The sequence below is a fragment of the Pongo abelii genome, chromosome 19 (assembly GCF_028885655.2).
Source record: "Pongo abelii isolate AG06213 chromosome 19, NHGRI_mPonAbe1-v2.0_pri, whole genome shotgun sequence".
NCBI classification, from domain to species: domain Eukaryota; kingdom Metazoa; phylum Chordata; class Mammalia; order Primates; family Hominidae; genus Pongo; species Pongo abelii.
The window spans coordinates 22522093-22666271 of record NC_072004.2 but is presented as its reverse complement, the minus strand read 5'-3'; the positions used below and the strand labels follow the sequence as shown (position 1 = coordinate 22666271).

Here is a 144179-nt window from a genome sequence, read left to right as displayed (position 1 = left end):
AACATTTGAATCTATTATGCATTTACTTGGGTGCACCAATATTTACTTTTCCTGGAATAATGATCATTTATGGCTATTCCAGGACCAAATTTTAAATCCAATTCTAATTATTTCAAAAGTCAAGACCAAATAGGTTATAATAAACAATATTTTTTCCAAGTTCCCCCATTTTCAGCTATGTGTGCTGGTGCATCCCTGTAGTCCCAGCTACTCAGGAAGCTGAGGCAAGAGGATTCCTTGATCCAAGGAGTTGGAGGTGGCAGTGAGCTGTGACTGCACCACTGTACTCCAGCCTGGGTGACAGAGTGAGAACCTAACTCTTAAAAAACACCAACGATCAAGTCCTCCCATTTTCATTCAATAAAGGAAAAAGTTGAAGTTAAGCATATGAAAACTGAGTGAGACTCTAAATTATTATTGTGATATTTATGTTATTAAATGGCAAAACCTTAGGCAATACTGCATTACCATTCAGTTTTTATAAGCATTTAACTTCTGTTTTTAAAAAAATATTGGCCAGGTGCAGGCTCATGCCTGTAATCCTAGCACTTTGGGAGGCCGAGGTGAGTGGATCACGAGGTCAGGAGATCGAGACCATCCTGGCTAACACAATGAAACCCCATCTCTACTGAAAATACAAAAAATTAGCTGGGCGTGGTGGCGGGTGCCTATAGTCCCAGCTACTCGGGAGGCTGAAGCAGGAGAATTGCTTGAGCCCAGGAGGTGGAGGTTGCAATGAGCTGAGATCACGCCACTGCACTCCAGCCTGGGTGACAGAGCGAGACTCCATCTCAAAACAAACAAACAGAAAATGTTAATAGTAGCTTTAGTCACAATTGTCAAAAGGTGGAAACAATCCAGTAGATGACTGGATTTAAAAACTGTAGTATAGGCCGGGCGCGGTGGCTCCTGCCTGTAATCCCAGCACTTTGGGAGGCCGAGACAGGCAGATCACGAGGTCAGGAGATCGAGACCATCCTGGCTAACACGGTGAAACCCCGTCTCTACTAAAAATACAAAAAATTAGCTAGGCGTGGTGATGGGCGCCTGTAGTCCCAGCTACTCAGGAGGCTGAGGCAGGAGAATGGTGGGAACCCAGGAGGCGGAGCTTGCAGTGAGCTGAGATTGTGACACTGCACTCCAGCCTGGGTGACACAGCAAGATTCCATCTCAAAAAAAAAAAAGTAGTATATACATACAATAAAATATAATTTAGGCATAAAAAGGAGTGAAGTTCTGATACCCCTTACAACACGGATGAACCTTGAAAACATTTTTTATAACTTCTTTAATGTGACTTATTTTAATGCATTTTAATGTGTTACTGATATTTGCGTAATTTGATTTTCTTTGCACAACCAGGATTTCTTTTCTAATGTTTCTGCCATAATCAAGGAACAAGGAAAAGACAGAAGTAAGTGGTTTACTGCAATATCTAAACCCTTTACCCACACAATGGTCTCCTTCACAGTTAGACTCTCTACCTTACAACTCTCTTGATGCCTATGCCAGATCCTATTAGAGAGTGTGGAGGTCCTTCCAGAAGTTTCTCCTCTCGTGTGCCATGAGGCTGGTTTTGCTCTCCAATGTGCATGCCTGAAAAAGCCCTGGTGGGTCACAGGCTGGGTAACTCCCGCTCCACTTCTCTGTTTCATGCAGGGATGACAAGAGCGACTTCCCAGCTACCGATGGATGAAGAGCAACTGCGAGTATTTATGCACATGGATATCAGCTTTTATATGGGTTAAGTGCTACTTTGTTTAGGAGGAGGAAATAATTTCCATAGATAAGATAATATCTCTTATTTCAAAGTAAATTGATTAAAAATTTATTCATATAGAGAAGGAAAGGCCACCAAACAACAAGAAGCAGAGTTTCACATCAAATACATAAAAATGATCAAAATCTTATGGAAGAAAGGTATCTTAATTTTAATCACCAAACTTTAACTTTTTTGATAAATATTTAGGGTTATAATGAAAAATAAACCAATGCTAATGAAATGACAGGTGCAGGGAATGTTGCTGAGTTTCTTGTGTGTGGTTTGAACATTGAAAGGCCCCACCTTGTTATGGTCATAATATTTGACCTCACTCTTGTTCTTATGCTGAGGACACTCACCATTTAGGGTGAGAACAACTGAAAGGTATTCCTCGTGGAAGGAGCTCTTGTAGAGCAGTAAGCTGGGGGACCGTGGTTCGGAAGCTCAGTGTGGCTGTCTCTCTGGTCAGCATGACCTCTTTAGGAAATAAAGCTGCAGAGAAGCTGGAGTTCTTACTGAAGGTGTAAGTGTACTGTTCTTGAAAACTGTAGATCACCAAGGTGCCCATTCCAAAGTATGCCAAAATCTCTGGAATGACACAGTTTTGCTGTGTTAGGAATATGTATGTGCCAGACTCTTGCTTTATGTATATTTTTAAGGTGTATATATTTAAGGATTACTTAAATATCTCAAGAGAAAATAATCGTGGCATGTTTGATGCTTTTTTAAACTTTTAAATTTTAAAGATTTTAAAAGAGGAATATAAAATATAGATAACTAAGCTCTCTCATATTCCCAGGACCCAGAATTGATTAATAGTTAACATCCTATTATTGCCCCCAAACGCTTCATCTTCGATTTGGATGAAGGTGAGTCTCCAGTAGAACTGTGTAATTTCTATGCTACTGCTTTCCTCAGGGTGTTGCAATGATGATCCTCTGAGAAATCCAGAAAGGACTGTCACCAGATCCAACAGAAGCAGCCACAGGCATCTCAAGAATGGAATCCTATCTCCTCCTAAAGTAAATGGGTTTGGGACAGAAACAATTCTATTTTAAATAATCAGACAGAATTGCCTTATACTTTCCTAAGAGTGCCAAATACCAGAATGATCTCTGTAATCTGTTATCTCCCACAGTTTCTCTGCGACCTGCTCCATGGGCACACCCACCTTGTGTGTAGACAGCCCATCATATGTGGCTGCTGCTGCTGTGTCCTGCACACCCTGACTTCACTCCTGGCATGGCTGTGGCTCTTTCTTCCAGCTTCTGGGGAGTGATGACAGAGAAGTCCTGGATACAGCATATTCACAAGAGACGAGATCAAAGCTAGAATATATGTGTTTCATTTTGCCTGTTTTGGGGGAGCTGAGGTCATGGAGGTTTCCGTGTGAACATGCAGTTACCAGAGATGCTAATAAGCCAACAGGCCTGATGGCTCTGTCCTTGCATTTTCTCATTCGCTGATCAATTTTAACGGTCTTGGCTTTCGGTAAAGTAGGTATGGATAAAACACTTGCTAACAAGTGATATAATATTTCAGATGATTCTTTACAGCTGTGGTCTTATTTAAACACCATATCAAAGAGATGTAACTCAGAGGTAATATAATTTTTATCACTTTTTTCCCAATTACAAGATACATTTCTTGTTCAAGTTAATTATTCTTAATGAAATATAGATTACCAGGGCAGACAATGTTGTTTTTAACCCATGCAGCTAACTTTCCCATAAAACACGGACATATATTATTAGTGGGCCAAGACAGTTCCTCTTGCCACTACTTACTGTCCCTTTGGCAGAGCAGAGATCCTAGCAGGTAAGCCACTTCAGAACATGGCTGGTGTGCATCCATCCTCACAACCTGAGTGGTCAGCAGGAGCTCCTTATGGGAAAGAACTTCTGTGTCACTGGCCTTAGGAAGCAAATACAACTACCTTAATGTTATTCTGAACAACATACAGTAAATAATAGCCTTTCATTGCATTTCAAGAGGTATTAAGTTACATTTGTAAATACACAATGTAAACCAAAAATACAATTCTAAGCCTACTGGCCATCTGAATGGACCCCTCTTCTGGGCAAGGGCATTCCAAGGCTAACCTGAGGGGCTGGTTCAGGCCACGATGGGGGGCAGGGGGTGCCTCATTATACCCTCCTCCCTTTCGGAATTACCGATGGAACAAACTAAGTCTGCTGAGAAACATTTTCAATCTCTTCTCTCTGAAGCCTGCTACCTGGAGGCTTCACCTGCATGATAAGCTTTGGTCTCCACAACCCCTTATCGTCATAACCCAGACATTCCTTTCTACCAATTCCAAGTCTTCCAGTTAATAACTTAACTCTTTCAACCAATTGGCAATCAGAAAATTGTTCCATCTACCCATAATCTGGAAGCCTCCCCTTCCCCGCTTCGTGCTGCCTTTCCAGACTGAACCGATGTACATCTTACATGTATCTGACCTCGTCTCATGTCTCCTTAAAATGTATAAACGAGGCTGTGCCCCAACAACCTTGGGCACATGCTCCCAGGATCTCCTGAGGGCTGTGTCACGGACCATTGGTCACTCATATTTGGCTCAGAATAAATCTCCTCAGATATTTTACAGAATTTGACTCTTTTCATCATCCATAATAGCAGGGAAATCAAGCTGCTCATGTGAACACTTACAAACATAGTAATGTATTTAGTGAGGTCGTCTGAGGGCCGGTGTTCACTGTTCATGAACCTGATCACAGAAAAGGAAGTGGTCATGAGTGCAGGCGTGAGATTACATTCTCCATGCAATTAAGCAGGTCACTGCTCTTTCCAATGTAGCCACTGCATACAACTTAAATGCAGTTACCATGCAAGGAATAGCAATCTGCCTTCACCAAAAAAACACCTGACTGAGAAGATTGAGGATTTCAGTTATCAGAACTTTATTGCTAAAGTCTTAAGAGATTCCTATTGTGATTATTAGGCATTTCCTTACTCATTGATGTTACAAATTTAAAAACAAAAAAAATACTGATTCGAGAGCAAGATGAAGGTATGATACAATGCACTCTTTTTTTTTTTTTTTTTTTTTTTGAGATGGAGTCTTGTTCTGTCGCCCAGACTGGAGTGCAGTGGTGTGATCTTGGCTCACTGCAAGCTCTGCCTCCTGGGTTCATGTCATTCTCCTGTCTCAGCCTCCTGAGTAGCTGGGACTACAGGCACCTGTCACTATGCCTGGCTAATTTTTTGTATTTTTAGTAGAGACAGGGTTTCACCTTTTTAGGCCCTTTCTTTTGTACCCTTGTATTTCCATTTTGTGCTTTTGTGGAAAAGCAATTTTTGTACCCTGTGTTTAGGGCCTAAAAGTTGCAGCATGCACATAATAATAACATCTAAAGAAAAAAGAGAAAGAATCAGAAAAAAGAATTGAAGCAATAAGGACTGATAATTTCCCCAAATTAATGAGACACCAAAGCACATATCCAGGAATCTCATAGCTTGCCAAGCAACATAAATACCCCAAAATTCACACCTGAGCATATTATATTCAAACCAGAAAAAAAATTAGACAAGGAAAAAGCCTTGAAAGGAGTTATAGGAGGAGAAAATCAACACCTAATTATAGAGAAACATTTATATACCTGAAAGCTTCCTCTGCAAATAAGCACTTTGTTCTCCACAATACTTTATCTTAATGCAGACATTTCCTTTCTATTGATCCAGATCTTTAGATAAACTCAACCAATTGTCAACCAGAAAAAATTTAAATCTACCTATAGCATGGAAGCCCCACCTCCAGTTGTACCACTTGGGACAACTTCAACTAAACCAATGTATTTTTTTCATTTCTAAAGCTTTATTATTTTATATTTTTAAGTTCATACAGTCATACATCACTTAATGATGGGAATTCATCTGATAAATGCATCATTAGTAGATTTCCTTATATGGGAACATCTTAGAGTACTTACACAAACCTAGATGGAATAGCCTACCTACTTAGGCTATATGGTATGGCCTATTGCTCCTAGGCTACAACTCTGCACAGCATGCAACTGTGCCACATATTGTAAGCAGGTAACACAATGGTATTTGTACACCTAAATGTATCTAAACATAGAAAAGGTACAGTAAAAATACAATGTTATAATCTTACAGTTCTGTAGTCCTATGTGCAGCCTTCATTGACTGAAATGTCATTATGTAGCACATGACTCTACTTAAATTATTTGCCCCCCAAAATGAGAGGGTAAGTATTTTCTGCTCGGCCTGTTTTAATGCAAATTGTCTCATCTCAGGCTCAGGTATTCCAAAACAGAAGTTTGAATCAATGTACTCCTATTATAAACTCTTCAAATACCATTAGAGTGACCTGAAAAAGAGTTTCATTCACTTTCTGAAGCAATAACTTGGGCACCGACCAATCTCATTTACAAAGTGCAATAAGTTACTACTAGCTACTGAGCCTCCTGCTAAGCTGGAACTCACCCTGCTCCTCATTTCACCTATAAAGATGCTGCTGATGTGGACCTGGGGTTGCTGAAGATATGGAAGTTTTTACTTTTGAGGGCAGTTGTTAACAGAAGTACAGGTAACCTGGATTTAACAATTCCATTTTGATCCATGCTCTCAATTTAAGTCAACACTTTGAAAAGTTTCTCTTAGCTCCTATCAGTCATAGGTAGAACAAAGTCCCTATTTCCTATTCTTGCAGACATAGTTGTCCAGTCATTCCTCAAAACCTTTCCCAAAGATGGCTTTCCCATGAAGCTAATGAAACTTAAATTCACAGCTCATCACTTGTCCTCACAGGACCCTTCCAAGGCCTGGGAGGGGTCCTAGCAATGTGTTCACCTCATCATTTTATCTTTTCCTTAAAGAGGACCTGTCAAATCACATAAGCTCCAAGTCCACCAGAACTGAATCCTTCCCTGCCATTTTCCTCCCTGGCTAGTGGCCACCAGGCACTGCCCAAGCAGAAGGTTGGGATGATCTTGTGGGTAATGGTGGTTCTGCTACCCACAGTTCTGGTATAATAAATCAGCCACACTAGAAGAATTTGAGTTTTTTTGCTTCAAAAGATGAACTTAATATAATAACCAAATTAGGATTTGAAGTCTGAAAAAAGGGTGTTTATTCTGATTTATAAAATGATTTATATGAAATGTTCTATGATGTTAATTACACATTTATTAGTTCCTCTTCATTGAAAAGAATAGAGTTACATTAGATAAAGTCTCTCTTATATGGCATCATACATAATAATCAATACACCTTAGAACAGTGGTTCTTAACTAGAGGTGATTTTGTTTCCCAGGGGATACTTGGCAATGGCCAGAGACATTTTGTATTGTCACAACTTGGGGAGTGGGGGTGTGTGGTGCTCCTGGCATCTTGTGGGTGGAGGCCAGGGATGCTGATTAGCATCCTACAATGCACAGGGTGGCAGCCCATAACAAAAAATTATCTGTCCCAAAACATCAGTAGTGCCCAGGTTGAGAATCGCTCCTTAAAAAATGGACACGTATAGATAAAGAAGCAAGGATTCTCTCTGCAAACGATAAAGCTTTAAACTTTGGAGTAAAGTGTATGACGGCCAAGCTGACAGGTGGCTTACAGAGAGCCACTGTCTGACTTCAACCACCACATCATTATAAAAAGCAATGAAGCCTCTAGACTTTCATGAATCATGGGACTCTAAGGACCCTCACCAGGACTGGCTAAGTGAGAAGGTGCTGGTTTCAGGAGCACCAGGAAAGGCACTTTGCCTCCCCACTTGTCTGTGCCTGACATCCTTTCACGGTGAGCACAGCCTTTCATTCCATAATGAAGCTTAAATTGCAAAGACCTCCAGAAGAGAGAACACAGTGACGTACATTCATATTCAAGAGAAAGTGACTCATGACAGACTGGTTTTCTTGAGACCAGTTTTCATAGAGTGAAAGGCTCTGAACAGCTGAAAATAATGGAGAGGAAGAGAGGACAGCAGGCCCTGATGAGGCCAGGAAGGAGTGAAGAAATGGCAATAGAGGTCACTGAAATAAGTGTCAACTATTCTACCAAGTCTTTCTCCCCGAGCCTGCAAGGAGGGAAGGATGCGGAGAAAGAAGTAAGTCACATTCTTGGCCATGAAGATTATAGTCAAGTTCAGCTCAGGTGAAAAAACACCAGGAATGCCTGAAAGAATGGCAGAGACATATTCAGTGCTACCCTATGGCCAGGGCAGGGGACAAGGGCCCTTGCCAGCTGTGGGATCATGCTGAACCTCAATCGGTTCTGGGTGACACCCCCTACCTGACACCTAGCATAGTCCTTGACACACAGTAAAATGTTCAGGCAGTGCTTGTGTGTTGAGTGAATGGAAACTACTCCAGAAGAAGATCTATCAAATCCCTAAAGTGCTCTAAAGATGGTTTGTTTTCCTTGAAACCTTTGCTAAAACTATTGCCCTCAATTTGGGAGGAAAGTTTTTGTTAGTTTCTTTGCCCATCTGAATCCTATTTCATCTTGCAAAGCCAGTTTGTTTTCTCTGTAAATTCTAAATGTTGGCCTCCAGTGTTTTTTCCCCCTTTTCTTATAAGCACATTCATGTAGTACTTACCATATTTTCTGTGTATCTTTCGTAATGGTGTGAACCCAAAAAATCCGAGACAGATCTTAGTTAATTTAGAAAGCTTATTTTGCCAAGATTGAGGACATACATCCGTGACACAGCATCAGGAAGTCCTGATGACATGTGCCCAAAGTGGTTGGGGGACAGCTTGGTTTTATACATTTTAGGGAGACATGAGACATCAATCAATATATGTAAGAAGTCCAATGGTTTGGTCTGGGAAGGCGGGGCAATTTGAAGCAAAGCAGGAAGACTGGAAGTGGGGAAAGGGCTTCCAGGTCACAGATAGGTGAGACACAAATGGTTGCATTCTTTTGAGTTTCTGATTAGCCTTTCCAAAGGAGGCAATCAGATATGCATCTATCTTAGTGAGCAGAAGGATGACTTTGAATAGAATGGAAGGCAGATGTGGCCTAAGCAGTTTCCAGCTTGAGTTTTCCTTAGTGATTTTGGTGGCCCAAGATATTTTCCTTTCACAGGGCGCTTACTTCCAAAAAAGATTTGGGGAGGCTTTCAAGTTCACAACAAAAAAAATATAATAGTGTTTTAAATAAAGAATTTAAAAGGGAGGTCTCAGAAATAATTTAAGAAGAAAAAAATCATTGTACCAAGAAGCTGGGATAAAGCAGTTACCAGCAATTTCTGGAGGCCAAGGCAAAAAGATAAACATAAGAGGCATGTAGAGAGAGTTTGCAAGGTCTCATAAAAGAAAAGCCACAGTTCCTTGAAGTCAGAATATTATTTTTTTTCTGATGTTAAATTCTAGGAGGAATTTGCTCCCAGTTTTTCATATATGCTGTCCAAGTTGTCATTTTACATGTTTATCTCATGATCAGAGTTCTTTAGGACAAAGACTATGTCACAGTGAAGCAGAAGTTAAAAAGAGAAAAACAACTTTTTCTGTATTTGGCTGACTCACTCCAAGGCCAGCAATAGGCAGGGCCCTGGCACAGCCTTGATAACACTATCTGAAAAGCCAGAGCCCAAAAGAATGAGCTCCAGAGACTCTCCCAACACCCTCCACCACAGAGCGAGGATAAGAAAAGAAAAAAAGATTCCTTTCTCTATAACTATTTCTACAAACACCTGTGTTTTACAAGTTTTGTAAGTTCCTGTTTTCCCTACAGTGCAGCTGCAAGGTCACAAGCTATGCTTGGGTTGCGAGACCTATCATAATTTAATTAACTGCCTTTGTTCTGCTTCTGTAAGCCTGCTTGCCTGCCCCATGAGTTTCATGCCATCAAATTCCCACCGTGCCATTAAACTAGCCAACCCCCTTTCAGAAATGTGTATAAAAGTCAACCCTGTCTTTGTTCACGGCTTAGCCTTTGGGTGTTAATCCACTGAATTGATGGCCACCTAATGAAATCCTCCTGTTCCACCCATTGGTCTCCCCAGTCTCCTGATTCCCACAACAATAGGCTACATTTCCCTGATAAAAGCCTATATAACATTGTACGTACTCAAACCTTTGCTAATGAATACGATTTTCTTGCTAATCTGCATATTCCAGTGTATCTCAAGATCCTAAGATTATCAGAGTAAGAGATTCATCAAATCTCTTAGCAGGAAAACCATTTGATTCCACCCCTAGGTCCCCACCCATGGGCAGTGATGGGATTTAAAGACTCACTCCAATGCCACTGGTACCTGTTAGGAGTGAGGGGCTGGAAGGTCAGGCTGGTCCTATCTTCATGCTTCCCCCTTCCTTTCCCTATTGGTTCCTTCCTTGTTTAGGTGATTGTCTTTTTTGTCTTTCTGTGGCCAGCACAGATTCTGTCCCTTTGGACATTAAGGCTTTGCCTTATTGCCCCTTGATTCCCCGTGATAATTCCATGGTGCTTTGTACAAAGAAATAGACTTTTCTAATGTAAGGAAACTGAATTGGAAAGAGGTTCCAGAGCAGGTCTTTTCATCATCAGCCTTGCTCCTGTCTGAAAAACCCTCAAGCATAGAAGTGTTCCCTCAAGTGTAGAAGACCAGCCCTTCCTACACCACATAAGTGGTCCAGAAAGCTTAAAATTCAGGTCACTAAAGGACTTGAAGACTCAAGAGTCAGAAGATCATTTTCTCTCCCTTGTTTCCATATGTACCCCAAAAGTACCCTGGGCAACCCTTCAGCAAAAAAGCCTTTTGTACTAGGTGCTCAGTAAATACTAAAATAAGGTCAAAGCATAGCTGCCTTGAACATAGTAGGTACTCTATAAATAACTGTTAAATTGAGAAAGTCATGGCACATCATCTTTATACACAATAGGTGTTCAATACATGTCTACTCAATATAAAATTTTGTAGTATATCTGCTTTGCATACAGTAGGTGCTCAATAAATATCTTTTACATTAAGATGATTGTAAGATAGGTGCCTTGCATGCAATAACCTCCCAAGAAATGGCTATTGAATGGAATAGTCGCGGACACTTTCTCTTTAGAGAACCCAGGCAGAGGTGACATTCATCAGCCCCCAGGCACAGATCCATGAATGGAAATGCACATCTCCAGGTGGCGCTTTGCAGTGTGCTGGGGAGGTGTGCAACAGTATGTGGCGAGCCCCGCCCTCATTCAGGACGCTGCCGACCCACTGCTGGCTCCCGGGTATTGATTAGCAATTGTAATCCATTCTCCACCAGGGGAGGAAAACAGCCGCTGCCTCTAGTTGTCACTTCGGGGCCTCACCTGGAACTCCCGCCACAGTGCCCTCCCAGGGCATCCGCCCACCTGGGCTTCTCCTCCAATTCTGGAGAGTAGGTGGCAGAACAAAAGCAAAAGCTGGTCGGCTTCCGATTGCTTTCCTGAGTGACAACGACCCGGAAGAGGCTGGGGAGCCAGCCAGGGACCCAGGTGTGCTGTCCTTCACAGTCTGCCCTGCCCACCTGGCTAGGGCTCCAGATTGCAGAGCTGGGGGAAGCAGGGGCACCCCTACTCCCCTCTCCCCTGGAGCCCCGGACAAGCAGAGTGGGCGCTTCACTGGGTGGGGCGGGGTGAGGGTGCTGTATTAACCCTTGAAGGAGGGAAGGAGGCTGGAGGGAAGGATAATAGGGGACCCCACAACCCAGATCCGAATCAAACTCGCAGTGTGAACCACCTCTGGGTGACCCCAAGAGCGGCAGGACTGTCCCAGGGGTAGGGACACGAGACATCAATCAAATACATTGGAGAAATACATTGAGGAGCTCGCTGGCTGGGTCGTGGCCGCAGATGAAGGCACTCTGGGGCCCCGCCTGAGTCAGCGGTTCTCCAGCCGGCATCCTCTCCCGCTGCCACTAGGAGGCCTGCGGGCTCTGGAGAAGCGGAGAGAAAGGAAGAGATGAGACTTCCTCATTCGCTCTGCCGCCCTGCTTCACCTTAACAGTAAACCCCCAAGGCCAAGCCACTGCCAACACAGTGCGTGTCGGAGCGGCGGGGTCTCCCACAGACCTGCCCGCCACCATTGGTGGCCTCCTCCCCAACGGCCATGTTTAGGGGAGGGGGACGGATGTGCAATCCATTAAAGAAAAAATTGTTAAACTGGTCTTCATTAAAATTAAGTCTTTCTGCACCACAAAAGATATTGTGAAAAGAAGAAAAAGAGAAGCCACAGACTGAAAGAAAATATTTGCAAAAGACATCTAATAGATGACTATTGTCCAAAACATATAAATATCTGTTAAAACTCAACAAAAAGGAAACAACATGACTCAAAAAAAATGGGCCAAATACCTTAAGACACCTCACTAAAGAAGATACACAGATAAAAATAAGCATATCAAAAGATGTTTCATACCATATTTTATCAGAGAAATGCAAATTAAAGCAACAACAGATATCAATTCTTACCTATTATTGAATAGGTATAGATATAAACTCAGTTTAAACCTATTATTTGGCCATAATTGAATGGCCAAAACCCATAATACTAAAACAGCAAATGCTGGTGAAATCACAGAGAAACAGAAACTCTCATTTATGGTGAGTAAGGATGCAAAATTATGCAGCCACTTTGAAAGAAGGTTTGCAGTTTCTTACAAAACTAAAAACCCCCTTCCAGTAATATCCAGTAATCCTGATTCTTGGTATTTGCTCAAAGGAGTTGAAAAATTATGTTCACACCAAAGCTTGTACATGGATGTTTATAAATCTTTATAATTGCTAAGACTTGAAAGCAGCCAAGATGTCCTTCAGTGAATGAAAGGATAAACTATGGTACATCCACAAAATTGAATATTATTAATGTTTTTTAAATTTTGAGACGGAGTCTCACTCTGTCACCCAGGTTGGAGTGCAGTGGTGCTATCTCGGCTCACTGCAACCTCCACCTCCAGGGTTCAAGGGATTCTTCTGCCTCAGCCTCCCAAGTAGCTGTGTCTACAGGTGCGTGCCCCCATGCCCGGCTAATTATTTGTGTTTTTAGTAGAGACAGCGTTTCACTGTGTTAGCCAGGATGGTCTCAATTTCCTGACCTCGTGATCCACCTGCCTCAGCTCCCAAAGTGCTGGGATTACAGGCATGAGCCACCGTGCCCAGCCCACATGCATATTTCATAAATTCTTTTGTTCCAAACCTTATCACAAGTTACACATTTATGACATGCTCAGAATTTCTGCCTTGCCCTGTACTTCCTCTTTCTTAAATAATGAATAATTTTACTATAGTACAAAAAATTACCACAAAATATTCTTTCTCATATGAAATCATTCTCTTTTCTTTTTAAACTTTCTTACTCGAAGTGCATCTTCATAGCCATAACTTTACATCTCTCCTACTTACTGGTTTCTATGTTGTGATTTTTTTTCCCTAATTCTGTATTTGACAACAGCCTTTTAATAATCTTTAAGTTTGACAAAATTATTCTTTATCTCAACAAAGAATACATATTTATATCTTTCAGAGTGAGACCTTAGCTCTACAAAAAAATTTAAAAAAATTAGCTGGGTGTGGTGGCATGTGCCTGTTAGTCCCAGCTACTTAAGAGGCTTACGTGGGAGGACTTCTTGAGCCTGGGAAGTCAAGGCTGCAGTGAGCTGAGATTGAGCCAGTGCATTCCAGCCCAGGCAACAAAATGAGACCTTGTCTCTCACACACAGAAATATATATATTTTTGGCACACTTTATATACAGAATTATATACATATAAATTAAAAATTTAAAATTTCAACCACATGCAGTGGCTCATGCCTGTGATCCCATCATTTGGGAGGCTGAGGTGGAAGGATTGCTTGAACAAAGGAGTTTGAGGCCAGCCTGGGCAACATAGTGAGACTCTGTCTCTACAAAAATATTTTTAAAAAATTAGCCAGGCTTGGTAATACACACAGGTAGTCCCAGCTACCCAGGAGACTGAGGTGGGAGAACTGCTTGAACCCAGGAGTTTGAGACTGCAGTGAGCTGTGATCACACTATGTACTCCTGGGTGACACAGCAAGACCCTGTCTCTCAAAAAAAAATCTCTTAAAATTAAAAAAAAATAAATGTTTGTCACATTAAATTTTTTAAAAACCTAGGAAGTGAGAAATATTGAATTGTCTGTCATATCTGTGTTTTCTAAATGAGAAATATTTTATAACTTTTAGAAATATGTTTTCATATTTTTATGTATATTAATAGTCCCCCAAATATTTAGTCTTTCTATACAATTTAAGAAGTCAAAAACAAACCTATGTTCAGCAATTTATTTTTTATATTATTTGGAAATGACCCACACATTTAATGAGTATCGATTGTTAAATTTAACATGAATTTAAAAGTTTAAATTACATGAAAAGCTTATACATTTTTACCTCATTTATATTTACCTAGAATACTAGAATATTAACAGTTTACCTAGAATACTCCTGATAGCTGGGATATTAGACAGAGCTAGTTAGCATTTCAAGTTATTTCCTTGGTAATCATTTTTATATCCTGTTGTGATCAGGTGTTCACCTATGCAAGAACCTTAAAGTAAAAAACATAGGGGTATTTCACCAATAGCTGAGAAGATTACAGCTATTTTCATTAAACTAACAATACTAAATTAGTCTTACTTATCAAAAAATTATGTAAACAAAAATCATTCTGTTTTAGATTGTGTTTATAGTTTTCTACTCCTTCTTGTCAAAGCCTGACACTTTAAAACACTTATCAGAGACAAATATTAAGCCATTTGGCCAGTAAACCCTGGCAAAAAGCATGTTGACAATTTTTAATTAAGTCATATTAATTTTTATTTATTAGTAATTTTTAAATCAACTTATTTGTTAAAGATTTACTTGTCATGTGACCTAAAAGGCATCTGAGTGCCTCTACATATTTTATATGAGTGCTCATTTATCCTCAAAAAGTTTCTGGCTAACTATACCAGATTTTACCATGTAGACATAACATAAAAACATAATATGTATGACAGAGGCAGGAGGCAGAGAAATTCTAGGCAGATAAGGGCGGTTCCCACCTTTGAGCCAAAAAGCCTGAAACCCACAACCCGAAGTGAGAACTTCTATCCCTGTTTGCCTGCTGTCTCCCAACTGGTTCTTGCTGAATAATGTCTTTTTACCAATCAAATGTCACCTTTTCCCAAACTACCCACCGGCGCACCCCACCCCCATCCCGTTCCTATCAAGACCCCAGACACAGTCAGTAGAGGGGAGAGAAGTGGCTTGACTAGAGAGAGGTGACTTGACTTCAGAGGGACAGCTGGGCTTCGGAGGAGAGGCAGCTTGACTTCAGAGAGGAGCCTGCTGGACACGGCTGGACTTCAGAGGAAGATTACCTGCCTGTTGTGTCCCTTCTCCTGTTCCTCTCTCTGCTGAGAGCCACTTCTATTGCTAAATAAAATTCTCCTCTACATCCTTCAAGTGTCCGCACAGCCTTACTCTTCTTAGATGCCAGACAACAGCTCGGAACCCACCGAGTGCAGGTACCCAAAAAAGGCTGTCACAACTGGCCCTTTGCCCTTGCTGGTAGAGGGCAGCTGCCCCACTTGATGGGGCAAGGGCCCCACTGAGGTGACAACACACAGCTGTCCATGGATGGCAGAGTTAAGAGAGCATTGTAACATGCCCTCTGGGGCTTTGGGGTTGCAGGCATCCCGAGCTGGATGCCACGGTGGGGTCCGCACAGAGCTTGCTCCTACCAGCACCCAAAGCGGTTGGCTGGATCCTGCACTTGATCATCCATGCCTGGTCTAACTGAGGGGCCTGCATGAAGCTTGCTCCTGCCGGTGCCCAGAGTGGCTGACCAGATCCAGCACTCACTTTCTCACATGCTCCCTCCCCTCAAGGGGTCAAGTGTGGCAGGCTAAGAAAATGGGGCACCCCCTTCACAAGTCAGATGAAGAGGTCGAGAAAAATCCTGCATTATATACACATGTAAATAAACAGACATACGAAGATCTCATAGCTTCAATTTGAGAATTTTAGTCAGAAATAGTGATGCAAACTCACCAGTTAGAGTTAGATCAAAATTAAATTTTTCATTGATACATAATATCTGTACATATTTATGGAGGTATATGTATTATTTTGTTACATGCATAGGATGTGCAATGATCAGCTCAGGGCATTGAAGATATTTATCACCATGATCATTTATCATTTCTGTGTACTGAGATCATTTCAAGTCCTTACTAAGCAGGTAAAATGCTCAAAAGAAATCGCTCCTTCCAAACAGCAGGTAAAAAGCTGAACAAAATTTTAAAAATCAACAAATCTAATATTTCTTAGATCTTCAAGGACAGAGACCATAGGGAGAGATCAAAGGGAGAGATCTTCAAGGGGAGATATCACAGGACAAACCACTGCTCCCAAAATTGGAGACGCAGAGGAAGATAAAGAAAATTAGATCTTACAGGAGCAGAAACCTCCATGGGAACAGGTTCTGGGATAGAAAAACTGAACTGTAATTGATGAATTGCTGAAGGCTCAGTGTGGACAAGTCTGAGGGTAAAAGCTTCAGGGGGACTTGATAATCTGGGCCCCTCCCACACTTCTGTGTGTTTTATCTTCTGGAGCTCCACCAGGCTTTCAGAGAGAATTTCAGAGAAAATCACCTGTCTGCTTTCGGAGGGGGTGGGAAAAGAAACAATTGTGAAATACAACAGAGCATTTGGTTCTTCATAGCATGTTCTGCTCCCAAGAGAAACTATGTTACCAGAGCCTAACTCGCTGGGGTTTTATCAGAGTCAACCGGTCTAGATAAAGGAAAAAATCTAGCATGCTAGGTGACACAATGAAAATACTTAACTCCAGCCCCCTCAACCCATCCTGTTTCACCTAACACCTAACAAAAGGGCATGAATAATGAAAAGCACTCTTGAACTTCACACTGCAGAGGCACAGGTTCACCCAAATAATGAAATCTAATCATAGGACTATAGAACAATTTCTGCCCCCAACACTTTATCACCACATTACCAAAGCCCTATTTACAGCAGTTTGTTATACACAGTGCGTCACGAAAAAATTGCAAGGCATACTAAAAGGCAAAAATCAACCAATCAAATAGTCAATCAATCAATAAATCAGTTTGAAGAGTCAGAACATGCATAATAACCAGACCGGGAATTTAATACAACTGCAATTAATACGCTATAAATTTTAATGGACAAAACTGACAGCATGCAGAGACATATGGGTGGAGCTTTTAGAGTTTTCCAGGTATACAATCATATCATCAGCAAAGAGAGATAGTTCGACTTCTTCTTTTCCTATTTGGATGCCTTTTATTTCTTTCTCTTGACTGATTGCTCTGGCTAGGACTTCATGTACTACGTTGAATGACAGTAATGAGAGTGAGCATTCTTTTCTTGCTCTGGCTCTCAAGGGAAATGTTTTCAGCCTTTGCCTGTTCATTATGATGTTTGCTCTGAGTTTGACATAGATGGCTCTCCTTATTTTGAGGTGTGGTTTTTTTTTTAATCCCTAGTCTGTTGAGGGTTTTTATCATGAAGGAAAGTTGGATTTTATCAAAAGCTTTTCCCATGTCTATTGATATGATCATATGGGTTTTGTTTTTAAATCTGTTTATGTGGTGAATTACATTCATGATTCCACATATATTCATTCGTGTATGTGGAATGAGCCTTGTATCCCAGGAATAAAGCCTACTCGATTGAGGTGAATTAACTTTTTGATGTGCTGCTGGATTCAGCTTGCTAGTATTTTCTTGAAGATTTCTGCATCCGCGTTCATCAGGGATACTGGCCGGATGTTTTCTTTCCCTGCTGTGTCTCTGCCAGATTTTGATATCAGGCTGATGCTGGCTTCATAGGATATGTTAGAGAGGAGCTTCCCTGGAACTATTTTGGGGATGGTTTCAGTAGGATTGGTACCAGTGCTTTTTTGTGTGTATGGTTTTATTTGGCTGTAAGCCCATCTAGTCCAGGGCTTGTTTTGATTGCTAGTCTTATTACTGACTCAATTTCAAAACTTGTTACTGCACTTTTCAGGCTTTTAGTTGATAAACATCTGTAGTAGTTTCAGGATACAAAAATCGATGTATAAAAATGAGCAGAATATCTATATACCAATAACATTAAAGCCGAAAGTAAAATAAAGAACACTGTCCCATTTACAATAGCTACACAAAATTGAAATATATAGGTACATAGAAAACTGAAAAGGTAAAATATGTCTACCAGGAGAACTATAAAACACTGCTGGAAAAGATGAGCGATGTCAAAAATAAATTAAAAAATGTATCCTTACGGATTGGAAGAATCAATATCATAAAACAGCTATAGTAGCTGTGTTAGGCTGGTCTTGCACTACTATAAAGAAATACATCAGATTGAATAATTTATAAGAAAAAATACTTAATAGGCTTACAGTTCTGCAGGTGTTACAGGAAGCTTAGTGGCATCTGCTTCTGAAAGTGCCTCAGGAAGCTTCCAGTCATGGCGGAAGGCAAAGGGAGAGCAGGAGCATCACATGTCAACAATTAAAACAAGACAGAGAGAAAGAGAGTGTGTCAGAGGAGAGGTACCACTCGCATATAAATGGCCAGATCTCAAAAGAAGTCACTATCACAAAGGCAGCACCAAGCCACGAGTGATCTGCCCCCATGATCCAAATACCTCCCACTAAGTTCCACCTCTGTGTTGGGGATTACAATTCAACATTTGATTTGGGTAAGGACAGATATCCACACTATAACATTCCACCCCTGGCCCTACCAAATATCTTGTCCTCACATTGCAAAATACAATCATGCCTACCCAGCCGTCCCCAAAAGGCTTAATTCATTCTAGCATTAACTCAAAAGTCCAAAGTCTCATCTAAGACGAGGCAAATCTCTCCCACCTATGAGCCTGTAAAATCAAAATCAAAATTGAAATCAAATTATTTACCCCCAAGATACAATGAGGGTACAGGCATTGGGTAAACCTTCCCATTCCAAAAGAAACAAGTTACCCAAATGAAAGGGGCTACAGGCCCCAGGTAAGGCTGAAATCCAGCAGGGCAGTCATGAAATCTCAAAGCTCCAAAATAATCTCCTTTGACTTCATGTCACACATCCAGAGCACACTGGTGAAAAGGGTGGGCTCCAAAGCCAGTGAGGCTGCTCTCACACACTGGTATTGAGTGCCTGCGGCTTCTCCAGACGCAGGGTGCAAGCTGCCAATGAAGCTACCATTCTGGGAGATGGAGGACAGTGGTCCCCTTCACACAGCTCCACTAGGCAATGCCCCAGTGGGGACTCTGTGAGGGCTCAAACCCCACATTTCCTCTCCACACCGCCAGAGGAGAAAGTCTCTGTGAGGGTTCAGCTCCTACAGCAGCCTTCTGCCTAGACACCCAGGCTTTTCCATACATCTTCTGAAATCTCAGCAGAGATTGTAAAGCCTCATTTGCTCTTGCAATCTGCGTGCCTACAGGCTTCAAACCATGTAGAAGCCACCAAGGCATACAGCACGTTGGGGTATCTGAAGAAGTGATATGAGCAGGATCTGGGGCCCTTTGGGCTCAGGCAGGGGCAGCAGTGGCCAAGATGTGGGGAACAGTGTTCTGAGGCTGCACGGGGCAGTGGGGCCCTGGAACTGGCAAGAAAATAATTCAGTCCTTCTAGGCCTCAGGGTCTGTGAGGGGAATGTCTGCTGGGACGGTCTATGTAAAGCCTTTGAGTCCTTTTCCCCATTGTCTTGGCTAGTAGCATCTGCTTCCTTTTTAGTAATGAAAATGTCTTTAGCAAGGGGTTGCTCCACAACCTGGCTGAGTTCTCCTGAAAATAATCTTTTCTACCACACAGCCAGGCTGCAAATTTTCCAAACATTTATGCTCTGATTCCCTTTTAAATATAAGTTCCAGATTTAAGTTATTTTGTTAGACCATGCCACCTCTTGAACGCTTTGCAGGTTAGAAATTTCTTCCACCAGATATCCTAGATATTCACTCTCATGCTCAAACTTCCATAACCCCCTAGGGCATAAACAGAATGCAGCCAATCTCTTTACTAAGGTATAACACACATGACCTTTACTCCAGTTCCCAGTAAGTTCATCATTTCCATCTGAGACCTCGGCAAACTGGTTTTCACTGTCCATATCATTATCAGCATTGTGGTCATAACCATTTAGCCAGTCATTAAGAAGTTCAAAATTTCCCTCATCTTCCTGTCTTCTTCTGAGCCCTCCAAACTCTACCCATTACCCAGTTTTAAAGCTGCTTCCACACCTTCAGGTATCTTTATAGCAGTGCCAAATAACTCGGTACCAATTTTCTGTATTAGGCCATTCTTGCACTACTATAAAGAAATACCTGAGACTGGATAATTTATAAGAAAAGAGATTTAATTGGCTCATGTTTCTGAAAGATATGCAGAAAGGATAGTGGCATCTGCTTCTGAAGAGGCCTCAGAAAGTTTCCTTCCAATTGTGGCAGAAGGCAAAGAGACAGCAGCCACACCAGATGTTGATAATGAGAACGAGAGAGAGACTTGGTGGGGGGGAGGTGCCACACACTTTTAAATAACCACATCTCAGAAGAACTTGTTATTATGAATAAGCTATGAGAAATCCATATCCATGGTTCAAACACCTCCCACCAAGCCCCACCTCCAGCATTGGGATTTAGAATTCAACATGAGATTTGGGTGGCGACAAATATCCAAACTATATCACTACCCAAATAATTTACAGATTCAACACTACTCCTGTCGCCCGGCGTGGGGGCTCACGCCTGTAATCCCAGCACTCTGGGAGGCCGAGGCGGGCGGATCACGAGGTCAGGAGATCCAGACCATCCTGGCTAACACGGTGAAACCCTGTCTCTACTAAAAAATACAAAATATTAGCCGGGCGTGGTGGCTGGAACCTGTAGTCCCAGCTACTCGGGAGGCTGAGGCAGGAGAATGGCGTGAACGCGGGAGGCGGAGCTTGCAGTGAGCCCAGATCGCGCAACTGCACTCCCGCCTGGGCGACGGAGCGAGACTCCGTCTCAAAAAAAAAAACACTACTCCTATCAAAGTACAAATATCATTTTTTTCAGAATTAGATGAAACTATTCTGAAATTCATATGAAAGCACAAAAGAGCCCAGATAGTCAAAGCAATCCTAAGTATAAAGAGCAAAGCTGGAGGCATCACACTACTCGACTTCACGTTATACTATCAGGCTGCAATAAAACAGTATGATACTGGTACAAAAGCAGACACATAGACCAACGGAACAGAGTGGAGAACTCAGAAGTAAAGCTGCACACCTACAACCATCTGATCTTTGGCAAAGCTGATGAAAACAAGCAATGGGGAAGTGATTCTCTATTCAATAAATGGTGCTGGGATAACTGGCTAGCCATATGCAGCAGATTGAAGCTGGATGCTTTCCTTACACCGTATACAAAAATTAACTCAAGATGAATTACGGACTTAAATGTGAAACCTGTTAAAGTCTGTGGCAAATGCAACAAGGGTTGCTTTTCTTCCTTTCTGTCAAAATTCCATTCTCCTAACTCCCCTGTTATACTTTATCACCTCATTAACGGGAGTTCCAGTTTAATAGCAAAGTTAATGTGATGTGTTCATAATTGGGAGGTGCAGTTTTGAAAATTTTATTTCTCATCTGAACCATTAGACATTTCACCCATATGCCCAAGGAAGATAGCACTTTTTATAGCTTCCTCCTTCAACCTCTGTACACAATCTTTTAAAGTGTACCAAGGATGGTCACTTCCTGGCCAAGCAGTTTCTAATGGATATTTTTAAAGGCACCCTTCAGCCACTAATTCTAATAGGTTAGAATCTCCTGGGTTATGTTCCTTATCCCTAAATGACTATTGCACAAAAGAATCATTACCAATAGTGCCAAACTTGTTTGCATCTCCGTCATCTATTAAGATGCCAGCAGCCCCAGTATCACGAATACAGACTACCCAGAAGATAAGTGGCTACCCTGACCTTTATATTAACCTGAATAAATGTCATTAATTTCATGTTGGGTATAATCTTCCAGAATATGCATCCTTACATCATGGCCTTGAGTATCGGTTTCCATTTGTGGGCACAGAGCCAGCTGAACATGAAAAATTGGAGGATCTGACTCTCAATTTCACAAGGACTAGGTTTCCATCCTAAATCAGCCTCATCACCTTCTGAATTGGAGCTTTCATCCCATATATCCCCATCGCAGTTGTCAAGAGTCCCAGCTGGCCCTGGCTTTAGCTATAGCTAAGTGAGCCTTTCTTTTCTTAAATCTTGCCATGCCATTTATGATATTTAGCTTGTGTTATCTTTACAGTGGCTTTGTCAGCCACCAACTGGAAAGTGGAGACTTGGTCTACCAGGATATAATTCTGGCACTGCAACATGGATAATCATCCTGGAAGGTCACATAATTCTTTTTCCAATTTTACTTTTTCATCAATTAGTGTTTGCTCTGCTGCATGTACCTTGCCACAGGTAGAAAGCAGGATCCAGCCTCTCTGATCCACTGTGATACATTCTTGTCCTTTCTCAATTGGTGCAAGATGTAAGCATTCAGTAACTTCTGAAGGCTCAGCTCGCTTTAATTTGGAATCCCAATTCTCACACAATCTAGTGGATATTCCCAACTCTGATGCTAAAGTGCAATAAGGTATGTCTTCCTACCCCAAGATAAAGACCTGATTAGACCTAATATCCTTTCTTTTTCTTGAAAAATGGCATTTTCACTCCACAGATCCTGCCAACTACAACAATTTAGGTTTTGTTGAAAGTTTTACTTTTGTCTTGGGTTTGAGGATTTGTAAGCAAAAGAAACCACAATATTACAGTTAAACATTTAATGATCAATGTAGCAAAAGTGTATATAGAATATAAATATATAGAGATAATAAATATATTCTCTCTCTCTCTCTATATATATGTAATTTATTCACCAAATTGGGGAGAATACCTACATCCAGATTAAGCAGTGCTGGGAAGTCCTGGAAACAGCCATCTGGAGTCCCAATTGGAACAGGTCCAGGTGGTGCATCCACTCCATGGGTGTGACTTCACAGAGCAGTCAGAGGGTCCCAGCTTATGTTACCAAGCCACTAGCTGAAATTATCAGCTAATGTGCAAATACGTCGTTCCAAAAGTTTAATTAAAATGCTTAATCTTTTACTTTGTGTGTCTCAGGATGTTCTGAAACCAAGAGAATTGACTAGATTCCCAACTTATGTGAAGTTCCACAGCACACTCCCTTTCTTATATATGCCAAATTTTTAATGGGGCTGTTAATTTTTCTCTTATGAAGTTGTTTAAATTTCTTATAGATGCTGGATAATAGACCTTTGCCAGATGCACAGTTTACAAATATTTTCTCCCATTCCGTAGGGTGTCTGTTTACCCTGTTGATAGTTTCTTCTGCTGTGCAGCTCCTCTTAGGCTTAATTAGATCACATTTGTCAATATTTGCTTTTGTTGTGATTGCTTTCAGTGTTTTTGTCATGAAATCTTTGCCCATTCCTATGTCCGTGATGGTATTGCCTAGGTTGTCTTCCAGATTTTCATAATTTTGAAATTTTATTTAAGTCCTTAATTTATCTTGAGTTGATTTTTCTATATGGTGTAAGGAAAGAGTCCAGCTTCAACCTTCTGCATATGGCTAGCCAGTTATCCTAGCACCATTTATTGAATAGGGAGTCTTTTTTCCATTGCTTGCTTTTGACAGCTTTGTTGGAGATCAGATGGTCGTAGGTGTGCAACCTTACTTCTGGGTTCTCTATTCTGTTCCATTGGTCTGTGTGCCTGTTTTAGTACCACTACCATGCTGTTTTGGTTACTGTAGTCCTGTAGTATAGTTTGAAGTTGGGAAACATGATGATTCTAGCTTTGTTCTTTTTCCTTAGGATTGCCTTGGCTACTCAGGCTCGTTTTGGGTAACATATACATTTTAAAATAGTTTTTTTTTTCTAGTTCTCTGAAAAATGTCATTGGTGGTTTCATAGAAATACCTTTGAATTGCTTTGGGCTGAATGACCTTTTTAATGATATTGAATCTTCTTATCCATGAGCATATAATGCTTTTCCATTTGTTTGTGTCTTCTCTGACTTATTTGAGCAATATTTTGTAATTCTCATTGTAGAGGTCTTTCACCTCCCTAAGTTACCTGCATTCCTACATATTTCATTCTTTTTGTGGCAACTGTGAATGAGAGCCTTCCTGATTTGGCTCTCAGCTTGACTGTTGTTGGCTTATAGTAATGGTAGTAATTTTTGTACATTGATTTTGTATCTGCAACTTTGCTGAAGTTTGTTTATCAGCTGAAAGAGTTTTGGGGCTGAATATGGGTTTTTCTAGATACAGAATCATGTCATATGTCATCTGCAAATTGGGATAGTTTGACTTGCTCTCTTCCTATTTGGGTGCACTTTATTTCTTTCTCTTGCCTGATTACCCTATCCAGGACTTCTAATAGTAGCCTGAATAGGAGTGGTTAGAGAAGGTTAGAGAAGGTATCCTTGTCTTGTGCCTGTTATCAAGGAAAATGCTTCCAGCTTTTGCCCATTCAGTATGATGTTGGCTGTGACTTGGTCATAAGTGGCTCTTATGGTTTTGAGGTATGTTCCTTCAATATCTAGTTTATTGAGACTTTTTAACATGAAGGGGTGTTGAGTTTCACTGAATGCCTTTTCTGCATCCATTGAGATAATGATGTGGTTTTTGCCTTTAGTTGTGTTTATGTGATGAATCACACTTATTGATTTGTGTATGTTGAACCAATCTTACATCCTGGATATAAAGCCTACTTGATCATGGTGGATTACTTTTTTGATGTGTTGCTGGATTCAGTTTGCAAGTATTTTGTTGATATTTTTGCATCAATGTTCATCAAGGATATTAGCCTGAAATTTTCTTTATTTATTGGGTCTCTGCCGGGTTTTGGTATCAGGATGGTGCTGGCTTCGTGAAATGAGTTGGGGAGGAGTCCTTCCTAAATTTTTTGGAATAACTTCAGTAGGAATGGTACCAGCTCTTCTTTGTACATCTGGTAGAATTCAGCTGTGAATTTATCAGGTCCTGGGCTTTTTTTGGTTGGTAGGCTATTTATTACTGATTCAATTTTGAAGCTTGCTACTGATGTGTTCAGGGAATCAATTTCTTCTTGGTTCAGTCTTGGGGAGTGTCTGTGTCCAGGAATTAATCCATCTCTTCTAGGTTTTCTAGTTCGTGTGCATAGAGCTGTTCATAGTAGTTTCTGATGGTTAGTTTTATTTCTGTGGCACAAGTGGTAATATCTTCTTCGTCATTTCTAATTGCATTGATTTGGATCTCCTCTCTTTTCTTCTTTATTAGTTTAGCTAGCAGCCTATCTTTTTTTAAAAACCCAACTCCTAGATTCATTGGTCTTCTGAGTGGTTCTTTGTGTCTCGAATGCCTTCAGCTCAACTCTGATTTTGGTTATTTCTTATCTTCTGCTGGCTTTGGGGTTGACTTGTTCTTGCTTCCCTAATTTGTTCAGTTGTGATGTTAGGTTGTTAATTTGAGATCTTTCTAACTTTCTGATGTGGGCATTCGGTGGTATGAATTTCCCTCTTAACACTACCTTAGGTGTGTCCCAGAGATTCTGGTATGTTGTATCTTTGTTTTCATTAGTTTCAAATAACTTCTTGATTTCTATCTGAATTTCATTTTTTACGCAAAAGTCATTTAGAGGCATTGTTACACGGGAATTACATTCCCATGTAATTGCATGGCATTGAGTACTTTTCTTCAAACTTGATTCTATTTTTATTGCACTGCAGTCCAAGAGTGTGTTTGGTATGATATTGTTTCTTTTGAAATTGCTGAGGATTGTTTTATGTCCAATTGTGTGGTCAATTTTAGAGCATGTGCCATATGGCAATGAGATGAATGTATATTCTCTTGTTTTGGAATGGAGAGTTCCTTAGAGGTCTATCAGATCCATGTGGTCCAATGCTGAGTTCAGGTCCTCAACATCTTTGTTCATTTCTGCTTCAATGATCTGTCTAATACTGTGAGAGGAGTGTTGAAGTCTCCCACTATAATTCTGTGGGAGTCTATGTCTCTTTGTAGGTCTCTAAGAACCTGCCTTTTCAATCTGGGTGCTCCTGTGTTCGGTGTATATACATTTAGGATTGTCAAGTCTTCTTGTTGAATTGAAGCCTTTACCATTATGTAATGCTGCTGGGAAGAGGCCCTAAGCCTGTCATAAACAGGCCTTAAAGAAACTGCACATAAACAGGATTTCTGCAGCAATGTGACATGCTCGTGATGGCTATGATGCTCATGCTGGATGTTGCTGGTTTACCCGAATGAGGGCAAGGAACACCTGGCCCACCCAGGGCAAAAACCACTCAAGGCATTCCTAAACCACAAACAACGGTGTGAGTGATCTGTGTCTTAAGGACATGTTCCTGCTGCAGATAATCAGCCAGAGCCTCTTTCTCTGCTCCTCACTAAGAATGCTTTGTTACCCATAAGGAATGCTTTTAGTTAATCTATAATCTATAGAAACAATGTTTATCACTGGCTTGCTGTCAATAAATATGTGGGACAAACTCTGTTCGTGGATCTCAGCTCTGAAGGCTGTCAGCCCCCTGATTCCACTCTGCACTTTATTTCTGTGTCTTTGTCTTCATTCCTTTAGCACCGCTGGGTTGAGGTCTCCATGACCGAGTTGGCCTTGATAAGTGGTGCCCATATGTGGGGCTTGAACCTGGGTCGAAGGGTCGCCGGAGCAATGGTTGGAGAACATGGAACTACACTGAAGGACACCCAAGTACTCTTAAGCAATCCCCATAGTGAGTAAGAAAGGGAGCTCAGAAGCATCCTGGTAACAATGGGACAAGGGTCCAGCAGGCACGAGGCTTATGTGAGTCCGCTTTGGCAGCTCCTCAGAAAAGGAGGAGTGAAGGTTAGCACTAGCTGACTTATGCAGCTTTTTAGTGCGGTAGAGAAATATTGCTCCTGGTTTCTGGACCGAGGAACTATGAATGTAGAGGTCTGGGAGAAGGTAGGCAGCACACTGAAAAAGGCATATAAGGATGGTGCTGAGGATATTCCTATAACTGTCTGGTCAGTGTGGGCTCTGGTTCGTTCCACCTTGGAGCCTTTTCAAACAGATGATGAGGAGGAGGAATCAGAGGAGGAAGGAGAGTATAACGAAGTAACAGAAGAGGTGACAGAGCAGGTTTGCTTGCCAGCTAAAGCGGCAAAGGAGGGAGAGGTTTGTCCCTACCCCTCTGCACCCCCTTATTATTTTGAAGAAAAAGAGTGGCCTGGCCCTCCAGATCTTTCTTTTCTGGAGACACTGGGCAAAAAGTAGTTGCCCCAGTGACTGTTCGAGCAATGCCTCGAGCAACCGTTCTCAGTTCTATTCAGGCAGGAATCCAGCAAGCTAGACGAGAGGGTGATATGACTGCTTGGCAGTTCCCTGTTAGAATACACCCACCTGATCAACAGGGGAATATTATAGCTACATTTGAGCCTTTTCGTTTTAAAATACTTAAAGAATTTAAATAAGCTATTAATCAATATGAACCAGGTTCTTCTTTTGTAATGGGACTGTTAAAGAAAGAATGTTGCTGTCTCCAGTGGGATGATTCCTACTGACTGAGACGCTGTTACTAAAGCTTGATTCCTGCTCAGTTCTTACAATTTAAAACTTGGTGGGCAGATGAAGCTTCCATTCAGGCTGCTCACAACGCCCAGGACCAACCTCAAATTAATATAATTGCAGAAATCCTGTTTATGGCCAGTTTCTTTAAGGCCTGTTTATGACAGGCTTAGGGCCTGTTCCCAGCAGCCTTTGTTGGTTTAAAGTCTGTTCTGTCTGAAATTAATATAGCATATAACCGATTTCACTTTTTTTTTTTATCTTACTTGCCATTCTGTGCCTTTTAAGTGGTACATTCAGCCCATTTACATTCAAGGTTAATACATATACGCGTGGATTTGATCCTGTCATTTTGTTGCCAGCTGCTGATTATGCTGGCTTGTTTGTATGGTTGCCTTATAGTGTCACTGGCCTGTGTATTTAAGTGTGTTTTTGTATTAGCTGGTAGTAGTCTTTCTATAGTTAGTGTCCCTTTCAAGATCTCTTGTGAAGCAAGTCTGGTGGTAACAAACTCAACATTTGCTTATCCGAAAAAAATCTTGTTTCTCCTTCTCTTAGGAAGCTTAGTTTGGCTGAGTATCAAATTCTTGAAGATTTTTTTTCTTTAAGAATACTGAATATAGGCTCCTAATATGTTAAGGCTTGTAGGGTTTCAGCTGAGAGGTCCGCTGATAGCCTGATGGGATTCCCTTGAGGTAACATGCCTTTTCTCTCTAGCTGCCTTTAACAATTTTTCTTTCATTTCAACCTTGGAAAATCAGATCATTATGTGTCTTGACGGTGATCTTGTGTAGAATCTTGCAGGAGTTACCCTGTATTTCCTGAATTTGACTGTTGGCCACTTTAGCAAGGCTGGGGAAGTTTTCATGAACAAGACCTTAAAATATTTTTTCCAAGTTGTTTGCTTTCTCCCCCTCCCTGTCAGGGATACCAATGATTTGTAGATTTGGCCTTTTAACATAAAACTATACTTCTCAGAAGTTTTGTTCATTCCTTTTTATTCTTTAAATTTTTGTCTGTCTTGAGAGAAACAGTCTTCAAGTCCAGAGATTCTTTCCTCAGCTTGCTCTATTCTGTTGTTAATACTTGTGATTACATTGTGAAATTCTTATGTTGTGCTATTCAACTCTATAAGATCCCTTAGGTTCTGTTTTTTTTTCTGTTTTTTTGAGATGGTGTTTCACTCTATAGTGCAGTGGCACAATCTCAGCTCACTGCAACCTCTGCCTCCCAGATTCAAGCGATTACCCTGCCTCAGCCTCCCAAGTAGCTGGAGTTACAGGCACTTATCACCACACCTGTCTACTTTTTTATTTTTAGTAGAGAGGGGTTTCACCATGTTGGCCAGGCTGGTCTCGAACTACTGACCTCAGGTGATCCACCCACCTTGGCCTCCCAAAGTGCTGGGATTACAGGCATGAGCCACCGTGCCCGGCCCAGGTTCTTTTTGTTGTTGTTGTTTGTTTTGTTTTGAGAGGCCGTCTCGCTCTGTAGCCCAGGCTGGAGTGTAGTGGCTCAATCTTGGCTTACTGCAACCTCCACCTCCTGGGTTCACGTGATTCTCCTGCCTCAGCCTCCTGAGTAGCTGGGACTACAAGCACGCACCACCACGCCCAGCTAATTTTTGTATCTTTACTAGACACGGGGTTTCACCATGTTGGCAAGGATGGTCTTGATCGCTTTACCACGTGATCTGCTCGCCTCAGCCTCTCAAAGTGCTGGGATTACAGGCGTGAGCCACCGGCACCCAGCCTCTAGGTTCTTTTTTATACTGTTATTTCACTCTTCAGGTCTTTTTTTTTTTTTGAGATGAAGTCTCGCTCTGTCGCCCAGGCTGGAGTGCGGTGGTGCGATCTCGGCTCACTGCAAGCTCCACCTCCCGGGTTCACGCCATTCTCCCGCCTCAGCCTCCCGAGTAGCTGGGACTACAGGTGCCCGCCACCATGCCTAGCTAATTTTTTGTATTTTTTTAGCAGAGACAGGGTTTCACCATGTTAGCCAGGATGGTCTTGATCTCCTGACCTTGTGATCCACCCGCCTCAGCCTCCCAAAGTGCTGGGATTACAGGTGTGAGCCACCACGCCCAGCCTCATTCTTCAGCTCTTGTATCATTTCCTTGGATTAGATTTAGCCATTCTCATCAATCTCTATGATCTTCATTTTTTTTTTTTTTTTTTTTTTTTCCCGAGACAGAGTTTCACTCTGTCACCCAGGCTAGAGTGCAGTGGTGTGATCTCCACTCACTGCAAGCTCCTCCTCCCGGGTTCATGCCATTCTCCTGCATCAGCCTCCCAAGTAGCTGGGACTACAGGCGCCCACCACCGCACCCAGCTAATTTTTTGTATTTTTAGTAGAGACGGGGTTTCACCATGTTAGCCAGTATGGTCTCGATCTCCTGACCTCGTGATCCACCTGCCTCAGCCTCCCAAAGGGCTGGGGTTACAAGCATGAGCCACAGCGCCTGGCCTATGATCTTCATTTCTATCCATTTTCCGAACTTCATTTCTGTCATTTCAGCCAGCTCAGCCTGTTTAAGAACTCTTGTTGGGGCCAGGCACAGTGGCTCACGACTGTAATCCCAGCACTTTGGGAGGCTGAGGCGGGTGGATCACGAGGTCAGGAGATGGAGATCATTCTGGCTAACATGGTGAAACCCCATCTCTACTAAAAATACAAAAAAGTAGCCAGGCGTTGTGGGGGGCGCCTGTAGTCCCAGCTACTCGAGAGGCTGAGGCGGGAGAATGGCATGAACCCAGGAGGCGGAGCTTGAAGTGAGCCGAGATGGCACCACTGCACTCCAGCCTGGGTGACAGAGCAAAGCTCCATCTCAAAAAAAAAAAAAACTCTTGTTGAAGAAGTAGCGCGGTCATTTGAAGGACATACGATCCTCTGGCCATTTGAGATATGGAAGTTCTTGTTTTGGTTTTTTCTCATCTCTGGGTGTGGGTGTTCCCATAACTGCAGTGTGGATTGAGTAGTCAATAGACTTCTTTTCAGGGCTGACTGCAGTGGCTCACACCCGTAATCCCAGCACTTCAGGAGGCCGAGGTGGGCGGACCACCTGAGGTCAGAAGTTTGAGACCAGCCTGGCCAAGACGGTGAAACCCCATCTCTACTAAAAATACAAAACAATTAGCCGGGTGTGGTGGTGCACGCCTGTAATCCCAGTTACTTGGGAGGCTAAGGCAGGAGAATCACTTGAACCTGGGAGGCAGAGGTTGCAGTGAGCTGAGATCATGCCACTGCACTCCAGCATGGGTGACAGAGTAAGACTCTGTCTCAAAAAAACAAAAACAAACAAATCATAGGTCTTTCTAATTTTTGCACTCATTGACCATCCCCATCTCCCCCACACTCACCCAATATGCTTCCCACTTTCTGGTAACTTCTACTCTCCTTCTCCATGAGTTCAATTGTTTTGATTTTTAGATTCCACAGATAAATGAGAACATGCGATGTTTGTCTTTTTGTACTTGGCTTATTTTACTTAACATAATGATATCCATTTCCATCCATGTTGTTGAAAATGACTAGATCTCATTCTGTTTTATGGCTGAATAATACTCAATTGTGTATATGTACCACATTGTTCTTATCCTTTCACCTGCTGATGGACACTTAGGTTGCTTCCAAATATTGGCCATTGTGAACAGTACTGCAGCAAACATGGGAGTGCAGCTATCTCTTCAATATACTGATTCCTTACTTTTGGGTAGATACCCAGGAGTGGGATTGCTGGACCATATGGTAGCTCCATTTTTAGTTTTTCTGAGGAACTTTCAAACTGTTGTCCATAGTGGTTGCATTAATTTACATTCTCACCAACAGTGTATGACGGTTCCCTTTTCTCCACATCATCTGCAGCATATGTTATTGTCTGCTTTTTAGACAAAAGCCATTTCAATTACAGTGAGATGATATCTCATTATAGCTTTTGTTTGCATTTCACTGATGATCTGTGATAATGAGCACCTTTTCTTATGCTTGATTTCCATTTGTATGTCTTCTTTTGAGAAATGTCTAGTCAAATATTTTGTCCGTTTTTTAATTGGGTTATTATATTTTTCCTTATGGAGTTGTTCGAGCTCCTTATATATTCTGCTTATCAATCTCTTGTCAGATGGGTAATTTGCAAATATTTTCTCCCATTCTGGGAACTGTTTCTTCACTTTGTGGATTGTTTTCTTTGCTAGGCAGAAGCTTTCACTTGATGTTATCCCACTTGTCCATTTTTGCTTTAGTTGCCTGTGTTTGTGAGGGTATTACTCAAGAAATCTTTGCCCAGACAGCTGTCCTGAAGAATTTCCCCCTATGTTTTCTTATAGTAGTTTCATAGTTTGAGGTCTTAGATTCAAGTCTTTAATCCATTTTGATTTTTGTATATGGAGAGAGAGAGAGAGAGGGGTCTAGTTTCATTTTTCTCCATATGAATATTTATTTTCCCAGTACCATTTATGGAAGAGACAATCATTTCCCCAGTGTATGTTCTTGGCATCTTTGTCAAAAATGAATTCACCGTAGGTTGTGGGGATTTGGTTCTAAGATCTCTATTCTGTTTGACTTATCTGATGTCTGTTTTCATGCCTGTGCCATGCTCTTTTGGTTACCATAACGCTACATAACACATTTAGAAATAAAATATCTAAAACCACAACTACTTAGCGGGGTGAAAGATCTCTATAAGAAAAACTATGAAACACTGCTCAAAAAAATCAGAGATGACACAAAAAATTGGAAACACATTCCATGCACAAGGATAGGAAGAATCAATATCATTAAAATAGCCATTCTACCCAAAGCAATTTATGGATTCAATGCTATTCCTCTTAAAACTACCATTGAGGTTGTTCACAGAGCTAGAAAAAAACTATTTTAAAATTCATATGGAACCAAAAAAGAGCCTGAATAGCCAAGGCAATCCTAAGCAAAAAGAACAAAGCTGGAGGCATCATGCTACCTGACATCAAACCATACTAAAGGATGATAGTAACCAAAACAGCATGGCACTGGTACAAAAACAGACACATAGACCAATGGAACAGAATAGAGAACCCAGAAAAAACAACACACACCTACAAGCATCCGATCTTCTGCAAACCTGACAAAAACCAGCAACGAGGATTCCCTGTTCAATAAATGGTGCTGGGATAACTGGCTAAATGAATGCAGAAGATTGAAACTGGACCCCTCTCTTACACCATATACAAAACTTAACTCAAGATGGATTAAATACTTAAATGTAAACCCCAAGACTATTTTTAAAAACCTGAAAGATGACCCAGGCAATACATCCAGGACATGGGCACGGGCAAAGATTTCATGACAAAGACACGAAAAACAACTGCAAAAAAGCAAAAATTGACAAATGGGATCTAATTAAACTGAAGAGCTTCTGCACAGCCCAGGCACGGTGGCTCACACCTGTAATCCCAGTACTTTTGGAGGCCGAAGTTGGTGGATTGCTTGAGCCCGTGAGTCAACCTGGGCAACATGGAGAAACCCCATCTCTACCAAAAATATAATACAAAAATTAGCTGGGCATGGTGGAAACACGCCTATAGTCCCAGCTGCTTGGAAGGCTGAGGTGGGACAATCACCTGAGCCCAAAACACGGAGGTTGCAGTGAGCTGAGATAGTGCCACTGTACTCCAGCCTGGGCCACAGAGATCCTGTCAAAAACAAAAAAAACAACAAAACAAAACAAAACAAAAATCTTCTGCACAGCAAAAGAAACTATCAACAGAGTAAACAGACAACCTACAGAATGGGAGAAAATATGACAAATGTAAAGGATAAAAACAAACAATCCCATTAAAAAGTGGGCAAAGGATACGAACAGCCATTTTGGGGAGAGAGGATATCTCACTGTAGTTTTGATTTGCATTTCTCTGATGATCAGTGATGTTGAGCACCTTTTCATATGCCTGTTTGCCATTTGTATGTCTTGTTTTGGGAAATGTCTGTTCAAATGTCTTGTCCATTCCTCAACTGGATTATTAGATTCCTCCTATAGAGTTGTTTCAGCTCCTTTTATATTCTGCTTACTAATTTCTTGTCAGATAAAGAGTTTGTAAATATTTTCTTCTATTCAGTGAATTGTCTCTTCACTTTGTTCTCTTTGCTGTGCAGAAGGTTTTTAACTTAATGTGATCCTATTTGTCCGTGTTTGCTCTGGTTGCCTGTGCTTGTGGGTATTACCAAAAAAAACTTTGTTCAGACCAATGTCCTGGAAATTTTCCCCAATGTGTTCTTGCAGTATGAAACAGTTTTACAGTTTGAGAACTTAGATTTAAAATTTAAGCCATTTTGAAGGAGGCGGGGCCGCGGCGGCGCGCGCTCCCGGATGGCGCGCACCGCAGAAGGCGCGGATCGCAGGGAGCCCGTCCGCCGCCAGAACTGGAGCCTGGGTGTGCGTGTGGAGTCGGGGCTCGTCGGAGACGGTCGCGATGAACACGGTGCTGTCGCGAGCGAACTCGCTGTTTGCCTTCTCGCTGAGCGTGATGCCGGCGCTCACCTTCGGCTGCTTCATCACCACCGCCTTCAAAGACAGGAGCGTCCCGGTGCGGCTGCACGTCTCGCTGATCAAGCTAAAAAGTGTAGGTTTCACTGGACCTAGAGAAAGAAGTGATCTGGGATTTATCACATTGGATATAACTGCTGATCTAGAGAGTATATTTGATTGGAATGTTAAGCAGTTGTTTCTTTATTTATCAGCAGAATATTCAACAAAAAATAATACTCTGAACCAAGTTGTCCTATGGGACAAGATTGTTTTGAGAGGTGATAATCCGAAGCTGCTGCTGAAAGATATGAAAACAAAATATTTTTTCTTTGACGATGGAAATGGTCTCAAGGGAAACAGGAATGTCACTCTGACCCTGTCTTGGAACGTCGTACCAAATGCTGGAATTCTACCTCTTGTGACAGGATCAGGACACGTATCTGTCCCATTTCCAGATACATACGAAATAACGAAGTTATTAAATTATTCTGAATTTGAAACAACATATTTTTATACTTAATGAATTGTATCTCATTAATCTCTTCCCTTACATCTTCATTTATTGTTGGTTTTTTTTTTCTTTTTTTTTTTTGGTATAAGAACTAATATCAAAAGGGCTGTTTGAAGGGAAAGGTTAATGGGCTACTTAGTATTACAAACAAAACAAAAAAACAAGGCTGCCACAGTGGAATATTACAAGAATAAGAACTACATAAAACGGATTCGTAAAAACATATTTGAAGTATTCCCTGTATTTCCATTATTCTTTATGGAATATAAAGTGAGCATGAAAGGTAGTTAAAACTTTCAGGTGCCTGTAGAGTCATAATAACTCTGTATTTTATGCCTTGCATTCACGCAAGTTCACGTTGGATGTGATTTAAAAGTAGACATTCTCTTTTTTCTCTTTTAGGATATGTTTGATTACTGGAAAATTAACACGGTTGTTTGTTAGAAATCTGGTTTATAAAAAAGCCAAAAGTGATGGAATTTTATTCCATTTGTCTTAGGAAGGCCCATAATACTTGTTTTTGTTACATGTGACTAGCAACTTTCTCCACTTAAAGACTAAATACCTCCTTATATGCTGTAAATTATTCTAATTCATTTTAAAATCTTTTAGGTCAACAAAATGTGTGTCTTCAGTGCTTTCTCTAAAAACGTTCCTTTATAGCTTTGCACTTTTTTTTAGCTTTGCCATTGAAAGTTAAAATGTTTGCATGGTTTGCCCTCTGAGTTACGTTTCTTCTGGTGAGCATGCCTACTGTCACTAAGTGAATTATTTACTACTTTTTGTAGGTCTGTATTTTAATAATTATTGGGATAATAATAATTGTGGTATGCTTTCCATTTACAAACCACTCATATACTTTAGTGTATGTCATCCTCAATAATCTAATGAGGTAAGTAGTGTAAGTGTTAGCTCTTTGCAGATAAGAAACTGAAACCCAGAAGTTTATCGAATTGCTCCATTGTTACCTAGCGAGCAAGGAATGGAGTTAAAACTTGAACTCAGATCTTCTAATTTTCTGAGCTCATCCTTTCTCTTATACCTCAGATTGCAGACTAATCAAATTTCACTTAAAACCTTCCTGATATTTTTGTTACCCTGGACACTCTTTCTATTCTAGAAAAGGTTTCCCATTTTATATGGAAGAGATTAATTTTCAAGCTGCCAACAACTTATATCGAGGTAATATTTTATTCTCTGAATAAATTCATTTCACTTATATTAAAAGCATAAGGAAATCTACATGTATGTAAAAATAACTTAGAAATTCAGTACGTAATACATGATTGAATACATGATTGTATTTAACATGATTTTTTTTTTCTGCAGTGGACAAATAAACATCCTCAAAGTAGCAACTGCAAATTAGTTACCCTTAGAAAAGCAAGACCAAACACTGTAGTTACACTATTAGCAGTAACCAAAAAGGGCTAATATTTTCTAAGAATAGTTTAAATTATAAACATTTGTTATATTTACCTTATGTGAAATACATCACTATTTAATTACATTGATTTTAACATCTGTTGTATGGGGTTGTATAGTTCACCCAAAAGCCTGTGGGTATGGGTTTTTCAAACCAGCAGAAAGGTCAAAGATTCCATGAATGCTAAACTGCTTGGCTCCCAGCTTTTTCATTAAACTTTTCAGGGTCTTGGTTTCTTTATCTGTAAAATGACAGAGTTGGACTAGTTAACGTTAATGGTGATCCTTTTACACCACACAAGTTTATAAAATTTATCTGTTCAGCAAAGAGATTGAACAAAAAAGCACGTTAGTAATATGAAGACAAGAAGATGAATGAAAGTCTAACACATAACTCATATTGATCTACTTTATTTATGTTAGATTTCACCCTCCGAAAATTTCACCTCATTTACTTTGTACAAATACTAGACATGGAAACTTAAAATGTGCAGGTGTCAAAGCTTAAAAATCAGGTGTGTCCTCTTTAAAGAAGGTATGCGCAATAAGCCTGCAGTCTTAACCAGACCTGGTACCAGTTTAACAGTTCATTATACTTTTCTGATGAGTGGATCTGTTACTCTAGTAGAGATAAATATTGAAATTTACTTGAATTACAGTTATTTGACAAACCCACTTTTTTTTGGAGTTTGGTGAGGAAGAGAAGAAAAATGCCCAACTAGCACAATGTGGAGAAAGTTTTCTGTTTGCTTGACGAAGAGAAATTGCTCAGAACAAGAATGCTCCAACATGGGAATAAGGACCCTCAGTCTCAGGAACTCATTTTTGGGTGCAGTTTCTACATTTAAAAAATTGACTTGTGTTCATTTCATTTGCTTTAGTCTCAGTGTTTTAAAGAAGTCCCAATGTTCTACAAAGACACAAAGCTTCAGGCTTATACAAAACTGAGTATGATTAGAAATACCTGAGCCCAGAAATGATTCTGAGAAAAGAGAATAATTTCAAGACACTTATTTAAAAGTAATTATGGTTAGAAATGAATTAATTTAAAAATGTGCTTACATATCCCTTTCTTTAACAATTTAACGTAGACAAACATCTGTATCAGTGTTTTTTATTCCCCTAATCGATTACGTTTGGTTTCTTTATTCTGAAAGGAAAATAACAAAAACTTCAGAAATTCCTAAAGGTGTAACAGAAAAGTGGGTTTTGAGTTTCCTTTCCTGGAATTATTTTACAGTTCTTTCGTGGGTTTCATCAGCCAATTCATAGCTGGGCTTTAAGATTATCATCTTAGAGATGATAGATGGGCTTTTTGAAAGATTTCATCTTCGAGATGAAAAGCTGGGCTTTTTCTCTAGGATGATAATCTTAAAGCCCAGCTATTAATTGATAATGAACATTTTTCACTATTTTTTTCTATCTGAAGCTTAGAGATCTAAAGCTTTGGATCTTTGGGGTATATGTCAATGGAGGTATTATTTTATAATACTTTGCATTGACATGAAGTGGGTTCATGGGGGAAAAACCATAAGCTGTGAACATTGGTAGCAAACAAACACATATTCATTTCAAAGCTTTCCTGGCTTTTAGCAGAGAGAAGCCTGTATATGTTACATGTGTGACTTTCAGTAGTTTAAAGAGATGTTTCAAAAAGTTGTTGCATGTTTTTGATGCAATTTGGGAAATTGTTTACTTCACAATTCATAAAAAAATTCATGAAAATACTGAACATATGTTTGAGGATTTTTCTTTTCTTTCTTTTTTTTTTTTTTTTTTTTTCCGAGACGGAGATCTGCTCTTACGCCCAGGCTAGAGTGAAGTGGCGCGATCTTGGCTCACTGCAACCTCCACCCCCCAGGTTCAAGCGATTCTCCTGCCTCAGCCTCCGGAGTAGCTGGGATTACAGGCACCCACCACCATGCCCGGCTAATTTTTGTATTTTCAGTAGAGATGGGGTTTCTCTATGTTGGCCAAGCTGGTCTCAAACTCCTGACCTCAAGTGATCCACCTGCCTCGGCCTCCCAAAGTGCTAGGATAACAGGTGTGAGCCACTGTGCCCGGCCGAAGATTTTTCTTAATTGCAATAAATATTCAGCATTTTTTCTAATGAAAATGAATTTTGTTTACTAGTAAAAGTATGCATTTTAAAAGACTTGCAGATTTATGCTTTTTATGTGAAGCTGCTAAACTAAATGGAAGAAACCAAGTCTAGTAGGTTTTTTCTTTTTTTGGTGGGGGTGGGATGGGGGAGGTTAGTTACACTTAAAATATCTTCTCCAGAGACTGTATGCTCCTATACTAGACTGTAAGCTCTTTGAGGGCAGTCTGTCAGATTTATCTTTGTATCTTCCCCAGCACCTAGCATAGTGCCTTGCACATAATAGGTGCCCAATAAATATTGATGAAGAAAAAAAAATAAAAAAATAAAATTTAACCCATTTTGATTATTTGATGTTTGTACATGGCGAGAGAGAGGGGATGTAGTTTCATTCTTTTGCATACAAATATACAGTTTTTCCAGCACAATTTATTGAAGAAACTGTCATTTACCCAGTGTGTGTCCTTGGGCCTTTGTCAAAAATGAGTTGACTGTAGGTGTGTGGGTTTGTTTCTGAGTTCTCTATTCTGTTTGACTTATCGAATGTCTCCATGAGCTTGGAATGTCTTTCCATTTTTGGTGTCTTCTTTAATTTCTTTTATAAGTATTTTATCGTTTTCATTATAGAGATCTTTTACTTCTTTGGTTCATTCCTATTTATTATTGACTATTTTAAATGGAATTACTTTTTTTTCTTTTTCACATTGTTTACTGTTGGCATATAGACATGTTACTTATTTTTGTACGTTAAACCTTTTTTTTTTTTTTTTTTTTAGATGGAGTCTCACTCTGTCACCCAGGCTGGAGTGCAGTGGTGCAATCTTGGCTCACTGCAACATCTGCCACCTGGGTTCAAGTAATTCTCCTCCCTCAGCCTCCTGAGTAGCTGAGATTATAGAAGCCTATCGCCCCGCCTGGCTAATATTTGTATTTTTAGTAGAGACAGGGTTTCACCATCTTGGCCAGGCTGCTCTTGAACTCCTGACCTCGTGATCCACCTGCGTCAGCCTCCCAAAGTGCTGGGATTATAGGCATGAGCCACCGCACCCGGCCTGTATGTTAAATTTTATCCTGCAACTTCATTGGTTTTGTTCATCAGTTTTAATAGTTTTTTGGTGGAGTCTTCAGGTTTTTCCAAATCTAAGATTATATCATCAGCAAACAAGGATAATTTCACTTCTTCCTTTCCAATATAGATTATGTTTATTTCTTTCTCTTGACTGATTGCTATAGCTAGGACTTCCAGTACTATGTGAAGGTGGGTATCCTTGTCATGTTCTAGACCTTAGAGAAAAGGCTTTCAGCTTTTCCCCATTCAGCATAGTAGCTGTGGGTCTGTTGCATATGGCTTTTATTATGCTGAACTATGTTCCTTCTACATCCAGTTTTTTGAGGATTGTTATCATGAATAAATGTCAGATTTTATCAAATGTGTTTCAGCATCCATTGAAATACATTGTTTTAGTCCTGAGAAGCTATCAGTTTGCAACCCAGAAGAGGGCCCTCCCCAAAATTTGACCATGCTGGCCTCTTGATCTTGTACTTTCCGGCCGCAAGAACTGTGAGACATAAATTTCTGTTTATAAGTGAGCCAGCTTACTGCTTTTATTATATAGCAGCCTAGATAAACTAAGAAACATTCTGCTTTTTTTCATTAACACTAAATGCTGACTTGGGACTTTCTTAAATGTATGCAGCAATGCTATTTTATCTTAATTTTATTTTTGTTATTTTTATATACTTGATTTAAAATAGTCAATATTTTATTAAATATTGTAAAATAATATGCCTGACATGTATAAATGTTAGAAAGATTAACAGTAATACAAATACTTATTTACACAATGGAGTTTTAAAATAGAACATTGCCATGCCGTTTTCCTGTGACATTCCTTCTGGTTTCTGATTATGATATAAACATGCATGAATGTAATACAAAAAATACAATGTTCAGATTTCTTTTGCCTTTTAACTTTATATAAACAATATTTGTGAGGAGTTATACTTGCTGTTGTCCTCTTCAATTAAGAACCATGAGATCCATTATGTCATGTGTAGTTATATACTTTATTCATGTTACTGTTGTTTATTATTTCTTTCAATTTTCAATTTTGCCAATATAATTATCATAAAATAATTTCTTATTGTGCTTTAATTTCATTTCTTATTAAAATTCAGTAAAGCAAATTGTCAAAAAAAAAAAAGAAATATATTGTTTTAGTCCTTCATTCTGTTGATATGATGTATCACATTGGTTGATTTTCATGCCAAGCCATCCTTGTATCCCAAGGATAAACACCACTAAGAATAATCTTTTAAATGTATTATTGAAATCGGTTTGGTAGTATTTTGCTGAGGATTTCTGCTCATTATTCATCAGAGATATTGGCCTATAGTTTTGTGGGTTTTTTTTTTCTGTGTTTGTCTGGTTTGGTATTGAGATAAGACTGGCCTCATAGAATGAGTTTCAAAGTATTCCCTTCTCCTTTAATTTTCAGAATAATTTGAGTAGCACTGATAATAGTTCTTTAATTATTTGTTCACATTCAGCAGTGAAGCCATCAGGTGCCAAGCTTTTCTTTGCTGGGAGACTTCTTATTACAGCTTTGATTTCATTACTTGTTATCAGTCTGGGTTTTGAATTTCTTCAGAGTTCAGTCCTGGCAGTTGTATTCATCTACAAATTTGTCCATTTCTCCGAGTTAGGCCAGAGTTCACAGCCTGACCGGACACGCAGAACAGACTGTGCCTGTTAACAAGACCCCAGAGGCCCCGCCTGCCGCCCCAGGGAGTTACCTCACTGAGGTCCGCGATGGTGAGGCTCATCCCAGCCAGCTGCTTCCAGACAGGCTCGGCAAGGTTGAGGCTCAGGGGACTCCCGGTTCGGATGGCAATGCCCAGCAACACACCTGATCATTCAGGACACAAGTGACAGAGGACACTTGAAAAGGATGACAAAACTTCCCGCTCACTCACACACGCCACTGACAGCAGCTCCACACTGAGGACTCAGAGCCTTCTGAAGCAGCAACACCCAAATCATAGGTCTAGGCCCTTCCTCAAGACCGCCTGTCCTGCTCTAAATCTATCCTTTTGTGCCTATAAGCCTCTAACTCTTCACATCCTTTCTGCACACACACTAGTTTAAGCCACACAATGGCCAATTCTTCTTCTTATGACAGCAAAGAGCTGGAACTTCCCCACGGGAGTGTCCTCCAGGGAGCTACAGCCCTGCCCAGGAGGTGCTGGCTGTGGTGGGACGCACAGCCGAGGACACCCTTCACACCCTCAGTGGGAAAGGAGGGAGGGACTGGCCAATGGTGAAGACCTCACCCCCCTCTGATCCCAAGTCTTAGATAAACATTGAAGATGCAGAAACAGAATCTCCCATCTTCTGAGTGCCTGAGGCAGTCTCCAGTCCTCAGCACGTGGCCAGGGCTGGCTCTGCCAGTGCCTGCAGCTGTGCACAGAGCTTCCGACGGTCCACCACCATCAGGCCCTCAATGCTAGGCACGGAAGTCAACAGCACCTCGTTCGCTTCCATAATGTTGGTGAAAGGCACGATCAATATTAAAAGTCTTTTCTTTTTCTTTTTCTTTCTTTTTGATAGTGTCGCCCAGGCTGGAGTGCAATGGCGCGATCTCAGCTCATTGCAACCTCCACCTCCCGGGTTCAAGCAATTCTCCTGCCTCACCCTCCTGAGTAGCTGGGACTACAGGTGCATGCCACCACAGCCAGCTAATTTTTTTTGTATTTTTACCAGAGACAGGGTTTCACCATATTGGTCAGGCTGGTCTCGAACTCCTGACCTCAGGCAATCTGCCCGCCTCAGCCTCCCAAAATGCTAGGATTATAGGCGTGAGCCACCGCGCCTCACCCTAAAAGTCATTTTTATTGGTAACAGTCTCAAAAACTAAAAGCAGATATTCAAGATATCTACTGTCATTCCTCAAACAGATGATATACTTTAACTCAAGAGCAGGCACAGGCCACAGAGACACAGTCTCAAGCGGCCGAGAAGCTCACCCAGGAAGCGGAACATGCTGCTGTGCACGGGTGCTCTGGCGGCCGGGCTGAGCAGGTAGCAGTCTCGGTTGGCCCCAGACTCATCCCTCCCGTTGGGTGTCACGATCAGCAGGGGCGTGAGTCCGTTCTGCAGCTCCTCACAGATCTCAGCTATGGACTCGCTGTAGCCGCCCCCACAGTCATCCACAGATTCACCTGCAGGGGAGAAGCAGCCACTCGAAGTCCCCTCACACAGGCCTGTGTGAAGAGCCCCAACGCTCCCACACCATGTGGCCTCTGTGCTCCCTGTGGGCTCAGGCGACCACTGCCGGGGACACAGGTGCTCCAGCGCGCGGCAAGTTCTCACCCACAAACTTGACTTTCCAGACACGGTGAGGAAGGAGGAGGCTGTCGGGACCAAACGAGCTCATCTTAGCACACATCTGCCCAAAGACAGACTTGGTGCCGTCAGGGCCGGCCAGCCCGCCTTTGCTCCTTGATCGTTTGACCTGGAGAGGAGGAAGCAAGCAAGCGTGAGGCCGCTGCCGCAGCAGGAAGCACACAGTCGGGGATACGCGGCACTGGCAAGTGCACGAGGAGGAGGCACCGTGCATGGGCCCCTCCCTGGTCACACACCTGCTTGCGTGGACGCCAGGCAGACCCCACCATCTGGGGCACTCGACTCTGAACACCCGAGACCGCTGCCTCACCCCATTGGGCATGTCGCCAGTGATGTGCCCAGCAGCCCCCAGGACTAGTGTGTCTGAACAAACACACCTTCCAACATGACACACACCACTACCACGTCCACAGCTGCGGCCCGGCAGCACCCCCCTGGCACGGACCATCCTCACACCCTATGCACTGCTGCTACTTCACCATCTTGCCACGACCTCATGAAATAAGACACCAGGAACTCCAAAAGCAGCTCTCCCAGCAGACCAGAACAGACTCCCGGCACTCAAAGATTCAACCCAATGCCCCTGAGACTGAAGCAGACACAGTGAGTGAATGCCTCAGCCGGGACCAGCCCTTCCCCACATCTGCTTCCACCCATCCCATTTCCAAGCCTTGGGGCCACTCAGCCTCCCCAACACAGGCAGTCACTCTCCCTACCCATCCTTCTCATCCTAAGCTACGATTGCCAAAGGCTCAGGGGACTCCAGTTCCCAAAGACACCAGGGCAGGAGCTCTAGGGCCCCTGCCACAGAAGGACTTCGGCACATGGGAGGGCAGGTGGCCGAGGCTGTGCGTCAGAATCATCTGGGAAGCCCAGTCTGGAAGGATGTCAAAAAGAAAAATTGAAGACAAAATGGTCCTGAGAATGTATTTTGATGACTCCTCCAGTGAAGCTCTCTTCACCTTTAGCTCACATAAAGTTGAGTTTAAACAACTTACAGCGCAGGCTGCCATAACCAAGACTAAAAATACAAGAAGAATGACAGAAGCCACAGCTGCCTGTAGAATGAACTTGTCTGCGTGCCACACACATGGCTAGTGTTCACAGACTGGGGTTCCTGGAAACTCGCGGCAGCTTGTTAAGGCTCCATCATGTCCAGAGGAGACTAGGCTACAAGAAAAGAACAGGACATGCCCTATGTCGCAGCGGCCGAGTGAGAGGAGAGGTGCACCCAGCTCCCCGAAGCCCACGGGGCTGCCTCTCCTCCGTGACAACACCCACTAGTAGAGGCTGTCTGTGCACAGAGGCTGCAGAAAACAGCAGCCATGAGGCTGGAGGGAGACAGGCTCCTGCGGGACAGCACTTTCTCTGCTCAGTAGAAACACAGATGATTTTAACTGTCTTTAATCGGAATTCTCTAAATTTTCAGAAATGTGCATGCAATAACTCTGTAATAAATTTTTAAGTATAAAAAAGTTTTTATGTAGTGATGTTCAGATCCTGCTATAAAACTAAATAAAACTCCCAACAAACAAAACCCTCCAGTAAGATGACCTGTGTTCTGGAGTCTCTGAAACTATCCAGACAGCTGTGAGAGCCCCTCATGGCAACCTCTTGGGAGGCGTGCCCCTGAGCGCATCATCGCAGCCATGGGATGGCAGGTTGGAGGCGCCTGTGCAGCTTTCCTGGCTCCATGCTGGCATCTTGTGCACACCCTGAATTCATACAATGTTCTTCTCCATGTTCATTTTTAGGCAGAAAATCACTTCTATTTCCCACATCTGTAGAAAATTTCCTCGCTTCGGGAGGGGCATGCTACCCTGAACGGGAATGAGCCACCTCTGGCACCCAGGGCTGGGGCTGAGCCAGAGCAGCCCCCAGACGTCAATCCACATTGCACACTAGGCTGAAGGGTGTTTATCTGATTCTTAAGAAGGCCTGACGCCGGGCACGGTGGCTCACGCCTATAATACCAGCACTTTGGGAGGCTGAGGTGAGTGGATCACCTGAGGTCAGGAGTTCAGGACTAGCCTGGCCAACACATTGAAACCCTGTCTCTACTAAAAATACAAAAAAGGCCGGGTGCAGTGGCTCATGCCTATAATATCAGCACTTTGGGAGGCCGAGGTGAGTGGATCACCTGCAGTCAGGAGTTCAGGACCAGCCTGGCCAACATGGTGAAATTGTCTCTACTAAAAATACAAAAGAAAATTAGCCTGGCATGGTGGCGCATGCCTGTAATCTCAGCTACTCGGGAGGCTGAGGCAAGAGAATTGCTTGAGCCTGGGAGGTGGAGGTTGCAGTGAGCCAAGATCGCGCCACTGTACTCCAGCCTCCCTCTCAAAAAAGACTCCCTCTCAAAAAAAAAAAAGGCCTGATTTAAGTTGTTGTTTTTTGTTTGCTTTGAGACAGTATCTGGCTCTGTCACCCAGACTGGAGTACACTGGTATGATCTCGGCTCACTACAACCTCTGCCTCCCGGGCTCAAGCAATTCTCCTGCCTCAGCCTCCCAAGTAGCTGGGACTACAGGCACCCACCACCACACCAGGCTAATTTTTGTATTTTTTGTAGCGACGGGGTTTCATCATGTTGCCCAGGATGGTCTCAAACTCCTAGGCTCAAGCAATCCATCCACGTCAGCCTCCCAAAGTGCTGGGATTACAGGCATAAGCCACCACCAAGGACTAATATAAATGTGTTTGCCATTTACCCAGTTTGTTTTTCCAATCGCATACTGAACGTTTTTGTAACACAAGCTGGGGATAGCAAGATGAGTAAGAAAGAGGTGCTCAGCATGTAAAGACTTCTTAAAAATTTCAGATGATACAAAGACAGAAACAAGGGTGCCTAACCTGCATCCTAGTTTATCAAAACTTCACTGATTCCCAGAGCCCCCCAGGCTTGAACATCCACCCTGAGAGCTCCTGGCCCAAAAAGTCTGCGTGCGGTTTTGAGGGAGGTGCAAGTCGAGGTGCACTCAATTGCGGGGGTTAGACAACACGGAAGCCATCAGCTGGCCTTGCCTACAAGCTATAATGTTTATGATGCACAGCAAACCGAAGCCATCATCCAAGGTAGGGAAATAAAAGCTTTTTTATGAACCTAGTTAAACAACCTATTTATTTGAGGACATGACTGACATACAGCTTAGCATTAAACACTCTGACGTCAGTGAAGAGACCAGCTCCATCAATGTGGTCACATGAGCTGTCCAACAAAGGACAAGAGTTTCATGTCTTAATTCAAAATGCCCCCAAGTATAACTCTGAAAACATTTCTAGTCTTGTAATCAACATCAGGGTAAAAATCACGTGTTAATACAAAGGTACAGGAACAAAGAATTTGTTCTTCATGGCTCTCTCTGTCTGATCCAAGAGGCCAGGCCAGCTTGAGCATTAAATGTCAAGTTCTGCACGCTATCATCATCAGGGGCCGAGGCTTCTCTTTGTTTTTAATTAATTGTTTTTAACTGTGAGTTTATATACACTTGAAGCAGTATACATTTAGAAATGGTCTACTTGTTGTTTCTTTCATTACTACCCATGAGACAGTATTAGTAATTCTGGCCTATGAAACTGGCAAAGAAAACTACCAGTGGTGGGGAGGGTGTGAGGATGGTGGGAACATGAACTGTTATAACCTATAATCGGATGTATCATCAAATTATCACTGGGCCTCTGACCCACTCCACTTCTCAGAACTTAACAAAAGGGGTGACCGAAGATACACCCAGATAGCCCTGCCTGTACCACAGAAAAGTAGGCACGGCCCCCCAGCACCATCAGAGAAATCTGACAGAGTAAACCAGGACACACCCCTGCAAGAGAGGAGCAGGCTGCAGGCAGCTGCCAAACACAAGCAGCCCCACAGGACCCTATTCCATGGCAGGGAGGAGAGAAGCAAATTTCAAAAGGCAGTGATCCTGCTTTGGCTGTAACAAATAGACACACACCTCCCAATGGAACAGCAGCGGTTATCATCATGCAGTGGGAAGAGGGCTGATTTCATTTTCCCCGTTCTTGCTGACCTGTGTTTGTGCTTTTGGACTATCTGACATAAATCTTCATTACTTCTGTATAAAGAAACACACTGACATTCCTGGAAGCCCCAGCACATCACATACAGGAAGCCCACAAGAAGGAAGGTGGCACCTGCTCTTTAAAGTTGGGGTGCACAGGATGGCAGGCTACCAGCGCTCTCGTCCCAGCCCAGGCACCCAAAAAAGCGTCACTTCTAAGGCTGTCAGACTCGGAGAGTAATCTCCATGTGCTACCTGGATGCGGTTCAGCTCCACGACGGGGCCATGCTGACGATCGCGCACCATAGTTGCTTGTACTACTTTCCGGAAAGCCGCCTCCTAAAACACATCAAACAGACAAAATTTAGAATCTGATATGGAAAGCATCACTCCTGAAGAAATCATCACATAGTTTTGTTTAAAATCTGTGTTGAAGACCTTCTTAAGGACAGAAAACTGCCAGTTCCCTTTTCTCAAGTTGTGAGGGTGCAGGGGAACAGGCTGGCCCTGAAGCTCACAGGGACAGACGGCAGGGCAGGTAGTGCCAATGGCCAGGCAAGAGGCAGATCCCTCAGGAAACTACCTCCACCCAGCAGCGTTCCGGAGTCTGGAAGAGCCCAGCACACGCAGGGCGCAGAACAGGGAGGGCTGGGCCTGGCAAGCACCTGCTCTGACTCAGGTCTCCAAGTTAAGGTTTCCCTGCCAAACATCAAGTCCACCAGTGGCAGGGACTGATGTTAAACCACTGACTGCCACACAGCAGCCACAGGGCCACGGAGCACTGTGGAGCCAGCTAGACCTTGGATCGGGACAGAAAAGAGAGACCAGGGAGGGGAACAAGGTCCTGGCTGTGATCACACTAAAAGAAATCGGGAGTGCCTGGGGTGAAGACAGCAGGGCGTGGCGAAACATGAGCACCACAGTGAGGACCCAGCCATTCCCCAGGAGGGAGCAGGTCGGCCATGCCCGTGGGGAAAGGGCACAGGATGCAGCACGCAGCCGTGCCAATGGAAAGGGAGGACACAGGTCAGCAGGGGTCTCAGCTCTCTTGGCCAAGTAGGCAATCGTGCCTTCTTTCAGTTAGGGGTGGGCTGTGGGAGCACAAGGGTCCCTCAGTGGAGGCTGAGCCCTTGCCCATGTCAAAGCCTAAGAACTCCAAGCCCTGAAGGCAGGAGGTGAGCGCCCCAAGCGCCAGAGGAGACCCAGAAAGGGTATCCTGGAGGCACCCCAGCCCCATGCCTCTCGCACAGCCCAGACTCATCCTGCTCCCACAGGCCCTGCCTGGACCTCAGGGCTGCTCCCCCTCCACAGGCGCACTCCCCTCTCCTCCCAGTCACCAGCCCGCCCACATTCCTGGAGAGTCCCTTTTGGTGCTCTGGACCGGAAGTAGCAACACCCACTCTCTGAGGCCGATTCTCACCACACCCGGGACCAGAACTGAGGCTGCCTACACATTCCCTGACCAGAGGTACCTTTCAGATGCCCTCAGCACTCCCCTGCTCTCCTGCAGCCCCAGCAGGTGCCAGATGCTGCTGCCCACCGCTCCCCTACCACACACCAGCTCCTACCTGTGCCCTGCTCACAGCCTGCACAACGCTCACACAGTGTCCTGCCTCTTTTTTTCTCCCTACAAAGAAAGGTGTTTTCCTCTGCACTGCCTATTATCATCACCACTTTGAAGGATTAAAAAAAGAAGGTAAAATTAATCGTTTGCTACTTTTTATTATTGAACAGTAATTGAAATTATGTTTCCTATCCATTTTACCTGCCCACGATTTCTTCTGCCTCTCTCATCAGAGAGATGGTCTTTCCATTAAACACAAGCCTGACCACTTCCACCCTCAGGCACACGTGAAAGTAAAATGAATGTACCAGTCCTGTTCAGCAGAAATCGTTCTAGCCAAGTGGAAACAAAGCCAGTCTTTAAAAAGTAACCGCTGGGACAGGACTCCAAAACATCGCAATTTTATTAAATCACTAAGAACAGGCCACAATATTTGACAACAAAATACATCAGAGAATCACAATCAGGATTAGTGGTCCTCAATCCAATTCTATAACTTTTCCCTATACAGAGATGCCCCTACTGTATGGTAATTAGCCCCTTCGAGATCATCTTGTCAAGCTGCTTGCCAGAAACTAACCCAACTTCTGGAAAGCTCCAATTATTAGCAACATCTACAGGTCAAAACCTGCCTGGTGACTTTCAGATGCCCTCACTCATGACTGTATTACTCACCACCTGTTAATCCTCACTTGGCCAGCAATCTCTACACATTCAGGCACGGACCTTGGAGGTAATATATCTGTGACTCCTGGCCCCCTCTGCTGGACATCCTGAGAGAAACAGCCCAATCGCCGGCCTTCCTGTGTCAGTGGGGACTTGCCGTAATGCCACAGGGCCAGGCAGGCAGAGAAGGACCGCAGGAACAAAGGCTTAGTTTATGAAGGCCCCACCTCATCCTTCTGGAGCGGTGAGGGGCAGAGATTATGAAGGAGAGGTGCAGCGTCTTACTGTTTGTTTTTAATATAAACTCCAAAAGGGAAGAGACTTTTGTCTGTTTTCTCATTGATATAAAGTACCCAGAACAGAGCCTGGCATGCAGGAGGCACTCCGTGAACATTTGCTGAATGAGCTGAATTCTATGTGTTCTATTCCCAGTATAGACATTCTATTGGGTTACATGTACTGAAGACAGCAGTTGCCCCTAGAGCAAAGACTGCCACTCAAATACCTTTCCCTGGGATATCAGAATTCCTCGGAGAGTGTCGAACCCAACAGAAGGCCCGAGTCCAGTTTCGTCGAGCGAGCCTTCCAGGTCGAACATGGGGATGCAGGGGCAGAAGAGCTCGGAGAGGTGGTGCAGCAGCAGCAGGCGGTTCCTCAGCGCGATGATGGGGATCTCCTGCAGGTGATTGTACTCCATGGGGACCTGGAACACAGAAACAGCCTTCAGCCCCTCAGTCACCAAAGGCACAGGGGGGCCACAGTGTGGCATCCATTAAGGATTCTGAAAACAATTGTTTCAAAAACAGAGAAGGACTATGGTATCTGAGTTTGGTTTGCAAAACCTCACTGTGCTGCTTTCGAAATAATATTCTGTCCAATTTGACTGTAAAAAACAAACAAATTTACTAAGAAACATGAGGCATGTACTATCAGAACAGTTCGGTGTGGAACAGTTTGGTTTGGGTTATAAGATACAGAAGGTGATACACACTGTATACACAGAATATTGGCTGGCATGAACATTAAGGTTCTTTTGAGACAGGGTCTCACTCTGTCACCCAGGTAAGAGGGCAGTGGTGCAATCACTGCAGCTTGGACCTTTCAGACTCAAGTGATCCTCCCACCTCAGCCCTCAGCCTCCCAGGTAGCTGGGACTACAGGTGCATGCCACTATGCCTGGCTAATTTTTGTAGAGACAGGGTTTTGCTATGTTGTCCAGGCTGGTCCCAAACTCCTGAGTTCAAGCAATCTGCCCACCTCGGCCTCCCAAAGTGTTGGGATTACAGGCGTGAGCCACCACAACCAGCCAAATATCAAGGTTCTTAAATGCACTGTTTGGCTAACATTTACTGAGCCTGAATTATTTTCACCGAGAAGCCTCTGTAAACACACAACGACAGGATGCAGCATGTGACAGGAGCACACTTTGCTTGCCCCGACCCACCCAACCTGCCCGGACTCACCTGTGCAGGGAGTTTGCCAGCACTGGCGGGCTTGCTGGTCGACCAGGCGAGGGTATGTGCTGAGCCACAGGCCACACGGTTGACCTTCTTACCCTGAAGGGCAGCTACCAACCGAGGCCTCTGGATGGCGTTGGTGGTTCCGTCTCCCAGTTGTCCCTCATCATTGTCGCCCCATGTATAAACCTCACCTGAATGAAGTGCATTTAGAATCAGAACCTGTATACTAGGGCCAACAAACCCATGGCTGCCAGTGTCTTCCCATCACACACAGTACCAATGCTCCCTGCCCTTCAGCTGGTGTTGACCTAGTTGACAACTTTACATATGACCTAGACGTGAATGTCTGCTTTATGTATGACCTAAACATGAATACATGCTAATTACACATCCAAAGAGGTGAGTGTACTTCCCAGGACTCTCCACAGCCCCTGCTGGCCACCAGGCCTCTTCTAGTGAGAGGCATAGGACTCTGGTCTTAAGCCTCCAACAGTGTTAGTTCTCAGGACTAGGCACGAACAGCAGCAGTTCTCCATCAGAATAATATTAGAACAGATAGCAATATCCCGAACATCCCAAATCCATCTAATATTAAAACAGATAGCAATATCCCTAACATTCCAAATTGCTCTTGCATGCGAAACAGAAAAGGAAAAGTCTGTTTTATTTATTTTATACTTTTTTTTGAGACAGGGTCTCACTCTGTTGCCCAGGCTGGAGTAAACTGGCATGATCACGGTTCACTGCAGCCTCAACCTCCCCAGCTCAAGTGATCCTCCCACCTTATCTCCCAAAGTGTTGCGATTACATGCATGAACCACTGTGACGAAGTCTCTTTGTCGCCCAGGCTGGAATGCAGTGGTGAGATCTCAGCTCACCTCAACCTCCGCCTCCCGGGTTCAAGCGATTCTCCTGCCTCAGCCTCCTGAGTAGCTAGGCTTACAGGCGTGCGCCACCATGCCCAGCTAATTTTTGTATTTTTAGTAGAGACAGGGTTTCACTATGTGGGTCAGGCTGGTCTCAAACTCCTGACTTGGTGATCCACCTGAAAATCTATGTTTTTAAAATCAAAACCACAATGTGATACCACCTCACTCCTGCAAGAATGGCCATAATAAAATAAGAATTAAAAAAACAGATGTTGGTATGGATGTGGTGAAAAGGGAACACTTAAACTGCTGGTGGGAACAGAAACCAGTACAACACATTGAGATATTCTCCCACTAGAGGGCGATAAAAACTAACAACAAGCTATCTGTGAAAACGCGTTGTGATGGAAAGCATTTTCCACGCTCCACTATGGAAAAGTGTGGAGATTCCTCAAAGAACTAAAAGTAGATCTACCATTTGATCCAGCAATCCCACCACTAGGTACCTACCCAGAAGAAAGACGTCATTATTTGAAAAAGCACTTGCACACGCATGTTTATGGCAGCACAATTGGCAATTACACAAATATGGAACCAGCTCCAAAGCCCATCCATCAATGAGTGGATAAAGCAAATGTGGTATATATACACCATGGAATACTACTAGCCATAAAAAGGAATGAAATGATGGCATTCACAGGAACCTGGATGGGACTGGAGACCGTTATTCTAAGTAACTCCGGAACGGAAAACCAAACCATATTCTCATGTGATGAGGATGCAACGGCATAAGAATGACACAATGGACTCTGGGGACTCGGGGGAAAGGGTAGGAGAGGAGTGAGGGATAAAAGACTACACATTGGGTACTGTGTACACTGCTTGGATGATGGGAGCACCCACATCTCAGAAATCACCTCTAAAGAACTTATTCATGTAACCAAACACCACCTGTTCCCCAAAAACTTGTTGAAATAAAAATAAATTTTAAAAATAACATAAGAAAAGAACATGCAGTTTCTGTTCATATCCTAAACATAAGATTCACCATTCACGAGAATCATCACACTCTTCAGTGCACCGTGTGGGACCTCAACCAAGAAATACCACCGGCAAAGATTCTCAGGCAAGGTCCCTGGTGACCAGCATGGAAACAAGGCTCATGTTCTCTGGAGACACCATTAGCCTTGTCAAATCCAGAGAGACTCCTCGGGTGTCTGGAAAGTGTGACGCCTGCATGGTCAAAGGCAGTGTACTTGTCTCCTGTCCCTGCCTGCTCTCCACAGATTGATCCTAAAGCCACGAGGCGGGTGTTGCACACACAAGGTGAGGAGGGTGTCTCTGCAGACGCAGCCGGGCATAGGGAATGAGTCCGCGAGAGTGAGGAAGGCTTCTACCCAGGTGCTAGCTCCGAGGGGAGTCAGCCAAGACCCCCACATGCAAGGGGAGGAGCCACACAGGAGAGGATGAGACGCTGGTTATGCACGGGGGGAGTGGCCAAGTCGCCAGAAGAGAAAGGAGCTGCAAGATTGCCATGAGAAAACTGGAATGAACCCTGTGGATCCAAACTGGACCTGCGGATACTGGTGGGAACTCAGTTTTCAACAGACATCAAACATAAACCAGGGTATTGTTTACATTACTATTCCCTGGCTTTGTCCACTGCCGAGGCCTGGGGAGTGGTGACACCTCAATAGCAATGAGCACACCCATCATCCAGACCTTGTCTTCTCAAGGCCATTCTCCTCCACAGACGCCAGGGTTCCTTGGAGAAATGGCCAGGTCAAGGCGTGGGGCATGGCGGGAACAAGTGGAGGCTGATCTTCCTCTGCCAGAGCAAGGAAGTACTCCCAGACAACGGGACATACGAAAAGGGGGCAGAGCCAGCCAACTAGAGCATCAAAATAAATAGACTATATACCCCAATGAATACATTAGGATCCATGACTCCCACTCAAATAAAACAAATACATGAATTGATTCAAAGCTGCATGAGCAAGGAATATTTAAATAGATTCAGGATGTCCCTACTAAATACTTGTTAATTATAAAGAATGTTCACAGTGAAAAGCATGGCAGACAATGTAACCAAGCAACTGTAGTGAGCATCATCAGCAAGCGGACAAACTGCATGTCACCTGCAAGGATGAACTGTGACGATCAAAGACACACAACCCGAATCTACTGCAGAAACATCAGAAAAAATCCAAACGGAAGAATGTGCTACAAAATAACTGGTGTCAAGTTGCAAGAAGCCCAGGAAGACGAGGAAGTGAAACGATGATGCCAGGCACTGAGAGAGTGTCACAGGACAGAGGATACACCTTGCCAGCTGACTGGCCTGCAGTGTGCTGCGAATGGGCACGGGCGTCAGGCGGGGTGGGGGAGTGTGAACTGGCTGGCAGGATGAGCCTCCCTGTTTATGGGAAACACACTGAAAAGCTCAGGACGCGGCAGCAGGACAATAACTCACTCTCATGTGGACTGGGATAAGCAAGTTCTGGGTAATGTGCTTCCAACTGGTTTGCTTCCAACTGTGATTTGTCTCAAAATTTAAAAGAATTAAATAAATCAAATAAAAAGTTCTGGATCAAGAACTACAGTGTCCTTCCACTACAGGCCACAGAAGTTGCTCATTCATCCATGAACCTCTTCTCTCAATGAAATGATTAAAGAGTGCATGCTTATATAATTCACCAAAGGCTTTAACAAGGAGCACAGTTTGTGCGAAGGCAATGAAAGATGGCACCCACGTTTTCCACTGCTGCCATAACACATCCCCACTGCCCAGTTGGCTTAAACACACACTTAGGATCCTTTCACTCTGCAGGTAAGAAGTCCCGCATGGGTCTCCCTTCCCAGAGGCCCCAGGGGAGAGTTTCCTTGCTCATTCAGACACAGCTCAGTTCTCTGTGGGACTGAGGTCCAGGTTCCTTGCTGGCTGAGCTATTCCCAGCTTCCAGGGGCCACCCCATTCCCCAGCCCTGTTCCTCCACGAAAGCCAGCAACGGAGGGTAGAGAGCTCTCAGACTTTGAAAATCTTTCTACCACCTCTTCAGTCACATCTCTGACTGACTCTTCTGCCTTCTTTTCTGATCAAAGGGTCTGTGTGATTACACTGGGCCCACTAAATAATCCAGAATAATCTCCATATCATCAAGTCAGCTGACTCACAAACTTCATTTGACCTGAAAAGTCCCTTTCGCCATTGTGTTGGGGTTCCCCGGACCGCTCCCATGCTCGGACCGCCCCCACGCTCATGATTCTCCAGCATGACTTACAAGACTCAGCATACACTCCTCCTCACAGTTACAGTGTATTATGGCAAAAAGACACAGAGTAAGACCAGCACAGGGATGGGGACCTGTGGCAAAGCAGCGGGGAAACCAGGAGTAAGCTTCCAGAGTCCTCTCCCACAGGAGCCACACAGGACGAGCTTAACTGCCCCGGCATCGAGTTGTGTCAGGTGCTGTCTGCCGGGAAGCTGGGTAGAGACTACAGGCCCAGGGTTTCCATCAGGGCTGATCACACGGGCATGCCCTGCCTGGCGTGTACCAAGTTCCAGACCAAGGAAAGCAGGTTTCAGCACAGAACATGTCGCTTGTACAGACAGTTCAGACACAGTGAACCACACTCACCACCTAGGGAACAGGGGAGCCCTCCAGAAACCCAGGTTCCCAGACACCAGCAGAGGGCCAAGCCTGCAGCAGGTCTGTCTAAGGACATGTCTCAGGCTGGCTGCTAGCTCTGTTCTGCACAGCCCAGTAATAAGTAATAAACAGAACTCATTCACAGGTTTAACAGCAGGGGCTGAAGATGACAGGGCCAAAGCCCTGCTGATTGCAGATAGACTCTCAGGACACTGTATAAGCCTTTGCCTCTTTTTTTTTTTTTGAGATACTCTTGCTCTGTCGCCAGGCTGGAGTGCAATGGCACGATCTTGGCTCACTGCAACCTCCACCTCCCGGGTTCAAGTGATTCTCCTGCCTCAGCCTCTTGAGTAGCTGAGATTACAGGCATGTGCCACCATGCCCAGCTAATTTTTGTATTTTTAGTAGAGATGGTGTTTCACCATGTAGGCCAGGCTGGTCTTGATCTCTTGACCTCGTGATCCGCCTGCCTCAGCCTCCTAAAGTGCTGGGGTGACAGGCGTGAGCCACCACACCTGGCCTGTGCCCCCTTTTAAGGCTGCGCATATCATTCATGCTCAACCCTCTTAGATTCACAGGCTTCAGTCCTGCGGCGCTGAGCCCCCACCTACCATCCTCTGTGCAGCACACACAGTGCAGGGAGCCAGTGGCGATGGCGATGACCTTCTTCCCTTGCAACCCTTGGACCTGCCGAGGCCTTCGAACATGGTCATCCAATCCATGGCCCAACCTGTGATAATCGCCTTTGCCCCTGCACACAAATGAAGCATGGAAATTATGGGGCAAGGTGATCTCACTGACAACCCTGACTAGCCTCCTGGGCAGCCTCTGCTGTTCAGGACACAACCATAGCCTGCTGCAGAAGCTACATTCCCATCCATGAAAAGGTGGTGCACATACCCCAATTAAAATCTGGTTTTAGTGGGTTTAAACAAACAGAATCTTGCATACCAGGTATAAACAGCTCCAGATTTGGTAAGGGCAACAGAAAACTGGGATCCGCATTCCACTTTAACTACTCCAAGACCGGTAAGAGAATCAATCTAGAAGGGGAAAAGGTTCAATTAGACAGACAGCAACAAGGCTCCTGCTGACTGCTATAACCTCACTGAGATTTAACTAAATCTAGTAGGAATTCTGAAAACTTGTACCCATGATGAATAATTAGTGCAACTTAAAATCATATTCCACTTAATCTCAGCACTCTCAGGAGGCAGGCGGGACCGTGACTGACAGCATGCCCGCTGGCACACGGTGGCCCGGTGGGACCCAGCACAGGGCACCGGAAATGGAAGCTTTGCAGGTGAGGCCTACAAGCCTCTCCCCAGAATGGCCTCCCGCAACCGTGCTTCTCTGTGCAGTAGCACCATACTCCAGCAATCCCTGTGTTTCTCCTCACCTGCCCCAGCCCTCTCAGAGCAGAGGCCCGCGGGGGAGGAGCAGCAGGCAAGGGGAGGGATGGCCAAAAGCACTGGGCCCCACCCACCCTCCACACCGCACACTTGCCAGCCAACACTTTCCCTATCCCGCAAGCTGCTCCTCATGACCTCTGTGATTGCTCTCATACATAAGTTCTCATATTCAATTCTGAACTCAAATTAATTAAAACTGACTTCATTCTCTAAATGAGACAATGTGGTAGGGCCCTGGTGTCCGGCCCTACCACAATGGCATTGGGACGTCCTGCTCCAGCCCCTCTGATGCCCAGCATCCTCAGCCTTGGAAGTGCAAACCCCAGGCTCTTTCCCGCAAGGAGGGGCCTCTGACGCACGCCACTGATTAGGGTCTGCTCCAGAAGCACCTGTGTCACACCTGCAACCCCACAGCCCCACGAGAGAGGAGGCCAGGCAGAGACAGGTTCGCAGCACCAGGCTCCCAAGTACCCAGCAGAGCACCTGGGCTACACGGCAGTGTGGTGTGCATGCACTGAGGTCACTGAGCAGCATGTGCAGGACCTGAACCACGTACCAGCCACCCGTTCACAAGAGCAAAAGACATTCTGGCAAAGCTAAGAAATCACCTGGAGCCACTGGGCTTGAGTGGAGCAGAGCCGCCGACCCCACCAGGACTGCAGGACTTGGGCGCTGTGCAGGCCCTGCTCTCGCTCCTCACAGGACACCCACCTGAGGTGGCCCCGGCTAACCCAGATGCAGTCCCTTTAGCAAGCACTGGCACCCCCAAGCGCGTGCCGTGGCAACTCCACACCACTGTAAACTGAGAGAGTGTAAGCCATGTGATATCCTTCTCTGAGACAGGCCTACATGCTATAAACCGGAAGGCTCCACGGTGCCCGGATGATCCCATCCACTTCTCAAGAGAATGCACACAGTACATAAAACACCTTACTCCCTCTAGGCCCTCCATACACTTTCTAGCCAATTACCCATTATATTTACTGGAAAGAAGGTAAAGAGGAGGTTAAAATGCTCCTCAGGAGCACACACAGGAAACAGTAATGGTGGCTCTGAGGCTGTGTTTTCCCAGAGGGGCCCTGGGGGCCCCTGACTGAGGTGAGCTGGGAGAGCACTGGGCAGGGCAAGAATGGGAAATACCTTCATCGGCACCTTACAGCCATCGCTGCCTCCCCGGCCGAGCTTGCCGTAGTCCCCGTCCCCCCAGGACCAGACAGTGTCGTCATCTGTGAGGCAGAGGGTCTGGGCGTCTCCGCTGCCACAGGCGATGTCAACCACACGGTGGCCCTGCAGCGCCTCCACCTTCAGAGAAAAGGGACTTGGGTTGGCCGAGCACAACACAAGAAGGCTTGCCACAGGACTGGCTTCACAACACTGCCATTCTTTTTTTTATGGGGGTACCTGTTTTAAGCCTTTACAAAGAGGTGATTTCTAAAATCCTATAAGATAAAAGAGAAAGCACCTTCATCTATTTGAACTACATGCATCTAAACCACAGGAGGAGGTATCAGCGTCTTTGATGAGCCAACCCTACATCACCATGAAGGCTGTTTATTCACTTCTTGCACCCAAAAATACAGTGGGCCTTCTAGAAGCCAAAGCATTTTTCTTAGACGCCAAGCAATATTTACCATTACAAAGAAAAGGATATTTCAAATACTGTCCTGTTTAAATGACTTGTGGAAGAAACATGTGCCAAGATGGTTTTTATTTCCACCAGAGAGAACATCTACTTGTAAATGGGGCTATGACCAACAACCATAAAACCAAAAAAATCTAGAACAGGAAATACTTTGGAATTTTAAAATCATAACGACGGTGGCAAACCGCCCCCATCTGACAGCAGCAGTGAGGAGCATGCAGCCTCCGGCCTCTGCACACGGTGCCTCCTCACCAGCTTCGGCTTCAGCTGGTCCTCACTGTCGCTGTGCCCCAGGCGGCTGTAGCGGCCTTTGCCCCATGTGTAGAGGTCCCCGGCTGCTGTGACACAGGCGCTGTGGGCTCCGCCAGCAGCAACATCGACCACTTCAATTCCTCTCAGAGACTCGATGACACGAGGGCGGTCACACGGACTGCAAAAAAGTCACCAAATATAATGGAAACACATTTTTATTCTTAAACATTTTTCAGCGTATTAAATACCTCTCAATCTACACCTTCCTAATCAGTTAATTGTTAAATCAATCAAGAAGAATCATTCAGACCTGAACTCAAAAGGTCACCTCTTCCTACCTCCTTCCTGTACAAGGCCAGAGGACAGGGCTTCCCCAGCTCTGACTCAGAGGCTGGAAAGTGACCACACATACTGGGCCAAGTTCGAAGCACAGCCCATTTTTCAAAGGCCTATGAGCTGAGAACAGGTTTTACATTTTAAAGAGTTTAAAAAAAAAAAAAGAATCATATGCAACTCCTAAAATAGTTACCATCTGGCCCTATAAGGAAAGTTTGCACCTCACCCCCACTATGAATTAACAATTCATTTAAGGAGTTTTAACATGAATGTCACTAGTCTATACCATAGTGACTACTAATAACAAACTTTTTGTTTTCTTATTAGGTTTTGAAAGAAGTTCTTTATATATTTTGGCTATCAGACCTTAGTCAGATTATATGATTGTGAATATCCTTTCCCAGCTGTGGTTTCAATCTCTTCATAGTGTCTTTTGAAGAATAGTTCATAATTTTTATAAGGTCCAAGTTCTATTTTTCTTTCATGAATCATGCTTTTGGAGTTCGATCTAAAAATCTTTTCTGACCTAAAGTCACAAACATTTTCTCATGTTTTCTTCCAGAGCTTTTTAGTTTTACATTTTACATTCATGACTATGGTTCATTTTGAATTAATGTTTGGATGTGGTGTAAAGTATGAATTAAAGTTCGTTTCTTGCCATAGGTTATCCAATTATTCAAAACCACTTGTTGAAAATAGTATATTTTCTCCAATGAATTGGCTGTGCACTCGTATAAACTGTGCACTAGAAATTGTGAGAAGTCCAGTTTCATTTTTCCACACTCGTCTTGTCAGTATTTGCTGGCCAGTTTCTGGATTCCCTATTCTGCTCCATTGATGTATCTGTCTCTCTCTTTTTGCCAGCACCAAGCCATGTTGTCTACTGCAGCTATAAACGAGGCTTAAGTCAGGTAGTTCAAGTCTTCCGACCTTTTCCTCATTTTCAAAGCTGATTTGACTATTCTAGGCCATTTGCATCTCCATATACATTTTATGCTCCGCTTATCAATTTCTATAGAAATCTTGATTGGGAAGGTGTTGAATCTATAGATTTGAGGATAACCAGCGACTTAACAATACTGACTCTTCTGCTCCATGAACACAGCATGCTCCTTCACGACTTTAGGTTTTTTAAAAATTATCTCAGCAATACTTTGTAGTCTTCTGTCTACACAGTCATTCACATTTTTGGGTCAGATTTATCCCATAGTTTTTCAATTCTGGGAGACGGTACTGTAAGTGGTATTTTAAAATTTCACTTTCTGGTTACGTATATGTATATGTATAGACATACAAGTAACTTTTATTTATTGATCTTCTATCCCGCAACACTGCTAGCCTCACTTATCAGTTCTAGCAGCTTTTTGTAAATACCACCAGGTTCTCTGCATAAACAATGTTTTCAGCAAAAAAGACAGTTTTAATTCTCTTTTCAATCTAGATGCCTTTTATTTCTTTGCACTGCTGTACTGCACTTACTAAACCTGTTGCACAATGTTGAAGAGAAGCGGTGATAGCAGACATCCTTGCCTTGATCCTGAACTCCGGGGGAAAGCTTTTGGTCTGTTGCCATTAACTACAATCTAAGCTCTAGGTTAACAGAGATGCCCTTTATCAGGTAAAGGAAGAGACCTCTTACTCCTAGACTACTCAGAGTTTTTATCAGAATTGGATGTTGGAGTTTGCCAAATTATTTTTTCCTTTTATTTTTATTTTTTTTTGAGATGGAGTCTCGCTCTGTCCCCCAGGCTGGAATGCAGTGGCGCAATCTCGGCTCACTGCAACCTCCAGCTCCCGAGAAGCTGGGACTACAGGTGTGTGCTACCACATCTGGCTAATTTTTTCTGTATTTTTTGTAGAAATGGGGTTTCGTCATGTTGCCCAGGCTAGTCTTAAACTCCTGAGTTCAAGCAATCTGCCCACCTCAGCTTCCCAAAGTGCTGGGATTACAGGCGTGAGCCACCATGCCAGACCTGTTTAACATATTTTATATGGTGGTTTAGTTATTCCTAGGATAAGAAGGCCCCTGTTACTCCAATCTGGCTGGTAGTTCTCATTAATTTTTTAAAACTTGTGAGTTTGTTCATTTGTTTAAAAAATGGTGTCAACTGTGTGTTCTTTCTTCCTCACCCCTGCCATTTCCTCTGTATTTGCAGTTCTAGTATCACGCACGTTACACAAAATGCCAAATGTGATTCAGTGGATGATATAGGGAGAAGGACAAAAAAACGCTTACTTAGTACTTGTAATCAAAAACTCAGAATTGACTTTTTTTTCCCTCTCAACAGAGGAATCATATGGGTAAGGCTTCATATTGGAACATAAAACTATTTCTGCCAAATGAGTCATTAACATTATTTAGTTTGAGAGTATTGTAAATGTTGCCTTGAAAAACAAAGCGCCAATAGATTGTAACAGGATTAAAACAAACAATAACAAAGACAAATAGAATGTTGAAATAATTTTTTCACATCATACCTTCTGTTGCCATGCCCCAACTTCCCATCTTCTGCCTCACCCCAAGAGTAAACTTCTCCTTCTGAAGACAGGGCAAGGCAGTGCTTTCCTCCGGAGTTCACAGCTACTTTCTTAATAAACACATGCTGAATGGATTCAAGCAATGTTGGGGTAGACACCGACTCTGTCCCTCCAATGCCTAGTCTGCCACCTGCACCATACCCAGTGGCATACAGCTAAGAAAAGAAAAAGCAATAATAACATCAGTTTTTAATCTCAATATCCCCTAAATTTACTAATTCATAAACCTAATCCATGCTTTAGACATTTTTACCACATAGAAATAAAATTTGAAGTTAAAAATCTCAGGAATATAAGTTTATGACTTTATACATGATCTATTAAAGTTCTAGAAATGAAATGAAATTTCTAGAACATGACTATTAGAAATTCCAAATTCAGAAAACATATTGTGAAAATAAGGTCTTCTCGCTGGAAGCTCTTCCATTTTTGTGTAGAATACCAACTACAATTAACACCAAGAAAAACAAAAAACAATTTAATTATCTACTATATGCAAATCTCTGACAATAACAGCCACAAAAACATACCCATAAAAGAACACAAATACATTTTAATATTTCAGCAGGGTAGCATATAAACCACACAGGAAAAAACACCTCTTTTTTTTTTTAATCTAAGTGGGATGTTTTAGGACACAAAACATCTATGATTAATTTTAAAGAACATGATTGATTTAAAAACATACACACACGCGATCAGACTGCCGTTTTCCAAATGAAGGCAAACATCCCTTCTGATAAAAACTTAAATGCTGTTCCATGCTGTTTTAGACATCTTTCAAACGTGCTGCTGCACTGACATAATGTAAGGAAGCCACAAGTGCCAACGCAGGAAGTGAAACCCAAACTCAGGTGGATAAACAAGCCCCACCCCCAAAGCCAGCTTCTGGGTGCTGGGTGAGGCTCTGGGGTGCACAGGGTGCAGGGTAATGCAGCGTGCCTCCAAGGACTTCCTATAGAAAGTGGGGCTCCAAAGGGTTGCCCCTCAGTGCCTGTGAATAAGAAGAACACCACAGAAAGCTGCCCTTCTCAGCCTCAGCACTGACAGGGAGACAGAGGCTTGTCCCTGAGAATTCATAACTACAACAGGAGTTGGCAAATTATGGCCCATGGGCCAAACCAGGCCCATCATTTGTTTCTGTAAATGAAGTTTTATGGGAACACAGCCACACCCACTCATTTATAATATGTCCAGGGTTGCTTTTGTAGTTGCAACAGAGACCATATGGCCCAAAGCTGAAAATACTTTTGTGCCCTTTACAGAAAGTGCTTACCAACCACACCCTAGAAAAAGGACAAAATAAAGATATTTTGAAACAAACAATCAGAATTAACCAAGGAAAGAATTTCACTAAAGTAAATCAAGAAAGATATGCTAAAGGAGAAGGAAATGATTTTATAAGATCTGAGACATAACAAATGATGGTAAGAAATGATAGTAAGCAAAGATGTGCAACATTTGGCTAACTCCAAAAAAAACACCATGGTCCATATAAAACCACCAAAACAACAATAATGTCTACAGCAGAGGGGAACAGGTTAGAACCCAAACACGGGGTAACAAGGGGTCACTGACTGGGAGGAGGGGAGAAATACTAATTAACTTTAGGTTTTTAAGTACCTATGTTAAAATAACCAGAGAAACAATGAAAAGAAGCAGAATTCTCCTGAGAATTGACACAGAGGGGCTACATTTCAAACTTTTTTATGAGGCTAGACCACTTCGACACCTGTGCTAGCAGTCTGCCTCTGACACGGTTCACAATGATCCCTGCTTCTAAACATGTGTGCTCCTGTATATAGGCACACCCCATTTGACTGTGCCTTGCTTTACTGTACCTCGCAGATACTGTTTTTTATAAACCGAAGGTCTGTGTCAACCCTACACTGATCAAGTCTATCAGCGCCATTTTCCCAAAAGCATGTGCTGACTTACTGTCTCCATGTCACGTTTTGATAATTCTTGCAATATTTTAAACTTTTTCATTATTATTTTATCTGTTATGATGATCTGTGATCAGTAATGTTTGATGTCACTGTTGTACTTGTTTTGAGGCACCACAAACCACACCCATAGAAGATGGTGAACTTAAATGATAAATGTTGTGTATATTCTGATTGCTCTGCCAACTAGCGTTCTTCCTTCTCTCTCCCTCTCCTCAGACCTCCCTATTATGTCCCTGAGACATAACTTATTGAAATTAGGCCACTTAATAACGCTACGGTGACCTCTAAGAGTTCAAGTGAAAGGAAGAGTTGCATATTTCTCACTTTAAGTCAAAAGCTAGAAATGATTAAGATTAGTGAGGAAGGCACACTGAAAGCCAAGACAGGCTGAAAGCTAGGCCTCTTGCACCAGTTACCCAAGAAAAAGTTCTTGCAGCACAATTAAGTGCAACTCTAGTAAACACACAAATGATGAGAATGCAAAACAGTCTTATTGCTGATATAGAGAATGTTTGACTGGCATAGACAGAAGATCAAAACGGACACAATATTCCCTTAAGCCAAAGCTAATCCAGAGCTTGCTAACTCTCTTCAATTCCACGAAGGCTAACAGAGGTGAGAAGGCTGCCGAAGGAAAGTCTGAAGGTAGCAGAGATTGGTTCCTGAGGTTTAAGGAAAGACGCTGTCTTCATAACATAAAAGTGTGAGGGAAAGTAGCAAGTGCTGATGTAGAAGCTGCAGCAAGTTACCCAGAAGATCTAGCCAAGATCAGTGATGAAGGAGGTGGCTACGCTAAACAACAGGCTTTCAACGTAGATGGAACAACCTTCTATCAGAAGAAGACACCATCTAGGACTTTCATAGCTAGACAGAAGTCAATGTTTGCCTTCAAAGCTTCAAATCTTTTGTTAGGGGCTAACGCAGCTGGTGACTCTATTAGTTGAACTCGTTGAAGTCAATGCTCATTGACCATTCTGAAAATCTTAGGGCCCTTAAGAATTACGCTAACTCCACTCTGACTGTGCTCCAGAAATAGAACAAAACCTGGATGGAAGTCAGCACATTTGTTTACAGCACGCTTCACTGAATATTTTAAGCCCACTATTGAGGCCTATTGCTCAGACAAAAAGATTTCTTTCAAAACATTACTGCTCATTGACAATGTACCTGGTCACCCAAGAGCTCTGATGAACATGTACAAAGAGATTAAAGTTGTTTTCACGCCTGCTAACACATCATCTTTTCTGCAGCCACATGGATCAAGGAGTAATTTCAATTTTCAAATCTTGTTATTTAAGAAATACATTTCATAAGGCTATAGCTGCCATAGACAGTGATTCCTCTAATGGATGTGAACCAGCTAAATTGAAAACCTTCTGGAAAGCCATCAACATTATAAATGCCATTAAGTACATTTGTGATTCACAGGAGGAGGTGAAAATATCAACATTAACAGGGATTTGGAAGAAGTGGATTCCAACCCTCATGGATGACCTTGAGGGATTCAACACAAGTGGAAGAAGTAACCTCAGATACGGTGGAAACAGCAAGAGAACTAGAATTAGAAGTGGAGTCTAAAGATGTGACTTAATAGACTATAGTACTTTTATATCCACTGGGAAACCAAGAAATTTGTGTGACATGCTTTGTGAAGATACTTGCTTTATTGTGTTGATTTAGAACCAAGCCTGCATATCTCCAAGTATGCCTACAGCTCCCTCTCCCTGAGTGTGGGCTGGACTTAATGACCTGCTTCTGATGAGCAGAATAGGGCAAGAATGATGGAGTGTGGTCACTTCTGTGATTCAGTTACACAGGACCAGGGCTCTGTCTTCTCCACTCTCTCTTGCTGGTGCTCCCTCCTGTGCCTCCCTTGCTCTCGCTGACAGAGTCAGCTGCCACCCTGTGAGACGCTCCATGGACACGTGGCAAAGGGCTGAGTGAGGGGAGGCTCTGCCAACAGCTCATGAGGGACTGAGGCCTCAGCCCAAAGGTCCGTGAGGGACTGAATACTTGCTCGGACAGCCTCAAGACGACTGCAGCCTGCTGAGATTCTGAGCTGGAGAACGGAGCTATGCTGCCTCCAGAGTCCTGACCCAGAGAAACTATGAAATAATAAATGTGTGTGAGACAGAATATTACATGAGAGTATCTCACTCATGAATAGGATCTCCCAAAAATCTAAACAAAACTATCACAAACACAAGCCAGATACATATCCTGACCAAACTGGATTTATCCAAAGAATGCAAGTTTGTTTAATATAAGAAAACCAATTAATCCAACTGGCTATACTAATTCATTAGAAAACATTGGCCGGGCACAGTGGCTCATGCCTGTAATCCCAGCACTTTGAGAGGCCAAGGCGGTCGGATCACAAGGTCAGGAGTTCAAGACCAGTCTGGCCAATATTGTGAAACCCCGTCTCTACTAAAAAAAAAAAAAAAACACACACAAAAATTAGCCAGGCGTGGTGGCAGGCGCCTGTTGTCCCAGCTACTTGGGAGGCTGAGGTAGAAGAATCGCTTGAACCCAGGAGGCAGAGGTTGTAGTGAGCCAAGACTGTGCCACTGCACTCCAGCCTGGGGGACAGAGTGAGACTCTGTCTCAAAAAAAAAAAAAAAAAAAGAAGAAAACATCTATGAAAGAACATTTCAAAACACATAGAAAGAGTGTTGAACAAAAATCAGTGTCCACTGTTGACTAGAAACAGAAGGAAACATGCCTAATCTGATCAAGGGCTTCTACTCAAACCCCACTGGAAGCCTGGGAACGCTCCACCTGCACCCACTCCAGTCTTGATCAAGGCAGGAGCCTCCGCCCACTCCCACCCAGAATCACACCGCAACCCCAGCCTGCACCATGAGCTCCCATTCTCCCACACAAACGGGAAAAATAAAAGAGAGGTACGCTAGACAGAAAGGAACATAATTCATTTAGAGACTATGGCACTCTATAAAGAAGATACAAGAAATCTTCAGATATACTAGAATGGAGAGAGTCAAGTAGATCACCAAACATAAAGTCAATATATAAACATCCAATATTTCTATATATCAGTGGCAATCTTTTTTTTGGTGGGAAATGGAATCTCATTCTGTCGCCCAGGCTGGAGTGCAGTGGTGTGATCTCGGCTCACTGCAACCTCCATCTCCTGGGTTCGAGTGATTCTCCTGCCTCAGCCTCCTGAGTAGCTGGGATTACAGGCACGTGTCACCGAGCCTGGCTTATTTTTGTATTTTTCGTAGAGACAGGGTTTTCCTATGTTGGCCAGGCTGGTCTCGAACTCCTGACATCAGGTGATCCACCCACCTTAGGCTCCCAAATTGCTGGGATTACAGGCATGAGCCACTGCACTGGGCCAGCAGCAATACATTTTTAAAAATATACTATTTACAATAGCAAACAAGAAATACATCTAACAAGTGATATGCAAACAAAAATTGTAATACTTTTGTATACATGACGTATTTTCAAAATAAAAATTAAAAAAAATTGGCCAGGCGTGGTGGCTCATGCCTGTAATCCCAGCACTTTGGAAGGCCGAGGTGGGCGGATCACCTGAGGTCAGGAGTTCGAGACCAGCCTGGTCAACATGGTGAAAACCTGTCTCTACTAAAAATACAAGTTAGCCAGGTGTGGTGGCAGGCGCCTATAATCCCAGCTACTCGGGAGGCTGAGGCAGGAGAATCACTTGAACCCAGGAGGTGGAGGTTGCAGTGAGCTGAGACCACGCCATTGCATTCCAGCCTGGGCAACAAGAGCAAAACTCTGTCTTAAACTTTTTTTTTTTTAATTTAAAGATTATACAAAAATATCTTAGAACTCTAGCTGCTTCCTGCATACCATAGTACTATTAATCCTGAGAAACGTTTTAGTACAGATCCTTGCATGTGCTAAGAACCACACAGCACCTTTAGCCACAATTGCCTCAGGCTCAGTGACCCTGTGACACAGAGAAAGCACCCTTACCTTCCCATCAGCCGTCACAGCAAAGAGGGTCTGTTCCCCTCCGATTAACTGCACGGGTCTGAGAGTTGCGAGGGCTTCACAGGGAGTGGGAACTTTGACTTTTGCACCTTCAATGCCCCCGAGCTGGCCCCTGTGATTATGTCCCCATCCATAAATTGTTCCACTGCCACCAGCAGAGAGAGTCCAGTCATCTGGTCGCCTACAACACACATCAAGTGAGCATTTGCCATGGGAAAGAACAATGCACACAGCCTCTCACGCTCATGATCAACATTACTGCTTGTTTCTAATATAATAACCTGTTCATCCACTGCACAAGTTGTTCATCTTGTTCTCTTTTAAAAATGTCATGGCTCTCATGCAGAACATCCATGTTTTCGCTGTCTGCCATTAATTCACGAATTTTCTTAGCCACCTGAACAAAATTATTATGATGTTACAAATCAAACACTCATCTCAAACAAAATAGATAAATACTAAGGAAAGACAGAAGGAATCCCTGCCTGAAAATATAAGAGAAGAGCAACATTGCAATGTTATGGTTCATGGGCAAAACCAATAATGACTGCATCAAGTCTAACATATTAAAAATGTCTAGACAGTATCATTCTATCTGTAGTTTACTAAAAATAAACTTTCACTGAAATTCACAGTGTCAGTTCACTCATTTTCACCTATGTGTTATTTTCTTTGATATTCCTTGGCAAGGGAAATTTTTCTGTGTCTCATAATATTGGCATCTTGTTACACTATAGCTAAATAACGTTTTTGCATCCCCAAAGTGATTCCAAAATATCATGCAATACCTCATCAAGAAACAGATGGGGCAACGGTGTTCTTTTGTCAAGGGCCACAGCAACGCGGGAGGCCATGCAATACCTCCGGAACCAGGCCCACTTGTGCGTCTCGGCACAGCAAGGCAGAATGTCCAGCTCCAGGTCACAAGCAAGAGCTACCAGTACCTGCAGGCACCAAAAATGACAAACTCAGGGACACTAAGAAATGCAGTGAACAGGCCAAGGTTTCTGTGGCTCCTTCTGCAGGACCTCCTATTCCAGGATGACTGCCATGGGCACAGCAAGGATACGGCCACCATCAGTGATGTGGCGATCTCTGACAGTTCCTAGCCACGTGCCACACAACTGCTACAACACTTGTTGCCTGCATCAGGTGACAAGAACACTTGTGCATCTCAAGGCATGCTAACAGTTACAGGCTTGTGGTTTAAGGGTTTAGATTACATGATCATTTCTTGAGATTTTTTCATATTTGACTTCAGCTATACCTACAGCTGCCCTCAGAGGCCTAAAACACATACACTGCACATGACAGCTCTCAGTGGCTCTTTCAGTCAAACAGCTCTATTGTCACTTTAAAAAATAAGTCAAACATTACCTTAAAGAATGGGCTGTGGAGCAGCTGTTTGCCACCCCTCACAATAGGATCTTCATATTCAAACTTCCTTTGCAAAGCTTCTGGAAGACCTTTCACCAAAGCAGCAAGAGCACTACCTGTAAAACTCTAAGAAACAACAGAACGGTATTCTATCGCGGGAATCCAGGGTGCGGGGGAGGCTGACCATTTGTTTCTACGGTCAAATGTTTTATTATGTTGGTACTAATTCTTCTAAAAAAAAAAAAACAAAGCTTATCAAAATTCTCAAGTAGGAAAAAAGCTAAAAGAACATAAACACTAAAATAAAAAAGAGGAGTTTGAAGACTCATCTCAGAATGTTTGGTCTTGATTTCAGAACATCTGCTTCCAGAGAAATAGCCCCTCTCTGGCCCACAAATGCTGCCTATCTCCTCCCATGGGTAGGATCAAAAGGGACTACTTTAGTCAGCAAAATAAAGGGGAGGCCATCAGTTAGCCTCACTGTAAAGTCCAATCCACACAATCCTATGTTCACAGCTGTTGAGACAGATTTTCACAAAATCAAAGTCCAACTTGAACTCAGTATACACTGCGACATACGAAAAGTCTGGATGTGACAAAGGCCTCCTTATTTTTATTTATTTATTTTTTTTGAGATGGAGTCTCGCTCTGTCACCAGGCTGGAGTGCAGTGGCGTGATCTCAGCTCACTCCAACCTCCACCTCCCAGGTTCAAGTGATTCTCCTGCCTCAGCCTCCCGAGTAGCTGGGACTACAGGTGTCCACAGCCACGCCCATCTAATTTTTTGTATTTTTAGTGGAGTCAGGGTTTCACCATGTTAGCCAGGATGGTCTCAATCTCCTGACCTCATGATCCGCCCACCTCAGCCTCCCAAAATGCTGGGATTACAGGCCACTGCACCCGGTCCAAGGCCTCCTTATTCTTATGTGAAACTCCCCAACTCCTCTCAACGATTTAGAGGTTTAGACTACTAAAGCAACATTTTATTCCCCAAGGGTCACAAATCTAGAAATTGTACTAGAATGCTCCATACCAAAGCTCTTGTTTCTCCATCATTTTCTCCAAGCAGCCTATTTATGTTAATTGATTGCCCAAATTCAGTTGTAAGCAGCTTCCTCAATCTCTGAAGGGCCCACATTCTGTGACTGGTGGCTGAAATGAGCAGAGAGAAAGTATCAGAAGTCTGATGGTTTCTTCCAAGCAGGAAGACAGATGTAACTGTAATGGTGCCGTTTACCTAGGGCACTCAGCTGTGCACAAGCCACCAGTGAGGCCGCAAGGCGAGGGACGATGCTTCTGTTAGAGGCAAGGTTGAGTCGGAAGTCTAACAGACACGTCACCAAGTCCATGGATGGACAGGAGAGGACGCAGCGGTCAGAGAGGAGTTCTTTAGGGCCTGTGAATGAACACTGTAAACATCCCCGGGTTTCACAAGCTAGGGACCACCCCATAAGAAGCCGCCAATGAACAAGGGTGGCTCCACCCAGCCCCACCCACCAGAAGGCAACAGTTGGTGTGCCCATGCATGCCACTGCGAGTCGGTGAGCCTCGCTCTTCACACTCACACTTCCACTGTCAACCAAAAGCCTAAGAACCGCACCAGCAACAACTCCTTCCACACCAGGTGAGGGGGAGTGTGAGCCTGACAGTTGGACGGCTGGGACAGTTCTCTGTGTTCTGTTCCATGCTTCAGCGGGGCCTGTGGGAGCACTCACTCCAACACAGCAGAAGGTAGGCCGTCAGGCACTACGTGGACATGTGTACATGTCCATGTTGCTCCAGAAACAATCCACAGCCAGTCATCTAACCTTGATCGCCATAAGCCCCTCCCTTACCAGCAGCTGGCATGATGGGATAGACGGTGAAGCACCAGCCCCAGCCATTCACAGACCCATCGCTGATGAACTTCCACTTTAACTCATCCCCTGGGATGCGCAGCTCGCTGGACCAGTCGGACCACTCTCGGCCTGGGGTTTTAAGGAAAGTGCACCCCAGGGTTAGCTTCACTCCATCACCCAATCAATACAAACCGCCTTAGATGCAAAGCAGAATGATTTCCATCATGTGTGAGGAGCAAGTTCCTCCAATCCAAGCTCTCCCAAGCTGAAGTGCACAGTGACACATCACTCTTGGGATTCACATTTTAATACATACCATTCTTCAGCAAACACGCATTCAGCCCCTGTACCAGGTACCCAGGAACTGAGGGCAGGCGGGCAGGCACTGCTCTGGCAGAAGCCACCACCCAGTGGGGAAATGACCCCACCAGCCATGATACAGTGAGTGCCCTCCGGGTCTCCAGCACACACCAGGCCAGGGGCCATTGGGACGTTTCCGGGAAAGCTCTGATACAACCAGGTGGCCAGGCAGCAGAAGGAAGAACCCTAGCTCTCCCAACAAAAGGCCCATGTGTGTGGTTCAGCACGGCGCAGAGGAGGCTGCCCTCGAGGGAGCAGAGGGCCTGGCTGCTGTGGACAGGAGCGGCAGTGTATTACAGCATCTTAGAAGGCCAAGACAACCCCGCCAGATTTCTGCTTCAGAAGGACCATCTGACAGCAGCTCAGGGATGGCCCATAAGGGCTTTCTGCTGGATGCAGAAAAACTCACATCCAACACCACCACTGAAAACTACACTGGCAGACATCTGTCAAAGCACCAGAAAAACCCACGCCCACTGGGACCATACCACTTCATGCAAAGCTTTACTTAACTAAGTAACGCTGTGTGAATAAAGTTTTCCTGGGACACAGCCACGCCCACTCACTGGCATCCTGCCTGCATGTTGTTATGACAGAGGCTGCATTACCTGGCCCTTTACAGGAAACACTCGAGATGAAGGATAAAGAGGTCTTAAAAGGCGCATACACACACCCCTGCACTGCCAGTTCTAAAATACTCAGTAAAAGAGCATTTCACAAGCTCCCACAGACATCCTCATATGCTCCCGCTGGCCTCGTGGAGCCCAGCAGCAGAGACAAGCCGGACATGTGGCTGCCTCCACCTACATACAGAAGTCACTCCACACATGGCCATGCCCTCACTGCAGCCAGTAAGAAACAAACCCTTGAAGAAGCTCTGTAGTATGCCAACCATGACCTCGCATGAGCCCTGTCACCTCACATGTCTCCAGCACCTTTTGCAACTGTCTGGTAAGGCAGGGCCCATCCAACAGGGATGTGGTGCACACATCATAGATAATTACTGTATTTAAAAGTATGGGAAAGAGGCAAGCAAACCTACTGTGTTTCACAGCTGAATAGCATATTGTCCCTTCCTTAAGACTTCAGTGAGAATACGGTAGCAGCATTCTGTCCTACAAATGTGAAGGGTTGTGTCTACGGAGACACAGGTGGGCAGATCATGGCCTGCTCACCTCCTGTCCTTACCTGACCGCACGGAGACGATCCTGTTGACGCCGTCCATGATTGTGAGAGGGTCGTGGCGCCTCTCTGTGGAGCACTGCCGGTCAAATTCCACCCTGAGTCCTTCTGCACCTGGAGGACAGGCAAGCACAAAACATAGCAACCACTCCAGATCAGCACCCAAAGTAGAAACAGTGAAACTAAAACCACGTTTAACAGCTAACGAATAGCAGAAAGTCAGAAAGAACTGGCCTCAAAGACAAGCATCTCAGACTGACCACCCCTTTCCCCAGCTCGTCCCCACTGAAGATTATGTCTGTGCACTGGAAGGCCAGAAAACACTTCCACTTTGCCAATTTGTTTTGTGCGGTCACTCCCGGGCAGACTTTCCTACTGCAACCCCACTCCCCTGATCAAGCTTTACAGCGAACATCACACTGACCAGGGGCTGTGGGAATGCCCAGTGTGCAGCCAAGTCAGACGGCAGTTGTGGGTCACCTGGGAAGTGAGGGGCATTTGAGGTGAGGAGCACCTCAACTTCTGCCGTGTCCAGAGAACTGGAGAACCGCTTGGTGTGGAGAACCCGCACATCTGGTGTGAGAGGTGTGCGAGCAGAGAAGAGTTTTCCTTCAGGCTGGAAGATCTTTAAGGTCTAGCAGAGGATGGCACTGAGGGGCTGGGAAAGAGGCAGGGGAGGAAGGAGGGAAGAAGGAGGGACGTGGGGCAGGGGCTCAAGTCCTCTCTTACAGTTACAGGGTTGACAGGCTTGGACTGGTTTTAAGATACTATCTCTGGATGCTCTGTTGGGGGCTGATTCTGGGGGGCCACAGGAGGTGGGGAGTGGAAGCAGGAACACAGGGAGGCAGCTAGGATGTGATTGCTGGGATGATAAACCGGGTGAGACGCCACAGTGCTCTAGCCCAGAATGTCTAGAGTGAGAGAAAAATGGTTGAATTTGGAATATATTTTAAAAGCAGAGAAAACAGGATTTGCTGGTGGACTGGATATAAAGCGAGAGAGAAACAAGAGAAAAAGGGTCACAAGATTTTCGTCTAGGCAAAGGCTGACTAAAAATACCCTTTGTTCTTTAAATTTCTATCATGAAGTAATAGCTTAAAGTTTAAAAATGCTTTTCTGGGCCAGATGTAGTGGTACACGCCTGTAATCCCAGCACTTTGGGAGGCCGAGGCAGGCAGCTTGCTTGAGCTCAGGAGTTAAAGACAGGCCTGGACAACAGGCTATATATTTTATTATATATTATATATTTTAAAATATAAAATATAAAATATAAATATTTTATAAAAATAATATTTTTATAAAAAATTTTTATAAAAATATATAAATATTTATATAAAATATAAATATAAAATATTTTATATTTTAAAATATAAAATATAAATATAAAATATTTATAATATTTAAAATTATATATTTTAAAATATAAAATTTTAAAAATTAGCTGGGCATGGCCTATAGTCCCAGTTACTCAGGAGGCTAAGGAAGGGCTCACTTGAGCCCAGAGTTTGGGGCTGTAGTGAGCCAAGATAGTGCCACTGTACTTCAACCTGGGCGACAAAGTGACAAAGCTTTTCTGAATCTAACCTCACCTAAAAGTTCAAGAAAAATGATTTCACAAAAACGTGAGCAAGATAAAAGTATAAGACCAAATACAATAAAAAGTTATTGTTAGAAAAAGGGAATAGGCTGGGTACAGTGGCTCACACCTGTAACGATCTCAACACTTTGGGAGGCCCAGCTGGGAGGATCGCTTGAGCCCAGGAGTTTGAGACAAGACTGGGCAACATAGAGAGACTCATCTCCACAAAAAATAAAAATAAGTTAGCCAAGTGTGGCAGCACAAGCCTGTAGTCCCAGCTTCTCGGGAGGCTGATGGGGAAGGATGGCTTGAGCCTGGGAGGTCGAGGCTGCAGTGACTCAGAATCACACCACTGCACTGCAGCCTGGGTGACAGAGCAAGGCTCTGTCTCCAAAAAAAAAAAAAAAAAAGAAAAGTGAGAATAAGGAACAAAATAACATCCCTATAGGCAATAAAAGCAGGCCAGAAAGATACACCCACAAAACACATCAACCCTGAACATTTCAAAACAAATTGAGTGAAATTAGAAAAATGATACAAGACATGAAAGAACCACATAAATCAGACTTATGAAAACCAAAAACTTTTATAAAGCTGAAGACAAAATTACAATGAAAACAAAACTATATTCCAATGGAGACTAAAACAGAGTGTAAAATCAAATAAACACAGCAGATGCTACCTTAAGACAAATAGGAAAAAAGGAGGAAATTTTAAAAAAAGAAACAGAGGTAAAAAGTACTTGAAAGAGAAAGTAACCAACATTAACTCTAAAAGGCATGAACTATGCAATGCATGGAGAGTTACCAAGTGTCCCTAGAAAAGACTGCTAAGCAAGGCTACAGAACAAACACTGCAGACTGCAATTCAAGAGAACGTCCTGCCAAACAGACTTGGGAAGACAGACTAAAGGAGCACCCCTTACCTGAGAACATCACCGAGAATGGCCGCATGAACGTACATTCTGGTGAAATCACCAAAAAAACACACGCGGCTGCTAACCGAGAATGGCCATACGAACGCACATTCTAGTAAAACTATCGAAGAAACACATGCGGCTTCTAACCAAGAACATCACCGAGAACGGCCGCATGAAAGCACATTCTAGTAAAACTACCGAAGAAACACACGCGGCTTCTAACCGAGAGCATCACCGAGAACGGCCACATGAACTACATTCTAGTAAAACTACCGATAAAACACACAGAACTTCTAACCGAGAACATCACTGAGAACGGCCACACAAACGTATATTCTAGTAAAATTACTGAAAAAACACACGTGACTCCTAACTGAGAACATCACTGAGAACAGCCACACCAACATACATTCTAGTAAAATTAACAAAAAAACACACACGGCTCCTAACCGAGAACATCACTGAGAACGGCCGCACAAACGTACATTCTAGTAAAATTACCGAAAAAACAAACGAGACTCCTAACCAAGAACAGCCACACAAACGTATAATCTAGTAATATTACCGAAAAAACACATGCGACTTCTAACGGAGAACATCACCTAGAACGGTCACATGAACGCGCATTCTAGTAAAATTACACATGACTTCTAACCGAGAACATCACCAAGAACGGCCACATGAATGCACATTCTAGTAAAATCACCAAAAAACGCACACAGCTTCTAACCAAGAACATCACTGAGAATGACCACACGAATGCACACGTGGCTTCTAACCGAGAGCATCACCGAGAACAGCTGCACAAACGTACATTCTAGTAAAATCACCGAAAAACACATGCAGCTTCTAACCGAGAACGGCCACATGAACGCACATTCTAGTAAAATCACCGAAGAAACACATGCGGCTTCTAACCGAGAGCATCACCAAGAATGGCCACATGAACGTACATTCTAGAAAAACTACCGAAAAAACACACACGACTTCTAACTGAGAACATCACCAAGAACGGGCCACACAAACACATATTCTGGTAAAATTACCGAAAAAACATATGTGACTCCTGAGAACGGCCACATGAACGTACATTCTAGTAAAACCAATGACAAAACATGCACGGCTCCTAACCGAGAATATCACCGAGAACGGCCGCACAAACGTACATTCTAGTAAAATTACCAAAAAAACAAACGAGACTCCTAACCGAGAACAGCCACACAAACGTATAATCTAGTAATATTACCGAAAAAACACACGCGACTTCTAACCGAGAACATCACCGAGAACGGCCACACCAACGTATATTCTAGTAAAATTACACGTGACTTCTGAGAACATCACCGAGAACAGTCACATAAACGCACATTCTAGTAAAATTATACTTGACTTCTAACCGAGAACATCACCAAGAACGGCTACATGAACGCACATTCTAGTAAAATCACCAAAAAACACACATGGCTTCTAACCAAGAACATCACTGAGAATGGCCACACGAATGCACATTCTAGTAAATGCACATTCTAGTAAAATCACCGAAGAAACCGAGAACGGCCGCACGAACACACATTCTAGTAAACTACCGAAGAAACACACGTGGCTTCTAACCGAGAGCATCACCGAGAACAGCCACACAAACGTACATTCTAGTAAAATCACTGAAAAATGCATGCAGCTTCTAACCAAGAACATCACCGAGAACGGCCACATGAACGCACATTCTAGTAAAATCACCGAAGAAACACGCAGCTTCTAACCGAGAATGGCCACATGAACGCACATTCTAGTAAAACTACCGAAAAATCACACGCGGCTTCTAACCGAGAGCATCACCAAGAACGGCCACATGAATGTACATTCTAGAAAAACTACCGAAAAAACACACACGACTTCTAACTGAGAACATCACCAAGAACGGGCCTCACAAACACATATTCTAGTAAAATTACCGAAAAAACACACATGACTCCTAACCGAGAATGGCCACACGAACATACGTTCTAGTAAAACCAACGACAAAACATGCGCAGCTCCTAACCAAGAATATCACCGAGAACGGCCACACGAACGTAAATTCTAGTAAAACCACTGAAAAAACACACATGGCTCCTAACTGAGAGCATCATGGAGAACGGCCACACGAACGCACATTCTAGTAAAACTACCGAAAAAACACATGCGACTTCTAACTGAGAACATCACCAAGAACAGCCACAGGAACGCACATTCTAGTAAAATTACACGTGATTTCTAACCGAGAACATCAAGAACGGCCATACAAACGCACATTCTAGTAAAATTACCAAAAAAACACATGCGGCTCCTAACCAAGAACATCACCGAGAACGGCCACATGAACGCACATTCTAGTAAAATTACCAAAAAAACACACGCGACTTCTAACCGAGAACATCACCGAGAATGGCCACACGACTGCACATTCTAGAAAAATTACCGAAAAATACACGCAGCTCCTAACTGAAAACATCACCGAAAACGGCCACACAAACGCATGTTCTAGTAAAATTACCGAAAAAACACACACGGCTCCTAAGAACATCACCGAGAACGGCCACACCAACATACATTCTAGTAAAATTACCAAAAAAACACACACGGCTCCTAACCGAGAACATCACCGAGAACGGCCACATGAATGTACATTCTAGTAAAATTACCGAAAAAATACACGCAACTAACTGAGAACATCACTTAGAACGGCCACATGAATGCACGTTCCAGTAAAATTACCGAAAAAACACACGCGACTTCCAACCGAGAACGGCCACATCAATGTATATTCTAGTAAAACCACCGAAAAAACACACGTGACTTCTAACCAAGAACATCGACGAGAACAGCCACACGAACGCACATTCTAGTAAAATTACCAAAAAAACACATGCGACTTCTAACCAAGAACATCACCAAGAACAGCCACAAGAACGCACATTCTAGTAAAATTACCGAAAAACACACATGGCTCCTGACCGAGAACATCACCAAGAACGGCCACACAAACACACATTCTAGTAAAATTACCAAAAAAACACACGTGACTTCTAACCAAGAACATCACCTAGAACGGCCACACAAACGCACATTCTAGTAAAATTACCGAAAAACACACACGGCTCCTAACTGAGAACATCACCGAGAATAGCCGCACGAACGCACATTCTAGTGAAATCACCAAAAAAACGTACGCGGCTGCTAACCGAGAACATCACTGAGAATAGCCACATGAACGTACATTCCAGTAAAATTACCGAAGAAACACATGCGGCTTCTAACCGAGAATATCACTGAGAACGGCCACACAAATGTATATTCTAGTAAAATTACTGAAAAAACACACGGCTTCTAACCGAGAACATCACCAAGAACAGCCAAATGAACCCACATTCTAGTAAAATGACCAAAAAACACACATGGCTTAACAGAGAACATCACCGACAACGGCCACACGAACGTACATTCTAGTGAAATTACCGAAAAAACACACGCAGCTTCTAACCAAGAACATCACCAAGAACGGCCACATGAACGTATATTCTAGTGAAATCATTGAAGAAACACATGCAGCTTCTAACCAAGAACATCACCGAGAACGGCCACACGAATGTACATTCTAGTGAAATTACCGAAAAAACACACACGGCTCCTAACCGAGAACATCACCAACGGCCACACAGACATACATTCTAGTGAAATTACCAAAAAAACACACGTGGCTTCTAACCAAGAGCATCACTGAGAATGGCCACACAAACGTATATTCTAGTAAAATTACTGAAAAAACACACATGACTTCTAAGGGGAAAAGATGTTATCGTTATCACACTTTCACAGAAGAAAAAGACATGATCCAGGGCTTAAATATCTGGAAAAACTACCTTTCAAATTCGAAGGACAAAAACTCTTCATGGACAAGTCTGATCTCAGGGACTAATGAGGAATTCACTAGAGTGCACTTCAGACCCCACGAGGACCAGTCAGTAAAACTAAGACTCGAAGATTGAAAGAAAGTACAGTATGCAACAGCTATTATGCTCTTGTAGATGCAGTATAATTATTTTAATAAATTTGAGAAAATTAGGGCATATTCTAAGATTTTTACGAATTTCAGTAATTATACTGATGTTGGCAGTATTGAAATTATATCCTAAGTCTGTCGTGTATGCAATGTGGTTACGTAAAGCAAATGAAAAATCATGAGATATTTTATCAAACACTCTTGGAACCAGGATTTGATATGGAAGAAAGGAGAGGCAGATGTAACAGAAGAAGTACAGACCTCATACTTTTGAATTTGAGTAGAAGGAATCAGCATATTAGCCAGGCGAGGTGGCATGCGTCTGTACTCCTAGCAACTCAGGAGGCTGAGGCAGGAGGATCACTTGAGCCCAGGAATTATAGCTACGGTGAGCTATAATTGCACTACTGCACTCCAGCCTGGGTGACAGAGCAAGATCCTATCTCTAAACAAATAAATACATAAATAAAATATTTAAAAAAATAAAAGTAAAAAATTTTTAAATATCAGTATGAACTCAAAAGAATCCAGGGCAGCCCCCGGTGAACACTGGCAACCCACAAAAAACCAAGGACACCTTGTGTAGACTGCCTGGACGCTACTGAAGACCACCTGAATCACTTCAGGAGCTACACTGAAGAGGCTGCCACTGTCTAGAAACAGGATAATCTCAGCTTCAACAAAGATAATTACAATAGAGTAAAACACTCACATATGTTCCAATCCATGAGTTCATAATAATATTTAAAAAAAACAGGTCACCTTCAAGAAATAATAAGAAACCAATCCATTCTCTAGTAAACAGAAGAAAGAATCAAGCTTTTATCTTGTCTTTCTCAGGCAAACAGCACCTTGGGCAACTAACTACAGGATGAAGGGAAATGTCTCTTTACAAGAAAGTATTCCAGCTAACAAATAAGCAAGAAATGATTCCACTAGAATAGCACCATTTGTAGCCCCTCGTGGGCCAATAGCCTAGGGTGCTAATAAGCCTCAGGGACTGCTGATGTCACAAAGGAAAGACAGGCAGGCAGGAGGTGCCTGCTGAGGCTGAGTCACAACCACTAAGGAGCTGGCGAAAGGGCCGGAACTTATGGGCCTCCGAATTGGGCAGCACCTTGCAGAAGGATGAGCCTGAGGAACACACTGAACAGCAGCACCCGTGTCCAGTCAGCAGATCCAGGCTGCAGTAAAGCCTGCCGGATCAAAGGCTGGGGCCTCAACAATTTTCTTCTTAATAATTTTTGTTGAGTTGTTAAAAACAAAAGAAAGAGATACACATGGGTAACAGAAGCTGTCCAGAAATGCAAGTCAGTAATGGATCAACATCAGGACAGCATCACTCAGAGGAACATCAGGGGACACGCTGAGGGCTTCCAGACTTTGCCACAGGTTAGGTCTAGACCTGGGTCATGATGGCCACAGGTTAGGTCTAGACCAGGGTATCTGTCTGATTATCATGAAGCTAAACATTTACTTTGTGTGACTTTCTGTGTCATGATTTATTGTGCAAAAGAAGTTTGTTGGAAAAGGGGAGAAAAGTGATTCTAAAGCAATTCTGTAACTTCTTTTTATAAAACGGAGATGGTTGTTTCTACTGAAGCAATTACAGAATCACATTGTTCTGAAGGTGGGAAAGACTGCAGCTCCTCCCTGGGGCCGGCCCCCGTACCTGGTATCTTCACTGTGCCACTGGTGGAGGTGTCATCGGTGTAAGGGTGGCTACTCTCCACCACCACAGGCTGAGAAGAGAGGCGGCCGCTCTGAGAGTCTGTGGCCACATCCTCCAACTCGGTGACACAGAGCTCCAACAGCATATCTGCCACCTGGGGAGGAAGCAAGGACATGAATGAGGAGGCCGACAGCTCCACACCTGGTCACCTGCATGCCATCTCTGCCCGTCCTGCTCTGGAGCTCCATCCACAAGGACAGCATGGCAGAGTGGAGGGTTTGGAGTTTGAGAAATTGAGTTCAAATCAGGGCTTGGCTTCCTTGCACATAAAACAGAGACAGCACAGAGCCTGTAAGATGCTGTGAAGCTTAGAGATGATCTGTATTAAAAAGTCACTGGGGCCAGGCATGGTGGCTCACACCTGTAATCCCAGCACTTTGGAAGGCCGAGGCAGGCGGATCACCTGAGGTCGGGAGTTCAAGATCAGCCTTACCAACATGGAGAAACCCCATCTCTACTAAAAATAAAAACTTAGTCGGGCCTGGTGGTGTATGCCTGTAATCCTAGCTACTCAGGAGGCTGAGGCAGGAGAATCGCTTGAACCTGGGAGGCAGAGGTTGCGGTGAGCTGAGATCACACCATTGCACTCCAGCCTGGGTGACCCGAGCGAGACTGCGTCTCAAAAAAAAAAGTCATTGGGTGGAGCGCAGTGGCTCACACCTGTAATACAAGCACTTTGGGAGGCGGAGGCAGGCAGATCACTGGAGGTCAGGAGTTCAAGACCAGCCTGGCCAGTATGGTGAAACCCCATCTCTACTAAAAATACAAACAATCAGCTGAGCATGGTGGCTCGTGCCTGTAGTCCCACCTACCCAGGCGGCTGAGGCAGGAGAATCGCTTAAACTCAGGAGGTGAAGGTTGCAGTGAGCTGAGATCACGCCACTGCGCTCCAGCCTGAGCGACAGAGAGAGACTGTCTCAAAAAAACAAAAAGAAAAAAAAGTAGTTGGAAAGCTCCCAACACACACAACACTTAATATGTGCCAGTTGATAAAATGAAACACCGTGGTGACAATAGCTTCATTTTACACCAAGACAAGATTACTTCCTAGTGAGGAAAGTTGGCCTTGGAAACAAAAATGTCAAGGGAAGGAGCACCCAGTAGGTGAAAATGACCACAATCCTAGAAGGCAACGGAGCCTGGTAGGAGGGTCGGGAATCAGGAACCATCAAGCCGCCCAGGCCTGACAGAGACAGGGAGTCTGTGACAGGAGGGACCACCGACCCCAACACAGCTGCCCCTCCTGACCCAGTACACTAGGGGTCAGACCCATACCACATTCTCAACAATCCACAGTGTTCTTATTTTATTTTAAAAATTATTGATGATTCACATCTTTTACGAGTAAGGTTAAGAGTGGTGATTATAAACTGTTATTTTTAAAAATACATGAGAGAATACGTCATAATAGCAAATAATCTATTAACCCCAACATTTTTAATCCAGAAAAAATAAAACTCTTCTAATGCCCATTCTATACTTTTTAGAAATAGATTATTCTTTTTTCTATTATTCCTCATATTTAGGTAAGAAATAGCTTTGCTTAGTAAATATATTATTATATATTAATAATAAACTAATATCATTGTCATATAGGCATGATTTTAAATCTAAATTTGTCTCTCTTTTTGAGTCCCAAATATCAGGTCAGGGCAGGACACAGAAATAGCCACCTTGCCAACCTGGCAAGGGCAGTTTGAAAATGGCCGTATCCTTATTCCTGTCTCTCCTGGAACCTGGCTGAGTTACTGAAAGCAGATGTTGGCATCATCAAGTGCCCATGTGCAGAGCTGATCAGGGGCTCTGGCCATCAGAAGGCTGCTCTGCCAAGCGCATCATCTGCAGAAGGGTCATGATGGAGCTGGGGCTCAGACACTCAGGGTTCCAACCCATCTCTTCCACCTACCAGCAAAGTGAGTGTCCTCAAGCCAGTAATAACCTCTTGGCCTCAGTTTCCTCATCTATATATAAAGGTAACCCCTACCCTCTCTACTGAGAATGCGAGGATGTGCATGGCAAATGCTCAGCATTATTATTTTATATATATATATTTTTATTATACTTTAAGTTCTAGGGTACATGTGCACAACGTGCAGGTTTGTTACATATGTATACATGTGCCACAATGGTGTACTGCACCCATTAACTCATCATTTACATTAGGTATATCTCCTAATGCTATCCCTCCCCCCTCCCCCCACCCCACAACTGGCCCCGGTGTGTGATGTTCCCCTTCCTGTGTCCAAGCATTCTCATTGTTCAATTCCCACCTATGAGTGAGAACAAGCAGTGTTTGGTTTTCTGTCCTTGCGATAGTTTGCTGAGAATGATGGTTTCTAGTTCATCCATGTCCCTAACAAAGGACATGAACTCATTCCTTTTTTATGGCTGCATAGTATTCCATGGTGTATATGTGCCACATTTTCTTAATCCAGTCTATCATTGTTGGACATTTGGGTTAGTTCCAAGTCTTTGTTATTGTGAACAGTGCCGCAATAAACATATGTGTGCATGTGTCTTTATGGCAGCATGATTTATAATCCTTTGGGTATATACCCAGTAATGGAATGGCTGGGTCAAATGGTATTTCTAGTTCTAGATCCCTGAGGAATCGCCACACTGTGTTCCACAATGGTTGAACTAGTTTACACTCCCACCAACAGTGTAAAAGTGTTCCTATTTCCCACATCCTCTCCAGCACCTGTTGTTTCTTGACTTTTTAATGATCGACATTCTAACTGGTGTGAGATGGTATCTTATTGTGGTTTTGATTTGCATTTTTCTGATGGCCAGTGATGATGAGCATTTTTTCACGTGTCTGGTGGCTGCAGAAATGTCTTCTTTTGAGAAGTGTCTCTTCATATCCTTTACCCACTTGTTGATGGGGTTGTTTTTTTCTTGTAAATTTGTTTGAGTTCTTTGTGGATTCTGGATATTAGCCCTTTGTCAGATGAGTAGATTGCAAAAATTTTCTCCCATTCTGTAGGTTGCCTGTTCACTCTGACGGTAGTTTCTTTTGCTGTGCAGAAGCTCTTTAGTTTAACTGGATCCCATTTGTCAGTTTTGGCTTTTGTTGCCATTGCTTTTGGTGTTTTAGACATGAAGTCCTTGCCCATACCTATGTCCTGAATGGTAATGCCTAGGTTTACTTCTAGGGTTTTTATGGTTTTAGGTCTAACATTTAAGTCTTTAATTCATCTTGAATTAATTTTTGTCTAAGGTGTAAGGAAGGGATCCAGTTTCAGCTTTCTACATATGGCTAGCCAGTTTTCCCAGCACCATTTGTTGAATAGGGAATCCTTTCCCCATTTCTTGTTTTTGTCAGGTTTGTTGAAGATCAGATGGTTGTAAATGTGTGGTATTATTTCTGAGGGCTCTGTTCTGTTCCATTGGTCTATATCTCTGTTTTGGTACCAGTACCATGCTGTTTTGGTTACTGTAGCCTTGTAGTATAGTTTGAAGTCAGGTAGCGTGATGCCTCCAGCTTTGTTCTTTTGGCTTAGGATTGACTTGGCAATGCAGGCTCTTTTTTGGTTCCAAATGAACTTTAAAGTAGTTTTTTCCAATTCTGTGAAGAAAGTCATTGGTAGCTTGATGGGGATGGCATTGAATCTATATATCACCTTGAGCATTATGGCCATTTTCACGATATTGATTCTTCCTACCCATGAGCATGGAATGTTCTTCCATTTGTTCGTATCCTCTTTTATTTCGTTGAGCAGTGGTTTGTAGTTCTCCTTGAAGAGGTCCTTCACATCCCTTGTAAGTTGGATTCCTAGGTATTTTATTTTCTTTGAAGCAACTGTGAATGGGATTTCATTCATGATTTGGCTGTTTGTCTGTTACTGGTGTACAAGAATGCTTGTGATTTTTGCACATTGATTTTGTATCCTGAGACTTTGCTGAAGTTGCTTATCAGCTTAAGGAGATTTTGGGCTGAGACAATGGGGTTTTCTAGATATACAATCATGTTATCTGCAAACAGGGTCAATTTGACTTCCTCTTTTCCTAATTGAATACCCTTTATTTCTTTCTCCTGCCTGATTGCCCTGGCCAGAACTTCCAACACTATGTTGAATAGGAGTGGTGAGAGAGGGCGTCCCTGTCTTGTGCCTGTTCTCAAAGGGAATGCTTCCAGTTTTTGCCCATTCAGTATGATATTGGCTGTGGGTTTGTCATAAATAGCTCATTATTTTGAGATACATCCCAACAATACTGAATTTGTTGAGAGTTTTTAGCATGAAGGGCTGTTGAATTTTGTCAAATGCCTTTTCTGCATCTATTGAGATAATCATGTAGTTTTTGTCTTTGGTTCTGTTTCTATGCTGGATTACGTTTATTGATTTGCATATGTTGAACCAGCCTTGCATCCCAGGGATGAAGCCCACTTGATCATGGTGGATAAGCTTTTTGATGTGCTGCTGGATTCCGTTTGCCAGTATTTTATTGAGGATTTTTGCATCGATGTTTATCAGGGATATTGGTGTAAAATTCTTTTTGTTGTGTCTCTGCCAGGCTTTGGTATCAGGATGGTGCTGGCTTCATAAAATGAGTTAGGGAGGATTCCCTCTTTTTCTATTGATTGGAATCATTTCAAAAGGAATGGTACCAGCTCCTCTTTGTACCTCCGGTAGAATTCAGCTGTGATTCCATCTCGTCCTGGACTTTTTTTGGTTGGTAAGCTATTAATTATTGCCTCAATTTCAGAGCCTGTTACTGGTCTATTCAGAGATTCAACTTCTTCCTGGTTTAGTCTTGGGAGGGTGTATGTGTCCAGGAATTTATCCATTTCTTCTAGATTTTCTAGTTTATTTGCATAGAGGTGTTTATAGTATTCTCTGATGGTAGTTCGTATTTCTATGGAATCAGTGGTGATATCCCCTTTATCATTTTTTATTGCGTCTACTTGATTCTTCTCTCTTATTAGTCTTGCTAGCAGTCTATCAATTTTGTTGATCTTTTCAAAAAACCAGCTCCTGGATTCATTGATTTTTTGAAGGGTTTTTGTATCTCTATCTCCTTTAGTTCTGCTCTGATCTTAGTTATTTTTTGCCTTCTGCTAGCTTTTGAATGTGTTTGCTCTTGCTTCTCTAGTTCTTTTAATTGTGATGTTAGGGTGTCAATTTTAGATCTTTCCTGCTTTCTCTTGTGGGCATTTAGTGCTATAAATTTCCCTCTACACACTGCTTTAAATGTGTCCCAGAGATTCTGGTGTATTGTGTCTTTGTTCTCGTTGGTTTCAAAGAACATCTTTATTTCTGCCTTCATTTCGTTATGTACCCAGTAGTCACTCAGGAGCAGGTTGTTCAGTTTCCAGGTAGTTGAGCGTTTTTGAGTGAGTTTCTTAATCCTGAGTTCTAGTTTGATTGAGCTGTGGTCTGAAAAACAGTTATAATTTCTGTTCTTTTACATTTGCTGAGGAGTGCTTTACTTCCAACTATGTGGTCAATTTTGGAATAGGTGTGGTGTGGTGCTGAAAAGAATGTTTATTCTGTTGATTTTGGGTGGAGAGTTCTGTAGATGCCTATTAGGTCTGCTTGGTGCAGAGCTGAGTTCAATGCCTGGATATCCTTGTTAACTTTCTGTCTCATTGATCTGTCTAATATTGACAGTGGGGTGTTAAAGTCTCCCATTATTATTGTGTGAGAGTCTAAGTCTCTTTGTAGGTCACTCAGGACTTGCTTTATGAATCTGGGTGCTCCTGTATTGGGTGCATATATATTTAGAATAGTTAGCTCTTCTTGTTGAATTGATCCCTTTACCATTATGTAATGGCCTTCTTTGTCTTTTTTGATCTTTGTTGGTTTAAAGTCTGTTTTATCCGAGACTAGGATTGCAACCCCTGCCTTTTTTTGTTTTCCATTTGCTTGGTAGATCTTCCTCCATCCCTTTATTTTGAGCCTATGTGTGTGTCTGCACCTGAGATGGGTTTCCTGAATACAGCACGCTGATGGGTCTTGACTCTTTATCCAATTTGCCAGTCTGTGTCTTTTAATTGGAGCATTTAGCCCATTTACATTTAAGGTTAGCATTGTTATGTGTGAATTTGATCCTGTCATTATGATGCTAGCTGGTTATTTTGCTCTTTAGTTGATGCAGTTTCTTCCTAGCCTTGATGGTCTTTACAATTTGGCATGTTTTTGCAGTGGCTGGTACTGGTTGTTCCTTTCCATGTTTAGTGCTTCCTTCAGGAGCTCTTTTAGGGCAGGCCTGGTGGTGACAAAATCTCTCAGCATTTGCTTGTCAGTAAAGTATTTGATTTCTCCTTCACTTATGAAGCTTAGTTTAGCCGGATATGAAATTCTGGGTTGAAAATTCTTTTGTTTAAGAATGTTGAATATTGGCCCCACTCTCTTCTGGCTTGTAGAGTTTCTGCCAAGAGATCAGCTGTTAGTCTGATGGGCTTCCCTTTGTGGGTAATGCTACCTTTCTCTCTGGCTGCTCTTAACATTTTTTCCTTCATTTCAACTTTGGTGAATCTGACAATTATGTGTCTTGGAGTTGCTCTTCTTGAGGAGTATCCTTGTGGCATTCTCTGTATTTCCTGAATTTGAATGTTGGCCTGCCTTGATAGATTGGGGAAGTTCTCCTGGATAATATCCTGCAGAGTGTTTTCCAACTTGGTTCCATTCTCCCTGTCACTTTCAGGTACACCAATTAGATGTAGATTTGGTCTTTTCACATAGTCCCATATTTCTTGGAGGCTTTGTTCATTTCTTTTTATTCTTTTTTCTCTAAACTTCTCTTCATGCTTCATTTCATTCATTTCATCTTCCATCGCTGATACCCTTTCTTCCAGTTGATTGCATCGGTTACTGAGGCTTGTGCATTTGTCACATAGTTCTCGTGCTGTGGTTTTCAGCTCCATCAGGTCCTTTAAGGACTTCTCTGCATTGGTTATTCTAGTTATCCATTCATCTAATTGTTTTTCAAAATTTTGAACTTCTTTGCCATTGGTTCGAAATTCCTCATTTAGCTCGGAGTAGTTTGATCTTCTGAAGCCTTCCTCTCTCAACTCGTCAAAGTCATTCTCTGTCCAGCTTTGTTCTGTTGCTGGTGAGGAGCTGCGTTCCTTTGGAGGAGCAGAGGCCCTCTGATTTTTAGAGTTTCCGGTTTTTCTGCTCTGTTTTTCCCCATCTTTGTGGTTTTATCTACCTTTGGTCTTTGATGATGGTGACATACAGGTGGGTTTTTGGTGTGGATGTCCTTTCTGTTTGTTAGTTTTCCTTCTAACAGTCAGGACCCTCAGCTGCAGGTCTGTTGGAGTTTACTGGAGGTCCACTCCAGACCCTGTTTGCCTGGGTATCAGCAGTGGTGGCTGCAGAACAGCAGATATTGGTGAACCACAAATGCTGCTACTCGATCATTCCTCTGGAAGTTTTGTCTCAGAGGAGTACCCAGCTGTGTGAGGTGTCAGTCTGCCCCTACTGGTGGGTGCCTCCCAGTTAGGCTGCTCAGGGGTCAGGGGTCAGGGACCCACTCGAGGAGGCAGTCTGCCCATTCTCAGATCTCAAGCTGCATGCTGGGAGAACCACTACTCTCTTCAAAGCTGTCAGACAGGGACATTTAAGTCTGCAGAGGTTATTGCTGTCTTTTGTTTGTCTGTGCCCTGCCCCCAGAGGTGGAGCCTATAGAGGCAGGCAGGCCTCCTTGAGCTGTGGTGGGCTCCACCCAGTTCAAGCTTCCAGGCCGCTTTGTTTACCTACTCAAGCCTGAGCAATGGCAGACGCCCATCCCCCAGCCTCACTGCTGCCTTGCAGTTTGATCTCAGACTGCTGTGCTAGCAATGAGTGAGGCTCCGTGGGCGTAGGACCCTCTGCGCCAGGTGTGGGATATAATCTCCTGGTGTGCTGTTTGATAAGCCCATTGGAAAAGCACAGTATTAGGGTGGGAGTGACCCGATTTTCCAGGTGCCGTCTGTCACCCCTTTCTTTGACTAGGAATGGGAATTCCCTGACCCCTTGCACTTCCCGGGTGAGATGATGCCTTGCCCTGCTTTGACTCATGCACGGTGCACTGCTCCCACTGTCCTGCACCAACTGTCTGGCACTCCCCAGTGAGATGAACCTAGTACCTCAGTTGGAAATGCAGAAATCCCCTGTCTTCTGCGTCGCTCATGCTGGGAGCTGTAGACTGGAGCTGTTCCTATTCAGCCATCTTGGCTCCACCCCATTCTATTTTTACTTTTTCATCATAGGAAGAGTGCACAGTTTAAGTGTTCAGCTTGATGAAATTTTACCCATGGGTGCATTCAGCCTCAGCTCCCAGACCAAGCTGGACAAGACCAAGTTCATGCCCATCCCCTAGAGGGCTCTTTTGTCCCCTCCATCCAATACTTCCCCCTAGAAGTAACCAGTCTTCTGAGCCCTTTGCTGTAGATTAATTCTGCTTCTTTTTGCCTTCTACAGACACATGCGGGAGGTGCTCTTTTGAGTCCAGCTTCTTCACTCAACAATGACTTCTCTGAGATCCTCTTATATTGTTGCAGGTGGTCATAGGTCATTCTTTTTCATTGCTGTACAGTATTTCATTGCATGAATACACTGTAATTTGTTGATGTTTTCTGTTTATGGATATTTAGGTTGTGCTAGATAGTGATAGCTTTGACTGAGTAGAAGTTACCTTGCTATGCAGAGGCAGAGAGGATAGGGAGGAACATTTGAGAAGGCAGGAACAACATGCACAAAGGTCTTTGGCAGGAGGGAGCCTGCCTGGGGCCCTGAAGGCTGGTATGGCTTCCTGGTACCCCGCTTCTAGGCCACTGTGTTCTGAGCACCTGCTGCCCTGGCCTGGTGTGTGGCCCTCCACACCCATTCCCACCTCCTCCTCCTGTGCCTTCGTGACCTGCAGGGGCTGGGAAGCTGAAGGAGAGTGACATAGCCACAGAAGAAGCATGTGGAACCACAGCAGCTGGAGACGGTGAGAAATGGAATCCCTCTAGGCCCTTTGCAGGAAGTAGGGCCCTGCCAACACCTTGATTGTAGATTTCTGACCTCTAGAACTGTGAGAAAATAATTTCTATTGTTTTAAGCCACCAAGGTTTTGGTCAGTTGTCACAGATCCACAGGAAACTCATATGTGTCTCACGCATTAGTAGGCAGCATGGTATTCTGGATCTACTGGAACGGTCTTGCAATGAGTTCAGACAAGAATTACTAAAGGCAATTGGTAAGATTAAACATCTTTCCAGCCTGCTGGCCAAGGTGAGGAGAGACAGCTTTTTACTGGTATTTGCCCATCCTTGTTCACATTTCTGCCCTTAACCTATAAATTCACAGAGCACAGAGAAGCATTTCCTCAGTCTATTTCACTCATGAAGCCAGCATTCCACCTTGAAGGCCTGTTAGATTGCAGACAGATTGGCACTAGGATACAAGAAGGAAACACCCAAATTTCTGATGGTAGGCAGTTCAAAGTGTAGTTGGGATGTAGAGAATCAAAGCAGAGAGTACAATGCAGTGATAAAGAATATCAACTGGGCACTGTGGCTCACACCTGTAATCCCAGGACTTTGGGAGGCCAAGGTGGGCAGATCACCTGAGGTCAGCAGTTTGAGACCAGCCTGGCCAACAATGGCAAAACCGCATCTCTACTAAAAATACAAAAATTACCTGGGAGTGGTGGCGGGTGCCTGTAATCCCAGCTACTTGGGAGGCTGAGGCAGGAGAATTGGTTGAACCTGGGAGGCGGAGGTTGCAGTGAGTCGAGAAGATCGCACCAGTGCACTTCAGCCTAGGTGATACAATGAGAAAAAATAAAGAAAGAGAGAGAGAGAGAGGAAAGGAAGAAAGAAAAAGAAAGAAAGAAAGAGAGAAAAAAGAAAGAAAGAATATCATAGAGTTATGCCCAGACTCTAGTCTAGTGCAAAGCAGAACACCTAGTATAATATGGGAGTGAGTAGTACAGGAGGACTTCTTGGAAGAAGTGGCAACTGAGCTGAGTTCTGAAGATTGAGTGGGAGTTTGCCAGGTCTATTGGCATGCTTTTAGCTGCTAGTAACAGACACTTAAAATCACTCCCAATTTTCCCTCCAAAACATTGCCACTATTTTGGAATTTTCCTCCAGATATATGTGTGCGTATGTGTATCTCATAAGTTTAAAAAGTTTTATAATAGGCCGGGTGTGGTGGCTCATGCCTGTAATCCCAGCAATTTGGGAGGCCATGGAGGTTGGATCACCTGAGGTCAGGATTTCGAGACCAGCCTGACCAACATGGTGAAACCCCGTGTCTACTAAAAATGCAAAAATTAGCTGGACTTGGTGGCGGGCACCTGTAATCTCAGCTGCTCAGGAGACTGAGGCAGGAGAATTGCTGGAACCTGGGAGGTGGAGGTTGCAGTGAGCTGAGATCAATCCATTGCACTCCAGCCCAGGTGACAACAGTGAGACTGCATCTCAAAAAAAAAAAAAAAATTAGAACAAGCTTGTAAATGTTATTAACTTTCATTTCACATTTAACTTTTTAAAAATGATTAAATTTTTCTCAGCATATTCTCATAATTAAATATTATTTAAAACATTATTTTAAGGTTAGACAGTATTTTATCATATAAATAATTCATATTTACTAGTCCCCTGTTGTTGAACATATATGTATTATTGAACCTTTATGTTCTTTCCAGTCTTTCAATATTCTAAATACTTTTTTTCATCTCTCTCTTATTACTTATTTAGGAAAAATTCCTAGATGTTGAATTACTGAGTCAGAGCATAAACATTTTAAAGGCTTCTAACATATTCAGCCAGATTGCCCTTCAGAAATATTACACCAATTTGTTCCAGCAGTCATGAGAACACGCACTTTCCTGAGCTCTTGCCAACACTTGGTATTACATTGTTATTGCCTTCCAATCTGTTAATCATTTCTTTTTCCTTCTTTTTACCCTTTTTGCTTGGAAATATCTTCCCTAGCCCAAGATCAAATAAATGATAACTTTTCTCATTTAAAAAAATAACTATTTAATCAGCCTAGAATTTTGGTTTTTGATATAAGAATCGGGATGATTGTATGATATTCTGCCCACCAACCAGAGCAGTGCTGGAGAGGTGCAGAGATGGCCTCCTGTTTCCTGTTTCCTCCAAGTTCTGGGTCTGTGATTTAGGGATCTGCTGGTGAGAGAGGTTCAAAACATCTTCCCACCTTATTTCATGGACTGTCACTGTTTCAAGAAGTAAATTATCCAAGCTCTAGGAAGATTTTCTCCACTGCAGTGAGCCACTGCGCCCGGCCTAGATTCCTCATTACTCTTTTGCATAATGTTTAATCTCCCATGTGGCCTTTTTTGAAGTTCTTCCCCAGTCCATCATCTGTCTCTTTTATTATATTTATATATTTATTATATTTATTTATTATTTTGATTGGCATTTGCATTATATGTATTAATGAGAAGTAACTTGGCATCTTAAAAAGTCTTATTTTTTCCTTATCATAAAAGTACATGTTCATTACAGAAGATTTAAAAAATACATAAAAATATAAAAAAGTATTACCTTTAATCTTACACTTGGAGGAAAAAAACTGCAAACATTTTACTGTCTGTCCTTTCAGATTTTTTCTTAGTTTACACATGTTTGAGCATGCATAAAACTTGCATTGATGTGATTATGATATTTCACCTTCCTATCCAGAAGAATAGAGTATGTCTTTCCACATTCCATTACAAAGAACCAGTTGGATTCATATATTTATTCCACTGTTAATCTGTTTTGATTAATTCTTGTATCCTACTTTTTGGACATTTCTTTGATTTCTCACTAGTTTCTTGGGTAAAATTCTTTGTTCATTTCACTTTGTTCTTTCTTGATTGATAATGAAAGCACTTAAAGATATGAATTTGACTTTTCTTGTAGCTTTGGCTAAATAGAGACAATAAAATCTAGAAACTTCTGAAATAAATTAAACCTAATTTAGAGAAAAAAGGAAAGTGTACATTTTCTGTAGAGTAAAAGGCACAATATATATGTTTAGAATTAAGCTGTTATTATTATAAAATCAAGTTATTATTCATATATCCATATCTTATTGCATTTTAGCTAGAATGATCACATACTAACAGCAGGACAAAAAAGTCCTCACTAGTAATTTTAGGCAAGAGTTTGAGGTAAAGATGTGGGCATGATATCACATAGGGTTGCTTTCATATCTATCAAGACCTTAGGTCTGTGATTTTGTGCTTTCTTATATGCACAGAAACTGATTGGTTATTGCAGTGAACTTGTAACATACTAACCTTCCTGCCCTTTTACATTACCATAGAAAAAGCAAAACCTAGACCTCCTAATCAAACTGATAGCTTATTGTATCTCTACCTCAGAATATCAACTATAATAATATATATAATTTTGGGTCTGCCGCAGGGGCAGAGTCCTCATGGAGAACCTCTGCTAGGGCAGTGCAGAAGTGAAATGTGGGGTTGGAGCCCCCATACAGGGTCTCTGCTGGGGCACTGCCTAGCAGAGCTGTGAGAAGAGGGCTGCCATCCTCCAGACTCCTGAATGGTAAATCCATCAACAGCTGTACCATGTGCCTGGAAAAGCTGCAGTCATTCAATGCCAGCCTGTAAAAACAGCCAAAGGGGCTATACCCAGCAGTGCCACAGGGGCAGAGCTGCCCAAGGCCTTGGGAGCCCATATCAGAATGCCCTGGATGTGAGACATGGAGTCAAAGGAGATCATGTTGGAGCTTTAAGATTTAATGACTCCCCTACCAGATTCTGGACTTGCATGAGGCCCGTTGGCCCCTTTGTTTTGGCCAATTTCTCCCATTTGGAATGGGAACATTTACACAATGCCTGTACCCGCATTGGATCTTGGAAGTCACTAACTTGCTTTTGATTTTACAGGCTCATAGGTGGAAGGGACTTGCCTTGTCTCAGATGAGACTTTGAACTTGGACTTTTGGGTTAATGCTGGAATGAGTTAAGGCTTTGGGGGACTGTTGGGAAGGCATAATTGGTTTTGAAATGTGAAAAAGGCATGAGATTTGGGAGGGGTCAGTGGCAGAATGATATGGTTTGGCTCTGTGTCCCCACCCAAATCTCATCTTGAATTTTAATCCCCATGTGTCAAGGGAGGGACCTGCTGGAAGGTGATTGGATCATGGGGGCGGTTTACCCCATGCTGTTCTCATAATAGTGAGTGAGTTTTCATGAGGTCTGATGGTTTTATAAGTGGCAGTTTCCCCTGCTCTCCCCTCTCTCCTGCTGCCTGGTGAAGAAATTGCCTGCTTCTCCTTTGCCTTCCATCATGATTGTAAGTTTCCTGAGGCCTTCACAGCCATGCAGAACTATGAGCCAATTAAACCTCTTTTGCTTATAAATTACCCAGTCTCAGGTATTCTTTACAGCAGTGTGAAAATGAACTAGTATACGTGAATTCAAATGATAATACTTAAGAGACTCATGTCCAAAGGATAACTGGAGCAGTTTTAGAACAAAACTATAATGAAGGATCTAAAGGGCTGTACTGGGTTCTCTTGACTTACCCAGTGTCCAACATTATGACTTTGGGCAGGCCCCTTTACATTGTGCAATGTGGAATTGAAATGCGATGGTGGATGGAACCTTGTCCTGAACCTAATTCCATGGGAAGCATTTAACATTTCATCATGAGATATGTTTGTTGTAGGCATTTGGTACATACCTTTTATTACCTCACGCAAGTATTCTGCTAAGAGGGGTTTGGGTTGTTTGTGGTTTTTGGTTTGTTTGCTTGCTTGTTTTTTAGAGAGACAGGGTCTCATTCTGTCACCTAGGCTGGAATTCACTGTTGTGATCCTCACTCACTGCAGCCTTGAACTCCTGGGTTCAAGCGATCCTCCCACCTCAGCCTCCTGAGTAGCTGGGACTGCAGGCACATGCCACCATGCCTGGTAAATTTTTTAATTTTGTTTTTCAGAGATGGGGGTCTCACTCTGTTGCCCAAGCTGGTCTCAAACTGTTGGCCTCTAGTGATCCTCCCACCTTGGGCTCCCAAAGAGCTGGGATTACAGGTGTGAGCCACTGCACCCAGGCAAAAGATAACTTTGGAACACCAACTGAGAATGTTACTTACAATGAATCCTATCCTCATTCTCATTTACTTATTTGGATGGAGTTTCCTGAAATTTGTCTCACTATCATCTAGGATCCTTTTTCTTTCTCCAACTGGGAGATTGTGTCTGGTTTGGAAACTGCAAGCCCTGTTCAGGAAAAGGGAAAAGACCCAAGGCACACACCCAGTCCTCAGGTGATCATCAGGCCCAGGTGAAAACTCAGGCCTTAGGTGCACATCCGGCCTTAAATGGACACCCAGGCCCCAGGTGATCACCAGTCCCCAGGTGGACACAAGGCCTTAGGTGAACAACAAGACCCAGTAGGCCATCAGGCCCCAGCTGGATACAGTCCCCAGGTGAACACAAGGCCCCAAGAGGGACATAGGCCCAAGGCAGACATTGGGCCCTAGGTGGACATCAGGCCTGAGGAGGACATCCGGCCCCTGGTGAACATCAGGCACAGGTGTCCAAGCAGACCCTGGGTGGACATAACTGTGTACAGGTAAGGAGATGACCTGAGGGGAGGGTGAGTAGTCAGTAGCCCAGTGGAGTCCTGAGAAAGCTTATGGAAGGAAGGGGCTGAGGGGACAGAACTTTAAAGAAGAGACCTCACTTCCTTGATGACAGACCCTAACAGAACTTAGAACTCTGGTAACCAGGCACCCATTTCCTAGAGTCAGCCCCGTATCCAGCTCACTTGGTGGGAGACACTCAAGAGAGCAAGATGTTCTCATGTTGCTTCCCCACTTCGAGAGGTTGCTGCTTCAGGAATGGAGGGAGTGAGAGGCTTTTCCGATGATGCTGAAGAAGGCTCATCCCTCACCCCAGATGCCTGTGGCCCTTTGTAAGAAGGCGCACCCATGTACCACAGGGCAGCCTGGGGCAGGCCCTAGCAGGCCAGATCACACCAGAGATCTCATCAGAGCTGCATCTGCTCATTGTCCCTGTTCAGGAGGAGATTTGGGAGCCCATGGAGGCACAGACACATGATGAGGTGGCTGCAGCCTGGAAGACTTTGTGGGGATGGTGCTTTTGGGCTGGAATTCCTTTGAATTCAGTGAGGTTTTCTCTGTGTTTGGAAATTCCAGTGGAAAGTGACTGACGCTGGTCACCCTTTCTCCATTTTCAGCTCCTGGTTCATGTGCAGAAATAGGAGCACTTGCAGCACCAGCTGTAGAGCCAGAGCCAGCATGAGAAGAGCCCCCTCCAGAGAGAGCCCTGGAGCTGGAGGGAGCTCCAGCCAAGAACCAACCCAGCCAGGAGCTGCCTGAAATCATGGTACCTCCTGTGGCCACTGGCCTTAACCCTGGAGCTGAAAGCGTGGCTGGAGAGACAATTGGGAGGGAGGGGGTGACCAGCATGGCCCCAGCCAGCAGCTCCCATGCTGCCCCCAGTCCTGGGCATGGTGGCAAAAGTGGAGGCGGAGACCAGGGCATTCAAACCGGACTCCTGTACCTTGCTGGAGAGAGGCTTCTCTCATTCACTAGAACCACAGCCCTGCTGCTGCAGGTCCTGTTTATTGTGCTAATGCTGGTGGGTCCTATCTGTGTGCAGGAGGTGTGCAAGAGCATTAAAAGAAGGCTGGGAAGAAGAGTTCCAGCAGCTCCTCCTGCTCTCAGACGCAATCTCCTCCTCCAGGCATGGATGTGTGTCTGCAACTGGGCATCCAGGCTGTTTGCCCCTAATGTGCTGCCCCAAACGGGCTCTTAAGAGGTGGGCAGGGGGTGAAGGGAACAGGAGGTGGCTCCAAAGGGTACAGCAAGCAAAGCTTTAAAATTTTAAAAGACAGTCCTTGTGCCCCAGGCTCTCCATGCCGCCACCTGCACTAGCATTGATTAATAGTGTTAGAATTACAAGTTTATGAAATCAAATATAAATAAAGTTTGATTTCTGAAACTTCTTGTCTTTTTGAACTCCCTAATATTAGGTGGTGTTTTTGAGGCTATCCTGAAAATCTCTGATAGTTGTGTCTTTTGTTGTGGTTGTTTGTGTGATTGAATTACCATCGAGTGAAGTGTTATTGGAAACCTTTCAGGTATGGCTTTTAGAAGACCTTGACCCACTCTTGCCTGTTTTGACTCTCTGGTTTATTGTGGAGAGATTATGTAGGCTCATGCCTCTGGCAGATAAATCACCTTTTACCATCATAGATTTGGCATCAGTTTCCAAGAATTATGTGTGCAAGTTGACATGCTGGTACTTTAGCTAATCTGGGTGTCAAAAAAGAACGCCATAGACTGGGTAGCTTAGAAAATTGATTTCTCACAGTTCTAGAGATGATAAAATCCAAGGTCAAATGGTCAGCAGATTCCATGTCTGCTGAGGGCTGGCTTCGTGGTTCATAGACAGCCATCTTTTTACTGTGTCTTTACATGACAGAAGGGATGAGGGAGCTCTCTGTAGTCCCTTTCATAGGGGCACCAATTCCATTCATGAGGTCCCTGCCTTCATGAACTTAATCACCTTCCAAGGTTCCACCCCTAAATACCATCACATAGAATTCAACACATGAATTTGAGGAGGATAATAACATTTGCTTTACAGAATCAGGTCACCCGGAGCCATATGCACTCACAGGAAATCTATAATCTTCTATTAAGTATTTGCTGGTCCCCTCTGGGGATTGTCTAAACAAAATTATCCAAACAAAAATTTAGACAATTTTTGTTTTCTTTAAGAAAAATGATTTTTCATGTGATCCATAGTTTATTCATAGAAAGCACTGTGAGTTCACTCACTTGCTAAAAAGAAGGGCAATTGTGATACAAAAATGAGAGTGACCTCCTCTCTCTCTCACTCTCTCTCACTTTTTAACCAACGCATTGGGCTGAGACATTGTAGGGACCCTTGGCTGGGCAGTAGGAGTTGAGTAGCCACAAACGGCAAATACAACTTCTTGGTCAGTTTGGAGTAGAAAAGGTGACAGTTTGTCAACAAAAGAAAAAGTAAAGCAGATAGAGAAGTTCTTAGTTTGCATTCTAGCTATACCACCCCTTCCTTATCAAACCCCACCCCCAACTCAGGATCTAACACATAAAAGAGTAAACACGAAGGCACTGGTAACCAACTGACTCTTCTGAATGTCCTTGCTGTCTCCTCCAACAATTCCAGGCTGAGCATAGGGGTCGGGAAGGTAGCAGGAACATGACGATACACTGTGGAGGGCAGCCAGGGCTAAGACAGGGCTCCTCACTAGGGCTAGAAATTAGGAAGGGAGAGGCTAAGTGCAGACCAGCCCTAGCCTCCAAGTCAGCAAGCAATGAGACTGTGACAAAAGCAGGCAGAGGAAGCTTGATGTAGAAAGGCAGGGGAAGAAAGCAAGTACAGGGCAAGAAGGGAACTGTGCAGTGAAACAGCCAATCTGATGGCAGAGGGAGACTGGTGCTTAGAAACTTGTTTGGTAAGAGAGAATGAATAGAGGAGGCACAGAGATGGGGAACAAACATTTAGCTGCTGAGAGATTTAAGACGAATGGGAAGAGAAATCTCGCAAAAAGGATACATTCATGCAGATCCTCAAAGATAAACACGCAGTCATCCCTACATGTAGAGATACTCTCGGTTACACATAGAAAAACACAGATGCATGGAGAGCAAGCATAAACACAGACACATACACATGCGCTCATGTGTGCGCAGGTACACACACACTAAACATGCAAAACATGACAGCATTTACACATAGATATGCACCCTCACATGTACGCAAATGTTACATCCTCACACAGAGACCCGCAGTCCAGTGTGCACATATCCACACAGGTACACAGCCATAGAACTGACATACATACACATCAACATATAATGTGCACACACAGACAGGCATGCGCAGATATATCTATGCACATAGACACATGGACTCAGTCATACAGATACACACACTCTCTAACACAAAGGTGACCAGTGTCGATGAATATTGTGAGCTCGGTGGCTTCCCAGACCTTCATCTTTTCCCTGCACTTGTTTCAAAGGTGCTCAGCAGACTCCTGGCGAGGCTGTGTGAGGCAGGGGCAGGAGCTTCAGAGTCCTCACAGCTTTGTGAGGCAAAAGTCTGAGTCCAGTCCTGGCCTCTGCCGTTCACCCACCACTGGGCTATTAATGCCCTGTCTGTAGGCGAGAGATTCTGCATAGACTAGTCTTGGGATTTTTTCAAACTGGCCATTTTTCTCCTTGGCACCCCCACTATCCCACTGGTAACAGCCTACAGTCTGCAAGGGAAACCTGAGAAATGGTTGTGAGTCTCCTCAGACAATAAGCATATCCTCCCACCCACAGCTACCTCAAGCACCCATCAAATCAGAACCAGAATTATAAATAGTTACCACTTAACACTAATTGGCAACACATACAGTATTTACAGTACTATAAACGCATCTGTTTCTCTGGTTAAGCAATCTCTGAGATGGAACAGTGTTCTGTGTTTGCCAAGGGAGACAGGGCCAATGCCCAGGACATGCAGGACATAGGGGCAGAAGGTGGCATATCATGGGGGTTTCTGGTTGATTTGCAGGGCCCACTTCCTCCATCAACAGTGGGCTGTAGTGAGAAACTTGCCAAGGTGTGCATATCGACTGGAGTTGGACTCTCCCCATCCTTAGCCCTGTGGTCCTTTGGCCTCAGCCACAGGTGCTCAGAGTCCTCTCAGGGTGGACAAATGTTTCAGTGTTTTTGGCCTGACCTGATACTACCTGGGGACCCAGGCTGCCGGGCTGGTGAGCTATCTGCTTTCTCAGCCAAAGGGCTCTCAAACCAGCAGCATCAGCTTTTTCTTGCCTTTGTAGATCTGTTTGAGATTGTTGATGAACTGAGCAAATTGCAGGTAGCCATCCTGAGGCAGCAGGAAGGTCTCCCCAGCCTTGCTTCAAAACTCAACAAACTCTCCATACTGGCAAGGGCTGATGTGTGTTAGATGTAGTGTGTGGTGTTGATGTAAGCATTGATGGTGGCATCAGCAACTGGCACAATGGAGCTCTGTCAGTGGAGATGAGCTTTCCAGAGCTTTGGAGGTCTGGGGTGCCAGCCAGGCCAGGTGCAGTCACCGTGCAGCCTCGCACACACGATGTCTGAAAGCACCATGGCAATGTGCACACTCTTCACCACCAGGGAGATGAGAACTGCCAGCTCATTCTTGCCCAGAGAGTGGCTGAGGGCACAAACCCAGAGCACATCATTGATGGCTGGGTGGGTATCCTGGTTATGAGCCAGGTTAAGATGGCTCATGGCCAATGAGGCCAGCTTGAAGGCATGGAGCGCGTAGCCACGGAGCTCCACGGAGCTCCACGTAGCAGGCAATGGTGAACAGCTGTGAATGGGTCATGCCACCGGCAGCAGCCTCAGTGGCAATCTGGCAGACTGCCTCAAAGGCAGTGTGGTCTTTCTCACAGAGTGTAAGGGCTGACAGGGCACAGCTCTGTGGATGCTTCATAGCACACTGCAGGGCCAGTGTGAAAGCACAGCTAGGCAGTTACTCCCGCTGTGGATAGTCAAGACTGAGGCACAGGATAGTGGTGTGGGATATGGCTGTGGCAGCTACAATACTAGCAGCCTCAGTAGGGGTGAAGAATGTGTACCAGCTCTGCAAGATGCTCTCTGGGGCCCGCACACCTGTCACGCCAATGCCTGAGCTCAGCCGTGGCCATCTGGGTCCTGATTCAGGTCGGCCCAGATTACTGTGTGGGGTTTGAACTTGGCCTGCAGAGATGAGTTCTCCCTCCTCCTCGGCAACCTTGAGATGATCTGAGGCAAACCAGGGCAAGGAAGCATCCCAGATGGCCAGACCCTGTTTGGGGTCTCGTCCTATCCCTTCCTTCCTCAGGTCAGAGGGTTGAAGTTTTCTGCAGGTGCTCTTAGCCCCTCACAAGGATGGAGCAGTGGAGCCTGGGGTTTGCTTGCCTCGAGGCCAGGGTTGCAGATCTGCCAGGGGTTCTAGCTGAAGTGGAGCCTTTCAGGGTATAGTCTTGTGCTGGGTCTTTGGGCTTTAGAAAGGGTCTTGAGCCTCCAAGGTGTCTGGGGTTTCTCACAAGCCTAGACAGGGATGGGGACAAAACCACCAGGCCCACTACCTCCCAAGGGCACACTTGAGCATTGGCAGCTGAAAATTCATTCTCTTAGACACGTCTCTGATGAGAGGATCAAAATGCTGCTGACATCAGCATACGGTTGGTTAAAGCAGTGAGGACAGAAGTTGGGCTGCCTGAACAGAGGCCATCTTCTCCCACCAGCAGCCCCATCCTTTCTTAGACCATCAGGAACAGGAATATGAGAGCTCCAAGGATTTGTTGTCCTGTCTCAAGAGTAGGGTATAGAAACTCCTTTCCCCTGGGGGTAGAGGGAGGTGGGTGATACCCACTTCTGTAGCACAGGTCACCAACCATCGTACCATCTCTCCGCGTCTGCAGTTAAGGGTTGATAAGGTCATCTCATCACCTGTAACCCAGGTTCCAGGGCCACGTTGAGCAGGGTGCTGTCAGTACTACTGTTAGTGGGAGTAGCAATCTTGAATGAATCTTGGGCCAGTTTGAAGATGGGGGGGAAGAACGAATGTGCTTCTGCATTGCTTCCAGAATTGTTCAGAGCCTCACAGTGTCTCCTTTGGCAGCAGTCAGCATGGTGGAGGCCAGTTCCCACCGCTGTGATTCCAAGTGTCCAAGCGTGAACCAGGGAGGATAATGGCTGGGCACCAGAGACACCATATGGTGAGGGAGGGATGTGTTGCCTGCACAACCTGAGTTTTCTAAAACAAGTAACCTTATGACATGTAAGGCTAATTTACAGGCGGGGTCTGGATCATGAGACAGCAGAGCTGAGAACAAATACTCGGCAGAGGTATGCATGGAAACGCTCTCTCGGTGGATGACTTCTCCCAGATCCCTGAAAGGGCCCCCTTCCAGCAGCAAGATGCACTATTTTTGGAGTGTTTGCACTAGGTCTTCATCCAGCTGCAGCTCTTGGAGTTGGCTGAGGAGCTGCTCCTCATTACGGCACATCTTGTCCTGTGCATAGGAGCATTCAGGCATTACCCTCTGTGACCCAGGCCCACGGATGCAGCTTCCAGGGCCAATGACAAGTAGGACTCACTGCTGTTTGGGGAGCTTACAGCCACAGGTACATGTTGGTACACAGGGGGTCTGCTTTCATTCATATCTAGATAGCCGTCATGATTCAGGAGGCAGGCCTCAGTCAAAGTGAGAAAGAGGCAGCCGATGGGATCCAGGGGGTGGCCCACCCAGCCTTCCAGGTTTGTGATGGTTGTGGCTCCTCTCTGCAGCACTTCTTTCTTCTGATGCTTGTAGATTTTCAGGTGCCACCACTGCTGAACCTCAGAGTATTAATAATGGCCACTGTGAGTCTGAGGGCCTCTTTCGGAAAACCATGGGAATGTGGGGCATCAACCGGAGCACAGGCTGTGGCACATGCTCAAACCACAGAGGCTGGCCTTGGGAATTAAAAGAGTAGTCTTGGTCGGGCTTGGTGGCTCATGCCTGTAATCCCAGCCCTTTGGGAGGCCCAGGTGAGCGGATCACGAGGTCAGGAGGTTGGGACCACCCTGGCCAACATAGTGAAATCCCTTCTCTACTAAAAATACAAAAAACTCAGCCAGGTGTGGTGGCGGGCGCCTGTAGTCCCAGGTACTCGGGAGGCTGAGGCAAGAGAATGGCATGAACCCAGGAGGCGGAGCTTGCAGTGAGCCGAGATCGCGCCACTGCACGCTAGCCTGGGCGGCAGAGCGAGACTGCATCTCCAAAAAAAAATACAAAAAACAGCTGGGTATGGCGGCGCGTGCCTGTAATCCCAGCTACTCGGGAGACTGAGGCAGGAGAATATCTTGAACCCGGGAGGCGGAGGTTGCAGTGAGTCCAGATCACGCCACTGCACTCCAGCCTGGCAACAGAGCTATTAGACTCTGTCTCAAAAACAAAAAACAAAAAACAAAAAATATTGCACAGATCCCTGAAAATACGATTATATACATTTTCTTTTTTTGTTTTGTTTTGGCTTGGTTTTTTGAGACGAAGTTTTGCTCTTGCGCGCAGCCTGAAGCAATCGTGCGTTCTCGGCTCACTGCAACATCCGCCTCCCGGGTTCAAGCGATTCTCCCGCCTCATCCTCCCGAGTAACTGGGATTACAGGTGCCCACCACCATGCCCGGCTAACTTTTTTGTATTTTTAGTAGAGACAGGATTTCATTATGTTAGCCAGGCTGGTCTCCAACTCCTGACCTCAAGTGATCCGCCCAGCTCGGCCTACCAAAGTGCTGGGATTACAAGCATGAGCCACCGTGCCCAGCCTGATTATATACATTTTCAATAAACATATATGAAAATGGTCCCAGGCCTTTTAATAATTAGAACATTTTCAATAAACATATATGAAAATGGTCTCAGGCCTTTTAATAATTAGAAGACCAAAATAAATAAAAATGTAATAACATTACCCACTAACCAGCATATATAAAAGAAAGACTGACAAAATCAGGTGTTGGAAAGGACATCTAATTAGAATGCTCTTAAACTTGTGGTTGAGTTGTATATTAGTCAAAAAAATCTTTGGAATTAAAAAAATTAATTGATAAATAGTGTGTATTTGTGGTGTACCACTATATATATATATACATATATACACATATGTATATATATATACATATATACACATATGTATATATATATACATATATACACATATGTATATATACATATATACACATATGTATATATATACATATATACACATATGTATATATATATACATATATACACATATGTATATATATATACATATATACACATATGTATATATATATACATATATACACATATGTATATATATATACATATATACACATATGTATATATATATACATATATACACATATGTATATATATATACATATATACACATATGTATATATATACACATATATACACATATGTATATATATACACATATACAGACACACATTGTAGAATAGCTAAATCTGTGTATATTTATATATAGCCACAGACATACATTCTAGAATGGCCAAATCAAGCTACCTAGCATATCAGTTACCTTAGATACTTTTTTTTTTTTTGAGATGGAGTCTCCCTCTGTCACTCAGGCTAGAGTGCAGTGGTGTGATCTCAGCTGACTGCAAACTCCACCTCTGGGGCTCAAGCAATTCTCCTGCATCAGCCTCCTGAGTAGCTGGGATTACAGGCGCCCGCCTCCACGCCCAGCTAATTTTTGTATTTTTAGTAGAGACAGTGTTTCACCATCTTGGCCAGGCTGGTCTCAAACTCCCGATCTCGTGATCCACCTGCCTCAGCCTCCCAAAGTGCTAGGATTACAGGCGTGAGCCACCGTGCCTGGCCGATACTTATTTTTTTTGTGTGTGTGTGTGTTGAGAACATTTAAAATCTGCTGTCTTAACAATTTCAAATATTACCACATTGTTATTAACTATAGTCAACATATTGTACAATAGAGCTCTTGAGCTTTTTCCTCCTAGCTGACATTTTTAGTGACATGCATTGCAGTTGAACATATGCAGTTACTATGACCAAGCTATTTTATTTGTAGGGCCGTACTTAACTAAAATATACATGTGTACCAAAAGAAATTAATAAGAATGTTCATGGTGGCTTTTTTGCTAATAGCCCCAAACTGGAAACAAACCAATGTCCATCAACAGTAGAATTGATAGATGTGCCATATTCACGCAGAGCACCACCGAGCAGGGAAAAGAAATGCACTGCTTCATGAAACAGCATGAAGGAATGTCACAAATGTAATGCTGGGCCAAAGAAGCCACACACAAAACCATTCCTACTGAATGGCCCTCCATGCATCCATTTATGAAACAGGCAACTCTAATTGGGGCTGCTAGAAACCAGGTGACTCTTTGCTTTGGCAAGACAGATGGGCAATGGTTAGGGAGCAGACCTTCAGGAGAGGGATTTCCAGACTGTTATTTTTATTTCATTTTCTTGGACTGTGTGGTAGCTCCAAGCATGTGTTCTCTTTGTGATAAATCAGAATAGTAGAATAACAGGATTCCTGTGTATATTACACTTTAATAAATGTATTCGAATTCATTTGCCATTAGGACAAATAATATAAATCCTAATAAATCTTTGCAATTTTAATATTATTTCTACTTGATGAAAAATAAGTCATCCGAAGGATTCCAAACTTGGGTATTTCAATATAGAACTTATGTTTGCAAATATATATTTCTAGAGATCCACAACTGTCTGATTAATGTTATTTGAGTGTAAAAAAGCAAAGTTATGTTTACAATTTGCTGACTCTCTTTTACTTGAAGTTAAGCTAATTATCCACATCCATCAATGAAACTGCATTCACAGAAGAGTCCAATCCATGGCATAAATGATAGGAACTTCAGAAAAGTCATTTATTCTTCATTATTTATGTAAAAACATTAAATTTCTTGGAAACACAGGCCAGCAAACTCTCAGTTTAGTGTTGCTTTCATTGCTTTCTGTAGTCTTGTTACCAGAGAAGATTTTTATGTTCCAGAATTGCAGAGAGGGAAGAACTATTATGTTTACCACTGTGACCATCAAGACAAGGCACATGATTCCTAGGATCCCAGCAATGACCCTCCCTGGAGGTGATGGGAATTAAGGGACCTGCTATGGAAATTGTGGGGCCTGAGTAAACAGTCTTTACAAAGCTTTCTCTGTGTCTGGTACTCGAAGTCCACAGGCAGTAAACAAGGGAAGATTACAGAACAGGCAGGGAGGGATTCCATGAGCAAGAGCTGGAACCCCATAAAAATAAAGTGAAACCCATGTTCATGAAGCTAAACAGGCCAGTAACCCAGCAGTTAGAGAAACCTAAGGAAAAATCCAGGGAAAGGCAAAGCAATTGCAGGCTCAGCAGCTGTTTCATGCCAATGAGGTAAGTCAGCAGATCAGCAGCAAGTGTGTGTGTGTGTGTGTGTGTGTGTGTGTGTGTGTGTGTGTGCGCGCTCACGTGCTTACACACTGGCTACAAAATTCAATTCATTTTATTCCAGTGTTTGAGTGCGCGCACGTGTGTGTGTGCACTCCTGTTGACCCAGTTTCTGCACTATGTCCGGGTCCATGACCCTGGACGACCCCGGGTGTGCCCTCGATGACGTCTGCAGGGATGGACCACTGCCCCTGCCATTGGGTACTGCTCTGTGTGACGCCATCCTCGGAGCCCTCAGGGTGATGGAACCCAATAGGCTTCCTCAGGCTTTCCTCTCAGATGGACAGGAATTAGATGATGCTCTATTGTCATTTTGTTTCATTTCTTTCCATGGATTCTGTCACTGTCTTCCTCTCTGCATCAACTCTGCAAGAAGAGGATTCCTGATGGGGGAAGGGTAGCTGGTGAGAAATGAGGTACCAGGAAATTAGCAAAGGGTCTTCTGGCCATCTGGGGATAGTCCTCATGTGGTCCCCCGGCCAGTTGAGGGTTCTGGGCCAGTCACCCTGCAGCCTCAGTGCTGCGTCTGTGGATCCAGCCTCCACAGGAAGAACCCTGGGAGACCCAGCAAAACAGGGTGCCTGGTCTGACAAACGTCCCTCTGTGCCTCTGGCTTTGTGGCTCAGGAATAGGCCCAGACATCATGTCCAGGCAGTGCCAGGCCACCTCACTGCGCCCTTTGAGGTAAGCCCAGAGGGCTTTTGGGGGCAAGCATGAAGCTGGATACCCAGAGCCTGAGGCCGACTGTCCATCCCTGTGTCCTGGAGTGGGGGTCTTGACCCGAGAAGACCCCCAGGGGATGGCTTGTAGGTGCTGATGCAAGGAGGGGAGGGTCTGTGGACTGAGGGGGGTCATTGGCAGGAAACACTGAGCACCGTGGCTCAGGGTTCTGCTCAGTAGGGGCCTGGTCAGTGGGAACCTGGTCAGTGAAGGCCTGGTCAGTAGGAGCCTGGTCAGTGGGGGTCTGGCTAGCAGAGTCCTGGCCAGGTGACCACTAGGTGACCTCAGGCACGGTTTGTCATTGGAACCTCCTTGCTGCCATCTTTAGTGGGAATGAGTCATGGCACTCTGGAGGACTAATGGGAGGAGGAGGTGAGCAGGTGTGTGAAATCCAGCCCTGCCGCACAGACCTAGCACTTTACAGCCTAGCTGAGACCCCTGCTAGGGAGGGGACCTGCCCTTTGCCCTTTGCCCCCAACCCTCAACCCTCTGCCCCCCATCCCCCATCTGCAATGCCAGGACTGCCCTGGATGGGGAGGTGTGAGGTTAGGGAGCACCCATAGATGCTCCAATGATGGCCATGGGTCCCGAGGGGGAGACAGTGACAAGGGTGAGCCAGTGTCCTGGGTGCACATGTGAGTAGGGCAGTCAGGCCCAGCCAGAGCAGTGACACACGTATGTACATATGTTCACCCACATACACGTGGATGCTCACATGCACAAACACTGCACACACGCACGTTGACACTTCAGAGGGTGGAGGTTGCTGACTCTGGGCCCTGCTGACCCAGGCAGAGGCCCATTGTGATAGGTGTCATGACCCCACAGTGTCACTGGTGCTGAGCAGTCGCCCACCTGCCCGCCTGCCCTTTCTATGTCTAGAGCTCTTGGAGACAAGACTTAGAGGTGTCTGGTTCTGAGAAGAGGAAGTTTGCTAAGTGAGAGACACAGCTGACTCAGCTACCTCAGTTGAGTGTGACCTCTTTGTTCCCTCCTTGCTGACCTGGGGACAGTCACTACCTGGTGGGCAGTGCTGGGGCCTCTGGGCAGGTGCCAAGGAGGGTCATCCCTGAGCACTCACCGGGTGCCTGTTCTGCACTGACCTGGTGGACTCTGTGGGGTGGGTGCTGTCCCCGAATGCACCCATTCCACAGGTGAGGTGTCTAGGGTCAGAGAGGCGGTGACTGGCCAAGGGACCCAGACGTGACCCTGGGTTGTGCTCTCAGCCCTGCCCTGTGTAAGCCCTGACTTCTGTGGCCTCCCTGCCCTGGATTCCAAATCTGCCCGGAGTTTTCCGGCCCCAGATGGTGCAGAGTCTGGCCCTGGAAGAGCTGCTGGGATGGAACTCCTATGGGTGGGGTGGAGGGAGGTGGTGCTCGGTCCAAGTCTGTACCTTAAGCTGGGTCCCCGCAGGAGGAGGTCTCACCAACTCAGACTTCACGTGCGGACACTGATGGTCTCCGTGGGACCCACTGGCCACATGGGGTCCCTTGTCTGGGAGTAGGGAGCCCTCTGCCTGTGGGCAGTTGTGGTAGGGGACCTTGAACACTGCTGCTCTGGGGCCTGGGCAGTGGGGACCTGGGCAGTGGGGACCTGGGCAGGAAGGCCTGGTCACTGGGGGACTGGTCAGCAAGGACATGGTCAGTGGGGAATTGGTCATCAGGGGCCTGGTCAGCAGAGGTTTGGCCACTGGGGCTTAGTCAGTGAAAACCTGCTCAGTGGGGACATGGTCAGTTGGAGCCTGGTCATCAGGGGCCTGATCAGCGAGGACCTAGTCAGAAGGCCTGGTCACTGGGAAAACGGTCAGTGAAAGCCTGGCCAGCAGGGGTCTGGTTAGTGGGGGCCTGGCCAGATGGTTGCTAGGTGACCTCAGGCACGGGGTTTGTCCTTAAAGCCTTGCCTCCATCCGTAGCAGAAATGAGTCATGGCACCCCAGAAGGCTACTGGGAGGAGGAGGTGAGAAAGTGTGTAGAATCCGACCCTGCCACTCGCACCTAGCATTTTACAGTCTAGCTGAGTTCCCCCTAATGAGGGGCCCTGCCCTGTGCCCTCTACCCCCTAACCCCCATCTGCATCTTCAGGACTGCCCCAGGTGGGTAAGTCTGAGGTTGGTGAGGACCCATGGATGCTCTGATGCTGGCCACAGGCCTCAAGGGAAGATGACACTGATGAGGACTTGATGAGTACTTGGGTTCACACATAAGTGGGACAGCCGGCCCTGCCCAGAGAAGCTACTTGTGCACACACATGTTCACCCACATAAACGTGCATACTCACCTGCACAAACACATTTTGACACCTTGGGGACTGGAGGACACTGACTCTGGGCCCTCTTGACCTGGGAAATGGGTCCATTGTGATGGGTGGCATGACCCCACAATGTCACTGGTGCTGAGTGACCGCCCACCCGCCCACCCACCCACCTCTGTGTTGTGCAGCACTTGGACACAAGACACACACAGGTGTCTGGTTCTGTGCATAAATGACTTTTCTAAGTGAGAGGCACAGCAGCCTCAGCAGACTCAGGTGAGTGACCTCTGGGCAGATGCCGAAGAGGGTCATCCCTGAGCACTCACTGGTTGCATGTTCTGCACTGACTGGGTGGGCCATCCTCTCCTTTGTCCTCACAGTGACTCTGTGGGGGTGGGTGCTGTCCCCAAATGTACCCATTCCACAGGTGAGATGTGTAGATTCAGAGAGGCAGTGACTGGCCCAGAGACCCAGATGTGACCTGGGCCATGCTCTCAGCCCTAACCTTTGCCATGCTGGACTTGAGCTCTGACCTCTGTGGCCTCCCTACTCGAGATTCCAAACCCTCCTGGAGTTCTGGACTTCAGGGAGGCAGGGTCTGGTCCTGGAAGAGCCACTGGGACAGAGCCCCTGTGGGTGGGGTGGAGGGTGCGATTCTTGGTCCAAGTCTGTGCCCTAAGCTGGGTCCCCACAGGAGGAGGTCTCACCAACTCAGACTTCAGGTGCGGTCACTGATGGTTGCTGTGGGACCCACTGGACACACGGGGTCCTTCATCTAGGAGTGGGGTGGGGAGCCCTCTGCCCTTGGGCAGTTGTGGAAAATGGAGGAGCCCTGGAGGGCTGCCTGGAGGGTGACGATCATCCTTCCTGGTCAAAGGGGCTTGGGGACTGGAACCCTCTCACAGCATCCTATTCTCTCTGTCTGATCCTCTAGAGGCCTTACCCTCTCTTTGCCCCGAGTATTCCTGGGGGGACAGTCTCCCCGGGCGTTCTCTAGGACTAAGGCCCCAGAGTTCTCTTGTTCTTTCTTAGTGACCCAGGAAAACAAAGCCCCCTCCTGTATTGACAGCTGGGAATTGTGGTGTCCGCCATCCTTGACCTGAGACGGGGTCTCCACAAGCACAGAGGCTGCTCTGGAGTCGATAGATCATCTTTTCCCCAAACCAAACTGCTTGGCTGGCTTTGTTCCTGAAGCAGCTTCACTGGCCAGAGTGAGTGAGAATTGGGGTACAATGGAGCAGTCACCAGATGTCTTGCTTCCTACAGAAAACTGAGTATCTTCCTGGTATCTGAACAATCCTATAGAGACATCCAGTCCCTGACCCCACCTTCCTCCAGGTGTCCATAACAGCCCATCATCTTCAGCAAGTGGACACCATTTGTCCTGCAGGGGCAGGTGTGTGTCCGCCTTGGGGTGTTCGGGGACAATGGGCCTCTCTGTCCAGGTCCCCGTGTGCTCAAGTCCTCAGGAAGGAGCCCACCACTGGTTGGAGGCAAGGACTCCAGAGATCCAGCCAGGGGTGGGGCCACTGAGTCTGGCCCCTTGTCATCTGGGAGGGGTAGTGGAATGGGGCTCACCAGACTGGAGTGTGTCTGGGAGTGCAGTGGTTGTGGTTCGGCTGTTCTCTGGAGCTCTCGGGTGCAGCAGAGCCTTTGGATGACTTTGTCTTGCAGGGTGAAGATGGATCAGGACCCAGATACCCTGCCTGCCCAGGGGCAAGGCAACATCATCATTACTAAGTATGAGCAGGTACAGGTTGGGCTGCTCCCTCGAGGGAGGCAGGGCCTCGCCTCTCCCGCTGCGCCCTGGTCAGAGGGTCCTGGGCTCTGTAAGATCATAGGGTGCGGAGGGGCTGCCAACATCCCTGGGGACCCCACACCTCTCACACTGCACCCCCTAACCCCTATCCTGGCCTTCTCTGAGTTTCAGGGACACCAAGCTGGGGCAGCAGTGGACATCAGGCATGAGCAGGTGGACATCGAGAAATACACCAATCACCTCGGGATTATGCAATGAGTCCTCTGTCCCCCTGACCCCAGCCACCAATCTCACCTCAGGGATGGGTTTTGTTTCTAGAAAGGCCTCTCTGAAGCAGGACATGTCTCCCTGTTGGGGGCCAACCTCCTCTCCAGGGTCAGAACTCCTCCCAGGCTGTCCTGCAGGTGCAGCCTGTGGTCAGGGTTAGGGCACAGCCTCATGACACATTTAGGGAGCTTGGGAGAGTGGGTAGGGACAGAGAGGGGACTAGGACAGGCCCTTGGGCTCTCAGCACTGTGGTCTCCAAGTAAGCAGGAGAGAAGGGGGCAGCCTGAGGGTCTGGCCCTGTCCCCTTGGGGCCTGCCTTGGTGAGATTTGAGGGTTGTGGCCACAGGGCAAGGGTGCACCTGGCCTGGCCTCTGGGCAGTTGTATAGCAGATCTCTGAGGGCTCAGGGGGCTCAGCCAAGAGGAAGGGGCATGGGGACAGTGAGGGCCTTGGCCCTGGCCCTGGTAGGTTGTGGAAGAAGAAGGGCAGGGCCCTGGCCTGTCCCCCTGAGGCCAGGGGGACAACAGAGCATGTAGCTGAAGGTCCCAGGAGTGGTGTAGGGAAGGGACTTGGGCCTGGCAAGGGGAGCCCAGCTTGGAGCTGGCCCCTTGGGACACACATGATGGAGAGAGGAAGGAGCCTGGGGGAGGAGGGCGGGCTGAGCCACTTCTGGGATGCACCTGAACCAAGCCAGCCCAGGGAGGAGTTGACAGCCTGAAGAGGACAACACACGGGGTGGGGCAAGGAACAATGGTTCACCTGGGACCCCTCAGTGGGGGGACTCGGTCAGTCCCCAAGGCTCTGCATGGCCCTCCAGAGACTCTGCCTCCCACTGGCTAAGTCAGCACCTCACAGGGTGGATGCAGGGGCCGAGCTGGGGCAGGCAGGACAGTAGGGGGAGGACAGCCAGGCATCCCATGTCCTGGTTTTTGCAGTGGCTGGGAGGAGGCTGAGGGCTGAAGGCCAATGACCCTGAGAGCCAGCTGAGGCTGGAGGCAGGGTGGTGGGGCCAGCCCCACTGCCTGCAGGGCCTTTGGTCACCCTTGTTGTCCTGGATGTCTCTGTAGCAGTGCTGGGCGGCCCAGTGAGATAGTGACCAAGGCATGGGTGTGGACGGATCTGGGAGGTCTCACTCAGAGGTTCTGATAGGACAAGGGTCACAGAAGGGCCAGGGTGGCTGGACAGAGGGTCACATCTCTGGGTCGGGCAGGATGGGGGAAGATAGGGAACAGGCAGGGTCAGCGGCCGGGATGCAGGGAGAGGCAGGTTCATGCTGGGAGGTCAGACCCTGCAAGGCCTATGGGGAGTGTCTGATGGGATGGGCTCCAGGTGCAACCTCAGGGCACTGGGCAGCACTCAGGCCAGGCTCCCTGGTCTCTGGTGGGTGATGTGGTCACTCCTGAGGCACTGCTGTAAGTCAGGGCTTGGCCACCCACCCTGGGCGGCACCCATCCCATCTCAGAACTGGACTTTCTCAGCATCCGCAGAGGGTGTTGCCTCCAGCCCAGGAGGAGCAGCCCCATTGTGCAGTCTGAGGTGCCCCATGGGCCCCATGTGGCCCCCCGTCAGGCAAGCCTCGAGCTCCCTCTTCTCCAGGGTCCTGGTGCCTCACAGGTGTCAGCACCTCAGGGAGGCCCTTGCCTTGCTTCTCTGTGCCTTGTCCCGGGCTGAGACTTAGGGTGGATGGGTTAGGCTGGTCCTTCCCTGGGGCCCTCTCAGGAAGGGGGATGGCTCCTGGCCCAGGCAAGTCCTCAGCTCTGCCTGGGTTGGCTCTCAGTGAGATGGAACTGCCCCCCATCAGTGCCCTGGAGGTGGAGGTAAGAGCCTGTGCCTACTGCGTGGGAGACCCCTCCAGGGACCGGGAATCAGGGGTGGTCGGTGAAGCAGAGGGGGTTGCCCGTGGGCCTGAGCGGTGGTGAGTTGGCCACGGCTGTCACTGGGAGGGGTGGCCTTTCCTGCTAGACTGTTCCCATGAGGGCTTGACCAAAACCCAAACCAAGAATTGCAGTTCCCACTCAGAATCCACTTCCTGATCCACCAAGTCCCCAGCTGAAGGCTGGGACCTGACCAAAACTCGGTGCATCTGTGCCCTGAGGATGGTGTGTCCTGGCATCACCAGTCCAGACCACCAGCTCCAGTTCTTTCAGAGGGTCTCAGCCTCCAGGGTCTGCCCTTTTCTTGCTCCTTCAGATTGGGTCCCTTCAGGGCCCCAAAGCCCAGGACCCAACATCCACGGGCCACTGTCAGAGGCCTGGCAGCTCTGCTAACTCCATTATGGCTCATTTGACAGCAAAGACATAAGGAAAGTAAATGTAACAACAAGTGGCTACAGATGCTTGCAGACTAGACAAAATATAAGAGCAGCAAGAAGGTAACATGGGGAGGGAGTGGCCCCTGTGACTGCTCTCTGCAGAGCCAGGAGACAGATGCCCATGGCTGTGACCTGGCACTGTCTGCCTCTCAGTGGGTGGGTGGCATCCTGTCCTCACCATAGGACAGCAGGCCTGTTTGCCAGCTTTCTTCCTCAGGTGCCCCGTGTCCTGTCTCAGTGGAGTGTTCTTCTGCCTGTAGCTGTTTCAAAGAGTGTACAAAGGCATTCCCCTGGTGGCGCGGGGCCAGGTGTGGTCACTCCTGCTAGACATGGACAAAGTCAAGTCCCAGAACCCAGGGAAATATAAGGTAAGGCCCTCCCACACTCAGCCAGGGCAGGACAAACAAGCCAGGAAGTATCAGGAGCCCAGGACTCCAGCTGGAGGGAACGTCGAGCCCGGGTTGGGGGTGGAGGCTGTGGTCAAACACGCATCCTGGGCACAGATGGTGACTCAGGCGCCGCAGGTGCGCTGGGCTCTGCTGAACCTCCCTGGCTTCAGAAACAAGGCAAAAAGGAGCTTTCTGCAGAAGGAAACCTTCCTCCCTTCCTTCCAGAAGTGCTGAATGTGGGATGACTGCCGTTTGGGGCAAGGAGCCTTTTTTCTGTTCTGAGGCTGCTTCCTCCTCTTGGCCCTGCCCTACAGGTCATGAAGGAGAAGGGCAAGAGGTCCTCCAGGATCACCTACTGCATCCAGCTAGATGTCAGCCACACCCTGCTGAACCACGTGATGTTCAAAGGTTCAGAGTCAAGTAAGGCCTATGGGGGCTGCAGGCGTCCCAGGGAAGATGGGAGCAATCCAGAGGAATGAGGGTGTCCCCAGGGCAGAGACCTGGGTCACCCAGGAGGGGTGACAGAGCCACCAAGGGCTCTCCTGGCCCAGGGAGCAGCCGGCACCATGAACTGTGCACCTCCCCAGCTCTAAGCCATGGGCCGGGCTGGGACGTGTAGGGCCAGAACCCAGGTGACTCCCAAGGAGACAGAAGGCAGGAAAAAAAAAATCATGCAGATAGTGAAAAGTGCTCTCCTAGGGACCCATGGGAAGGTGGCAGGATGGTGGGGCTCAGGAGCCTTCCCTGGTAACACTGACAGCCCAAAATACCAGGGAGGATGCGGGGCCCCGGAAACTGTCATCCATGGCTGGTGGGAACGCGACAAGGCACAGCCACTTTGTAAGTCAGATGGGCCGTGGCTCACAAAGCTCAGTGGCCTCATACCACATGTCCCCAAAGTGTCACAGATATTGACCACACTGATTAGAAAACTGACATACAAGTAAAATCCGCATGCCACGTTCACTGCTTGGTTGATTGTCACTCACACCTGGAGGCTACCGAGATGATCTTCAACAGGGTTATTGGGGAGGAAGGGGGGTCCACTCTTCAGACAGAGATGACTCAGTGAGAAAAAGGAATGAACCCCCAATGCCCGCAGGAACATGGGTGGATCTTAGATGCGTATTGCTGAGGGAACAAAGGCAGACTCAACAGGCTACCACCGTGGGATTGCAATTCATCGGCCATTCTGGAAAAGGGCAAACCATAGAGACACAGAACAGTCAGGACGGCCAGGCACTGACGGAGCCAGGAGATGTTGGCTGCAAAGGGGACATGCTGCGGACTTGGAGGATGAAGGAGCTTCTCTGGGAGGGGCTGCAGTGGTGGATGGGAAGCTCTGCACATTGGTTCAGAACTGTGGAACTGTATGTCCCAAAGACTGGACTTCCGTGTGTCCAAACCGAGAAAAAAGGGAAGAAGAAATCAACCAGAGTGAAAATGATCACTGATCCAAATGTACACTTGTGATATTTGCATTGCAAGGAATGTGGATTTTACTGAAAAAACACCTAAAAACTCAGGTGTCCTGAAGAGCTCACTGCTTATTTGGGGGATCACCTGAATCCAGAATTGTGTTTGTTGTCAAGGTCTGTAGACAAAATGAAACTGACAGCATCTGCACAAAACAAACAAAACCCTCTTTTCCCTCTTTTCTAGGCAGCAGGAATTATGTGACATCCTCATGACCTATTCTGCATATAACCCTGTGAGTATTCCCGGGCAGCGATATTCCTGGGCCACGTGCCCATATTCACAGGCATGGGTGTCTCTCGGGGGTGTTGGAACTTCTTGAAAATTCAGTGTTTGTGACCCACCAGGACATAGTAGGCAGGACTCAAGCTCACTGCTGGCATGGACACCCAAACAAGGGGGCGGCTCAAGGGGTCAAACTGAAATGGAAAAGGGTTGAAGTCCAGACTCCTGGTATCACCTAGACCCAAACACCACATCTCAGATGAAGAAATGACCTTCCCCTCCTGGTGTTGCCCCAAAGCCTAGGAGCTTGGCAGGGTCCCATGCAGGATGGTCCTCGTAGGAGACAGGTTTGACAAGTTGCTGAGGTGCCTGATGGGCCAGGCTCTTGTCATGAAATGAGTTTGCATCCTGGGGGAGTCTCTTCTTCACTGGAAACTTGGCAGTGATCCAATTTCCCCTTTGCCCAAACTGCATAGGAGCATAGCAGATAGGGAGGGGGTCACCCAGGTGGCTGCTCCTGCTTGGCCCCCACTTTTCAGACCATTCCAGGTGGGGAGAGCCAATGAGCTGACTGCATGAGCTGTCCACATGGAGGACCCAGCCACCCCCTGTGTCCGACAGGCAGCCCTTGGGCTGTTGCAGGACCCCTTGTGTGGTGGTCAGCGCCTGGCTGCCTGCCCTCATAGCAGGTGCAGTTCACAGGCTGCCCAGGCTTCATGTCATTTTCTGAAACTGTTTCCTTCCCACCTTAAAAATGGAGCAAACAACCCCTCATGGGAACCAGTGTCCTCTACTCCTGTGCTTTCTGGGGCATCTTGCCCAAGCTCCCCGGGAGCCTGACCCTCAGAACCCGGGTTTGCTGCAGGGCCCACACCCAGCACCAAGCCCAGGCCTGGCACAGTGGCCTCCTCAGCCTGGCCCAGGGGAGGGAGCATGAACAATCCCTGACTGTGCCCTTTCGGGCCATGTGAGCTTGGACACTCGCTGCAGGAGTCCCTCCATGCTCCTTGTCAACTGAGTTGTCCGTGACCTGCTCAGTCCTCATGCCCAGTGCCGGGGGAGGAGTGCAGAGGCTGCATCTCAAATCCCCTGGGGCCTGAAGCAGGTGTCCCCAAGGACCTCTGCCATCTCTGGTGACATAAGTCCTCCCAGGTGGCCTCAGCCCTCCCAGGTGACATCCTTCCACGGTGACTCTGGCTCTTGCAGGAGGTGGGCTACCACAGGGACCTGAGCCGCATCACCACCATCCTCCTCCTGTATCTGCCAGAGGAAGATGCTTTCTGGCCGCTGACCCAGCTGCTGGCTGGTGAGAGGCACTCCCTGCAGGGTAGGTGGACAGCTGCCCCTGGGGCCTTACACAGCCATGCCAAGGGATGGCCACCCTGACCGGTGATCCCGACTTCCAGGCAAGGCGCCTTCCTTCTATCCCAGCTTGTTTGGAGGCTCCAGGATGTCCCTGCTGAGGGTCCCACAGCAGCCTGCATCTGGACAGGGACCCCCTCACCTCAAGTCAGACGCCTTTCATCCCTAACATCAGATGGCATGGATACCTCCCCCTGGCTGCCCTCTGTCACCCAAAGCCAGCCCTGACTTTGTGCAGGTGCCACTCACCTCCCTGAGTGTCCTTCTGCTTCCCAGCTGGCTGTGCTCCCAGCCACCTTCCCTCCCTACAGATGGGCCCAACAAAGCCAAGATGGCAGTGTCTGTCCATCCCACATCCCCCAGGCTGACCCCACATCTAAGAGACAGCCACATGGCCCCCAGCTCCCACCCTGTTCTCCCCACTGGCACCTGCCTCATGGTGTCAAAGGCAGGCTGCCCTCCTGGCACCTGGACCCAGGATGCCCCTGGGCAGTGCCTCCAGTCAGGGCCCTCCTCCCCAGGGCTGAGGCTGCATGCTGGGGTCACCAGATGAGAGGGAAGGAGGTCTCGAGGTCCAGGGTTCCCCGCCCTGCCCAGCTCTTCCAACTGATGCCTCCACATCTTGGGAGTGGGGTCTGATGGGGTGATGGGTCGGGGGTTTCTCAGTATTCTACAGTCCAAATACTGCCCGGCTCGAGAGGCTCCTATCACACCAGAAGCAGGTGTTGCACAAGTCCTTCCCGAAGATCATAAGACACCTGGTGAGTGGGTGACACCCTCGCTCCTCCCCAGAGGCCCTGGGCCCCATAGGCCAGGGGGGCTCTAGTCCCTCATGATGCCGGCAAGAGGCTGAGTCCCAGCCACGGCCTGACCTGGGATGGGGATTCCCCATGGGTTAGGTGTTGGGTTTCCTTTTCCTGCCCTGGCAGAGGCAGAGGTGCTGGGACCAGGGCTGAGCTGCAGCTGAGCAAGGCTAAAGGATATGTGTCCACTGGGGGTCCGTGCATGGGGCAGGTGTTGGAGCCCTTGCCACCGCCCTGGGTTCTGCTCCTTGAGGAAGGGTCTACAGAGGGGCCTGGAAGTGGGAAGTTTTCATGGCAGCCCAGGGGACCCTAAGCACCTCTGCTACTCCCTTCAGGTCAAGGAAGCGCTGTGCATTGAGGGTTACACGCTGATGAGGCTCCTCCGGTGTTTCCTTGATGGGGTAAGGAGGCACAGGGAGACCCCAGCCCAGGGACCCTCCAGCCCCGCAGTGCTCAGCTCCCTCAGCTCAGGGGTCCAGCTCCTCCAGGAGGATCTGGCTCACCCCCAGCCCACAGGAGGCACAGGCAGGTCCCTGCAGGGCTCACAAGCCAGGCTCTGCCCAAGAGGGGCATCCCACAGCAGAGGCCAGGGCTCAGGCCCAGCCTCGTGGGCAGACTGGGGCAGGACCCGACTTCAGAGGGCCCAGGGAAACCCAAAGTCCTCAGGAAGTCCCTCCTTCCAGAAGCCACAGCGCTGCTGAGATGAGCCCCCCATGAGGAGCTACAGGACCTTGTCTGAGTCAGTCTTACGGGGGGTCTCATCCCATGGAGAGGGGTCCCCAGCACTCCAGGTGACTGAAACCCTAGTGGGCCCTGCTCAGGCCACTGGCCCCAGCTTGGAAAGGCCAAGTTCTCTCACACTTGCTGTCCCCACAGAAATCCTTTGGGCTCACCCTGCGACTGTGGGATGTGCTCATCTTGGAGGGCGCGTGGGTACTGATGGCCACGGCGCATGCATCATTCAAAATACACAGGAGTAAGTCCTGTGTGCCCGAGGGTGCCTGGGGGAACACATGGGACAGACCCTGGCTGGCCTGAGGGAAGTGTCCTTACACTGCCTGCTCCATCTGGTTAGGGGTGTCTGGCCTGGTGGGCTGGGCAAGGCATGATGACACTGAGTCCACCCCCACATGACCCAGATGAAAGTCAGGAGTGGCTGGGCCCAGTGGCTCATGCCTGTAATCCCAGCACTTTGGGAGGCTGAGGCGGGTGAATCAAGAGGTCAGGAGATCCCGACCATCCTGGCTAACACGGTGAAACCCCGTCTCTACTAAAAATACAAAAAATTAGCCAGACGTGGTGGCGGGCGCCTGTAGTCCCAGCTACTCGGGAGGCTGAGGCAGGAAAATTGCTTGAATCCGGGAGGCAGAGCTTGCAGTGAGCCGAGATTGTGCCACTGCACTCCAGCCTGGGTGACAGAGTAAGACTCTGTCTCAAAAAAAAAAAAAAGTTAGGAGTGTGGTGAGCACTTCCCTGCCTGGCCTTCCTGAGCTGTGGCCTCCTGTTCACAACTGGACCCCGGGGTGGCCTAAAAGGACCAGGCACCACCCAGTGGGAGGTGGGCCTGGTGGAAATAGGGTGCAGGCATGACCCCTCCCAGGGAACCCTCCTGGCCTGATGCCTGCCCTCTCCCTAGAGCACTTCATGAAGCTTTCCTGGAGCACCATCTGGGAGTTTCAGGAGTGGCTCTCTTAGAGCTGGGCCCTGGAGGACAACGCAGTCCTAAGGAACCTTCAAGCCTCTATGAAGGAACTCACAAGGAAACACTGGGACCTGCCACCCCCAGGTGGGCTCCAGCACCAAGTCCCCTCCTGAGTCACCCTCTGGGGCAGTCAATGGTAGGGAGTGCCCTGGCCCCACCCATCCTCCTACCTGGCCTTCCTCCTGCACCTCTTCTTCCTCCTCTTCCTCCTCTACTCTAAGGAAGTCAGATGGGTCTGCCGCTCCTCAGGGCAGGCGCTGAACACGTGTGTGTGTGTGCTGGATGTGCTGTGTGGACAGGCAGGGGCCATGGGCAGGAGCCCCCAACACCCCTCCCCCACTTTCCACATTGTCATTCTCTCCTCCTCGAAGGGCCCTGAGGGACACTGGAGCAGTCAGACCCAGCTGTGGAAGCCCCCACCCCCACCTCCAAGCAGCAGGGACTCCTCATTCTGTAGTGCCCCTCCAAGGGTGTCAAAACAACAAGCCAGAGGGACAAGAGAATCAGTGCCCCTGACCCAGAGTGGATTTGAGCAGAGGGCATTGGGGGCAGCCCTGACCCAGAGCCAGAATCAAGAGTTCAGCAGGGTGTGGGATAGCTGCAGCCCTGGCATGGGGTGGACGGCCTGGAGGGCAGAGGGGAACGTGTGCCCATTCATTTCTCACCCCCTGTGGAGACAGACCCCCATGTGAGATGGCAAGGGGGCTGGGTGACAGCGCAGGTTCCTCCCACCTGAGTCCTGAATCTGGGCTGCCAAGCAGCCCTGAGGTGAGGGTGTGAGGCAGGAAGCCCTGAGCCACCCTGAACCCTGGGGGCATTTCAGGAGCGACCTGAGGTTCCCTGAAAGCTCCCTGACCCCAGACTGCACACAGACCTCACCCTGGGATCAGCAGCCTGCAGGGGCATCCTCAGTGTCAGGCCAGGGGGCCGCACAGGGACTCAGAGGACTCCAGAGACCCAGGTTTGTGGGGCATAGCCCTCAAGAGACCAGATGGGCTTGGAGAAGATGCTGACCATGTCTGCTGCTTTTTTTCAGCCGAGCTGGAGCAATGGTCCTCGAGGGAGTCCCCTGGCATTGGGACCCTCTGTGAGGGGGACAGACTGGCTGTCCCCACCCCACCAGCTCAACTCCAGGAGCTCATGCCATCAGCCCCCCTGGGACAAAAGTCATGTCCTCCCCAAGCCTGGCCTGACGGGGCTGTCCCCAAGGCCCAGGCTGAGGCCCATTAGCACGAAGGGGCTTCCCCAGACCCCAGGGTAGAAGATTGCTCTCTGAGGGGCCCAGAGGCTCTAGATGAGGGCAGCCAGTCCCCCGGTGAGGTCAGGCTTTGTATTACACAGAAACACTTGTCCAGGACCTCTACGCCACAGCTCCACAGAGATCCGCACGTTGGGGTCCATGTTTCCTGTGCTGTCATTTAGAACATGGCTCTTGGGACCCTGTGGGGGCTTCTCAAGAACATAGGGCAGTGAGGGGCCCAGAGTCTAGAGATGATGGCAGCCTGTCCCCCAGTGAGGTCAGGCTTTGTATTACAAGGAAACACTTGTCCGGGAACTCTATGCCACAGCTCCACACAGATCTGCATATCGGGGGTCCAGGGGTTTCTCAAGAACCTAGCAAAGTAGGATGCTCTCTAGGGGGCCCAGAGGTTCAAGATGAGGGCAGCCTGTCCCCCAGTGAGGTTAGGCTTTGTATTACATGGAAACACTTGTCCGGGAACTCTATGCCACAGCTCCACACAAACCTGCATGTCGGGCGTCCATGTTTCTTTTGCTGCCATTTTGAACATGGCTCCTGGAACTCTGTCACTTCTTCATCTTCTGTGGACACCAGCCCTGGAACAACAAGACGCACCTTGCCCAGTGAGCCCACTGGGACCCCGACACCAGGCCCTGCCTGGGTTTATGACAGGGAGGAGGCACTTCGAGAGACACTCCAGCAACAAGGTGTCCCCTGCCTGCAACTCCCCTTGGTAGAAGAACATGGCATGGAAGGAGCCCAGGTGGCACCTACCCAGCTGCCTCACAGCCCCAGATGGCTGCTGGCTGTTTTTGACTGACATTTTATTTTTATTTTATATTTTTGGCTTCTGGGCCTTGGGAAATACTCAATGGGGGACTTGGTCCCAGCAAGGCCTCTGGAGGGAAGGCTGAGCATGGGGTTCCTGCAGCCCCAGACAGCCAACAGCATGCCCTGGGGCCCCTGACCCCACCTGTGGGTCAGAGCCCCTCCCCCAGGGCCCGAGTCCCAAGCCCAGAGGGACCTGGCTTCATCCCGAGTACTAGGAGGAGAGGGGCACCACAGGCCCCCAGGTGACCACACAGAAGACCAGGGCACAGTGAGCCTCGGGTGCTGTGAGAATTCACATCAGACAACCTGGGCAAGCTGGGCCAGAGATGCTGAGCCCGTACAGTGATGATATAGGCAGCTGGCACAAGGAGTCAATAGCTGTGAACACTGCTGCCTCTTCCCAACTCCATCACTGCAGTGCAGGCAGTCTGCACCCTGGAGCCTGGCCCAAAGGCCCCCCAAATGCCCCTGTCTGCTATGCCAACACACCACCTGGAGGCTTTGAGGCCCTGCCTACCACACCACCCGCCTCCTGAAAGCCTCGTCCTGCAGCTTAGCCGCTGCTGCAGACACAGCAGGCACCACTGCCAAGCGCCTTCCAGTTGGGATTCCCAGAAGGTGGAGGTGCCTCAGCAGCTCAGACTGTGAAGGTGGTTTCATCAACATTTCCATTGTTCCTGCCAAAGAGAATCCCTGCAGAGGATGCTCTTGATCAAGGGTGGGCAGAATGGCACGCCAGGTTGATGGAGTCAGCTCCTTTCCCTGGCCACCATGTTAGGTTGGGGACAAAGTGGCCATCAGACAGGCATGGGACAGAAGAGGCTCAGCATGCTGCATGTGCCCTGACCAAGGCTGACCAGGCTGACACCACTGCCGGGCATCCCACCTGCTGATGAGAGACTTGGTGTAGATCCCTGGGCTGGCACTATTTCCCAGGAGAACCAGCTGACTGCCTGTGGGCAGGCTGCCCACACTGTAGAGGGGGCTGAGATGGGCCTTCACTGCAGGGAGCCCCTACCTGGATATAGACTTGCCCGTCCTTCCTGTCACCATCAAGGCAGCCCACATGGCATTGCTTTTGACCAGGTCACTTCATTCACAGCAAGGGACATGCAGCTGTGGCCCCTGATCAGGGAACTAACTGTTCTCACTATGTCAGCCACCACCTGGAAGCAGCTGGGCTTACTTACGATCGCTTAGTTGGGATTGTAACTGACGTTGCTGAAGTGATGGTTTGTCTTACAAGATAAATGTTATACTTTCTACTGGAAACCAGTATATGGTGCTGCCTCCCTGACAGCCAGAAGGTGTAGTTCTGAGTGAAGGTGTGAAAATGGACAATGCTCAGTATTGCACCGAATGTCTAAGTCACAAAGTTTTCCTCTGCCTGTCCTGGAGAAATGGAGCTTTGCTGGTTGGAAGGTCTTAGGACCCAGCAAGAGTGAAGCTTCCCCCAGGGGAACACAACAATGTTTCTATTTAATATGAAGAGACAGGACTAAATCTGAAACCCCAGGGCATTCTCTGGTGTTCTTGGTGTTTCCATGGAAAGAAAGTCAAATAGCCTGGGCCCGGTAGCTTACGCCTGTAATCCCAGCACTTTGGGAGGCCAAGGTGGGTGGATCACAAGGTCAGGAGATCCAGACCATCCTGGCTAACACGGTGAAACCCCATCTCTTCTAAAAATACAAAAAATTAGCCGAGTGTGGTGGTGGGTGCCTGTAGTCCCAGCTCTCGAGAGGCTGAGGCAGGAGAATGTCGTGAACCCAGGAGGTGGGGCTTGCAGTGAGCTGAGATCACACCACTGCACTCCAGCCTGGGTGACAGAGGGAGGCTCTGTCAAATTAAAGTCAAACAACAAAGGTTTGCCACAGAGGCATCTGAAAAAGGAAGGGGCAGAACTTCAGAACTCAGAGGCTTCAAAATCGAAGATGAGGCCAAGCAGGAGACTCCTGGCCCACTGAGGGCAGGGGAAGTATGTGGGGGCTGCTAGGAGAAGACATCATAGAGGTCCACCCCCACCTTGTGGTATGTCACAGAACCGTGCACTTGAATAGCAGTGCACATCTTCTCTCCACTGATTATGGTATCTCTTTCCATTTGTGACTCTCCAATCTCGCAGGGAGCTTGCTACAAAATGCACATTGCTGTACCATAGCCTGGGGCTTGCAATCCAAGGCTGGCAAGGATTCCTGCATGTCAAGGGCCTCAGGTGACTTTCATGCACACCCATCGGAAGGCTGTTCTGAATCCTGGATGTCACCTTCCTGCCCAAAAAAGGAGGAATGAGGGTCAACCAGCAGCAGACCAGTCACAAAAAGGGATGAAATTTGAGTGCGTGGCCTTCCTGACACCCAGACAAGACTTTAGGCACAAAGCCAGGCTACAGCTCTGGCCACTGACTCAGACCAGGGATGCCCCCAAGCAGGCCGGTGTGCCCTGGCTGCTCTTCTCCCTCCTGCCACCCTCTCTTTGGCTGCTTGTGTGAGGAAGGGAGAACCTGCCAGTTTTCAGAAGAAAATGTAGCTTTATTATGACATAGGAAAGACTCAAGTTATTAGGGGAGGAGGAGTCCTGAAACAGCTCCTGAAAATGAGAGGGAAAAGGAAGGTGTAAATATGTTGTAATAAAATCTCCAACCACAGCACAGTCATGGGAATGTTTTTGTTACAATTTTTGTTTTCAAAGTTATAGTAAAAAAAAAAGTCTCCTGAATTGTCAAAAGAACAGCAGTTGGACACAAGGAAAAGCATACACACCAAGCCAAAACAAATCACACTTGGGTCTATATGTTGCAGTGGTGCTGGTGCAGGAGGAAACATCTAGGGAGGTTCTAGTGCCTGCCAGGGAGCCCAGGTCCATGGAGGGCCCCGGGGCTGGAGGGAGGTTACGTACCACTCAGCTCAAAGTGCTCCCTTCAGGCATCTGAAGAGGGAAAGCCCATGTGTCTTCCTGTGAAGCACTGAATGGGCAGCCAGCATCTCAGAAATGCAGGCGATTTTTCATACACTGGTGTGAATGAGTCTGGGGTCACCCAGGGGGTGGTCACCTCAGTGGTCAGACACACTTTGAAACAATCAACACCTACAAAGGAGGGTACTAGGAAATAGGAAAAATGGTTTCCTGAATTTCATAGCAGATTGGGAGCTAAAGGAAGAGATTCCCAAGCCCATCATGGAAATATTTTGTTCTAACAAAGTAAATTCACAAGAGCACATCAAACACAAAACCTAATGCAAGGGGCAGTGCCCAGGGCCACTGCCTGCCTCCGGTGAGAAGTTCTTTAGCAGCAGTCACAGGGCAATGCTTAGGTGATGCCACAGTGAATAAGGAGGATTAACTTGGATCCAAAAGTGTAGAATAATGCTCACCAAGAACGCACGTGGCTCCATCTCTCTTCTCAGTTCTAATGTTCTCAAAGCAGCAGCCACCCCTGAACACAAGGGGAGACAGGAAAGGGCCCAAGGGCATGGGGATTTATTTCTGGGTTCTCTATTCTTTTCCATTGGTCTATGTGTCTGTTTTTATGCCAGTCCATTGCTATTTTGATTACTATAGTTCTGTAGTATAACTTGAAGTCAGGTAATGTGATGCCTCCAATTTTGTTCTTTTTGGTTACGGTAGCTTTGGCTATTCTGGGTCTTTTGTGGTTCAATTTGGATTATTTTTTCTACTTCTGTGAAGAATGTCATTGGTATTTTGACAGGGATTGCATTGAATCTGTAGATTGCTTTGGATAGTATAGACATTTTAACAATATTGATTCTTCCGATCTATGAACATGGAATATATGTCAATTGTGTGTGTTCTCTTCAATTTCCTGCATCAGTGCTTTATAGTTTTCTTTGTAGACATCTTTCACTTCTTTGGTTAAGTTTACTCCTAAGTGTTTTGTTTTATTTGTATCTATCATTAATGGGATTTCTTTCTTAATTTCTTTTTTAGATTGTTCACTGTTGACATAGAGAAATACTACTGATTTTTGTATGTTAATTCTGTATCCTGTAACTTAACTAAATTTGTTTAACTGTTCTAATAATTTTCTGGTGGAGTCTTTAGGTTTCTCCAAATAGAAGATTGTATCATTTGCAAACAAAGAGAATTTGAGGTTTTCCTTTCCAAGTTGGATGCAGGGCTGTTATTTTATTTCAGGCCATTTTCCAAGCTCAATGCTTTTTGTCAGAATTCAGTTCCTGTAGTCACAGGACTGAAGATTCTGGTTTCTTTTTGCCTGTCAATGGAGAGTTGTTCTCAACTCCTAGAGGCTGCCCACCATTCTATGGCATGCAGCCTTCCCTACAGCATGGTAATTGTTTACCATGGAAGAAAAATCTTAAAAGAAATCTTCATATCACCTACCATACACTTCCCTCTAAATTTCAAATGTTCATATTCTCCCTAAAGGCAAAATACATTTACTCCCTCCCAAAGATTTCATCTCATCATCAGCTCCAATCCCCTGAGCAGCTGAGTGACCTCAGGCAATTGCTCGGCCTCTCTGTGTCTTCTCATCCTCCTTTGGTAGGAGGCTACCTAGGCCCAGTGAAGGTAGAGGGCCTAGAACTGCACCTCACACAGCACGACACATGCCAGGATCTCAGGAGCCCAAGAGGGAGTCCTGTCACACCCCGTTTCACAGAGGAGGATGCGGACATCACAGTGACTAAGACAACTGCTTGATGCCACAGGGCATGAGGGGGCAGATGGGGCCTGGGGGACCCTGATCCCACATGCACAGGACCCCTGTCCAGAGCACTCCTGTGGGTAGATCAAGGCAGCGCTGCCTCCAGGACCACCTCCCTCTTGCCCTGCACCAGCCAGGCATCCCCTGGGCAGGGACCACAGCACAAAGGTCCCCACCCTGGGCCAGGCCTTCCGGGTCCTCTCCAGAAGGTGTCTTGGCACCACCCTGTGGCATCAGTGCTCAGCACCTCAAGGCCCATGGAGGTGAACCAGGGCCCTGCTGGCTGTGGGCAGTGCTGGTCCAGGCCCAGCAGCATCCTGCAGGCAGGAAGTGACCAGAGGACAAAGAGACCTACTGGGAGCACCCACTGGGAGCCTGATGAGCACCCCCAGCCAACCTGGGAGACCTGGCCACAGACACCCCCATCTTCCCACCCTTTGCCCCTGGCCCTGCTGTGCCAGCGTGAGGCCAAGGGTGGGGGCAGTCAGGCCGCACTTTCCCCAGGCTGCTGTCTGCAGCTGGATGCTTCCCAGAATACTGGGAAGCAAACACCAGGAAATAGCTTGTCCCTTGGCACCGAGGCGGCTGTGGCCTCCTGTGCAACAGAGCACTCACTGGCACTCACACGTCCATTCCTTCTCTGCTCGGCTATCATTCCTCAGCCACTGCTAAGTGCTGGGTTGAGGGCTTGGTGCTGGGTGTGGGCCCTGCAGCAAACCCAGGTTCTGAGGGTCAGGCTCCCAGGGAGCTTGGGCAAGATGCCCCAGAAAGCACAAGAGTAGAGGACACTGGTTCCTATGAGGGGTTGTTTGCTCCATTTTTAAGGTGGGAAGGAAACAGTTTCAGAAAATGACATGAAACCTGGGCAACATGGCGAGACCCCATCTCTACCAAAAATTAAAAAATTAGTCAGGCAAGGTGGCATGGGCCTGTGGTCCCAGCTACCGAGGAGGCTGGTGGTTGAAGGGGATCGCTTGAACCCAGAAGGTCCAGGCCACAGTGAGTTATAATTGCACCACTTCATTCCAGCCTGGGCAGCAGAGCAAGATCCTGTCTCATTTAAGGGGGAGAAAATGAAGTGCTCCAAAGTCACACCACAGTGCCCACTGTGCCTTGCCAGTGCCCCACCCACCTGCAGCATGGCACAGTGGGCTTCACAAGTCCCCAGGGCTACTGGGCTGGGGGCAACAGGATTTCCAGGCCCTGAGAGGGCCAGACACCAGGCCCAAGATGCCAACTTGGAGGGGACCCTCAGCTGTGTGGTTCTGATCCCTGGGAAAGGCAGCAAAGAGTGCAGGCATCTTGGTGAGAGTGCCTGGCCTGCACCAGGAACCACTCTGCAGCCAGAGAGCTGGCAGGGCCTCCCTGGGCCTCAGTTCCCTCATCTGGAAGGTGGGATCATGATGTATCCACCTCACGCATGCATGGTGTGCGGAGGAAGTGGGAAGATCCGTGGAAAGTGCTTCTTCAGCACAGGGTCCAGAACATCGAAGGCACTCAGGAAACACTACCTAACAGTATTGATTATGATTTTATTACCCATGTTAATTTATATATTTATATTGATAAACATTATCTAGTTAATATAAAGTTATTGTATTTAGCATTTGTCTTTATGAATGTGTAGGGAGGCCCAAGCCATCTGCCACAAAGACACACTGGTGTCAGAGGCAGGACAGCCAAGCTCTGGGGGAACAGGACCCCAGGTGGGGACGTCATGACTGAGGTGAGGCGATGGCTGTGCACTTGCCCAAGGCCAGGAAGGAAGGGCCCTCAGCTCCAGACAGTGTGGCCCACCACTGGAACCAGCCTCAACATCAGAAGAAAGTGCTTCCTGCATGCCAGATCTGCTCTGATGGATCACCGAACCCTCACCACCTGTGGAGTCTCATCCCATTTTACAGGTGAGGACACGGAGGCCCAGAGAGGTTCATTGACTTCCCAAGGTCACACAACCAGTGAGTGGTATCATCCCAGTACAGCAGGGATTTGGGGGCTCTGAGCTCAGTGCCTTTGAGCCCCACCTGTGCTGTGATGGGACCCACAGGCTCTCCAAGGGCACTTTCTCAAATTCAGCTGATGACTCACCTCTCTCACTCTGAGGAGAAACTTGTCCCAGCTGGACAATGCCAGGGTCAAACCACAGGTGTCCCAGCCTGTCTTCTCTCAGGCCTCCCTGGTCTTCCTGTGAGCTGCCTCAGGAGTCCCATGTTAATGCAGCCACTCACTTTGATTACATCTTCGATGGCTTTTCTCCTGGTGACAGCCAGGAAGACAAAACCATTGTCTCTGTCTGCACTCACCCTGTGAGATGGTGTATCGGGGGAAATTCAGCCAGATATCGGGTGAAATTCACCCCTGATATTTCATGTAGTTTCTTTTCTATTTTCCTTAAGTGTCAGCTGGTCTGAGAAATAAAGGGACAGAGTACAAAAGAGAAATTTTAAAGCTGGGTGTCCGGGGGAGACATCACACGTCGGCAGGTTCCATGATGCCCCCTGAGCCGCAAAACCAGCAAGTTTTTATTAGTGATTTTCAAAAAGGGAGGGAGTGTACGAATAGGGTGTGGGTCACAGAGGTCACGTGCTTCACAAGGTAATAGAATATCACAAGGCAAATGGAGGCAGGGCGAGATCACAGGACCGGGGCAAAATTAAAATTGCTAATGAAGTTTCGGGCACGCATTTTCATTGATAACATCTTATCGGGAGACAGGGTTTGAGAGAAGACAACCGGTCTGACCAAAATTTATTAGGCGGGAATTTCCTCATCCTAATAAGCCTGGGAGCGCTATGGGAGGCTGGGGCTTATTTCATCCCTACAGCTCGACCATAAAAGACGGCTGCCCACTGAAGCAGCCATTTCAGAGACCTACCCTCAGGGATGCATTCTCTTTCTCAGGGATGTTCCTTGCTGAGAAAAAGAATTCAGTGATATTTCTCCCATTTGCTTTTGAAAGAAGAGGAATATGGCTCTGTTCCACCCGGCTCACCAGCGGTCGGAGTTTAAGGTTATCTCTCTTGTTCCCTGAACATTGCTGTTATCCTGTTCTTTTTTCAAGTGCCCAGATTTCATATTGTTCAAACACACATGCTCTACAATTTGTGCAGTTAATGCAATCATCACAGGGTCCTGAGGCAACATACATCCTCCTCAGCTTACGAGATGACAGGATTAAGAGATTAAAGTAAAGACAGGCATAAGAAATCACAAGGGTATTGATTGGGGAAGTGATAAGTGTCTATGAAATCTTCACAATTTATGTTCAGAGACTGCAGTAAAGACAGGCATAAGAAATTATAAAGGTATTAATTTGGGGAACTAATAAATGTCCATGAAATCTTCACAATTTATGTTCTTCTGCCATGGCTTCAGCTGGTCCCTCCATTCAGGGTTCCTGACTTCCCACAACAGTGGTGACCCAGGAGCTCCTTGGGCAGACAGTCTCCCAGCTGGAGGGCTCAGAAACTCAGGGCTTTGTATACAGTAGGCATTCAGCAAATGCTTGTTGGTTTACTGAATATACAAGGAAGGAATGTAAGCTTTAGCCATAACTCCTGAGTCTGTGGGGCCATCTGGTTCGCATTAGAATCCCAGCTCTGACACTTGAACAAATTACTTTCCTTCCTCTAGCCTCAGTTTTCCCATCTGACCTCTCAGGGAGTTGTGGGTATAAAAGAGGCACAGGATGCAGTGGAAGCTGTTATTGTTCAGCCCATACCCCCTAAGTTCCTCTTATCAGATCTGTGCCCCCATCTCCCAGCATCTGGGCTGCACAGCGTCCTCTCCTTGTGGCACACACTTGTGAGGAGCTGCTTCTCCCATACAGGCAGAGAGCAGGAGCGCCTGGGAGTCTATCCCTCCTCCCCTGCCCCAGGTGTTTTCAGCTAATTCCTGACCAGGGCAGAAGTCTGAGGGCCCAGCTCCCTTGCCTGGAGCTCCCTACAGAGTCGGGCTGAAGCTGGGCTTCTCCTGAAATCACATCTGGCTCAAATGATTTCCCTTCCCTGTCCTGCTCCCCTTCTCCTCTCCCTTGCCATGACCTCGGGAGGATTCCTTAATCAACCACCTGCACACAAATACTTGTCTCAGGGCCTGCTTCTAGAACCTGCCCAAGACTAATGAACAAACTCCCCCCACAGAGCTGGAGACCATCTGACACTGCCAGGTAATGGAAGCTTTCCTTATGTCAGAGAGCACAGGAGGGGGACAGGCTGTCATGTGTGCCTGTTGCTCCTAAGGAAAGGCCTGTGCACCCTTCCCAAGCATTCACAGCTTATCTAGAATGAAGGAGAAGCACCAATCACATTAGCAAATATGCCATGGAAAACACTTGGTTCCAGAAATCATGCTTACTTGCTTTGAGCTACTGCTAAGTTAGAGAGTTCCTTGTTCCTCAATATCCCAAACAAGGGAAAGGAAAACTGGGATTGAATGCCAAGCGAGAGCCTGCTGAGTGCCTGCCCAGTGTCCATGCTCTGCTTCTGTCTTAGTGACAGACTCTGAGTTCATTCAAGGTGGCTGGGTGAGCAGCCAGAAGACCCCCTTTTCCAGCTTCTCTAGCAAATACGGATGGCCGGCGAGGTGCCGGCCAAGACTTTCAGGAGGGCTCCAAAAAGGCCAATGCATGTGAAAAAAAAAAATCCCAGTATGTGCCTTTCTAACCTGTGTTCTTCTCCCCGCCTAGAACATATACCTGATAGCTGGCACTCCAGGCACCATTTGGGGACCTTGAGGGTAGAAGCCAAACCCTAAATATGGCAGAGCAGAAAGACAGAGTAATTATGGGGTCCTGATGACTGTCTAGAACTGCCATACATGTTCTAGAAGGCACTGACTTCTTTGACCTGGGAAAATAAGCCTGTTTTATTGAAGCCACTATTTTCTAGGGCTCTACTACTTGCAGCTGGATAGAACTCCTAAGTGGTAGAGATGTCACCAAAGGTCTACCGTTTTGTTCCTCAGTGAAATGAGAAGACTCTTCCCAGCCCATATCCTAACAGGGCCACTTGATCCCACTCACAGAGACTTGATTACAAGGGAAGAGGAAGGACCCCTCTTCATGACTGAGAAAGCCACCCTGCCCTGGGGTCCAGGCCTGCTTAAGGCAATTGGATAATTCCACCTGCCAGCACAGGGCCTCTCCCTCCATGCCATGCTTTCGGGCCCTTCGTGGTGAAGCCACGTGGCCGTCCTCCTGCCCCTGCCCCTGCCCCTGAAGGAGAAAGCTCCAAGACCTGCTGTGTTCATGGCCCCATCCTGGAGCCCCACCTCCATGTGCCCACCTACCTCCTCGACATGCCTGAGCCCCTATTGCTTTCCTCTCACAGCAGCCTCAGGTGCAGAGCCCGGGGACTCTGGTCTGACACTGATGTCCTCCTTTTTTTTTTCAGATGGAGTTTTGCTCTTATTGCCCAAGCTGTAGTGCAAAGGTGCAATCAGCTCACTGCAACTTCTGCCTCCAGGGTTCAAGCAATTCTCCTGCCTCGGCCTCACAAAGTACTGTGATTACAGATGTAAGCCACTGTGCCCTGCCATGAAGCCATGATGCCCTTTTTTTTTTTTTGAGATGGAATCTTGCTCTGTCACCCAGGCTGGAGTGCAATGGTGCAGTCTCAGCTCACTGCAACTTCTGCCTCCCGGGTTCAAGAGATTCTCCTGCCTCAGCCTCCTGAGTAGCTGGGACTATAGGCACATGCCAGCACACTGGGCTAATTTTTGTATTTTTAGTAGAGACAGAGTTTCACTATGTTGGCCAGGCTGGTCTGGAACTTCTGATCTCGTGATCCTCCCACCTTGGCCTCCTAAAGTGCTGGGATTACAGGTGTCAGCCACCGCGCCTGGCCCCTGCTGCCCTTCCTAAGTGCAATCAGCACATTTGCTGCTAACCATCCCTGGCTAGGCCAGGTCACAGCCAGGTCCAGCCCTGGATTCGTGGTTGTTATTTCTGCAGAACAGACCATCTGGGCATCTCTGGCTTGTGTCTGGCTCCCCCCAAGTCCAGGGCTGCTGCTGTTGATGTCTCCTTCCTGCCTATATCAGACCCAGCTCCCCCATGTTCATCCCTGGGGCCCGAGCCACCTGCTGCTCCCGCTTGTCAGATAGTCAGATAATGGGCCCATCCACTGCACGTTACCAAGCCGCACACAGCTCATTGACCTACAGCCACACTTGTCACACGTCCTTGCAGACCATGAGTCCAGAGAAGCAGGTGATGCAACCTCCCACACCTGACTCTTTTACAAAGCAGCAGGCCACTGGGAGGCTGCTCTCCTTGCCTCTGGGGCGGCAGCAGGGGAAGCAGGAGAATGAACAGCCTCCAAAACATTCCTCAGATGGAGCTGCCATGGGGGAACAAAGAGCCACCATCAACAAAGCCCATTTAGCCCAATAAGCCTCCTGCCCAGCAAACCAGGAAGGCATGCTCTTCCCTCAGCCAGTGTCCCAGGGCCCTGGCTCAGCTTGCAGGGAGCTGCTCTCCAGGTGAGGCTCAGGTTTGGGGGCTCTCTTTGTGCCCCATCTGCTCCCACATGCTCTCCTCAGATGGGCCTCCTCTGTTCTTTGCTCTGCACTCCCTGCAAGGAGTCCAGTCCTCGAAGGTGGGAGGGTCCGGAGAAGAAAAGAGCCAAATAGAGGAAGAGGACCCTGGGAACTCTTGGGTGCCGCAGAGCTGGGGAGGTGACACATCCAGCCTAGCTCTGCTCCTCTCTGCCAGTTCCCAAAGCCAGAAGGAGGCAGCCCACTTTTCCCATCTTTTCAGAGGAAGTGTTGAGTCCAACAGGCTGGTGTTCGAATCCCAGCCTCATTACTTTCCTGTAACCCTGGACAACTTTATTCTCCTTTCTTAGCCTCTGTTTTCTCATCTGGAAAGTGGGGCTGTCTGAGAACTAAACCTGAGAAGGCACAGGAAGGGCATCCCATGGCTTCTGCAAAGAGCTCCACGAACACTCGCTCTCCTTCATCCGAGCAGCAATCCTCGCTGGGCCTCAGGTCCAGGGGGTAGCAGGAACAAAACTCTGTCCTTGCATTTTTGCAGCTTACAATCTAGTGATTCTCATCATCAGTACATGTGGCCAAAGGCCCCTTGCTGACTTGTAGGCTGTGGCGTCGAAAATGAGCCTCTGGGTGGTGTGGAAAATTTGGGAAACAGGTGGAAAGGGCAGCTATTTGGGCCCTGTGAGGGTGCCGAGGCCATCAGGTTACAAGTGGCAGTGCAGGTGAACTCAGGTCTTCTGATCTGGGGCTTGTCAGATAGTCGGGACAGGAGGCACCCAGATTCCTCCGAGGAGCCACAGGGCTGGCCAGGCCTCAAGGAGAACAGAGTATCAAAGTTCAGGGGACCCTGTCTCTTGCCCCTTTGGGAGCTGATGTCCCTGCAGGGCCCCCACAAAGCACAGCTGTGTTTCTCCCACTTTCTCTGCATCTCCTTCTACCTTCAGCTTCCTCTGTGGTGGCCTTTGTTTTTCCTGCCCATCTTTGGTGGCTCTCAAATGTCATCCCTGCCCCACAGAGAAAAGGGTGCCAAGTGGCTGGCCATCCAGCATGAGGGTCCCCTGCAGCAGCTCTCTCAGGCCAGGGCCCTCCCAGGATGCTGGTCCCATGAATGGACAGAGGCTCTTGCCTGCCTGGTCACCATGGCCCTGGTGGGGAGGGATGGTCAAGGAGCACAGGCAGGATTTGTGCAAAAGATCTGGCCCATGTCTTCTTCCACAATAGGGGCTGTGGGCTTCCAACTTTCCCAAGGTTCCCCATGTAGAGCCAGGGCCTAAGCCTTGGACCCCTTGGTCATCCAGGCCCCTCCAAGGCCCTGGGCCGGCCAAGACCTCTAGCCTTGAAGCACATGGTCCCCAGCTTATGTAAAACTTGGCATGAGTGAGAAACTCAACCACAGCGGGTGAAGACTGCCACCTCTTTCTGGCCTGTCTTTCCTTCACCACACTTCGGGGAGGTGAGGGGGCTCAGGCTTGATCATCAGGGTGTGCTCGGGTACCTCCTTGCATAGGAAAGTTGTTTCTTGCCACCCCAGCATGGACTTGGCTTCTGGGAGCCCTTCCTCCTCCTGGGCTGGCTCACCTGCTTGGTGCCAGGACACAGGAGATTCAGGGCCAGGGGCAGGATCCTATGGTTGGGAGCTGCATGTAGATGGTGAAGGTGAATCGGAGTTGAAATGTATAGAGGCTCTCTAGGACACAGTGCAAATGTACCAGCAATCCACCCACCAATTCCAACACCTGACCAAGATCCCCGGATGCAGAGCAGGCAGGCTTTGCCCGTAGCTGTGGAGAAACCAAAACCAGTGGGAGGGTCCCTTCCCATCTCTGCAAACGTGCTGTTCCCAGGAGCTCTGCCTATCTTAAATGCCCCATTTCTAGCTCTAGGATTTGCATCTGACAGTGGGATGTGTGTTTATGAAGGGAAGACCACAGAATACAATCTTTAGGGAAAATAAATGATCTTCCCTGCTTGGCCTGCTTTGACAATGCAGATTTTCCTCGCACTTGGAGCTTTCCTTCTCTAGGCTATTTGCTTTTTTTTTTTGATTTTTGAGATGAAGTCTCACTCTATCACCCAGGCTGGAGTGCAGTGGCATGATCTCAGCTCACTGCAAACTCTGCCTCCCAGGTTCACACCATTCTCCTGCCTCAGCCTCCCAAGTAGCTGAGACTACAGGCACCTGCCACCGCGCCTGGCTAATTTTTTGTGTTTTTGGTAGACACGGGGTTTCACCGTGTTAGCCAGATGGTCTTGATCTCCTGACCTCATGTTCTGCCCACCTCAGCCTTCCAAAGTGCTGGGATTACAGGCGTGAGCCACCGTGCCCAGCTGGCTATTTTCAATATAACAGTGGATGTGAGTTTGGCCTTGGAGCCAGACTACCTGGCTTCAAAGTCACTTGCCACTTCCTACCTGGGACCTAAGGTGAGCTGTGGAGCTCTACGTCCCTCACCTGTGAAATGGGAAGAACCACAGTGCCCATGTTGCATCATACACTTGCATACGCAGGCACACCCCACCTGCAAAAAGCAAGGAGCAGGGTAAGGGAGCAGCTATCTTGGTCACGTTCCCCAGAAGTAGATCCTGATTTGTATGGCAGTGACTGATGAAGGACAGGCACCCAATGAGAGCAGTAAGGGAATGGGGGTAGCAGACAGACAGGGGAGAAGCCATGCAAGGCTGTGGCCCCAGGCAAAATCCTACAGAAACAGGTCCCTCTGGGGACTGTGGAGTGGAGTCACATCTCCGTTTCCCAGCCTGAGCTAAGGGTACACGTCAGTCATTAGCGAAGGGCCATCCTGCAGCAGGGGGACACTTCCAGCTCTCTGCAGAAAGGACCAAGGGGCTCCAATAGCCTGATGACAGTCTTGCTGCAAAGAGTCATAGGTGTGGACAGTTGGAAACCAAGGCCATTGAGGCCAGGAAAGGGACGCATGGGAAGGTGCGAGGGGTCATGCTTCTGTGACCGCTGGTGGAGAGTGGACCATAGCCACACAAGACAAAGGTGAGCGTTCTGAATTCAGAGACCAGAAATGGAGGCTTTCACAAATATGCATGCACCATGCTTTTTCATGGGATAGTCTATCTGGAAGATCATTCCAGGCTGCAGTACGTAAAGCTACCTCATTCTTCTTTTTCACAGTTACAGAGTTCACTGAGTGGCTACATTATTATGGAGCTCACCAACCTCTGCTGATGAATATTTAGATTGTTTCCAATCTTGCCATTACAAGAAAAACATACCCCAATAAATATCCTTGTACTTGGGCCATCAGCACATTTGCAAGCGTCCCTGTAAATTTGTAGGATTAAGTTTTCAGGCATGTGCATTAAAAAAAATGTTGATAGTGGCCTTACCAGTTTATACTCCCACCAGTAATGTAGGAGAGAGCTTGTCTCCCACACCCACGGTGACACAGTGTTATCACAGTTTTGGATAATTGCCAATGTGATAAGTGAAAAATGGTCTTGAACTATGGTTTCCATTTGCACTTCTCTGGTTATAAATAAGACTTAACATTGTTTATAAGCTCAAGGGCCATTTCTACTTCCTGTTCTGTGAACTATCTGTTCGTGTCTATGCTCGTGGACATTTTTTCCATTTCACTTTTTCTATTGCAGTTTCATTTGTTTTATTGACTGATAGCAACTCTTTATATATTAAGGAAATGTGGATCTTGAGTAGAGTGATAAGGATGGAAGCAGAGGGAATTCATTCATGCAAGGGCTTCCCATTAGTTTGGCTACCTAAATTTCATATCCAAACCAGTCCTTTCCAGTATGCGGGTTTTTTTACTTCTTCTTTTGGTTCTGTGAACTAACCTATAACCTCCCGGCACATTCCTTGCTTGCTTTGCCTGGGCTGGACTTAGCCAGAGTTGATTTTGGTGGTGTAAGAAATCTTGATGTATCCACTCTCCCTCACCAGGTTGAGTTTCCAAAGAGGAGGGTCTGAGTTGATGTCATCCCCATCTTCCAGCTGAGATTCCCTGCTTTTCTCTGTGGGTTCCTCAACTTCCAGGTGCAGGCAACTAGTGACTCTTCCTAACCAGCTCGCTCAGGGGCATTTGCAGCCTCCTCTGCCCTGTCCTTGTGTCTAGGCCAGAGGTCATGCTTTCTTCACTTGGAAGGTGATGCTGCTGATTGATTTAAGAGCTTGTTGGCCAGGTGTGGTGGCTCACGCCTGTAATCTCAGCACTTTGGGAGACTGAGGTGGGCGGATCATGAGGTGAGGAGATAGAGACCATCCTGGCTAACGTGGTGAAACCCTGTCTCTACTAAAAATACAAGAGAATTAGCCAGGTGTGGTGGTGGGAGCCTGTAGTCCCAGCTACTTGGGAGGCTGAGGCAGGAGAATGGCCTGAACCTGGGAGGCAGAGCTTGCAGTGAGCTGAGATCACGCCACTGCACTCCAGCCAGGGTGACAGAGCGAGGCTCCTTCTCAAAAAATAAAAAGACCTTGTTTGGTCTCTCAGCTCTGGGAGTGTAGGCAGCGGGTCTCCCTTGATAATTGTGTCCCAGAGCTTCAAAGGTGAGGGCCAACAGGGCCCTTGGGAGTCTTGGGGACCAACCACCACAGTGGACAGAGAAGATGTGGTGCAGAGAGGGAGCTGGCCCAGGTCATACACTGTGTTGGGGGACACAGGTGGGCCCAGGACCCTTTCTGAATCACAGTGCTTGTTCATTCTTTTGGCAAGCACTCCTCAATGGCTGGATTCCCCAGCTTACAGGCAGGGCCATGCCGTAGTGAGCACCAACTCCATATGCAAAGCAACCATAACTGCCCTGCAGGCCAAGGACAGAGGAGCCTGTTTGGGGAAGTGGGGAGGTGGCTCAGAGGGGGTGGCCTGGAAAGACTAGCTTGGGTTGGGTCATGGCAAGTGCAAAGGCCTTGAGGCAGGTGAGAATGAGCATTCTGAGCATGGAGGCCACAGGGAGAGGGTCTCACTGGCAGGGGTGTCGGTCAGAGAGACTGTCCTCCAACCAAGACCACATAACCAAGACCTGGCAGAAATGGAAACAATGGGCAAAGAACCTTCTAGGCAGGGGAAGTGGCCCAGGGAAGGCCATGCAGTTGGAAGAAGCCACAGCGCTGCAAGGAAGCATGGCTCCAGACTGGCTGGGACAGAGACAGTGAGCCAAAGCAGTGAGGCAGGATGGGGTGGACACAGGTAGGGTCCATCACAGGATGGAGGGGTCAGCCTTCCTCAGGCCCCTCACTCGGCTGCCCTTGTCAGTCTGGACAGATCCCCCCTGGGTGTGGCCATTGGGAAGGAATCCTGCCCCATCGCTGACAATGAGCTGCGTTCTTTGGAGAGGCGGCCCCAGTCCTCACAGCTGGTGCAAGCCCAGGGTGTAGCAGGTGCACTCAGGAGGCAGGGCTGCCGGCCCAGTGATGGGTGGAGCCACATGCCTGCCCAAGTCTGGGTCTACCCAGTGTGGCCCGGCTGAGGCCACCATATGCACGGTTTTCAGCTATGCCTCATTCACTTGCTGTGTGAATCTGGGCTGCAGGACCCACTGCTGTGTGCCATAGGCCAGTGCCCTGCAGTGCAATTGTACCTGAGGACCTAGGGTGGCCAGGGAAGCCCCAGATGGGACTTGGCAGGGGAAGCAGGGCCTGTGGATGGATGGAGAGCTGTCATGTGGAAAGGCAGTGTGTCCACAGGCCCTGGCCCAGCCTCCAACCTTCCCAAGTCCCCTCCAGGCCTCTCCAGACCAGGGCCACCACATACTGGCTGTGCTATTTGGGTGAGTGACCTCACCTCTCCAAGCCTCAAAGTCCTGATCCCCATTGGGAGGGTGCAGTGAGAGGGTGAGTCTGAGCCCACTGGCGCCTGGCATGCTCTGTATGCATGGCATCCACCTGCCCACACTCACCTGAGACATCTGCTCATTCCAGAAACCTCCTGGGAACATCCACCATGTGCCAGACACAGTGTCAGACAGGAGAGAACAGAGAGAAACAAGATCAACAACCGCCCTGCGCTTGTGGAGGTGGCATTCTAGTACAGGAGACAGACAAGGTGCTTCCGAGGAGGGAGCCGTGCTCATCAGGCAATCCGCATCACCGCTCAGGAGGAGACTTTGGAGCGAGATGGAGGAGCCACCTGGGGTCTTGGCAGAGGGAACTGCAGCTTCAAAGGTTCTGAGGGGGAATGAGTGCCCAGCGTTTGAGGAGCAGAGCTGGCCTCTCAGTGTCCACCCTAGGGAGCAGGTTTTCCACCTTATTCTTAGGGCCCTAGGAAATCCCCTCCACTGTGAATGCATGAGGATGGCATTGGCCCTTTTATAGAGGGGAAGTTCTTCCTAAGAGAAAACCAAAGTCCCTCCGGTTGCAACTGAAGCTGAGCCTTCTCTTTTAGTCACCCCCAACCCCCGGACCCAGAGCCAGCTGGTTCCTCCTGCCTCCTGCTCACAGCTCCAGGAAAGCATCCTGGTGGGGAAAGTCAGTGAAACACCAGGTGGCCTAAGGTATCTTCCCAGGACTCCAAGGTGACTAGACAGGGCTATCTTATCAGCCCTGGGATGTGGTCAGAGGGGCAAAGTTCTGCAAAAGAAACTGGACCCAGGGCACTGAGGGAAGCCTAGGTCCCATCTGAGTGCTCTGCACAGGGACAGGAGGAGAGACAGTCAGGTGTTTTGTGAGGGAGGGGATAGGTGGATGGTAGTAATGAGGAGTGTTCAAGTTGGTGCCCAATAACCAAGAGGAGAAAGGAGGGAGAGGGGGGATCAACTTCAGGCACAGCTGGATCCAGAACCCTGAGGCTTGGGCTATGGTTGTTCCCCATCCCCCGTATCACCCAGGTCTCAGTCACCTTCCTCTCTGTGACACAATAGCCACCTCCCTAGGGCTCCTTCCTTCCACTCTTGCCACAAATCTATTCTCCATATATTGTTAAAACTGTGCCACTCCCCTGCTTAACCTGTTTCCCCATGGCTTCCTGACGCTCTCCACATAAAGCAGAAACTCCTTATCCATGCCCCAGAGACCCCCCACTGACCTCCCCAACCCCACCTCGCTCTCTTCTCCCCTTGCTCCCTCTGTCCTTTGAACACACCAAGCACATCCCCGTCTGGCCAACATTGCACCTGCTGTCCCCTCCTCCTGGTGTGTCACCATGTGGCCACCCCTTCTCAGTAGGACAGCCCAGATGTTGCTGTCCTCGGCCATCGAGCCCCCAGCCGTCTGTCCACTCCCCACACCAGCCCTGTCTGGTAGTTCCTTCTGTGATGGAAATGCTCCCCGTTCGCTATGAAACACAGCAGCCACCCCGGGTGGCTAACGAGTCCCTGAAATGTGGCTATTGTGATGGAAGAACTGAACTCTTAATTGTCTTCTTTTTTATTTTTTTGAAAAACAATTTTTTTTTCTGTAAACTGTTCGAGTGCAGAGATGTTCTTCGCAATCCCAATACAGTACAGATTTCTTCTCCAAAATGAAATGAGCAAGGAAAAAAAGAAAAAGAGCTATTATAAAATGTTCTCATGAAGAACCAGGACAATCTCATCTTTCTTTAAAAACAAAACAGGCCGGGCACGGTGGCTCACGCCTATAATCCCAGCACTTTGGGAGGCTGAGGTGGGTGGATCACAAGGTCAGGAGTTTGAGACTAGCCTGACCAACATGGAGAAACCTTGTTGCTACTAAAAATACAAAAATTAGCTGGGCATGGTGGTGCATGCCTGCAACTCGGGAGGCTGAGGCAGAAGAATGGCTTGAACCCAGGAGGCGGAGGTTGCAGTGAGCTGAGATAGCACCATTGCACTCCAGCCTGGGCAACAAGAGCAAAACTCTGTCTCAAAAAACAAAAACAAACAACAAAAACCAAAACGATCCTTTTGAATGTGTGGTGCAGGTGTAGGATTGAAGCCATGGGCTTTAGCGGGGCTGTGATCTCAGGGATTTGCTCACAGCTAGCACCACAGGTGGAGTAGCCCTCTGGCTCGAGCCATCCTTGCTGCTTGTGCAGAAGCTTCCTGAACCTAAGTGATCAGTTCCCAGCTCTCCTTAAATTCCCAGTCCCCACCCTGGGCCTCTCTCCCTAACCCTCATTGCTTTGGGAGCCCCTGAAGTGAACCGTGAAATACTCCCTCTGTCAACTCTGGGCTCAGACCTTTGCCCTTCTCTGTGTCACACTAGGAAATTTCAGTCAAGAGGGTGGGAATGGGTGGTTTCAGACCCTGCAGCAAAGCCACTGCCAGGCAAGTTTTTTTTTTTTCAGACGGAGTCTCTCCCTGTCCCCCAGGCTGGAGTGCAATGGCACAATCTCAGCTCACTACAACATCTGCATCCTGGGTTCTAGCAATTCTCCTGCCTCAGCCTCCCGAGTAGCTGGGATTACAGGCACCCACCACCACGTCCAGCTAATTTTTGTATTTTTAGTAGAGACGGGGTTTCACCATGTTGGTCAGGCTGGTCTTGAACTCCTGACCTCAGGTGATCCACCCGGCCAGGCAAGTTTTAAGGCAAATTTTATGTCTTATTCCATCAGAGCCAGACCTAACCTCACCACTGAGCAATCCTGCATTTGCTGGAGATGCAACTTAGGCAACTCTGGATGAAGGTGGGAAGAGGGAGCCCGGGGCAGATTCCAGGAGGTCTCTGCCTGACTACAGGAATGGACTTGTGTGCTTATGAAGGCTGCAGTCACCGGGTGCCGCTCCTGCCCCAGCTGCCCCTCAGTGGTAAACAGGAAGGGGAGCCCAAGAAAACTGAGATGGCAAAACAAACCCAGGCTTCGGAAGCAACATGAGGCCATGCAGATCCCACTAGGCAGCCTCATCACATGTAAGAGAAATGCTAGGAAAAAGGGTTACCGCAGGAGGCACCTCGGATCTGATGACAGGCAGGACCTTGCATCAAAATGATTTTTCTTTAGAACAAAAGAGATGGGGAGAAAAGAAAAAGATCAAAGAAAGAAGTTCCATGAGCTTCATGAGATAGGACACAGCAGTGTTCTAAGGGAAGCAGGAAGGTGGGAGCTGTGGACACAGGGTGGCGGATGCTGCCTCTCATGGCTTCTTTTCTCCCTGGTGGGCTGGTGGGTTGGTAGCTAAGGCCAGAGGTCCCCTCCACCAGGGAGCAGACAGATGACTTTGACAAGGGGCGGTGGGGAAGCTGAGGTTACTCTGCCTGGGCATCGCAATTGGCTCCTCCAGTCTTCTTCAGTTCACTCTCCATTAAATCTCCCTCCAGCTCCTTTTGATCACGGATCACAAACTCCTTAGCAAAATCCTGTACGACCTCCTTCACCGGGGTCTTGACATTCTCACCAACCCACCTGATGAGGGCGAACTTGGACCTCCTGCTCATGGCATCCCCCGTGGTGACACACACAAAGGCAAGCCACCGGACCTCGTCTGTGCACTGTGGGATGAAGTGCCGGTATTCCACTCCTTGCCCGACAGGGACGATGATGGAGCCATCATATTTAAAAGCCACCCAGATGACGGCCAAGCTGTCATCTCACGCCAGGTTGTAGGCCTCCTGGCAAGCCTCTTTGTCAGTCTTGGTGGCCACTGCCATGGCACCACAGTGGGGACACAGCCCAGGGTGACCAAGCACCCCCCTGGCTGTGGCAGGGATGGGAGCAAGGTAGTGGTGACAGTGACGCGGCATCTGCAAGTTGCAAGCATGGCTGCAGCTCTGCTAAACTCTTAATTTTCGACTACTCCAATTGCTTGAAACTCAAATAGCTACATAGGGCTAGTGGCCACCATTTGGACACAGTGACTCCAACCTTCCATGTAGTGTAATTTTATTTGCTAGCCTTTAGCGTCATGTGATGTGATCTTCTTCACTTGTTTTCTGCCTCTGTGACTGCAGCATCAGCTCCTTGAGGTGGGAATTGGTTTGTCTTGTCCACTGCTGTATGCTGGGGCTAGAAGTGGGCCTGGCATACAGTAGATGCTCAATATGTAATTGCTGAATGAATGCATGAGTAAATGAGTGATTCCTGGGACCATGAACTCTGAATTTCTCCAAAAGGAATGCTAGTTCTGCCAGGGATTGCTGCTCTGTGACCTCAAGTCAGGATCTTGCCCTTTCTGGGCTCAGCATCCTGACCAAGAGGTACCGGAGTCCCTCTAGTCCTAAGGCTCTGAGACCTCCTGCTGCTTACTCTGCCCTGTTGGAAGAAAAGCTGAGTGTGGGGAGAAAAGCTGAGGCAGGGCTTGCATGTCTGCTAGACTTGCTGGCTTCTTGCTTCTGGCACTCCCATTATCTCAAGTAGCCATATATTTCAAAGAAAATGCTACACCATCACAGTTGCAGCTCATTCACTTGATACATTGCTTCCTTTAAACCCCCACATCCTCACCATGTGTTTCTTTGTTTGAGCACCAATAAATAACCTGGGTTCCCAGAGCTCAGGGCCTTCACAGCCTCCATAGTAGCGTTGGCCCCCGGTCCCACTTTCTTGTCTTTTCTCATTCCTTTGACTCCGCTAGACTTCGTAGCCCCCACAGCCTGGTGTTGAGCCTGATCACCCCAACATGCCCAAACTGCGCCGATCTATCCTTCATCCCCAATGCCCACCACCAGTCTCCCCAGCCACCTCATGGGAAGAGGGCCAGATGGGCTTCCTGTCCCCAGAGACTGTCTAGGAAGCCATCAGAGCAGGCTGCCTGTGCCTCTCTCCTAGCAACAAATGGCCTTAGGAAGTATTTGGGGGTGGGATAACGTGGTGATCGCTGTGGGGCTGTGTCCCAAATCAACACCTCTCCAGCTGGCCAAGGGCAAGTGTTTCCCAGGAGCCAGGCCAGGGCAGGCTGGTGGTTGTGCCACATGCACCAGGAGTCGGCTCCAGGGTCCTCCAAGCCTGGGCCCTGCAGTCGGCAACCCTCACCCTCTCGTGCCTGTGCTTGGGGTTCAGAGGTGGCAAGAGGTGTTTGGGCCCTACATGCTTCTTGAGGGGAACTGTAGGAACCAGGCATGAGGAAGTGAGGAGTGGGTGCTGACTGTGAGTGATTCAAACCCTGACTGCCCCAGCATCCAACACTCACATGCATGCACATGTGCCTACTCAGCCAGACACAACACACAACTATGCATGCTGACATGCACTTGCTCGGAGGCATGGGCACAGACATGCATTTATTTGTTTTTGTTTTTATTTTTTTGAGACAGAGTCTTGCCCTGTTGCCAGGCTGGAGTGCAGTGGTGTGATCTCAGCTCACTGCAACCTCTGCCTCCCGGGTTCAAGCCATTCTCCTACCTGAGCCTCCTTGAGTAACTAGGACTACAGGTGTGAGCCACCACACCCAGCTAATTTTTGTATTTTTAGTAGAGACAGAGTTTCAGCATGTTGGCCAGGATGGTCTCGATCTATTGGCCTCGTCATCCACCCGCCTCAGCCTCCCAAAGTGCTGGGATTAAAGGTGTGAGCCACTGTGCCCAGCCATTTTAAGTGTTCTTTTTATAATTTTTATGTTTAGAGAGGGATCTTTCTCTCTTCCCCATGTTGGATTGCAGTGGTGGTATCCTAGCTCACTGCAGCCTCAACCTCCTGAGCCCAAGCGAGACTCCCTCCACAGCCCTGCCAGTAGCTGAGAATACAGGCCCACATCACCATGCCCAGCATTTAAACAATTTTTTTGTACAGATGGGGTCTTGCTATGTTGCCCAGGCTGATCTCAAACTGCTGGGCTCAAGTGATCCTCCTACCTCAGCCTCCCAAAGTCCTGGCATTACAGGCATGAGCCACGATGCTCAGCCCTGTTTATTCATTAGATTTGAGTTGCAAATCTTCAAAGTTCATCCATATTTGTAGGCTGTATAAATATTCCATTCATTTTAATAACTGAATAGTATCCCCCCATGCACATATAATACATGTTGCTCATTTATTCATCTGTTGATGAACAATTGGGCTGTTTCTAGCTTTTGGCTATTGTGAATATGCTGCTCTGAATGTTAGGACACTAGTATCTGGTTTTTTAAAAATTGTATTTTATTTTTTGATAAGTTATTGGGGTACAGGTGGTATTTGGTTACATGAGTAGGTTCTTTAGTGGTGATTTCTGAGATTTTGGTCCACCCATCACCCAAGCAGTATACACCGCACCATATTTGTTGTCTTTTATCCCTCACCCTCCTCCCACTCTTCCCCCCAAGTCCCCAACATCCATTGTATGATTCTTATGCCTTTGCATCCTCATAGTTTAGCTCCCACATATCAGTGAGAACATATGATGTTTGGTTTTCCATTCCTGAGTTCAAGTATCTGTTTGCAACCCTGCTGCCAGGGTTGCACATCTACTTAGAAGTGGAATTACTGGGTCATATGGTAGTTTTATGTTTGACTTTTTGAGGAACTGCCAAACTTATCCACATTATACATTATACATTCCCTTGAGCAATGTGTGAGAGTTCCAATTCCTTCACGTCTCCAACACTGGCTATTTTCCATTTGTTTTATAATAGCATCCTAATGAGTGTAAAATGATGTCTCATTGTGGTTTTGATTTGCATTTCCCTAATGACTATGAAGTTGAGCATCTTTTCATGTGTGGATGCTGGAAGTGGGGACACCGTGACAGGACGGTAGCCTTGGCATTACCTTAGCAGCAGCCTAGGATGGGGGCCAGGGAGCATGAACGAGGGTGAGGAGGGAGAGGAAGGGGGAGAGAGAAAGAGATAGATGGGGAGAGGGAAGAGAGAGAGGTGGAAAGCGAAAGATGGGTACAGAGAGATGGGGGAGAGACAGAGGAGGCTGAGAAGGAGAAGAGGATGGAGAGAGCAGAGAAAGAGAGATGGGGAAAGGGCAAGAGATGAGAAGAGAGACAGAGAAGCCAGAGAGGCAGAGGGGGAGAAAGGGAGAGAGGGAGAGAGAGACAGAGCAGGAGGTTGCCCTGTGCTCAGGTCCTCAGGAAGGAGCCCACCCCAGGTGGAATGCAAGGACTCCAGAGACTGGGGAAGGGGTGGGGTCACTGGGTCTGGCCCCTGTCACTTGGAAGGGGTGGTAGAATGGGGCTCCTCGGGCTGGAGGGCATCTAGGGGTGTGGCAGGA

At 46.4% G+C, this 144179-nt stretch overlaps 4 protein-coding genes and 2 pseudogenes across 4 annotated transcripts; 3 read left to right on the top strand and 3 right to left on the bottom strand.

Annotated features, from left to right (window-relative positions):
• Positions 1-33673: 33673 nt before the first annotated feature.
• Positions 33674-34410, top strand: LOC100438987 (signal peptidase complex subunit 3-like). The gene has a single exon (XM_054537442.2). It carries the CDS (start codon positions 33795-33797, stop codon positions 34368-34370), a length of 576 nt encoding a protein of 191 aa, XP_054393417.1. The 5' UTR covers positions 33674-33794; the 3' UTR covers positions 34371-34410.
• Positions 34411-35992: 1582 nt separating this feature from the next.
• Positions 35993-81131, bottom strand: LOC129047469 (E3 ubiquitin-protein ligase HERC2-like). Its single transcript, XM_054536326.1, has 21 exons — positions 79606-81131; positions 71403-71510; positions 69852-69983; positions 69254-69412; positions 69050-69168; positions 68017-68142; positions 67428-67583; positions 66921-67036; positions 66622-66820; positions 60641-60855; positions 57827-58004; positions 57073-57234; positions 55472-55563; positions 55132-55271; positions 50005-50192; positions 49047-49244; positions 46567-46650; positions 42260-42401; positions 41914-42108; positions 40684-40796; positions 35993-36028 (listed from the first exon to the last, which is right to left on the bottom strand). The coding sequence occupies exons 1-21, from the start codon at positions 79778-79780 to the stop codon at positions 36008-36010; spliced, it is 3018 nt and encodes a 1005-aa protein (XP_054392301.1). The 5' UTR covers positions 79781-81131; the 3' UTR covers positions 35993-36007.
• A 13291-nt stretch (positions 81132-94422) lies between these two features.
• LOC100432646 (CMT1A duplicated region transcript 15 protein-like protein) lies at positions 94423-95504 on the top strand. The gene is given in 2 exon segments (XM_054536325.2): positions 94423-94686; positions 94827-95504. Coding segments are annotated over 2 exon segments (846 nt in total). The 3' UTR covers positions 95409-95504.
• A 2937-nt stretch (positions 95505-98441) lies between these two features.
• LOC112129048 (zinc finger SWIM domain-containing protein 5-like) lies at positions 98442-104876 on the bottom strand (annotated as a pseudogene).
• A 4174-nt stretch (positions 104877-109050) lies between these two features.
• On the top strand, positions 109051-122616 carry LOC100445400 (TBC1 domain family member 3I). Its single transcript, XM_063719051.1, is given in 15 exon segments — positions 109051-109109; positions 109298-109373; positions 109554-109640; positions 111430-111465; positions 111939-112019; positions 112220-112327; positions 112663-112763; positions 114011-114059; positions 115256-115355; positions 116078-116172; positions 116550-116615; positions 117091-117190; positions 117851-118000; positions 122110-122221; positions 122223-122616. Coding segments are annotated over 15 exon segments (1473 nt in total). The 3' UTR covers positions 122476-122616.
• A 17677-nt stretch (positions 122617-140293) lies between these two features.
• LOC129051161 (coactosin-like protein) lies at positions 140294-140695 on the bottom strand (annotated as a pseudogene).
• Between the last annotated feature and the right edge of the window lie 3484 nt (positions 140696-144179).

Bases quoted from the DNA above. Each gene is read 5' to 3' on its own strand.
- LOC100438987 (XM_054537442.2), top strand. From the start codon at position 33,795: ATGAACACGGTGCTGTCGCGAGCGAACTCGCTGTTTGCCTTCTCGCTG.
- LOC129047469 (XM_054536326.1), bottom strand. From the start codon at position 79,780: ATGTCCTTGCTTCCTCCCCAGGTGGCAGATATGCTGTTGGAGCTCTGT. The intron at 71,511-79,605 runs GTACGGGGGCCG...CCTGTCCTCCAG, and splicing joins TGGCACAGTGAAGATACCAG to GTGCAGAAGGACTCAGGGTG. The intron at 67,584-68,016 runs GTAATGTTTGAC...TGGTGCCTGCAG, and splicing joins TCCACAGCCCATTCTTTAAG to GTACTGGTAGCTCTTGCTTG.